General features: G+C 37.0%; 8 protein-coding genes across 15 annotated transcripts in view; 4 read left to right on the top strand and 4 right to left on the bottom strand.

Annotated features, from left to right (window-relative positions):
* Positions 1-1303: 1303 nt before the first annotated feature.
* On the bottom strand, positions 1304-2485 carry LOC133880357 (protein SRC2-like). The gene has a single exon (XM_062319314.1). It carries the CDS (start codon positions 2383-2385, stop codon positions 1582-1584), a length of 804 nt encoding a protein of 267 aa, XP_062175298.1. The 5' UTR covers positions 2386-2485; the 3' UTR covers positions 1304-1581.
* A 22443-nt stretch (positions 2486-24928) lies between these two features.
* On the top strand, positions 24929-35760 carry LOC133880327 (mitochondrial thiamine diphosphate carrier 2-like). Of its 3 annotated transcripts, none has more exons than XM_062319295.1 (8): positions 24929-25110; positions 25412-25566; positions 26183-26299; positions 27053-27164; positions 32718-32845; positions 34184-34336; positions 34664-34813; positions 35488-35760. In XM_062319295.1, the coding sequence occupies exons 2-8, from the start codon at positions 25450-25452 to the stop codon at positions 35707-35709; spliced, it is 999 nt and encodes a 332-aa protein (XP_062175279.1). In that variant the 5' UTR covers positions 24929-25110; positions 25412-25449; the 3' UTR covers positions 35710-35760. The 3 variants fall into 3 exon arrangements, with proteins under 3 accessions (XP_062175279.1, XP_062175264.1, XP_062175272.1); XM_062319280.1 differs by having other exon boundaries at positions 25403-25566; XM_062319288.1 differs by lacking the exon at positions 24929-25110 and adding an exon at positions 25114-25207 and having other exon boundaries at positions 25403-25566.
* Positions 35761-36795: 1035 nt separating this feature from the next.
* On the bottom strand, positions 36796-42295 carry LOC133858861 (uncharacterized). 2 transcript variants are annotated; one of them, XM_062294319.1, is made up of 3 exons: positions 41850-42295; positions 40958-41082; positions 36796-37082 (listed from the first exon to the last, which is right to left on the bottom strand). In XM_062294319.1, exons 1-3 carry the CDS (start codon positions 42013-42015, stop codon positions 36816-36818), a joined length of 558 nt encoding a protein of 185 aa, XP_062150303.1. In that variant the 5' UTR covers positions 42016-42295; the 3' UTR covers positions 36796-36815. The 2 variants fall into 2 exon arrangements, with proteins under 2 accessions (XP_062150303.1, XP_062150304.1); XM_062294320.1 differs by having other exon boundaries at positions 40958-41070.
* Positions 42296-46187: 3892 nt separating this feature from the next.
* Positions 46188-51802, bottom strand: LOC133880314 (uncharacterized). Of its 2 annotated transcripts, XM_062319265.1 has the most exons (4): positions 51666-51802; positions 51364-51407; positions 49322-50170; positions 46188-48407 (listed from the first exon to the last, which is right to left on the bottom strand). In XM_062319265.1, exons 3-4 carry the CDS (start codon positions 50168-50170, stop codon positions 46629-46631), a joined length of 2628 nt encoding a protein of 875 aa, XP_062175249.1. In that variant the 5' UTR covers positions 51364-51407; positions 51666-51802; the 3' UTR covers positions 46188-46628. The 2 variants fall into 2 exon arrangements, with proteins under 2 accessions (XP_062175249.1, XP_062175255.1); XM_062319271.1 differs by lacking the exon at positions 51364-51407 and having other exon boundaries at positions 51666-51799.
* Positions 51803-70486: 18684 nt separating this feature from the next.
* Positions 70487-70989, top strand: LOC133858860 (nuclear transcription factor Y subunit B-5-like). The gene has a single exon (XM_062294318.1). It carries the CDS (start codon positions 70502-70504, stop codon positions 70892-70894), a length of 393 nt encoding a protein of 130 aa, XP_062150302.1. The 5' UTR covers positions 70487-70501; the 3' UTR covers positions 70895-70989.
* Positions 70990-73952: 2963 nt separating this feature from the next.
* On the bottom strand, positions 73953-79446 carry LOC133859797 (potassium transporter 5-like). The gene is made up of 7 exons (XM_062295334.1): positions 79273-79446; positions 78746-78974; positions 77418-77666; positions 76971-77282; positions 76687-76854; positions 75756-76010; positions 73953-74842 (listed from the first exon to the last, which is right to left on the bottom strand). Exons 1-7 carry the CDS (start codon positions 79444-79446, stop codon positions 73953-73955), a joined length of 2277 nt encoding a protein of 758 aa, XP_062151318.1.
* A 24429-nt stretch (positions 79447-103875) lies between these two features.
* On the top strand, positions 103876-104341 carry LOC133859779 (uncharacterized). Its single transcript, XM_062295312.1, has 2 exons — positions 103876-104034; positions 104099-104341. Exons 1-2 carry the CDS (start codon positions 103876-103878, stop codon positions 104339-104341), a joined length of 402 nt encoding a protein of 133 aa, XP_062151296.1.
* A 33292-nt stretch (positions 104342-137633) lies between these two features.
* The window catches only part of LOC133880292 (cullin-1), a 14739-nt gene continuing 8193 nt past the window's right edge, over positions 137634-144179 (top strand). Inside the window, exons 1-11 of one of the 4 annotated variants that reach the window (XM_062319253.1) lie at positions 137634-137784; positions 137979-138052; positions 138347-138523; positions 138649-138748; positions 139506-139691; positions 139888-139935; positions 140020-140223; positions 140311-140388; positions 141386-141475; positions 141585-141665; positions 141776-141838. In XM_062319253.1, coding sequence (XP_062175237.1) covers positions 138384-138523; positions 138649-138748; positions 139506-139691; positions 139888-139935; positions 140020-140223; positions 140311-140388; positions 141386-141475; positions 141585-141665; positions 141776-141838 — 990 coding nt within the window. In that variant the 5' untranslated portion in view covers positions 137634-137784; positions 137979-138052; positions 138347-138383. Of the gene's footprint in view, positions 137785-137965; positions 138141-138346; positions 138524-138648; positions 138749-139505; positions 139692-139887; positions 139936-140019; positions 140224-140310; positions 140389-141385; positions 141476-141584; positions 141666-141775; positions 141839-144179 lie in introns of those variants that run through there. The other 3 variants (XM_062319230.1, XM_062319244.1, XM_062319237.1) reach the window with 3 other exon arrangements.

Raw genomic sequence — 144179 nt, 5'->3', positions numbered from 1 at the left:
TATTGCTATTATCTTAATCTTTAGTTGAGAAGGAAACGGGTGCTCTCCATTTAATTTGAAATGGCGAGGAACCGGTTAGTTATAGAATAAGAGACAAAATTATCATTTTAATTTTTTAGATTATTTTGCCCCTTATTTTATAACTAACCGGCTTCTCTTCATTTCATTTGAAATGGAGAGAATCCTAATCCAGTTGACTCTGTTATCTTAATCTTTTAAAGATTGTTGGGTAGTTTGTTTACAATAAAATTCTTATTATATATGACTTTTAGAATAGGTTGATCATGTTATCAGTTATCACATTAGGAGCAAGTGCATTAAATTGACGTCAGTTGCAATAGCACTGCCATTGTGTTAGAATGTTAAATTTTTTTTTTTTTTAACCATCTGAAACCTTCTTCATTGATTAAAAAACTGACCCAAATCAGGATTAGGGATATCTTGTTCCCTAATTATATAATACTCTGGATCCTATTAGAAATTATATCCTCCAACCATACATTATTAGTCCTAAAGATAGCTGTCTCCTTAGCAAGAGCATGATCTCTAGCGACAATGCCCATGCCAATACACCCAGCCTCTTTGTTAATCGACCCATCCCAGTTCACCCTGATGATGCTTGTTGCCGGAGGCTGCCAAACTTTAGAAACAGTAGTAGGATTTTGAGAATTCTCCTTATGACATTTCTTCACCTAATCAATTGCCTCAAGGGATGGATGGGTAAAAGTACCCTAAAAAACCAATTTATTTCTCCTTAATTAACCAAATCGGACGAGCGAAAACTGCCAATGTTAATTAAATGATTAATAAGATTAAATTTTTAGGATAAGTGGTAATTTAATATGGTATTTATAGTAAAAGATCATGAGTTTGTTGAACCCTAACTTCATAATTCACTTGTTAAATTCAGGGTTGACATTTTTTGACACGACCGACACGAAATTATAAAATTTGAATTTACGCTAAACGAGTTCGTGTCATAAACAGGTTAACCCGTCAACCCATTTAAACATGTCGTGTTCGAATTTCGTGTCTCAATTCGTTTAGCTAATCTCGTCGAGTTTGGGTTGGTCTAGACAGGTTGGCGGGTCAACCGAGTCGACCCAAACTCAACACAGTAACCCGTTTTGTCAACCCTAATTAAATCTCACTTATTAAATAAGAGTTTAAATTCATACGTAAAAGAAATAAGTGGTGGTTTATCATATCCCCTCCATCGGACTAAATAAACTTTCTTGCGTCCTGTTGTTGGGATCCAATTGCAATATTAGTTGGGAATAATTTTTTCCACGGCTATATCACAAACATAAAATATGCAGAAGTGTCCATTATCCAACTTTAGTTACATATACAGAGAAAAATCAACCACAACCACAGTATTCTGCCTAACCATTACCAAAGCATTTGTAAATTAACAGTAAGAATACAGATCTTAAAACATGATGTCACATGTTTTTTAATTCCTAAGCAACATGAAAAAAGGAAAATAAAAATAAAAATGAAAGATTAAGAAAAATGTCAAAACCTACCTTTTCCACAAAACCAACCAAGAAAATTACTCTCACAAAAGCACTAGAAAAATCAAAATCCACCATCAAATCCTCCATCACATCCTCCAAAATCACCACCATCGGACACCAAATCTCCAATCAGTAGGCCTCCAAGCGCTCCTCCTAGCAGTCCAGCTCCCAAACCCATCCCAAACTTGTTCTTCTTCTTCGGTTGCTGCACCGGTGGAGGCGGGTACCCATAACCCGGTTGAGGCGGCGGGTACCCATAACCCGGCTGGGGTGGTGGGTATGCACCATATGCTTGGTATGGCGGTGGCGGTGCTGCGGTGGCATATGAATATCCTCCTTGAGGAGGCGGAGGATATGAACCATTAGACGGCGGCGCACTAGGCCCGACCGGATAAGCAGTGACAGGCTCATAACGAGCCTGATCAGCCTTTGGCGAAGAATAAGCCACTTTCTCGCTAAACTTGTAGGAGATGTTTAACACGCCTTGGGGATTTCCCGAGGGTTTTCTCACCTGGTAACTCACAAACTGCATGGAGTTGCCGTCTCCGGCGGAGTCGAGAAGCTCTTTGACAGGGACATAGACTTCACCAACGTCTTTGTCGCCGAGGGTGCGGTCGCAGCGGAGTGTGAAGACGAGGGTCAGCTGGTTTTGCTTTGCTGCAGACTCGCCGATGGTGAACTTCATGGGGAAGTTCCAGGAGGGGCTAGTGCCACCGTCTCTGTCCACTTTGGTTTTGGCTTTTTGCTTGTTTTGTGAGTCTCCGGTGAGCGATACGGCGACGTATACGTCCATTTTGGAGAAGAGGTTCACATCTTTGAGGTCTTTGGCAGAGATGACATTGATTTCTAAGGTCCTGTGCTCCATGTTAGAGCTTTGAGCGAGAGAGAGACAGAGAGAGAAGGTGAGGGCTGCAGGAGTCGATCGGCAACCTCAACTTTCGTCCTATATTATCCTATCTTGGAGAAGAAACAATGTTTTTACGTCAACGCTCGTGAGTTGTTGACTTTTCAACAAGGTAACCATAGGTTGGAACATGGATGATTCGAGGAAGGTATTATTTGGACCGGATCCCGATCCTAATTGGTAAGCATCAACCATGGTTAGTGCCCTGTAAGGTTCTTCTCGTGAAGCCTTTGTCGTTACTCGTTACTATAGTTTGCGTTTGTGTTTGGATTTCGCTGTGGGAAATGATCCCTACACAAATATTATACAACAATCACACAACAGCTTACGTGACTTGCAATAAAGAGTAATGTTTCTTACACAACTCTTACACAATTTTTGCACAACTCTAACTGCTTTTTGTTATGATCAACCATTGGATTTGTTTTCCAACATGTGGGTCCTAAATATTCAATGGCTGATTTTAAAAGAAAGTTGTTAGAGTTGTGTAAAAGTTGTACAAAAATTGTGTAAGAAACATTACTCTGCAATAAAAGAGAAATGATTCCTACACTCATTTCTCACAACAATTTCACAACAAGCTGACGTGGCTGGTAATATTTTATTATTTTTTTTGTTTTGTTTTGTTTTAAAAAAAATAATAAAATATTACCAGCCACGTCAGCTTGTTGTAGAGCTATTGTGAGAAATGAGTGTAGATCATTTCTCATATTGTTTTCTTTTTCTTTTTTGTTCATGCGGCTAGAAAACTGGAGAGAGGGAAAATCAAATTTTCATTTCCAATTCATTTCGCGCGCTGCCCAGCCCCTCTCTCTCTCTCTCTGAAATTTCTCTCCGTACAGATCTTTTCTCCGGTCAGTGACGTCGCCGGCTTCTTCGTCGTCAGTCTTCCGGCGCTTCCTGCTCCGGCAGATTCTCACTCACTCTCTCTCTCTCTCTCTCTCCGGCGGGAACCCAGCAGATTCGGTCGTGTCTTCGCCGTTCTCTCTCGGCGGTCGCCTCCTCTGTCGTCCGTCGCTTCCTCTCCGGCAGATTTCGTCTCAGTCCAGCTCTGTCTCCAACCGGCCACGCTAAAAACAGGTTTTTTGTTCATGGTTTTTTGTTTGTATCACTGGGTGTTCATGGGTGTTCATGGTTTTTTGTTTGTATCACTGTTATTATGCTCAGAATTAGGTAAATACTCAAATATTTGATTACTCACAAATATAGAAATTTGATTGATTTCCTGAAAAATGACAGAAACTGTGGCTCTGCTTCAATGTATGTTTTCGTTGCAATCAACGAGGGTGAACGATGTCGTTTAGAGATGCCTAACAATTTCTTGCAGTCGTTTTGATCTCGGTGTTTGATCTAAGTTTGAAATCATTTTTATGATCAATAGCAAATCACGCAGAAGAGTCAATTTCCCTCGCTGTATCGAGGTGCTTATAGTCAATCTCTCAGGCTCAGCATTGTCTTTCAAACCTGCAAGTCTCGACTCTTCATCGAGTTTGTTCTTTTACAATTTTACCTCTGTCTCCCATCCATTTGTCTCTCTCTCTCTCTCTCTCTCTGTGGCCGGGTCTGTGTGTTGGGTGTTCATGAGTTTTTCATTTTCCTTGGTTGTTTTGCATTTTGCTTTATTCAAATTTTTGGGTTGTTTTCCATTGCACACAAGGTGCTTGATAAAATGCTCCACTGACCATTTTTAGCTTCTCTTGGCAAGTTTTGTCCAAGCTAACATTTTCTACCATTAGTTTCTGAACTTCAGCCTCTGTCTGCATCTTCTCACCCTCTAACAGTGTCGTCTTTGCAACTAGCCTGCTTTGCGGCAACATTAGCAAACAAAACCACCCAAAAACAAAAACAAAAAAAAGAGAGTGCGTGTCTTGCAGAAAAAAGAGAGAGTATTAGGATTTTCTAACTCATAGATTTCTAAGGTCCTGTGCTCCATAGATTTCTAACTCAAAAAAAAGAGAGTGCGTGTCTTTGAGGTCTTTGGCAGAGATGACATTGATTTCTAAGGTCCTGTGCTCCATGTTAGAGCTTTGAGCGAGAGAGAGAGAGAGAGAGAAGGTGAGGGCTGCAGGAGTCTATCGGCAACCTGAACTTTCGTCCTATATTATCCTATCTTGGAGAAGAAACAATGTTTTTACGTCAACGCTCGTGAGTTGTTGACTTTTCAACAAGGTAACCATAGGTTGGAACATGGATGGTTCGAGGAAGGTATTATTTGGACCGGATCCCGATCCTAATTGGTAAGCATCAACCATGGTTAGTGCCCTGTAAGGTTCTTCTCGTGAAGCCTTTGTCGTTACTCGTTACTATAGTTTGCGTTTGTGTTTGGATTTGGCTTTTCTTCTGAGTTGTGAAGTCTTTATGTTACTCTAACCTAAGAGAAAAACTGTATCTAAAAAAAAGAAGAGAAAAAATATAAATAAAAAGGAAAAGTATTTAGGTTGGTAGGTAGCATTTTATTTTTGATTATTTTTAAAAAAATATATTTGAGTAAGTTTTTTAAATTCAATTTTTTCTTAAGTTTTATTCAATTTTTTTTAAATTTTGTGTTTGATTGTTTAAATCATCCAAACATAACTTTAAAAAACAAAATTTTTTAATATTCGCAATTTTAAATATAGTAAAAAATAATAAAACATAATACATAAAAAAAAAAAAAAAAAAAAGCATACCCAAACGAGCCCTAATGTTACAAACGTCTTAAAAATTCACTTATAGAAAGAGATTTTCAAAGAACTTATATACACATGGGATCATAACACTACGTCCATACATATTACATAATATCAAGCCATTTTTATTCACTACAAAAATTTCGGCATTTTGTGTCATTTGTTAAACGACACAAAATGCCGAAAAAATGATGAGAATTCAATCATTTTGTTTACTTAGTTTGTATTATGTCGCTTGCTAAACGACACTAAATATATGGTTGAGAATTCAATTTCGTGTCATTTATTATTCAGATTGTGTCGTTTAAACAATAAACGGCATAGTAAACGAACAATATATATATATACCAACTTTGTTTACTCAAAACCTGCATAACGTGATCCCCGGTTTGATCTAAACATGCAAAATAAAGTTTAACACCTCATAATTCCCTCTATAGACATCAGCATATATTATTGATTACATAAACAAATAAGCAACTGAAGATGAGATGATTTATTTCTGGTTGATTAATGAAGATGATATTAACAAGAAAGAGGAAATGTGATCAGTTCAATTTAGATAGTTGATCGAGTAAACTTTGATTACAGAGCCTGCTCTCTCTATACCAAAATGGTTACAGAAGTTTCTTCTTCATAAGTTATTCTCTTCACATCCTTTACGTATTGTGTTGGGAAATATTCCCACTAATTAGTAAATGGGCCCGGAAGCTTAACTCGATCCATCATTTATTACCCACAACCCCAAAGAATGCCATTAATTGGGCCCCTCGCTTGAGCCCATGGGTGAAGCCACCTGATCCATCGCATAGCCCAACCAGGCCCAACTGGAAACAACCCATTGAAAGCCATGAGAAGGCTGAGGCTCCGAGATATCTAGGACATATCCCAAACACATTTCGGCCCACGTCTCGGACAATCATGCCCTAGAACGTGGGCGTGCAAGATCTGGACACAAGGAGATGCGCCCATCTGACACGTAGAAGCACATTCCAGAAGATACGAAGACCTACTTTTCGGACTGCGTGAACACCCATGTTCTGGAAGTGGAGACTCACGATCAGAGAGTCGGTTCCTGCCATTGCTGGGAGAAATTGACTCCACTCTTTAGCATAAATACTAACCTATCTTTAAGTATTCCCCTTGCTGAAATTATTATTATTGAGGTATTTATACAGATTATCCAAAGAACTGACTTAAGCATCAGTGTAGGACCAGCTGGCACCCCTAGCAAGCATCCTTACCGAGCTTACTATTTTGCAAGAAAAGGCAACAACACTTTTTCAGAAGCTTGTGTGACCAAACCGAAAACTGTCTTAACCTATTGTGTTCTCCAATTTTCTCCCACCTCTCATTAGCAAGATGAACTAGAGGCTTAAGATTAGTAAACTTGTTGTGTCATATAACAATAGGGAGGCAAGGCAAGACTCCAAACATTATCCTTTCAAGGATATGATTGTGCAGGATTTTCACGAAGATTTTCTATATATCCTATTGCAATCCTCTTAGATAATGCAGTAAAACCAGATTTTTGAATAAACAAATTTAAGGTTTTGATCATCACAAGCTCTCAAACAAGTTCAAATTTAAAGCTCAGCCTTGAAAGTACAGCCCCATGTCATAGAGAAGGCTTTGTGAAACTCAGAAGGTAGACCATGGGAGATTAATTAGTTTGGTGTCATTGGCAGTGACCCAAAATTACAGTCCTAAAATAATCTATTCCTTCTTGGATGAAACAATGACTGGAATATCATAATCATAAAGAATCTCCATGCCAGGTTACGCGAAACATTAATAATATCAGAGGTGAAAGAAATAGTAATTAATGATATAGAAACATAAAAGCAATAACGGAATAATAGGAAATAGAAATAAGAGTTTTATATGTTTTGGTCTATGATTTATGTATGCAAGATAAAGTTTAAAGGGTCATATTATGCTCTTATTTCTTGATTGTTTTACAATACAAAATACTATAGAAATAAGAAAAACAAATCTTAGAAATTAAAGCCATAAAAATGAAACTTCACAAAAGCTGATGTTTGTAAGACTTGCTATATTTTCAATTTCAGATTGATAGGACAAAAACAAAAATACAACTTCAATCATGGAGGTGTAAAGCTGTGCTATGCAAGTACGTAAGAAATATATACCTAGTATTGGAAGAGTATAAGTAATGATCACAAATGATCAAACAGCAATTTAGCCCAGACAAGATAAAACACGATCAACCTAGCTAGTTGCCCTTTGTATCCACACAACCCTAATATAATGCTCGATTTGTTTAGGCGTAAAATATTTTTTGTATTTTTTGATGTTTAGTGCAATCGAAAATTATAGTCAACAGAAATCATTTTCAGTTTAACCGTAAAAAACTCGAAACTCATAGTTAGCTTATGTATATTAAATTCATTCGCCATCGTCTTGGCCACCAAGCATCTACAGTGTAGTGTATCAATCTTGATGCCTTCACTCAATTTATTGTCTTTTGTCGGCACACGAGAAAATATGATTGCTAAGTCATGGCTAATGCAAACACTCTTAGATAGACTTCCACAGTAATAGTTACCTAGATGAAAACTTCTGAGTTTATGTGTGATTTCTCTGATTTTTTTTTTTTTCGATCTCAACCGTCCCTCGAATCTAACGGACGAAATACATGACAACAACTTGTATCTTATCGAGCCAATGAATTGCATTTTCCCTAAAAAAAAAATATTTCTTCTTCTTCTTCATGCCCCTTCTCTTCTACGAATACGGATCCCCTAAGATTTCTCAGATTTTAAGATCTCAATCGTCTATTTTATCCAATGGGCAATATAGCACCAACAGTTTGTACCATCAACTGCCTTTTGAAAATAAAAAACAGAATGAAAAATTCAAAACCATTTTAAGATCTCAACCGTCCCTTGAATCTAACAAACTAAACAAATGACAACAACTTCTATTTTACCGAGATAATGAATTGTATTTCCTCTACAAGAAAGAAAAAAACTCTTCTTTCTTCCTCATTCTGCTTAGCATGGAGTCTAGCAATTTTGCACAAATATCGGGAACTTCTCTGTTAATAGATTGTTCAATGACTTCATGCTCTATATCCAGTAATAAAATAACAAAAAAAATAAAAAAATGCACTATTATATATTTGAACTATTTAATTAAAAAATAAATAAATAAAAATTTAATACCAAATTCCTTTCAACAAAATGGGCATGTGCATTTCGAATATTGGTTGGAATATCCGTGTAATACAGATTTGAGTCGACGTAGTGGGTACGTGACAAAAAATTATAAGCCAAACTTTTGCGATTGAGTTTCATTGTCCACTTTGATAGCCCATAACTCGGATCCCCAAATTTAGATCTCCTATAAAAGCGGTTAAATTTTTTATCCGATATTGAATTACCAGGTGTACAAAATTTGTCCGGTCAGTGGAGTCGAAGAAAACGGAATGAAACATTTGAAGGAAACTGTAGTCTTTAACTATCTGGATATCTGCGGATTTAATACTGTCAGTAAAAATTTTAGAAAAAAAGAGCTCGAAACCCATAGGTAGCTTATGTATATTCAATTCGTTCGCCATCGTCTTGACCACCAAACATCTAAAGTGTAGTGTGCCTTCACTCAATCTATTGTCTTTTATTGGCACATGAGGAAATATCATTGCTAAGTCATGGCTAATACGAACACTCTTAGATAGACTTCTACATTAATAAAAAAAAATAGATGAAAACTTCTCAGTTATATGTGCAATTTCTCTGAAAACTTTTTTTGATCTTAACAATCGCTTGAATCTAATGGACTAAACACATGACAACAATTTGTATCTTACGGAGGCAAAAATTTGCATTTTCCCTCCAAGAAACAAAAAAAAAAAACTCTTATTCTTCCTCATGCCCCTTCTCTTCCTCGGATTCAGATCCCCTCAGATTTCTTTAAATTTGAATTTCTCAAGTTTTAAGATCTCAGCCGTCCCTTGCATCCAAGGGATAACATAGCAGCCAGTTTTTTGTACCATCAGCTGCCTTTTTAAAATAAAAAACAAAATGAAAAACCATTTTAAGATCTCAACCATCCCTTGAATCTAATGGACTAAACTCATGATAGCAACTTATATCTTATCGAGGTAATGAATTGCATTTTCCCTTCGAGAAACAATAACACTCTTCTTCTTCCTCATGCTCTTTAGCATGGAGTATAGCAATTTTGCACAAATATCGAGAAGTTTTATGTTAATAGATTGCCCAATGACTTCATGCTTTATATCATGTAATTAAATAACAAAAAAAAAAAAACTGCATTATTATATATTTGAACTTTTTAATTAAAAAAAATCAAAAACAATTTAATACCTGATTCCTTTCAACAAAATCGGCATGCGCGTTTCAAATATGGGTTGGGATATCCGTCTAATACCAGTTTGAGCTAACACGATGGGCATGTGACAAAATTATAAGCCAAATTTTTGCGATTGAGTTTCGTCGTCCTCTTACAAAATTTGTACGGTCAGTGGAATCGAAGAAAACAAGATTAAACATTTGAAGGAAACTGTAGTCTTTAACTATCTGGATGTCTGCGGATTTAATATTGTCAGTAAAAATTTCATGAAAAAAGAGTTCGAAAACCATAAGTAGCTTATGTATATTCAATTCATTCGCCATCGTTTTGGCCACCAAGTATCTGAAGTGTAGTGAATCAATCTCAATGCCTTGACTCAATCTATTGTCTATCGGCACACGAGGAAATATGATTGCTAAGTCATGGCTAATGCAAACACTCTTAGATAGACTTCTACAGTAATAACCACCAAGATGAAAACTTATGAGTTTATGTACGATTTCTCTAAAAAACATTTTCTATCCCAACCGTCCCTTAAATCTATCGGACAAAACACATGACTGCAACTTGTATCTTACAGAGACAATGAATTGCATTTTCGCTCCAAGAAACAAAAAAAACTCTCTTCTTTCTCATGCCCCTTCTTTTCCTTGGATCAGGATCCCTTCAGATTTGTTCAAATATGAGTTTCTCATATTTTAAGATCTATGTCGTCCCTTGCATCTATGGAGCGAAATAGCAACCGGCTGTTTGTACCATCAGTTGCTTTTTTAAAAAATAAAAAATAAAAAAAAATAAAAATTCAAAACCATTTTAAGATCTCAACCATCCCTTAAATCGAACGGACTAAACACATGACAACAACTTTAATCTTACCAAGGTAATGAAATGCATTTTCCCTCAAAAAAGAAAAAACAGAACTCTATTGTTTCCTCATGCTCCATAGCATGGAGTCTAGTAATTTTGAACAAATATTGGGAAGTTCTCTATTAATAGATTTGTCAATGACTTGATGATCTATATCCTGTAATTAAATAACAAGAAAAGAAAAAAAAAACTGCATTACTATATATTTGAACTATTTAATTAAAAAATAAAAAACAATTTAATACCAGATTCCTTTACACAAAATGGGCATGTGCGTTTCGAATACGGGTTAGGATATCCTTGTAATACCGGTTTGAGCTGATACGGTGGGCACGTGACAAAAAATTATTAGCCCAAATTTTTCCAATTGAGTTTTGTCGTCCACTCTGATATCCCATAACTCAAATCCCCCAGATTTAGATCTGCTATAAAAGCGGTTTCATTTTTCATCCGATATTGAATTAACAAGTGTACAAAATTTGTACGGTCAGTGGAGTCGAAGAAAACAGGATGAAACATTTGAAGGAAACTGTAGTCTTTAATTATCTGTATGTCTGCGGATTTAATGATATTAGAAAAAATTTCAAAAAAAATAAAAATAAAAATTTGAAACCCGAAGGTAGCTGATGTATATTCAATTCATTTGACATCGTCTTGGCCACCAAGCGTCTAAAATATACTAGTGTAGTGTATCAATTTCGAAACCTTCACTCAATCTATTGTCTTTTATCGGCACACGGGGAAAAATGATTGCTAAGTCATAGCTAATGCAAACACTCTTAGATAGACTTCCACAGTAATAGCCACCCAAATGAAAACTTCTAAGTTTATGTGCGATTTCTTTGAAAACTTTTTTCGATCTCAACCGTCCCTCGAATCTAACGAACTAAACACATGAGAACAACTTGTATCTTACCGAGGCAATGAATTGCATTTTCCCTCCAAGAAACAAAAAATCTCTTCTTCTTCCTCATGCCCCTTCTCTTACTAGAATACGGATCCCCTCAAATTTCTCAGATTTTAAGATCTCAACCGTCCCTTGCATCAAATGGACAATATAGCAGCCAGCTGTTTGTACCATTAGCTGCCTTTTGAAAAAAAAAAAAACATAATGAAAAATTCAAAACCATTTTAAAATTTCAACCGTCCCTTGAATCTAACAGACTAAACACGTGATATCAACTTCTATTTTACCGAGGTAATGAATTGTATTTTCCCTCTAAGAAACAAAAAAAAAAACTCTTCTTCTTCCTTATGCCCTTCTCTTACTAGAATACAAATTCCCTCAAATTTCTCAGATTTTAAGATCTCAACCGTCCCTTGCATCCAATGGACAGTATAGCAGCCAGTTGTTTGTACGATCAGTTGCCTTTTGAAAAAAAAAAAAAAAAAAAAAAAAAAAAAAAAAAAAAAACAGAATGAAAAATTCAAAACTATTTTAAGATCTCAACCGTCCCTTGAATCTAACAGACTAAACACATGATATCAACTTCTATTTTACCGAGGTAATGAATTGTATTTTCCCTTAAAGAAACAAAAAAAACTCTTCTTCTTCCTCTTTCTCGTGCTCCTTAGCGCCATAGTCTAGCAATTTTGCACAAATATCGGTCTGTTAATAGGTTGCTTCTTGCTCTATATCCTATAATTAAATAACAAAAAAAGAAAATAAAAATGTATTATTATATATTTGAACTATTTAATTAAAAAAACAAAAAAAAAAACAATTTAATACCGGATTCCTTTCAACAAAATGGGCATGAGCGTTTCGAATATGGGTTGGGATATCCGTGTAATGTTGGTTTGAGCCAACACGGTGGGCATGTGACAAAAAATTATAACCCAATTTTTTGCGATTGAGTTTTGTCATCCACTTTGATAGCCTACAACTCGGATCCCAAAATTTGGATATGCTATAAAAACGGTTTCATTTTTCATCCGGTATTGAAGTACCAGATGTACAAAATTTGTACGTTCAGTGGAGTTGAAGAATACAAGATGAAACATTTGAAGGAAGAGTGCAACTTCCGTTTGGCCATGGCAGAAAACAAGGGCTTTATGCCCACCAATAAGCAGCCGATACGTCAGCTAGAAACAAAAAAAAAAATGTTGTTGAAGTACCGGATCCTCTCACAACTCCCCATTTCTAGATATACCCTTAACCCTTCCCTTCTCCTGCATCCCCCTCTCCCTGCCGCTCCTTCTTCCGCATTTCCAATTCCACCAAAGCAATCAGCACCAAAATTCCCAAAACTCTTGCAAGCCTAGAAGATCTCATTTCCCGATTTGCTACCGACCAACAGTGAAAGGGATATGATGTCCTCCTCCATCATTCGCAATCAGTGATGCAATCAAAATTTCCATATGCAAAACAGGAAAGCACATAACCAAAGCTCGTAAATACCACAAAGAGCCAATTGCAGACTTACACACAAGAACAAAGAGAAAACTTAAGCTCCCAATTAGCGAGGAAAAAAAAAACCACAATCCTTGTTCTTGGGCAACAGAAGGTACCAAGCAAGACCAAACAACTTGTTTTCGGAATCGAAAACCAACGAAACTGGCAGCTTGAGCTGTCCAAGAAAGTCTTCATTGAAGTACTTGTCCTCGTCCAACATAGAGACAAGTAACTCCTCCTTCCAAGTCCTCGACCCTGAACCCGAATTCCTCGCCCCACTGTGGATTCAAGCTCATCTTCACCACTTTGGTCTTCGTCCTCTGCTTCCCCAGCTGCAACCTCACTTACGAATCACTGAACCCGTTCAGATCCATTGCCAGTAAGTTTTGAGCCTCTATTACACGTACCGAAAGCTTCATTGTTTACATATATATGAGGCTCAAAAAAATGGTATGATTATTCTTGTTGAGAGGGGTTATATGGGGTAATGCGGGACTTGGTTATTATTCACTAACAAGGCGGAGTCTTAGCCGCCGAGGGTTACGCGCGTGCGTTTGGGCTCCCCGGCGTCTGCATCGCCACCTCGAGCCCTAGCACCACCAATCTCATCAGTGGTCTTGCCGAAACCATGCTTGACAGTATCCCGCTCATCGCCATTACCAGCCAAGAGCCTTGCTGCATGATTAGCACCGAAGCATTCCAGGAGACCCTAATCATGAAAGAAATTAGATTCATGGGTGTTTTGAGCAGCGGGGAGAGGGGTGGCTTTGGGGAATGCATGAGAAGGGAAGGGTATATATGGAAATGGGGAGTTGTGAGAGGATCCGGTATTTCGACAACATTTTTTTTTTGTTTCTAGCTGACGTGTTGATTGCTTATTGGTGGGCACAAAGCCCTGGTTTTCTGCCATGGCCTGATAGAAGTTATACTTTTGATGGAAACAATAGTCTTTAACTATATGGATCCAGGGACAAAGCCAGAAGCTCTTATGGGCGAGGGCTAGTGGCCAAAAATTCTTTTTTGTAGGGGCCAATAGGTTAAATTTTTATTTTTTACCTTATATTTTTTTAGAAATTTTTTTTCCAACCTTATATATATATATTTTAAGAAATTGGGGAGGCTCATGGCCCCTACCAGCCACCCCTCCCTCCGTCCTTGTCTGTATGTCTGCGAATTTAATGCTATCAGCAAAAATATCAGAAAAAAAGAATTCGAAGCCCAAAGGTAGCTGATGTATATTCAATTCGTTCGCCATCGTCTTGGCCACCAAGCATCTAAAGTGTAGGATATCAATCTCAAAATGCCTTCACTTAATCTATTGTCTTTTATCGGCACATGAGAAAATATGGTTGCGAAGTCATGGGTAATGCGAACACTCTTAGGTAGACTTCAACAGTAATACCCACCAAGATGAAAACTTCTACGTTTATGTGTGATTTCTTTGAAAACTTTTATCGATCTCAACGTCCCTCGAATTTAACGAACTAAACACATGACAACAACTTGTATGTTACCGAGACAATGAATTGCATTTTCCCTCCAAGAAACAAAAAAAAAAAAACTCTTCTCTTTCCTCATGCCCCTTCTCTTCCTCGAATACAGATCCCCTCAGATTTATCAAATTTTAAGATCTCAACTTTCTCTTGCATCCAAGTGACAGTATAGTAGCATCTGTTTGTACCATCAACTGCCTTTTGAAAATAAAAAACATAATGAAAAATTCAAAATCATTTTAAGATCTCAACCATCCCTTGAATCTAACGAACGAAACACATAAGAACAACTTCTATCTTATCGAGGTAATGAATTGCACTTTTCCCCCAAGAAACAAAAAACATCTTCTTCTACCTCATTCTCCTTAGCATGGAGTCTAGCAATTTTGCACAAATATCAGGAAGTTCTCTATTAATAGATTGCTCAATGACATCATGCTCTACATCCTGTAATTAAATAACAGAAAAAAGGAAGAAAAAAAAACCTGCATTATTATTTATTTGAAGTATTTAATTAAAAATAATAATAAAAAACAATTTAATACCTTATTCCTTTCAACAAAATGGGCATGCGCGTTTCGAAGATAGGTTTGGATATCCGCGTCGTATCGATTTGAGCCGACTCGGTGGACACATGACAAAAAATTATTAGCCCAATTTTTTACAATTGAGTTTCATCGTCCACTCTGATAGCCCATAACTCAGATCCCCAAATTTAGATCTGCTATAAAAGCTGTTTCATTTGTCATCCAATATTGAATTACCAGGTGTACAAAATTTGTACGTTTAGTAGAGTCGAAGAACACAGTATGAAACATTTGAAGGAAACTGTAGTTTTTAACTATCTGGTTGTCTGCAGATTTAATGATATCAATAAAATTTTCAGAAAAAGAAAGAAAGAAAGAATTTGAAACCCAAAGGTAGCTGATGTATATTCAATCTGTTCGCCATCGTCTTGCCCACCAAGCGTCTAAAGTGTAGTGTATCAATCTTGATGCCTTCACTCAATCTATTGTCTTTTATCGGCACACGAGGAAATATGGTTGCTAAGTCATGGCTAATGCGAACACTCTTAGATAGACTTCCACAGTAATAACCACTAAGATGAAAACTTCTACATTTATGTGTGATTTTTCTGAAAACTTTTTTTGATCTCAACCGCCCTTGAATCTAACGGACTAAACACGACAACAAATTGTATCTTACCGATGCAATGAATTGCATTTTCCCTCCAAGAAACAAAAAAACTCTTCATCTTCCTCATGTCCCTTCTCTTCCTTGAATACAGATCCCTTTAAATTTCTTAGATTTTAAGATCTCAGCTGTCTCTTGCATCCAACGGACAGTATAGCAGCCAGTTGTTTGTCCCATTAGCGGCCTTTTGAAAATAAAAAACAGAATGGCAAATTCAAAACCATTTTAAGATCTCAACCATCCCTTGAATCTAACAGACTAAACACATGACATCAACTTCTATCTTACCGAGTTAATGAATTGCATTTTCCCTCAAATAAACCAAAAAAACTCTTTTTCTTCCTCACTCTCCTTAGCATGGAGTCTAGTAATTTTGCACAAATATCAGTCTGTTAATAGATTGCTCAAAACCTTCATGCTCTATATCCTGTAATTAAATAATAATAATAAAAAAACTGCATTATTATATATTTGAAGTATTTAATTAAAAAAATAAAATAAAAAATCGTATCGGATTCCTTTCAACAAAATGGGCAAGCGTGTTTCGGATATAGGTTGGGATATCAGTGATATACAGGTTTGAGCCGACACGGTGGGAACCTGACAAAAAATTATTAGCTAAATTTTTACAATTGAGTTTCGTCGTCCACATGGGTTGCCCATAACTTGAATCCCCCGGATTTAGATATGCTATAAAAGCGATATCATTTTCCATCCAATATTGAATTACTAGGTGTACAAAATTTGTACGTTCAATGGAGTCGAAGAATATTGGTTGAACCATTTGAAGGAATTGTAGTCTTGAACCATATGGATGTCTGCGGATATAATGTTGTCAGTAAAAATTTTAGAAAAAAAGAGTTCGAAACCCATAGGTAGCTTATGCATATTCAATTCGTTCGCCATCGTCTTGGCCACCAAACATCTAAAGTGTAGTGTATCAATCTCGAAGTCTCACTAAATCTATTGTTTTTTATCAGCACACGAGGAAATATAATTGCTAAGTCATGCCTAATGCGAACACTCTTAGGTAGACTAGCACAGTAATTGCCCGTTAGTTTAAAACTTCTAAGTTTATGTGCGATTTTTCTGAATACTTTTCTCGATCTCAACCGTCTCTCGAATCTACATAACTAAGCACATAACAATAAATTGTATCTTACCCTGGGAATGAATTGCATTTTCCCTTCAAAAAAAAAAAAAAAAACTTTTCTTCATCCACATGTCCCTTCTCTTCCTCGAATACGAATCTCCTCAGATTTCTTAGATTTTAAGATCTCAGTCATCCCTTACATCCAGTGGACAATATAGCAGCCAACTGTTTGTACCATCAGCTGCCTTTTGAAAATAGAAAACATAATGAAAAATTCAAAATCATTTTAAGATCTCAACAGTCCCTTGAATCTAACGGACTAAACACATGACAACTTCTTATATCTTATCGAGGTAATGAATTGCACTTTTCCACCAAGAAACAAAAAAAATCTCTTCTTCTTCCCCATTCTCCTTAGCATGGAGTTTAGCAATGTTGCACAAATATCGGGAAGTTATCTATTAATAGATTGCTCAATCACATCATGCTTTATATCTTGTAATAAAATAGCTAAAAATAAATAAAATTGCATTATTATATATTTAAACAATTTAATTAAAAAAAAAAAAAAAAAAACAATTTAATACCGTATTCGATCCTTTCAACAAAATGGGCATGCACGTTTCGAATATTGGTTGGAATATCCGTGTAATACCGATTTGACCCGACATGCTAGGTACGTGACAAAAAATTATAAGCTAAATTTTTGCGATAGAGTTTTGTTGTACGCGTTGATAGCCCATAACTTGGATCCCCTAGATTTAGATCTCCTATAAAAGCGATTTCATTTTTCATCCGATATTGAATTAACAGGTGTAAAAAAATTTGTACAATCACTGGAGTCGAAGAAAACAGGATGAGACATTTGAAGGAAACTATACTCTTTAACTATTTGGATGTCTACGGATTTAATACAATCAACAAAAATTTCAGAAAAAAAAAAAAAAAAAAAAAAAAAGAGTTCGAAACCCATAGGTAGCTTATGTATATTCAATTCATTCGCCATCTTCTTGGCCACCAAGCATCTAAAGTGTGGTGTATCAATTTGGGTGCCTTCACTCAATATATTGTCTTTTGTCGGCACACAAGGAAATATGAATGCTAAGCCATGGCTAATGCGAACACTCTTAGATAGACTTCCACATTAATAGCCACGCGGATCCAAATCCCTTCAGATTTCCTAAAATATCATATTTTAAGATCTCAGCGGTCCCTTGTATCAAAGGGACAAAATGGCAGCCAACTGTTTGTAGCTTTAGCGGCCTTTTTAAATAAAAAATAAAATGAAAAATTCAAAACTATTTTAAGATCTCAACCATTCCTTGAATCTAATAGACTAAGCACATGACAACAACTTCTATCTTATCGAGGTAATGAATTGCACTTTTCCTTTGAGAAAAAAAAAAAAAAAAAAAAACTCTTCTTCTTCCTTATTCTCCTTAGCACGAAGTCTTGCAATTTTGCACAAATATCGGGAAGTTCTTTGTTAATAGGTAGCTCAATGACATCATGCTCTATATCCTGTAATAAAAAAATAACAAAAAATAAATAAAATTACATTATTATATATTTGAACTATTTAATTAAAAAAAAAAATCTAATACCGTATTCCTTTAAAAAAAAAAATAGGCATGCGCGTTTTGAATATTGGTTGGGATATTTGTGTAATACTGGTTTAAGCCGACATGCTAGGTACGTGACAAAAAATTATAAGCCAAGTTTTTACGATTGAGTTTCGTTGTCAAATTTGAGTGACCATAACTCGGATCCCTCAGATTTAGATCACCTATAAAAGTGGTTTCATTTGTATGGTCAATGGAGTGGAAGAAAACAGGATGAAACATTTGAAGGAAACTGTAGTCTTTAACTATTTGGATGTCTGCGGATTTAATACTGTCAGTAAAATTTTTTTAAAAAAAAAGAGTTCGAAACCTATAAGTAGCTTATGTATATTCAATTCATTCGCCATTGTCTTGGCCACCAAGCATCTAAAGTATAGTGTATGTGTTACGATTTGAATGTCCATCACTTTGCACCAGATTAGTTTGAGTTCATATTATCACTTTAGTTTGAGTCTTCTATGTTAATTTGTTAGTTGAGTCATTGTTAAGTTGTTATTGTTAGTTTGGTCAAGTAGGAGTCTATCACTATGGTTTATGTTATCGTGTTAGTTGATAGTCGATTAGTAGGAGTCATTTGAGTAGGAATTGTACTGGGCTGTGGTTCAATCCTACAATGCTATGTTATCTATTTAAAAAGAAGAAGTCATGAATAAAAGGTATCAAAATAATTAATCCAAACCTTGTGTTTGAAAATGTCTAGCCGTCTAGGTTCCCTCAGAATCTAAAAGGTCTAGGTTCCCTTAGAATCTAAGGTCTAGGTTCCCTCAGAACCTAACAATCTATCAAAATAGGTAGGAAGAAGAACCTAAATCCAGCTTCTTTTCCTGTTGCAAGGCGAGTTACAAGATCTGTTACGTATTCACGTAACAATATGTATATTCAATTCATTCGCCATCATCTTGGCTACAAAACATCTAAAGTGTAGTGTATCAATCTCGGTGCCTTTACTCAATCTATTGTATTTTTATCGGCATATGATGAAATATGCTTGCTAAGTCATGGCTAATGCAAAAACTCTTAGATAGACTTCCACATTAATAGCCAACTAAACATATGGCAACAACTTGTATCTGACCGAGTTTCGTCGTCCACTTTGATAGCCCATAATTCGGATCCCCAGATTTAGATCTCCTATAAAAGCGGTTTCATTTTTCATCCGATATTGAATTGACAGGTGTAAAAAATTTGTTCCATCAGTGGAGTTGAAGAAAACATGATGAAACATTTGAAGAAAACTGTAGTACTTAACTATCTGGATGTCTGCGGATTTAATATTGTTCGTAAAAATTTCAGAAAAAAGAGTTTGAAACCCATAGGTAGCTTATGTATAGTCAATTCATTTGCTGTCGTCTTGGCCACCAAGCATCTAAAGTTTAGTATATCAATCTCGGTGTCTTAACGTAATCTATTGTCTTTTATTGGCACACGAGGAAATATGATTGCTAAGTCATGGCTAATGAGAACATTCTTAGATAGACTTCCACATTAATAGCTACGTAGATGAAAAGTTCTGAGTTTCTGTGCGAATTCTCTGAAAACTTTTTTTTATAACTATCCCTTGAATCTAACGGACTAAACATATGACAACAACATGTATCTTATCGAGACAACGAATTGCATATTCCCTCCAAGAAACAAAAAAACTCTTATTCTTCATCATGCACATTCTCTTCCTCGGATCCGAATCCCCACAGATTTCTTAAACTCCCAGATTTTAAGATCTTAGCGGTCCCTTGAATCGAAGGGACAAAATGGCAGCCAGCTGTTTGTAGCATTAGCTGCGTTTATAAAATAAAAAAATTCAAAACTATTTTAAGATCTCATCCATCCCTTGAATCTAACGGACTAAGCACATGACAACAACTTCTATCTTATCGAGGTAATGAATTACACTTTTCCTCTAAGAAAAAAAAAAAAAAAAAAACTCTTCTTCTTCCTCATTCTCCTTAGAATGGAGTATTGCAATTTTGTATAAATATCGAGAAGTTCTTTGTTAATAGATTGCTCAATGACATCATGCTCTATATCTAGTAATAAAGCAACAAAAAATAAATAAAATTACATTATTATATATTTGAACTATTTAATTAAAAAAAAAACAATCTAATAACGTATTCCTTTCAAAAAATTAGGCATCCGTGTCTCGAATATTTGTTGGGATATCCGTATAATACCGATTTGAACCGAGATGCCGGGTACGTGACAAAAAATTATAAGCCAAATTTTTGCGATTGGGTTTTGTCGTCCACTATGATAGCCCATAACTCGGATCCCTCAAATTTAGATCTCTTATGAAAGCGGTTTCATTTTTCATCTGATATTGAATTAACAGGTGTAAAAAATTTGTATGGTCTGTGGAGTCGAAGAAAATAGGATGAAACATTTGAAGGAAACTGTAGTCTTTAACTATCTGGATGTTTGTGGATTTAATACTGTCAGTAAAAATTTTAGAAAAAAAAATAAGTTTGAAACCCATAGGTAGCTTATGTATATTCAATTCATTCACCATCGTCTTGGCCACCAAGCATCTAAAGTGTAGTGTATCAATCTCGGTGCCTTCATTCAATCTATTGTTTGTCTTTTATCGGCACACGAGGAAATATGATTGCTAAGTCATGGCTAATGCAAACACTCTTAGATAGACTTTCACATTAATAGCCACCTAGATGAAAACTTATGAGTTAATGTGCGATTTCTCTCAAAGCTTTTTTCGATCTCAATTGTCCCTTGAATCTAACGAACTAAACATATGGCAACATTTTGTATCTTACCGAAATAATGAATTGCATTTTCCCTCCAAGAAACAAAAAAACTCTTATTTTTCATCATGCCCATTCTCTTTCTCGGATCCTAATCCCCTCAGATTTCTTAAAATCTGAGTTTCTCAGATTTTAAGATCTTAGCGGTCCCTTGTATCAAATGGACAAAATTGCAGCCAACTGTTGGTAGCCTCAGCTGCCTATTTAAAATAAAAAATAAAATTCAAAATTCAAAACCATTTTAAGATCTCAACTGTCCCTTGAATCTAACGGACTAAACACATGACAACAACTTCTATCTTACAGATGTAATGAATTGCATTTTCCCTCCAAGAAACAAAAAGAAAACTCTTCTTCTTCTTCCTTATGCTCTTTAGCATGGAGTCTAGCAATTTTGCACAAACATCGGTCTGTTAATAGATTACCCAATGACTTAATGCTCTATATCATGTAATTAAATAACCAAAAAATAAAGAAATATGCATTATATTATATATTTGAAGTATTTAATTAAAAAAATGAAAGACAATTTAATACCGGATTCCTTTCAACAAAATGGGAATGCGCGTTTCGAATATGGGTTGTGATATCTGCTAAATACTGGTTTGAGCTGACACGGTGGGCACGTGACAATATGGCTTCCATATATGGCTCACACGACATATGCATAAATTGACTCACCACATTAACAACATATGCAATGTCGGGACAGGTGTCAGATAGATAAATCAACCGACTAACCAATCGTTAATATCTACATTTATCACCCAAAATGACTCATTATTTTCACCCAACTAAACATTTACCTCTACTGGATTATCAATGGTTTTACCGAGCATTTTTTTTGTTTCCTTGAGAAGATCAATAATATATTTCCGTTGGAAGTTAAATATATCATGTTTTGACCTCGCTATCTCAATGCCTAGAAAATACTTCAAATTGTCAAAATCTTTTATTTCAAATTTTTTTGCAAGAGAATTTTTTAAGTTTCTTATCTCATCATCTTCATTTATTGTTACTACAATATCATCAACATGCACAATCAAAGCCATTACCTTTCCTTGAGATGAACGTTTGATAAAAAGTATATGATTAGCTTGACCTTGTTTGTAATCACATATCTGCATGGCTTAAGAAAACCGCTCAAAGCATGCTCTTTTTGGAGATTGTTTTAGACTATACAAAGCCTTTTTCAGTTTGCACACTTCACCCATAGAGGATGAACATTCAAGTCCAGAAGGAACTTCTATATATACTTCTTATTCTAAGTCTCCATGAAGGAACACATTTTTGACATCAAATTGGTGAAGAGACCAATCCAAATCTCTTGCCATCAAAAGTAGGACTCAAATTGAGTTCATCTTTGCTATTGAAACAAATGTTTCCTCGTAGACAAATCTATTGGTTTTTATAAAATCTTTTGCAATCAGCTTGGCCTTGTATCATTTCACAGAATCATTAACCTTATGCTTGATTCTTGATAGTAAACATTCACTTGCATACAACTACCTTTTTCGTATTAGGCAATTCAACAAGATCCCATGTGTTATTTTTGTGAAGGACTTTCATCTTCTCTTGAATCGTTTCCTTTAAAAAAAAAAAATGGTGGTGACAGTATGAACAAACTCACAAAAATACACAACACAAAAAATCAAATACATGAGGCTTTCGTGCAAACTTGGTAATAAAAAGTTAAGATAGACAGCTAATAGGTAGAAGTTAGAATCGTAGGAAGCTCAAGACAACACTATAAAACTTGCTCTGCAATTGAAGCTTCTCCCAAGAAATTTTTCTACCTTAATGCATCTGATAATTAGTAAAGCCAAGGTATGAACTTTTATCATTGTATTTTATTATAGTCACTATAAAAGTAATTTGATCCCTTATAATCTTGTTTAATTTTTTTTGAGGTGGTAATTTATAATATTAGATTGTCTAAACAAAACATTTTTGGATTCTTGGAGATGTGATTAATGTGTAACAAATGTAAGGGCATGTTTGAGTATCACATTTGTTTTTATTATTTTTGAAATATATGTTTGGGTTGTTTTGCTAAATTTGAATTCTACTCAAGTTTTATCAATTTCTTTTTAAAATTTGTCTCAAGTTTTCTAAACTATCCAAACATAATTTCAAAAAATAAATATCAAAATAAACTTTTTCAGTATTCATAATTTTAAATATAATAAAAAATAATACAAAAAAATTGCACACTCAAACCTACCGTAAGCTTTTGTCATTCCTATTTTCTAATGATCTCATGATCATGATGTGTGTTTTTTCGTTTAATTTATTTTTTTAAAAATATTATTGTTCATAAGTGGTTGATTTTGACTTTTGAAGTTGCAATATATATATATATATATATATTTATTTTTTTTTTCTCGGTTGTTCCTATGAGTTACTAAGTAGATACTATATAATGCAATATGAATTTAATTTTCTTCTTTTTTAGTCACGGCTTGAAACATGTAGAGTAAGTCACAATGGTGTTAGACTGGTAGTAGATAATTTTGTATATACCAATTTTGTGATTTTATTTATAGTTAATTTTGTGAATTATTTTTCTGTAAAGAAATGTGTTTATAAGAAATTATAGTTATTTGGTTGTTATTTGATAACTGTAGTTATAAAATAATAATAATAATAATAAAAAAAAAAACACACTCAAAACCCACTACCATGTTGTGGGTGACGCCAGACAGGGATGAAAATAGGAAGTTAATTTTTTTTTTTGAATCAATAGGAAGTTAATTTAGGGGGTCTTGACTGTAGTAAATTTTTTGAAGGGACTAAAGTAATAAAAGACAAAGTATTTTATTTTATTTTTAACAAATTTAAAAGTTTTAAATAATTTTTTTTTTTATTTAAAAAAAAAAAAAACAAAATTGCAAGAGGAGGACTGGATGGGGCCCTGGCCCATACCAACTCCCTTTAGCTTTGTCATTAACGCCAGACCCACGGACAAGTTGTGGGTCATTTATTATTTTCCAATTGTTTTGAATTTTTTATTTTATAAAAGGATATTTTTGTTTTTTTTATTAGAATTTAATGAAAAATTCTAATCTGAGGTAATTGAACTGGGCTGAAAAATTAAAACTCACATTGCAAATTTGTGAAGTTTATGGAAAAATTGAAAATTGCTTGGTAGTTAAGAACTTAATAGGGGTAAGAGGAGTTTTTCTGTTAAATAACACTTTTTTTTTTTTTTTTTCTTTTTCAAAACTCCGAAAATCATATGATTATGTGTAAGAGGTGGTTTGGGCACGACAAATTGGTATGAGGGTGGCCAAACAATCTCTAAAAATGATTTGTCCGCTCTTAAAATGGTTAAGAGGTGGTCAAATCATCACCACAACTGTAAGGGTGATTTGTCCGCTCCTTAACTAGTCGAAAGAGTGGCAAAACCATCCATTCAAAACAAGTCAATCCTTTATTTTATTTACTTTTCATTTTTTTTTAATAATTTTTAGGCGCAATTTGGGTTGTTCAAGTAAATAAAAAATAAAAAATACATGTATGTCGTCATGTATACATTTTTCATATATTTTAAGGCTAGATGGTAACATAGGGTATAATTTAAAGAGTAATGATTCAATGCCACCCAAAGATACAACTTTTTACCATCTTGCCTATGTGGCAAGGTGGTCCCCCATTATTTTTTGAGTTTTTTTATTTTTTAAAAATAAATTAAGGTGGGGGACCATCTTGCCACATAGGCAAGGTGGTGAAAAGTTGTATATTTAGGTGGTAGTGAATCATTACTTTAATTTAAAACGGTGTGATAATTTTAGAGGTCAAATGTCACTTCTAAAAGTTTGGTGATTAAATAAGTGTATTTTTCTCTTACTATTTTGTGTTAATTTTCTTATAAAGATAGTTGCTAACTATAATTATCCAATATATGCTTTTCAAATTAAAATCTTCCAACAATTATAAGAAATTTTATTTTTTAATCTTAATCATTATTTTGAAATTAAATTAAAATTTTGACATTTAAATATTTATTATATTTTAATAGCTTTTAGGACAAAGATCTTATTCTTCTTCTTCTTTTAATTCATTCTCTCCTTTCCCGTATCCACTTCCCAGAATCCCGTGTATAATTCCCCACCGAAACTCTCCCAGTAGCTGCAACAAAAGTCGCCCCCAAATTCCATTCCAATAAGGCGGCAAAGCCAAAACCCAACTTCTCTCTCTCTCGAAAGATATTTAATGGCGGCTCTGTTATGTATTCGCCCCTTTCTTCTTTCCAGGTATCTCTCGCTTCAATCTGTGAACTTTATTATCTATTGAGTTATCAAATGTCACATTCACATCGTGCAAACCCTAATTCTCCGGAGCACTTCTCAGGTTTCCGTTTCTTCTTTTGTTGTCTTCCCGTGAATTTGGTTAAACTTTCCGTTACTTTTTTTTTTTTTTTTTTTAAACGTAATTATCATTCTTCCGCACGTTCTCTAGTTGTGGAATTTCTGCTATACATGAATAAATACGTCGGAGGTTTAGGGGTATAGATTGTATTTTCTGAGTGTATGTTTTTGAAATTAGATTTCTTAGGTTATAGACTGACCTGAAGAAGAGGCGGTTGTTTGGGAATGGAAGAGCCGGGGCAGCTGAAACGGGCGCTGACGGACGCTACAGCGGGGGCCATTGCCGGCGGTATATCACGGACAGTCACGGCGCCGCTTGATGTGATTAAGATCAGATTCCAGGTTATATTTTTGGTTCCATGTCTTTCAATTTTATGTGGCCATGCCAATCTTGAATGCAATGTTTGAGCTTGAGCCTTACATTGTGCTGCATATAGTAGTTATTTGACATATTGTGTTGGTTGCTACATTGTGCGCATTTTAGGAATCAATTCGTCAATCGCTTACACACACTTGACAAGATTTTTCTAATAGTATGTTAGTGATATTTGAATGTCAAATGTTCGTTGTTTTATAAGGGCTTAGATATGTTGTATTATAAGCAGTGTTTGTATTCTACATGAATTAACTAATGTCTTGATTGTAAGGCGGGCTCAAACTCTTTGACATACTAGGGCTTACAATTAGGTACACTTTGTCATTCACTTTCTAGTGGGAAAAAGTTATTGTGACTTTTAGGGAAGATAAAGGTGAAGGATTTTAAGGATCTCTTGGTGGATTGTGAAAAAAATAGTGCCTTGAAAGATGAAGGGGACAGCTGATTCAGTTTTGTGTACGATTACGTTTATATGAGAGTTTGGGTATGTGATTGTGGGCTGATGCATATCTACATCTTAAAGGCCGGTGGTGAAGTAAAGTAAATTTTTTTTTTTTTTTTTTTTTTAACATCTGCTGACAGGTTCAACTCGAGCCCACATCTTCTTGGGCTTTGCTTCGGAACAATATGTCTGGAACATCAAAATACACTGGAATGTTTCAAGCAACAAAGGATATATTCAGGGAGGAAGGCTTACCGGTATGTTGACTGCATTTGTACTATATCATTGTTTACCCTTTTTCTTTTCCCCTTAGATGTTTTCTTGTGTCAGTTTATGTTGGCAGCATATTTAGTTTTCAATTTCCTAGGTTGATTTCTGTTGTATGTTGGTCCTTTCCATTGGCAACTTTTATTTAGGTCCATAGGCAATTCAATCTTGCCAATTATAGGAAGGTATCTAATAAGTTAAGCATGCTGTTTTGAACTTATGAGAAATTAAGCTACTCAATCCTTATGGTTTGCTCCTAGCTGACTGGGTTTTAATTGAACTATAGGTTAAAACCATCTTGTTTATGTCAAGGGAAGGTTTCATGCTTGATTGTTCTGATTTAATGCCTTTGAAACCTTGGTATCCTTTTCATTTCAAAAAATCATTGAAGTAGATTACTTTGCAAATACAGTGAGCCTTGTAAAGTAAAATATTCTTACTTCTACTCCTGAATTTGTAGTTTCCTGCCACTCCTATTTCTGGGTGCCTAGTTTACAATTTTGCAATACATCTGCATGTATTCAGGTTAAAAAGGTGAATCAAATCTTTTCTACGTTATAAAGCCTGATAGTAGGTGTTTCATGACAAATGCAATGTACTCAATTCTGCTCATTTTTCCCCCTGGTGGATCGTCTAAGACAGTCTGATACTGCTCTAGGAAGTTTGTTTTGAATTTTTATCTTAACGTCAGGTTTAAATGAATTTAACTTCTACAGCTTATTCAAGTTAATTGCTTATGGCAGGGTTTTTGGCGTGGAAATGTCCCAGCTTTACTGATGGTTATGCCATATACTGCCATACAATTTACCGTGTTACACAAGTTTAAAACATTTGCTGCTGGTTCTTCCAAGACAGGTATATGTGGGAGCCTTCTCAAATTAGGCTGAGATATTTTGTCTCATTCTTTGGCAAACTGTTCATAGATGTTATATGTGGCTATTTTGACTCAAATTTATGAATAAAATACTGGTTGATCTCTCAATATCCTTCTTTGATTAAATGAAGCTCCAATATTTTAGCCTGGAATGATGAAATGTTAATTTGTTTAATTAACTCGGTGAAGATTTATTAGCGAAGGTCTTAGCATCACACAAGTTGGAATCATGTCGTTCTCGAGAAGGTGGCTGATGGAATTCAAGGATTTTGAATTGTTGGTGGTGGGAGGCGAAACAGGGGTGCGTTTTCATGAAAGATGCAAAGGTTTGCTAAGGTCTATTCTTATGGATAGAGATGAGAAAGGTTGGTTGGTGCGTATTTTTGAGGAGTTGGTGGTAGTGGAAGACTCATGGGTTTTTTGGGATCAATCTCGACCTAGGTTTCCCTGAATCATTGCTCAGAGGTGTATCAATAGTTACGGTGGCTTCCTAGTAGTCGAGGAATTTGACGGTGGTAGAAGAAGGGGCTCGGTCCTAGTTCCAGAAGGAAGATACGGTAAGGGTTCAGATCGTTTCGGCTTGGTACTATGCTTGGTTAATGAGCATTTTAGAGTTGGGGTTAGAGATGTGGTGGCAAAACCAGAGGTCCAGGCGGTGAGGGGAAGCAGGAGGACTCAGCTGTGGATGGACTACTGGGCAGTGGGCCTAAGCTGAAGTGTGTGGATTCCAATCAAGCCCGCATCCAGGAACGAGTCCTAAGCAATTGTTGGATGTGCCTTGGGTCTCTTAGGCCAATTTCAAGGCCCACGTTGTCCAAAGGTTTCTTCGGCCCAATGGTGGTTTTGAACCCAAAGTCAAGGCTCCGATTTTTAGAGAGATTCCAAGGCCCAAAGGTGGTTTTAAGCCCAAGACTAAGACTTCGATGGGCTTGGGCGCGGATCGGGCTGATCTTAAGCCTGACCCAAGAGGTAAGGCCTGTGTGGGTATCGCGGTGAGCTTGGATGCGGGTCAGTACGATGACCCAGGCGCATCGTTGTTTGCTGGTGGGTCTCTCGCTGATGTCCACGGGTTGTTCTCTCTCGGTGAGTGCTCCGGTGGGGCTCTTGGTCTATCCTCCTTTGGTGGGTCAATCATTCGGTGGGTCTTCCGACGAGTTTACGGTGGCTGTTGGTTCGCCCAAAAGGGTCTGGTCGAACCAAAATCTGCCGGTGCGTGCGAGTTAGGCCGCAGATCATGCAGGTTTTTCTCAGATGCAGCCAGTGATTGAGGCTTTGCAACCTCCAATGGTTGAGGCTAGAGATTTGGCGATGTGGTACCCTGGTCCTTATTCCGAGAGTGCTGGTGATGGGATTTTTTGTTGGTGGGGGAAATTAGTAGTGGACTGAGCTATGTTTTGGATGAATGGGTTGGGGTTGCCGGTGGCACACCCTCATGTTGCGGGTGCATCCACCAGCATGCCTCTCGGGTGTTCAGAGCTGGTTGTGGTTCAGGAGGGTGCCCTACCTATTGAAGCAGCAGGCAGTAGGGGGACTTGTGCATTGTGGAAGAGGTGGAAGGAGAAGCTGGTTTTGGTAGGCTACCTCCTCTAAATACTTATTCCCCATCCTTGCGGGTCTTTCGGGGTATTCTGATTAGGATATTCAACATGCGAATGAGATTTATCCTATTGTGGGATCTTGTATGTCGGGCATAAGTTGCAATTGTTGGCCCTCTTGACTTTTCTTGAAGAGGAACGCCGAAAAGAAGCTTTGGGTGCCCTTTAGAGTTGTGGTGCGAAGGGTAAAATGGAGGTCAAGAATTTGGAGAGTTCAGTCAAATACGATGCTAGAGGTTCTTGCTCGAGCCGTGGTAAAAGGAAGCCAAGGATTCTATCCTGAAACGTGAGGGGGTTGAACAAGAGGAGCAAACGTCTAAGGGTCAGTAACTTGCTTAGGGATTGGAAGGTGGATATTATTTGCTTTCAAGAAACCAAGCTCCATGGTTTGTCGCGCAACATTGTGCGCAGCTTATGGGGATGCAATCATGTGGACTGGTGTTGTTTGGATTCCAGTGGGGTCTCTGGGGCATCCTGATCATGTGGGGGATAAAAGGGTGGTGGAGAAGGTAGATGAGTGTGTGGGGGACTGCACCCTTGCAATATCGTTCAAGAACGTTGTGGATCATTTTGTCTGGATCTTTGCAAGCATATATGGTCCGAGTTATGGTAGTGATAGAAGACTTCTTTGGGATGAGTTGGTTGGCATGATCAGTTGGTAGAACCTGCCATGGTGCATATGGGAAGATTTTAATGTTACTCTTTTTCCTAGTGAAAGATCTGGTGAGGCACAGCTTGGTTACGCTATGATAGAGTTCTCTGATTTTATTGCTGATCAGGGTCTCATGGATCTCCCTCTCTCTGGTGGCCCTTTCACCTGGTTGATTTCTCATGATCCTCCTGTTTGGTCTAGGATTGATTGATTTCTTGTCTCCCCAGATTGGGAAGCTTGGTTTCTTGTGGTTTCGCAAAAGAGGCTTCCCCGCCTTTATTTGGACCACTTTCCAATCCTTCTTGATTGTGGTGGTGTTACTAAGGGGTGCAGTTCTTTCAAATTTGAAAACATGTGGCTTAAGGCGAAAGGTTTTGTGGGTCTGGTGAAACAATGGTGGGATTCTTATTCGTTCCAAGGTATGCCTAGTTTTGGTTTAGCTTGCAAGCACAAGGCATTGAAACTGGATTTGAAGAAATGGAATGAAGAGGTGTTTGGCAATGTTGAGAGGAATAAGAGGAAGCTTTTTGAAGATCTTCAGGTTTTTGATGCCGTAAATCGACAAGCACATTGTCAAGTTTTGTCAAAAACTTTTTAACGAGCAGTGTACGTGGAGGCCTATGGTGGATGGTATTTCCTTCGATTCTATTTTGGAGTCGAAGGCTAGTTGGTTGGAGAGAGCTTTCGAGGAGATTAGGAAGGTTGTGTCAGCTATGAATGACGATAAGGCGTCGGGTCCTGACGGCTTTTCTATGGCTTTCTTCCATGCGTGATGGGATGTTTTGAGAGTGGACATTATGGAGGTGTTTCGTGACTTTCATGGTGGAGTTTTGTTTGAAAAGAGCCTTAACACTTCATTTATTTTGCTTATTCTGAATATTCTGGGTGCTATTGATCTCAGACTTCCGGCCTATTAGTCTTGTGGGAGGTATTTACAAAATTATTGCTTAAGTTCTAGCAAATAGATTGAAGACGGTTATGGAGGTCATTTCCAAATCACAAAGTGCCTTTATCAAGGGTAGGCAAATCTTTGATCCGATCCTTATTGCCAACGAATGCTTTGATAGTAGATTAATATCTTGGGAGCCAAGCATAATTTGTAAAATGGATATGGAAAAAGCATGATCATGTTAATTGGGATTTCCTTTTGTGTATGCTAAGGAGGTGTGGCTTTGGGGGAAAATGGTCATCGTGGATAGCTCATTGTATTTCCTCTGTGCGGTTCTCGGTGTCAGTCAATGACTCTCCTAATGGTTTTTTTAGTAGCTTCCGTGGGTTGAGACAAGGGAAGACAAGGGAATCCTCTTTCACCCTTGTTGTTTGTTTTTGTGATGGATGCTCTAAGTCGCATGATTTTTGCTATGGCCAGTGGGGGTTTGCTAGAAGGCTTCAAAGTTGGCAATGCTTCTTTCTCACATCTTCTGTTTGCCGATGATACTTTGATTTTTTTGCAGTGCTCGTTCTACTCAGTTGTGTTTTTTGCAGTCTTTTCCTTCTATTTGAAGCTGCTTCAGGTTTGAAGGTGAATTTGGCTAAGTCAGAGTAAATTCTTGTGGGGTCTATGTAGATCAAGTGGAAAGTTTAGCCGGAATCTTAGGGTGTGGGGTTGCCACTTGGCCAGTGAAGTATTTGGGTATTTTGTTGGGGGCTTCCTATAAGTCTATTCATATTTGGGATGGTGTTATTGAGAACATAAAGCATGGGTTAGCAAGTTGGAAAAGGTTATGCCTTTTCAAGGGTGGTAAAGTTACCCTTATCAAGAGTACCCTCGCCAATATACCCACGTATTATTTGTCCATTTTCCCTCTCCTAGCGAATGTTGTTGTTCGCATTGAGAAGCTTCAACAGGATTTTTTATGGAGTGGGCTTGGGGAATTCAAATATCATTTGGTGAGTTGGTCTAAAGTTTGTACCCCAGTTTTAGAGGGAGGGCTGGGTACTAGGAATTTGTTGATGTTTAATTGCGCTCTATTAGGAAAATGGTTGTGGCGTTATGGGATTGAGAGAGAAGCTTGGTGGAGAGTTGTAGTGGATTCTAAGTTTGGTAGTTTATGGGGTGGGTGGTGCTCCCTTAATCCTTTAGGTGCCTTCGGGGTGGGGTTGTGGAAGAACATCATGAAAAGATGGGAGACATTCTCAGGGTTCTCTAGATTTGAGGTGGGGGATGGGGCTAGGACTAAGTTTTGGTATGATCTGTGGTGCGGGGATACAATGCTTAAGGAATTTTTCTACTTTGTTTGGTATTGGTCAGATGAAGGATGTTTCTGTTGTGGAGAATGTGGAGATTTTGGGTGGTTCCAATTAGTGGAATGTGAGCTTTTCGAGAGAGGTGCATGACTGAGAAGTGGATGTCTTTGCTTCTTTTTTCCAAGTGTTGCACTCAGTACTCAGTCATTGTGAGAAGAGGTAGTGAAGATAGGCTTTGGTGGGTCTCTTCCATAAGAGGTTTGTTCAAGGTCAAGTCATTCTTTAGCTCATTGGTTGGCTTTGAAGGTAGTTGCTTCCCTCTGAAGAGTGTGTGGCGGACTTAGGCTCCTTAAAGAGAGGCTTTTTTTTTTTTTTTTTTGCGTGGTCAACGGCCCTAGGCAAGATCCTTACTTTGGATAATCTCAAGAAGAGGCAAGTTATTATGGTAGATAGATGCTGCATATGCGAAAGACGTCGGGAATCAGTGGATCACCTTCTTCTTCGCTGTGATGTGGCTTCCGCTTTTTGGAGTGCTCTCTTTACTCCCTCTAGTTTGTCTTGAATTATGCCCAGAAATGTTATCGACTTGTTGGCTTGTTGGTGAACGTTTGTAAGGCCGAGTAGTACTGTGATTTGGAAGATGGTGCCGATTTGCCTTTTTTGGTGTTTATGGAGCGAAATAAATAATAAATGTTTCGAGGATTAGGAGAGGTCATTTTCTGGTGTACTTAGGGGTGTCTTACGCTTTTAATAAGACCGATTATTGCTTATAAAAAAAAAAGTTTAATTAAATTTATCTTAGTTGTGGTTGCCAATTGGTCATGCCATACATTGAAGATAGGGTCATGCACTTTCTCAGTTTGGAGTTTTTTTTTTTGTTTGATCTCATGAGACACCTTTTCTCCCCGTTGTCTTGACGTTGTTGGGTAAATGTCTCTGTTTCTATTTATAGTGCTGATCATGTAACTTTGTTGAGTCTGTATGCAGTTTAAAGATGTTAAAGGTATAATTACTTAGGAGGCAGTTTATTATTATTTTAAACGAGCTCTCTGCTGTTTCTCATACGTGTCATGGCCTGGTTGTTTTCTGGCATCATGCAGAGGATCACATTCAATTGAGTCCTTATCTGTCCTATGTCAGTGGGGCGTTAGCAGGGTGTGCAGCTACTGTTGGATCATATCCCTTTGATCTTATACGAACCATATTAGCTTCGCAAGGTGAACCAAAGGTATAGAATTTGAGTACAAGCATGAAATCATCTCAAGTTGTGTTTCAAACTGAGTTTCCTTCAGCATATATGGCTATTTTGAGGAGCTATTCTGAGCACTTAGAAGTCATGCAATTTATGGAACATTAATGCCTTCCACTATTTTTTGTCATATACCCTTGCACTTACAAAGTGATGTATCCTGGTCAAGTTTTTATCTGATCAATCTTGTGCATTCTTCATGGCTGATGGCTTTGCCATTGAAAAAACTGCTCCTCAGATCTTATTCAACACAATAAACGGGAAAAAAATAAAAACAAAAGAAAATCCAAGGGAATTGATTTTGAACTTATGTACTGGGTGAGATCATATACTGTCTCTTTGTAACAAATGTGATGCTACTAAACCCGTTACTCTTCTTTGTATGCATGTGCCAAATGTGCAGATCTTACCTTTTGAGCTATTACTTCTAAACGATGCTGGCAGATGAATTTATGAAAATATTACTATCTACGACTACTTTGGGTTTTGATATTTCAATATTAATGTAATATCCCCCAAATATGGGTGGATGTACCTAGTGTCAGTATTGTATTTTGGAGGGAAAGTGCTATGATACGGGACATAGTGTTTGGGGCCTTGGGCCCCGGAATCTAGGAGAGACTGAAAATAGTGCTGCTCAGGTAGGTTCAGGAAACCTAAAAGGAGCCATTAAAATGGTCCTCCAAGCCTTGGGTAGATCTGACAGGATGACAGCCTTGGGTGATCCTATCTTAGTTATTTAACATAATCTTGCGGAACACATTGTGTGCTTTGAACAGTTCACTTGACAAGGAAACCTTGCGTACAAGTAAGATTAGCTTTATATAATTCACAGTTGAGTTCTTTGTTTTAGCTTGCTTTGTGCAATTTGGTTTAGTTCTAAGATTTGGATAAATAAGGCTTGCCAAAGATCGGGTTGTAAATGAGGCACAGTGGTTTTTCAGTGTGTAGGAGTTGTTGAACTAGGATATTTGGACTGGGCCTCTTGCCTTTCGTGATGTATGTTTGTTCACACAACAACTTGGCAGTTTGATGTGGGTGTTTTTATTTTATTTTATCTTATCATCTAGATCTTTCTTTCTCCCCAGCCCCTACAAGGGCTTGATTATGGAAGTGACAAATTCTCACTTGTAAAACTAGTAGAGCTTTTATTAGAAAGAAGTATTTAATTTTGTTAACTCTGGGAAATGCCCATGGCTTCACGTCTCATTCAAATGCTCACCACTTTTTGATGCTTTCTGCACAAACACTAATTTGAGAATAGGCCATTGAATTTGTTTATATGATAGTGGTTTATTAATAACTGCCTTCATTTAGGTGTATCCAACCATGAGGTCTGCGCTTGTTGATATAATTAGAACTCGTGGCTTCCGAGGGTTGTATGCTGGATTGTCACCAACCCTGGTTGAGATTGTTCCTTATGCTGGTCTACAATTTGGCACCTATGATACCTTTAAGCGCTGGGCTATGGTAAGAGTCTGGTCCTTGTTTCGATTGAGATAGTCTTTACTCAAATATAGATCTTATGGTATTTGTTTGTACCATCTCTTGACAAATTAATTTCATTGAGAATGACAAAACCGAGGAATCCGGACTGTAACTGTTAAAAAATCCATCTGATATGTTTAGATAATTAGTATATTAGGTCAAATCCACACATCCATTTACAGATCTGATGTTTTGGGCATCCGATACTTAATGTGGCCAGCTTACAGAGCCATCATGCTTTTTACTCTTACAAGTTGACAGGGTAGCCAGTTGTTTTTGACCCGATACATTTTACTTTATACATTGTAGGCCTGGAACAGCTCTAGATCTTCTAACTCAAGCTCAGGTGATACTGAAGATGGAATTTCAAGCTTTCAGCTTTTCATCTGTGGGTTGGCGGCTGGGACATGTGCCAAGCTTGTCTGCCATCCACTTGATGTGGTCAAGAAAAGATTCCAGGTGGGTCTCTAGCCTTCTTGAAACCTTTGTTCTAGCATAGTTACGGAAACTTAAGGATTGGCAAATTTGTTTTGACCTTAGGCTAGAAAATCTGAGGCTCAGTTAGTCAGTTGTGTGTCATGCAAAATATGCCGATAGTTGTCGTGGTTTATTAAAAAGCTCTAAAGTATGTTCCCACTTACCAGTACCTATGTCCGTTTACACCTCCTTGGGAGAGGTCTTTTAGCTTCTTTTGTGTTTTTTTGTTTTGTTTTTTGTTTTTTTTGGTTTTTTCCTGGGCAAGTACTGTTAGCTTCTTCTAAATGATAAACTAACCACATGAACCATCAAATTCTTCCAGCAATCACCTGGATAAGGTTGGTTTTACTGTTACTTCAGTACCAAAACTTTATTTATTTAGTCACTCTTTTGTGTCTACATTTAATGGCTTAGGAGTCTTTTCTTTTTCCTTTTGGACGTGCTTCTTAAATTCATATATTTTTTAATTTCTTTTGTTGCTCTTTGTTAAGATTTCGAAGTTAGTTTAATTACATTTAATTAAGATTTCTGTCTAGCAATCTCAAAGGAGAATAGAGAATAGAAAGGCAGTGAAGAAAATACTGAAATGGTAGTATCCGGCTTTCCTTCCTTGCGAACTTGGATGTAACACTCTTTCTTGTTTTGGGCTATTGCAGATCGAAGGACTACAACGGCACCCAAGGTATGGTGCTCGAGTTGAGCATCGTGCTTATAAAAATATGTTTCATGCCGTACGCCAAATCTTGCAGTTGGAGGGTTGGGCTGGTCTTTATAAGGGCATCGTGCCATCCACAGTCAAAGCTGCACCAGCTGGTGCTGTAACATTTGTAGCTTATGAATACACATCAGACTGGTTAGAGTCCCATTTTTTGACTTGAAACTAACCTGATTTTTTTTTTCCCCTTTCATCCAATTTTTTTTTTTCCCAATCAAATTCTTTTCCCATAGAGATATTTAAAAGTTGTCATAGAAGTAAAGGATGGGGGAATTATAGGCCATAAAATTATACTTGTCGAGATGGCAAAGAGTTACAGGCCAGAGCAAGCCTAGCCTTTCATGGCTGTATTTGAGATTGTGATTGGTAAATTTATGTTCTCATGTGGCTGTGGGTCACCTATGCCTTCACTAAGAAATATACCCTGTTTACTGTATCAAATGAATAGAGCTTTGTCATCTTCATAGACCGTTCATTATAGAGCGTCATTTTGTAGGCTGATGCAATTCGTGATTTGATAGGTTTCAGTGTACTATTTATGGTATTCATGCATGTTGTTAATTATGAATGCCATCGGCATGATTAGTTCGATTCAATCTTTTTTTCTTTTTTGGGGTTATACATATATTTAAAGCATAGAACAAATACTGATTACCAATGTATACATATATTGTTTTATATATACAACAGAAAAATGAATGGAATGTTGGAACTGGAGATGTGAAACTTCTCATCACTTCAACTGACCAGATTACTTATTACCAATGTATACATATATTGTTTTATGGATAAACACAAGTCCTTAAATGTAAAATCCTAAAAATTTACGAATGCTTCAATTCATTATGAATCATAGCTTTGAATCAAAGAACCGCCACCATTATGTATTGTGAAAGATGTTCGATAATCTCATGCAAAGAGTTCGGAAACTGTCCATCCAAACAACAAATGCTCGTTTTGTGGGTTAATATCAGATGACCAAACAAAGTTAAAAGAAAAAAAAAAAAAAAAAAAAAAAAAAAAAAAACTTAGCTTATGATGTCCTTCACCACGCGCACATGAAACTTAACTACCATACAAAATTTCCCAGATATCAATTAAGCTGGAACTTTCTAATTTACACTCTATAATCAGGATATCTTTTGGTTGATTAAACTTCATGAAACCTTCAAATTCCTATAAGAACCATCTCTTATTCAACAGAAAATCCTGTTAGTTTCGTAAGAGAAGGTGAAGGACGGTGTTTTTTTTTTTTTTTTTTCTTTTCTTTTACTGCTGTCCTCTGGGAGGCAGTGATACGAACTGCAAAATCCGTTCTACCTGAGCAACATCAATTCGGAATTTTTCAGCAATCTGTTGGATATCCATAGGTCCTTCATGGTCGTCAGCCTTCCCTTGGTGCAGGAGGATAATGTAGCGCAGCTGTGCTACATTCAGGGTTCCTGGAGGGGCGGGCCTTTCCTCATACCTGCCGGAATCTGGTTTTGTATTTCGCAGTTTTGGCATGGGCCTATTATACTTTTCCATCACAAATGCCTGTAAAATTACTTAACATATTAAATATCCTGAGCATTTTAACCAATTCCTATGAGGCACTCAAATACCTTCTACATACAATTCATGAGTTGGATCAAAGTGGACACGAACACAGAGCACCAGGCAGACAGTTAAGAATATTGTAATTAGGTGCAACTTCTAAATTTGGAATCTAGACCAAGCAAAACTCTTTGACACAAATGTCAATCTTCCAAAACAATGATAAAGGTACAATGTATTAATAATATGTCATTTCATATACATAACCATACGATCTAGTCCAATGAAATAAGTAAACAAAGCCATTACCCATTAGGTAAGCAATTTTGTGGGGGGCTGAGCTTAGAGGAAGACTTTATCTAAGACAACACGCAGTAAGAGAATAAGAAAGAATGTCTTAAGCCTACCTAAGTCACTGAACTCGAGATGGATTCTGTTCACCTGGGCTTTTGCGGGTGTCTATGGCCCAAATCTGATGGGGATAGAAGGCTTCTTTGGGATGAGTTGGCTGGTATGCTCAGCTGATGGAACTTACCTTGGAGCATTAGGAGTGATTTTAATGTCACCTGATTCCCCAGTAAGAAATTGGGAGAAGCTCGTTTGTGCCCAGCTATAGTGGAATTTCTCTAACTTAATTTTTTATCAGCGCCTAATGGACATCCCCCTTGTTGGCAGAACTTTTACTTGGTCCAATAATCGAGAATCACCCTCTTGGTTCAAAATTGATAGATTCCTTGTCTCTCCGGCGTGGGAAGCCTAGTTTCCTTGTGTGTCCCGAATGAGGCTTCCTAGAATTTTGTTTGGATCATTTCCTGATCCTCGATTGTGGTGACTTTCAAAGGGGTAGTAGGTCCTTCAAATTTGAAAACATGTGACTAAAATCTTAAGGTTTTGTAGACATGGTGAAACAGTGGTTGGACTATTATCATTTCCAAGGCTCTTCGAGCTTTACTTTAGCTAGCAAGCTCTAGGCTTTGAAAGTTGATTTAAAGTCATGAGGAGGTGTTTGGCCATGTCAAGAGGAAGAAGATCATTTTGGAATAGTTACGTGTTTTTGATATCATTGAAGAAGTGAGAGAGCCTTAGGTATTGAGGAGAGAATGAAGAAGAAATGAATTGTTAGCGAGTTAGAAAGATTCACTCTCATGGAGGAGGTGAATTGGAGGCAGAAATCTAGGGTTTTGTGGTTAAGGGCGACAAGTGCAAATTTTTTTTTAATAAAATGGCTAAATCCAACATAAGGAAGAAATCCATTAACTCCTCATTAATTGATGATACAATTTCTAAAAATCGGCCGGAGATCAATGAGCACATGGTACAGTTTTATTAAAAGTTACACATCGAATAGGTTGGAGGCCTTTGTTGGATGGTCTTTCTTTTGATTTTATTGGTTATGTTGAGGTTAGTTGGTTGGAGAGATATTTTGAGGAAGGTGAGGTGATGGAAGTAGTGAAAGCTTTGAATGGTGACAAGGCGTCGGGCCACAGCGTTCTTCCAAGCTTGCTGGGTTGTTTCAAAAGAGGACATCATGAAGGTTTTTCATGACTTGCATGCTAGAGGTAAGTTTGAGAGAGGAGCTAAATGCTACGTTTATTTCCCCCATTCTGAAGATTACAAGGGCTGTTGACCCCAATGACTTTTGCTCAATTAGTCTACTAGGGAGCATTTACAAAATTATTACTAAGATTCTACCAAACAGGCTTAAAAAGTCTCAGAATGCATTCATCTGAGGTAGGCAGATCCTAGATCCTGTTCATATTGCCAATGAATGCCTTGTTAGTAAAATAAGATTTGGAAACCGGGTGATATCTGTAAAATGGATTTAGAAAAACTTATGATCATGGTAATTAGGACTTTTAGTTGTACACGTTAAGGAGGCGCGATTTTGGGGTGAATGATACTCTTGGATAGCTCATTGTATTTCCTCGATGCGATTCTCAATTTTGGGGAACAGCACTCTCACGTGTTTTTTTAGTAGCTTCCATGGCTTCAGAAAAGAGGACCCTGTCTCCTTTGTTGTTTGTCATTTTGATGGAGGCATTGGGTAGGATGATTTCTGCTGCAATGAGTGGGGGTTTGTTGTCTGGCTTCTCTGTGGGGATAGGATATCTTGGTGGGATTGATATCTCTCACCTTCTGTTTGTTGATGATGCTTTGAAGCTGTTTCGGGTATGAAGATAAACTTGGCTAAGTCGGAATTGGTTCCTGTGGGAAATGTTGATCATGTGGATTGGTTGGTTAGTATTCTGGGTTGTGGGTTGTGGGGTTTCCCCTATGCTTTTAAAGTATTTTGGTCTATCATTGGAGGCCTCCTATAAGGCCAAGCATATTTGGGACGGTGTTATTGAAAAGATAGAGCATTGATTGGCTAGTTGGAAAAAGATGTCTTTGTCTAAAGGTGGTAGGGTTATCATTATTAAGAGCACACTTTCCAATTTACTTACGTACTTCATGTCCCTCTTTTCTCTCCCTACAAGTGTTACAAATCGTATTGAAAAGCTTCAACGTGATTTCTTATGAGGTAGGCTCGGGGAAGAGTTCAAATATCACTTGTTTACTTGGTCCAAGGTATGTTCGCTGGTCTCTGAGTAAAGCTTGGGGTTTCGGAACTTCTTGATGTTTAATTGTGCTCTCTTAGGAAAATGGCTTTGGTGCTATGTGCATGAGAGAGAGGCTTGATATGGCAGTTCATGGGGAGCGTGGTGTTCTAATGAGTCTCTTGGGGCATTTGGTATGAAGTTTTGGAAGAATATTAGGAGGGGTTGGACGAAGTTTTTAAGACATACCAGATTTGAGGTAGGAGATGGCTCCAAGATTAGATTTTGACATGATCTGTAGTGTGGGAATATGGCTCTTAAGGAAGCCTTTTCAAATTTATTTGGTATTGCTGGTGCAAATGATGCTTTTATTGCGACTTACTTGGAGCTTTATAGTGGTTTCAATCAGTAAAACGTGAGCTTTACTAGAGTGGCTCATGATTGGGAGGTCAATATTTTTGCCTCATTCTTTAGGATGTTTAGAGTGAGATGGGAAAGGGAAGATCATTCTACAGTGCCACGGTTTGTAGTGATGGCTTTCGCTTCTCTTTGAAGATTGTTGATGGACTAAGATTTCTTTGAGGAATGCATTTTTTTGCTTAGTCAGTTGCCCTAGGAACTTACTATGGACAATCTCAGAAAGTGGCATGTCATTATAGTTGGCAAGTACAACATGTGTAAAAGGAATGGAGAGTTTCATTGTGAAGTTCCTTATGCCATTTGGAAAGTTTTCTTCAATCGATTTAGGCTGTCTTGGGTTATGCCTAGACGAGTAGTCGACTTTTATGCTTGTTGATAGACTACCAACAGCACCTAGAGTGCTGCTGTGTGGAAGATAGTGCCTTAGTTTTTTTGGTGTCTATGGAGCGAAATGAATTACATAAGTTTTGAGGACTGTAAGAAGACATTGGAAGAGATTAAGTCCTTATTCTTCAATATTCTGTATTTTTGGACAACTGCTTATATTTCTCCTTTGGTGATTAGTTATCATGATTTTCCTCTTTTTTTTGCTCATTCTAGTTAGATGTTTTTTCTTGTATATTTCATGGGTACTTGAGAGTGTCTTATGCTTTTAATGATATCTTAATTACTTAAAAAAAATAAATCTTCGTAACGCAAACAACAATTCACAATTACCATTTCAATATTATATGAAATTGCATAGTAGGAAATTGCACCACCTAATCAACATTTTCGCATGCTGCCCGGGGTGAGGGTGGGATTAATTTGAGAATTGAAAGCAAAATCTAACCATATTTGAAGACAAATAAGACTGCAGACTATAGTTCCTAAAACAAAAATGTTAGTAATGAAGAGCAGCAACTTGCAGTAACTCACCTCACCCATCTCAGGTTTCCCTCCAGGTTTGGACTTAATTCTACCAGACATTTGACTAAGCATGGCATCGAACTTTGGATCCCGTTCTTCAAGTAGATTGTCGGCATTGATTCCTGGGGTACCATCTCAATTTAAGAAGAAATGATACCACCAATCAGTATAGATTGAAATTCAGCATTCTCAATCCTAACAATCATAACACAGAACAAGTTATGATGCACACGCACACACGCCCACACATGCAATCGCACACGCCAAAAATAAGAAGAAAAATACATCACACAGTTCACACCAAAACTTCCAAGTACTCATCAATCTTAACCTTCTTTGCCCGGGAAAAAAAAAAAAAAAAAAAGAAGAGGAAGAAAGAAATTGGCTTAAAAAAAATAGTCCCACATTTCTAATGTGGTGAGCACTACACACACACACACCTCAATTGTTTGGCGACGAATTAGAATCCCTAAAAGCTAATGTAGCACAGAACTAACATTTCAATGGAAAATGACTAAATTTTTATTAACAAATGATAATTAGACCAATCAGAAAATTAAAGGCTTGACGCTCTCGTAACACTTGGCTTGGCTTATAAAAAGAAATAATAAATGGACAAAAAAATAAAAGAACGAGGGAGGTCCTCTTTCAAATATAGGAAATGGACGCTATGGCTAGAATCTCAACTTCTTTACTAGTTTATAGTTTTTGTTTAGGAGGAGCGGGAAGGCAATCAGACATAGGGCTTTCAAACTCAACCAAAGCAAGGCATCCTACGAAATTTTTTACCACAATTTTCAAATTAAAAGCTCAATCAAAATTTACAGCCGAAACCCCCTCAAGTTCTGCAAACCCTAAAATTAAGCACAAAATGAGAAGCCGCGCATAACCGGAAACCAACCTGAATCAAGAGCGACATGCTCGCCGGCGGTCTTCGAGATCTTCAACTCGTCGGTGGGAGGGGGCCGCCGATCGATGACGCTCTTCGATTTTGAGGAGGACGACGTCGGATCGATACTGGAAGATGTTCGTACTCTGCCAGATGCTCGACGTAATGCCTGTCCCATTTTTTCTCTCTCGCGCGCACACACGCACCCAAAATGGCCCTGAGCTATGCGCTAACCGTAAGGAGCCATTTCATATAAGGGATGCTTTAGTTATATAACTTCTATTATCATGAAACCTTTGGGTTTGAATATTTGGAAGAAGAAGAAGAAGAAGAAGGAGAAGAAGATGGCTGTGGAGGACACACGCAGGGGCTATGTAGTGAGGGCAGGGAGGAGAGCTACGTGGCTCGTTGGTCTGTGGAGCACGTCTCTAGCTCCTCTTTCTCGGTCCAACGCGCATATCAGCCTTTAATGAGTATAACCTTTGTATATAAGGCCATCTCCGGCCGTTAAAGTTAAAGTAGCTACTCAAAAACTACAAATATTTACTTTAATTACTCTAACAGTTAAAAACACTTTAACAATACTCTTTATTCTACTCTTCATTTCATTAAAATATTGTTTTTAAATCATTTTCTTTTATTTATTTCTCTTTCACTCTCCGATCTCCATCTCACTCTCCGGTCTCCCCAACCCCAACCCGTCGAGAACGCCATCCTTGCCCAGGAGGTGGAGCCCCTTCTGGAAGGCTCAGATCAAACCACCATCCTCACCGTGCGACCTAGAAAAGACGGAGATGGAGATCGAGAGAGAGAGTGACGGTGGGAGATCGAGAGAAATCGGGAGAATACCCAAGCGACCTGTGAGACCCAGAGGATGATCAGAGGTCCGATCGCCGGTGGATGGAACTGGGTGGACGCCGACGAAGCTGGGGGCGGGATTCTGGTGGCCAGAGAAACGTGTGATGAGGGAGAGAAAACATCGGTTGGTTGCGGTGATGATTTTGATTGTTTTCGGTTGATTTTGGTTGTTTTCGGTTGATTTTGGTTGTTTTCGGTTGATTTTGGTTGTTTTAGAATATGTGTTTCAATTGATTTCGGTTTGGGCAATGGCCGAGGCCGAAACGGAGGTCTCTGGTGGCCAATGATGGCGTCGAAGTGGCGGACTCGATGGAGACCAATAGAGATGAGAAGTGAGGGAGAGGGAAGTGGGTGAGCAAAGAAGGAGAGGGATGCGGGTGGAGGTGGAGTGATAGAGAGGGAGAGAGAGAAAATATTAATAAAAAATTCAGAAACAGATGAGTAGTGAATAGCCAGTAGTTGCTATTCACTGTTGATGAAGTTAAGGAAAAAATTATAATGGCCATTCTGTTGGACGAAGGAAAAGTGGTAAAAATAGTCAAATTTGACTTTTTGGTTAAAATGAAGCTTCTGTTAGAGATGGCCTAAGCACTTCTTATAAATAACTTATTTACGGTCAGTTTGGTTTTACGATTTAAAAAAAAGTGTGTTTTAAAAAAATAATTTTTAAAAATGCAGTTAAGCGTATGACAAAATCGTAGTTTGGCCTTTAAAATCACAGTTTAGCCTTTTAAAATACTGCGTTTTCAAAAAAAACACTCTATTGCCTGCGATTTAAATAAGCACTTTTCTGCATTTTCAAATCGTAATTTTTTAAAAACGCAGTTTCCAAACGGTTTATTTTCTGCGATTTGGTTTAAAATCGCATTTTTTCTCTACAAAATCGCAATCCCAAACGCACCCTTAAATACAAAGCTCAACAGCAATAACATAAAAAATACATGAGAGAATTTTATCTGGAAGAACATGTTTCTCACTAAAGTGAAAAGAGCTTCTTTCACAAGCCGATGGACCGCTTCATTTCCACTCCACTTGACATGATGAGCCTGTCATTTCTGTAGACAACTCAAAGCACTACGAGCATCATCAAATAAGGATACCAAACCTACTCTAATTCATGCCATCCCTCCGCAACACCTGCACCACCTTCCAGCTCAACCCTTTGCAACCCAAGCTCTCTCTCGACATAAAACAACATCCCTCAAAGCTGTTGAGGCTTCAGCAACAGCTGGCTCAATAATATAATTTTGGGAGGCCAATAAGGTTGCTAGCACCTTGCCCGCACTATCACATTGATTCCCATATTTCTTTTTGCAATATTCACAACCGCATCACAATTAACTTTGAAATAGCCTGAACTAGGGACTTTCCAGCAAGGATCCCTCAGGGTATCAACTCCTGCCCTAATACATCGGCAATCATGGGTAATCCTGAAGGTTGCTCATGATTCTGAGGCTTTACCTACTATTGTTGTCGGAAGGTTAGTAGGGCCCCCATGAATGAGTGTGTTCCTCCCAAGCCACAGATTTCTTGCCACTACTACCATGAGCTCCCATTCTTCGGGTTCTAATCGTATCTAGTCACTTTTTAAAGCTATTAAATAACAAACCCTCTAAATGTTTTTCTACCTTAAATAAATACTATTTATCATTGATAAAGTTAACTACTAAAAGCATTAAATTCATTCAATGCAAAAAATAATATTAAAAAAATTTAACATTCACTTTTTGGCTCTTTAGATTTAAAGAGAGATTCTGACAAATGTTAAATTTAACTTTTGATAGAGAGTTTGTTAAATGGTGGTTTTTGTGTGTTTTGTTAAAAAACAATTAAATTCGACTAGAGGGTTGGTAAAGGAGATCAAGAAGAAGAAATGCCTAGAAGGTTCTGAAGCTGCTGTGGCATGAGGCAAGTAGGAACGCGTGTATGGTACAAAGGTCCAATCCATTATAAAGGGTCGTAAGTGCATATGATTTGCTTGTACAACTTAATTTTTCTTAGTGATTGGTTTTCTGAGTTTGGCTGCTACATAGTAGTTTAGTCTAAAGGAGATGTTTGGTAACCAAGGTGGTACTACTAGGCAGGACACGATGATGAACTTTCTTAATGCCAAGATGGTCGAAGGAACTTCAGTTCGAGTTGAACAATGATCTCTTATTTGAATGAACTAAAGGCCTTGGGTGTAGAGATTAATGCAGAGTCTAGGGTGGATATGATCCTCCAATCCTTGTCAGAGTTGTTCAATCAATTCAGAAATGATGTTGCTATGAATAAAAAGTGTGGGGAGTGAATAAATGTTTTGGAAAAAATATCACGACTTCAAAAATAATCACCACATATACGATCACAAAATTAATTAAAGTAGTAAATCAATCAACACGATAATTTGGTGAAGAATGTGAAACCCTTGAAAAACTTTTCAAAAGTAAAACTACTCCAAGACAGTCAAACCCAAGAAATCAATCGACTATAGAAGATAAACAATATAATTACTTTATACTTACAAAACCTTTGTAGTTAAATTTGACTTGTATTCAAACAAACAACAAATTTGTTTTCTACCGCAGTAGCTCAAGAACTCCGACCAATATTCTACTTGATTGCCTCTGCAACACGGAACTCCGGTGGTCGAAGATTTTAGAACATGTATATGGTTTAAAGGAATGCTCTAAGAGATGAACAATTGAAGGCATAGGGATAAGGAATTTATCACTTAGCACACAAAATATGGCCTCTTAAGTCTCTCTAAAAATTGTTCACGGAAGGCCTTAAATAGATTCTAAGAAAGGTAGATCTTCTAAAGCAAATTGGAATCCCTAATATGGCAGTATCCCTAATCTCTTTGAGTAGCTTGTCTGAACTCTTCAGCAAACGCTCTCGTGAACGCCATCCACTTTTTCTTCAAAAAATTACAAGTTTGAACCTATTTTGAACACCGAATTAGCCAACTTAAAAAACTTACAATAATGTTCACAAACACTAAAGCAAATATATTATGCGAAGGACCAAAAAAAAAACAAATAGGTTGATGTAAAGGATTTTCCATAGCAGGTTACGAGTAGTTTTAATATAAAGGATTAAATCAAGTTGAATTAATGTCTAGCATTTCTCAAGAAACTGCCAGCTTTGGATAAATGAACTAGGATTCATGTTTCTTTCTTCTGAAGTTTGTCTTTGCTGAAAGAGAACAAGGATTTCATTCATCGTATTTACTGTATACACTACTGAAGTAGTCAGCTTGAAATCGGATATCCAAAAGGATACATCCAAATAAAATAAGAACAACAACCTGGTGCTCCATTTGTGGGCAGAGAAGACCGCAAGAAACCATAAGTTCTCTTCCCATTTCCTTCATCAACTAGTCAACCAATTGGACATTACAGAAATTACAGGTCATCTTAAAGTATCAAATGTGGACACATAAAATATGAGGAGCCTAGGAACACTATTAATTACTCTTATCAGAATGCTCAGAAATTGAGCAGTGAAATAGTGACATGTATTTTGGTTGCTGCTACTAATAACTTAGCATAGCCACTGCAAAGTGAAGTGTAGAGAAAATGGAGCTCTAATCTGTCTCCTGTTGTTGAAATGACAGGTATCTTCTATTATCATCTCGTTTCCCGATTCTCAGTACCTCCTACCACAGAAGCTTTGTACAATGTAAACGGACTCTTCGAAAGTGGATTAGCATGGTATTTCATTTGTGAAATTTGTAACCGACGCCACAGATGCCTAACCAGTTAGAAGACTGAAAGAACTGCAAGCTCATCGTAATGAGGGGTCACCATTGCAGTCGGAAGAAGTGAGCATTCTTCAGAGCATATGAAAATAAGAAGAATTGCTGGAAGTCCCATTCTCATGTAATCACTCAGCATCTCAGCAGCTAAAGAATTCAGAAACCAGAGACATTTGAGTCCCTTTTCCCTTGAGTCAAACTTGAAGCTTGGTCAACATGTCGCCATTGTTATGACACACACCATTTGCCCTTTCCTCAGCTTTGAAATCCACCATACTAGTACCAAAATCCTCAGTAGCTCTCACTTGACCACGAGCACGTCGAGAAGGTTTTAACATCGAGGTTTCTCGTGGAGAGGCGTCTCTACTCTTTCGCTTCTGCTTTGGGTCTAGATATCCAAAAGCAAGAGCTTCCAGTGCTTTAGTGGTCGGTGGTCGGCTCCTACTGCTGTGTCTCCGGTAATTTACATTAGACTGCTGCTCAGAATTAGCCACACAAGTGGAGGGTTTCGCTACATTGGGATCATCTGGTTCCTTGCTCGTTTTATCTTCTCTTTCTTTGCTTTCTGTCATGAAAGGTTCATCAGCTTCAGCATCTGGAGGAATAGGTAAGTTCAGGTCAATCAGCGTCCTGGGTTGAGGTTCTTCAGGAGGATGTTCAGCAGCAAAACAGGTGCCACCTAGAATGCCCTCACCATTGATGATTGGGCTGTCTTTAGTCAAACAGGTAGATGATTTCTTCTCCTGAGACGTATCCATTTGAGAAAGAATGTTCTCACTAAAATCAGAGTTTTGTGCAGAGCCACTGGCCTTCACTTGTCTTAATGCCGGATCTCCCAAGATGTTGAGTTTGCTGCGGTTTGTCTCTGTGCGGCCACAAGCACTTAACTTCCGGCGTCGTTTTGTGAGAGGAGGTAAATGGTTTTTGTTGTCTGGTCTGATTTTCCGCCTCAATTGGCTCTTTGTAGCTTTCCTCTGCTGTGTGTCACTAGAAATACTGGTCTTCCGGTAATCAGGGATATTCAAAGGTGAATTAGCATCGTCCAGGCCATTGACTGGAAACCCCTTGTTGGAAGCATTATTTTCTAAACCTGTCAAGTTAAAAGTGATTCCCCCATCAAAATTGTTATTTGTGGCTTTGGGCTCATCCCTATCGAAGCACAGGGTATTAGCAGAGTCAGATCTATCCACCGACTCCTCAGAATTATCGTCATCATCTTCTTCAGAATCACTTCCAGCAGTGAAAGTGTTCATAACTCCAGATGGAAAGCTTCTCAGTTCTCTCACCTTGGTTGTTTTCCCATCAGCCAAACTTGTATCCACAACAGTAAACTTCAAAATATCTGTATTGCGATTAGGAGTTCGTGGCTTGAGATAACAGTAGCGTTGCTGGTCAGGGAAATCTTCATGGTCCAGTTTAGTTTCATCGGTCCATCCATTTTCTTCCTTGCTTCTATAGTCATCATCTACTCCTATTTCAAGCTCAAGAAGTCCTGGGTCTGAAGCAACTTTATGCAGGACATCCCTAACAGAATCAAAGTAGTGGTTGCCCTTCACTAGTTTCCTTCTTGAAAACTTCTTAATACCAGGGATAATAAAGACCAAAGAATGCCTGGAACCAGCAGCAAAGCCATTACTATTAGGCTGCTCAGAATGCCATCCTCTTGCGAGCAAACGGGGCCAAACAGCTTCCCAGAAGAGATCATTTGATCTAGCTTTGCTTAGCCGGAAGTCTCCTGTTAGAAAGTTAACAATTTCCAAGGGTGTAAGTGTGGAACATGCCTTTCCAGTCGGTATCTCTGGGCGGACAGGAACAGCTTGAGCGGGCTTCAGAGGCTCCATAAGGCCTGTGAGATCTTGCTTCCCTTTACCAATTCCAACTGCCTCTACAAGAGCATTCAGCCCAACTGAAGCCTTTAGAGTAAATACATATTCTTCTAGTAATATTTTTCCCTCTCCAAATGCCTTTGTGACCTGCCAATTGGTTGAAATTTTTATCATTTTCTTTTCTTTCTTTCTTTTTTTTTTTTTTTTGGGTGCGGGGGGGTGGGGGGGGGGGGGGGGGTGGGGGGGGGGTTGGAGGGGGGGGGGTTGAAGTTCATATTAAAAATGACAAAATGTTCAAAGATTTTAGAGCAAATGACAGGCATAATTTTGCTTGATCTAAAATGGCCTTCATCATGTTGGTCCATTCTGCAAGAATTCTCAAGATAAGATTTTTGCAGCAACTTGAAGTTTGAGCAAAGTGAACATTGAAAATTTTGATGTGTACAACCAGCTAGTCAGATATTCAAACATGGTGATCTGTGAAATACAAAAGAAATTTTTACTAAAGAGACAGCTCTTTGCATAAATTTGAACACTATTTGGTTAACAGACATCGTGTTTATATACAGGAGAAATGGAGATCATTGCACAGATCTTCAAATAAAAAAGTGCAAGTTGATTGCTTTGGTCACTTCCATACAATCGTATCTACCATAAAACAAGTAGTGGTAGCATATCTCTATTGAGCTTAGGAAATGAGAGTTAGAATTCTTAGAGCTGCAAGAAACTGCAGAGATATGAACAAAAGGAACATAACGAGAAAACTTAAAAGAAAAACAAAAGTCTAATGCGTGCCAATATGCCTATTTATAAAATTGTAACAACCCAGATAAAGATTAATTACTATTTTCTATTGCTTTACAATCATAGGCTAAAAGAACCAACCAGGAAAAGATTCTGACAAATAGGGCCGGTGGAATTTGTAGAAAACTACTCGCGAAGTCAAATAGGTTTTTGAGCACATGTTTAATTTTGTCTCTTAAAAACCACTCCACCCTCATCTGGAAAATCATAGCATCAATCATTTTAATAACATGTACAAGTGGTTCAGAAATATATACCTCCATTAAAGTATGTTGGCATTCTTGCGACACATGGGGAAGCAAACGAGAGAACAATTCCTGTTGCCTCAATCCTGTAAAAATTCTTTGTCCATATATACATCTTCTGCTTCTTAATTTCCGGCATTCTGACCATCTATTGTATCTGTCAGACCTATAAAATTTTCCATAATAGAAGGACAGTATATCCCCCATCATTTTACTCCCAATAAATTTCTTCACCAGAACAAGGTTCTTCCCAAAAATATATAAACCAAGCATAAAACTGGCCTCTTCTATATCACTCCATGAGTCACCCAAGGAACCAGGAACTAGACAGTAGCCTTTGCCTTTATCCATATCCTGCATTTCAATCTTCATTTCTTTTTGCATAGCCACATTTGCTGATTCTCCCAAGTCCATCGCATTTTCCAATGTACTATTTGTAGGCTCAGCTTTAGCTTCTAAGCTGTCACCTTCGGAAAAATTGTGGGTCTCCCTGAAGCATTCAGATCTTAGGGACTCACCTTTGTCGGATACTTCAGTTGAATCACCAACAGCTTCCCGTGGTTCATGTTTAATACTCTCAACTTCATCATTGATCCACATTATTGTCAAAGCCAATCCCACTAGAAAATCATGAGGATCACCAGCTGTCTTTTCTGCATCAGCTGGATTCTTTGTAAGCCATAGATAGTCAGATCCTGTAATCTGTGGTGGAATTTCAACCTGGAACTCATCGCCCACGCGAGGAAATACCTGCGGTTCTCCAAAGACATCATATGCATCAGAACTTTCTGGAGATAATGATTGCTCATCAAATGTATCCAATACACAATCCCCACGGTCAACAACTTGAACTGGATCCATCTGCCAAAGAAAATAAAATGATAATTAATGTACCATACCATGCAGAGGCTTCTACCCCCCCCCCCCCCCCCCCTCCCCTTTTTTTTTTCTTTCTTTTTTCTTTTTAAATTTTCTTAGTCAATGAAAATGTCAACGCCATTGAACCAGTCCTCAGAGGAAATTAAATACAATGTCATAGCTTATCTGGTACATACGGAGCTTAATTTACGCTTGTTTCTGAACATTTACTCTCAAAGTTAGATGAACTTAATTACCAGTCTCCACAATGAAATTGAAACCAAAATTTAGGCAAGAAACAAGAGAGAACCACCTAAATCATTATACATATCCTCAGAAAGCGCAAACAACGAAAATGCCAAAGATTTAAACCGACACAAATGATATACAAGATCAATCAATAGGTTTCCGGAAAAGAAACCACCAAGTACCAGTTCCAATTACTCACGAGAGAATAGATAAAAGACTTTGTTTTTCCATTCCGCCAGAAACAAAACAGTATGTACAACTTTCAGAAACATCCCAAATTAAACAACAACATACTATAACTATAAACAAGTTCAAAAAACAAAAACAAATAACACGCACATGGAACACATAAAAACTGAGTTTATTGATGCAAACCCAGAAAACAGTAATCAACCCCAGATCCACTTTCCAACCCGAAACAAAAAAAATCGAAGCAACCCCTGATTGGAAATAAAAAAAATGAAGCAACGCCACAATCCAAAAACAAATAACTTCACACAAATATATTAGAACCCATTAAGCACATTTATCTCAATTATTAAAATCGAGCATAATCCTACCAAACCAACAACAATGAAAGCTTTAAAACCAACGAGAACAAAATAAAGACCAGGGAAAAAAAGAAAAAGAAAAAGAAAAAGAAAAGAACAACAAACACGAACCAACAAAAACCACCGTTTTCAAAGAGAATTCCAATATGATCCAAAAGAATTCGACTTATTTACACAATTAGAATATATTCAGAATGGCATTTACCGTATTTGATTTATTCTGTACATTAAATTCCTGTTTTATTTTCTAACATACACAACAAGCAACCAGAGCCAAGCACAACAACATTAATTCGTACAACACAACAAGCAAAGCACAAATAACAGGCAGAAAAAAGAGAGTAACAAATAGAAAAAGAAATTGTTTTTTTTTACTTCTTATTTTACTATACTTACATGGCTAAAGAGCAAGACGCTGAAACCCACGTGAACAAGCAAACCTGAGAAAATGGGTCTTCATGGTTATGCTCCGATTGGCAACTCAGAGATTAGAAAACAAACAAAACGTGAACACACACACACAAACGCACACATGGTTTTTCGTTTCTCTTTTTCTCCTTTAGAGAGAGAAAGTAAAAGCGTGAAACGCATACAAATACATACATACATGTATATATATATATATATATATATATATAGAGAGAGAGAGAGAGAGAGAGAGAGAGCAAGACAAAGAGAGAGAGAGAGAGGGGTTGTACCAGGGCTAAGAGAGCTTGGCTTTCATGGCCACGAAGTATGAATCCGAAGAGGACTTGCGCCAAAGCCCAAAGCCGAAGAGAAAGCCAAAAGAACGAGAAAGCGAAGTCGCTGCGAACTCAGAGAGATAGAGAGAGAGAGAGAGAGAAGAGAGAGAATAATAATATACGAGTTGAGAGAGAGAGAGAGAGAGAACGAAAGTGATATTCTCCCACGCGCGGAACTGGATGGTGGTTCACAGCGCTTCTTAAGACGACGCGTGGCACTGTGGATTCCACTGCGATAAAACCTACTAGATCTAGTACATGCCGCCCTTCCAAACAAAGTTTCCATCTCCAATCCCATAGCGCCACGTTTACTTTTTGCGACACTCACGTGCGAATTGTCATGAAAAAGGTTATAGAACCCACTGCGATTGTCGCAGCGTAGGCTTTTCTACGTGCTGGTAATAGGTTCAGGGACGTTAATGCAGAGGGCGGCATTACGCGCCTCTAGCGCGTCACGTTACGATGTCGTTTGAATTGGATTTATTTATTTAATTTTGAATGACCAATCTAGCCCATATACGATATACCACTGCTTCCATTTAATTAGTTGTTAAATAATATTATTAAATATATTTTTTTAGCCCAAAATTCTCAATAGGGAAAGCTCCTCTTTTAATCCACGTGAGGGTTTGGGTTAAATTGAAGTTTGGCAGGACTTCTTCTTGGCTTGATTACAAAACTCATAATAAATAAATATTTTTGTTATATAATAATGTTAAAATTAATTTGTCAGATTTTATATTGTTCCAATTTGAGGGGAAAAAACAAATAAAAAAATAAAAAAAGGCTATTATTAAATTAATTAAGGAATTGAATGTGTTCCATAATTAAGTTGCAAAACTGATCCATATCACGTACTAAATAATGCATTAGCGTACAACTTCCATGATTTCAATTCTTATTATCATATTCGTTAACGTGTCAAAGTTGGAATTAAAAATATAGAGAATTTTTTTTTTTTTTTTTTGTAGAAATAATTAAATTTATTTCTAGACAAGTAGTTTTTTATAGATAAATAAATCTTTTGCTTGTTTTGACCCTTTATTTCAATACAAAATTAAATTGAATTCGAAAAAAATAAAACAATTAATTAATTAATTCTATTAAATTTATATTTCTCTCGTGAAAGCATGTAATAAAAACTGCGTACTTTAAAACAAATATGAGTTAAATTACAACAAATATAATAATAAAAAAAAAGAGAGTCAATTAAATTTACGTTAATACGAGAAGGAAAAAGACAAAGGGAAACAAACGTAGGCGCTGAGCGAACTCGGTCGGTTCCATTAATTTTGTTTTTACCTGTTGCCTGGTTTATGTTGTTCTCTCGATCGATCATGTCCGTAGAAAATTCAACAAATACACGCATCTGGCAAAGACGTTGTTTTGACTTGAATATGTACGTAGACACATTATTTTTATTTGTTTAATAGATGAGATTGTTATAATATTTTTAAAATACCCTCTGTATTGGGGTTTATTTCATTCTTTAATTATTTTAGAGTTTACTTTTTTTATCACTCCTACTCTCTCCTCTCTCTATAAATAGATATAACCCTCTAAAACATGGCTCACCGCTCGGCTGCTCCCTAGTCCTTGAACACCCTGCTTTCTCTTTCTTCTTCTTCTTTTTTTTTTTTTTTTTTTTTTAGATTCTCTTATTTTCTGATTTTTGTTTTTTAATGTTTTGGATTTGTAATGTTTTTTAATTTATAATAGAGGAAATTGGTTTTAGATTGATTTTGGATTTGTAATGTTGTTAGTTTGTTTGATTTTCTTTGCAATCATTTTATTTAATCTATGGACTTGATTGTGAGCTCATTGAGATGAATGAATAGTAAATAGTGAATGAAATTATGCACATCCAATAGTATTTATTATTTTTATTTATTTTCTAATTATTTAGTATTGAATATTGAGTTATTAATATTGGATTAAAAAAAAAAAAAATCAACAATGTATAAAACCGGTCTCTCGTTTGCGGTTGTGGTTATTTAAATGTAAATAAACGGGTACCTCAATTAAGGTTGCGATTATGATAAAATAACAGCAACTGCAATCAGTTGTACACTCTTACTATCCACTTATGTTCTCTCTTCACTCTTTGTCGGTCCTTGATATTAATCCCATAATATATTTGTACATGCCACCATAAATATTTGAGAAATGCTAGACATCCCAACACTTTTTTTTTTGCAGAATTAATTTGGTTCCAACCTAATTAATGTGATGTGTCGCAATCTTATGAGACTGTGGCACACTTTTCAAATTGATAAATTTCATGAGATTATGGCATATCAGGTTAGAACCAAATTCTAGAGAAAAAGTTTTTGAATATCTACCGTTCATCTAAACATTTTAGATAAACGTACAATTGAGGGTACAAAATACAAAATAACTTGAAACAGACCAGACAAAGGAATACACTGTCCTTAGCAACATTACACATGCAACAGCTCTTATCCACAGACCAGAGGAAAATCTTGTGGAGAAGGTGAGAGGGAATATTGCTACTACCAAAAATGTAGTAGAGATCTTGATCCCACAAACACCGAAAGAAAAAGCACCGCAAAGCTAGAGAGATCCTGATGTGCATTAATGCTTGCTGGAGGGGGTGGAGATATGCCGCAAATCAACAAAAATGGCGGGGGTGCGTGAGGAGCACATGCCGATCGAGGGGGAACCTGTTAATTAGGAGGTGGCCGGGAGGAGGAGCCAACGAGAGAGATGGAGAGGCATGCACGTGGGTGGAGAAACAAGAGGGATCGGAGTCTGATACATCTGATCAGCACTTTTCTTACCAAATCAGAGGAGCAAGAAAACTAAAGAAAAAACAAAAGAGAGGCAGAGAGATAGTGAAAGAAGGGAGAACATTAGGGGGTGGGGTAGGGTAGGGAGGAAGAGAGAATTTTTTATTTTATTATTATTATTATTATTATTTTCGCTTTTCGCTGTGATGTATAGAAACAGAGATCATAAATCCAAGACAATTAGCTATGTAGGTTTAGAATATTATTAGTTTCTATCTTGGCATTGATAGTACATATATTATTTGAAAGTAAATGAGGCATTAATTTCTTCTTCTTCTTTTCGGCCCAATTTTTCATTTTTATATACATCACTTTGAGAGATATCTTCATAAAAATATTTTGAAGTACGTGCAGTTTTGAGGAAAGTATACTGTATTCAAATTTCTAAACGTCTCACTTAAGGATATTCTGTTAGGATTTGCTGTTAAATCCTGCTAAAATTTTTAAAATACCCAATATTTTTTTACCAAAAAAAAAAGAAAAAAAATGGTAGGATTTAGATGTTGGTCAGAATTTGACGAAATTTACAAAAATACCCATGCAGCCATGCCTGAATCTTTGAAATTTTTTATTATTTTAAAAAAAAAAAATAAATAAACACAGGGTATTTTAGGAAGTTTGGCAGGATTTAACAGTAAATCCTAACGGAGTACCCTTAAGTGAGACGTTTGAAAACTTGAATACACTAATTTGAGACGTTTGATAATTCAATACCATTTTTTTTAAAATGGTATATAATTCAACACCATTTCGTGAAGTTATCCCCCACTTTGATACCCATGTGTTGTTTTTGTTTAAAAATCTCTTAATGGTGTTGCTCTTGTCCTACCCAGATACATAATATCACATTATTTAAATAATTTAAATAATTGATAATATATTAAATTTATAAAATTTAATTTGGATTATGAAATAGGTTGAGTGACCGAGCTTGCCTCTTACCCCTAAAGAATTTAAACTAAAGCATGCAATTTTTTTTTTTAACAAAATAATCGGAGCTACCATGCATTAATCTGAAGAGGCTCGAGGACAAATACAATTAATAAAGACACATTGACACTCTACACACTAAGCCAGAAAAATTTGACTTGGGTGCTACCTACAAATAAACAAATATTACAAGGACAGATGTTTGACCCACTCTTTAACAATAAAGCATTCCTAACAAAGAAATGAGTGCTGGTCTAGTTAACAAGCCATAAAAAGTCTAGTAAAATATGCAAATTTAACAGACAGACTTTCAAAAACTACTCTAAAAAAATAGAGAAAAAAACAACTACAGAAAGCACTCAACACAAGCCGACGTCGAAAGAGAAACTGCGCATGTCTTGCATGAACCGGCAGAAAAACATAAATCAACCCTCAAAAGTAGATATAGAAGAAAAAAGCTCAACTAAACTTTCGCCGGCAACACGGACAGAGAGACCGCTTCCCTACGAGATGTCTCGTGTTAGCCTTTCTGCCCGAATAAACCAAAAACAAGAAAAAACACAAAGCTCCATAGCCCTAAAAGGACTAGAAAACCTAAAACTCTATAACCTTAAAAGGACTAGAAGAACAAAAACTCAATTGAATCTAAGCCAAGGAAAAATAAAAAACTTCCGTAACCCTAGAAAGACTAAGAGCATTCCTAGCAGCTTCCATTCTCTTCCTCTTCATTTTTCCTAAATATAGGGAATAAAACTACTTTTTACTTCCCTATCAAAAAGCACCCTACAGCAGCTTCCCTTCATTTTTCCCTATATCATTAAAATATTATTTTGTTACTTTTACTTTAATTAAAAGTAAGAAAAGAAAGAGATAAAGTAAGAGAGATATTATATTTTTAGAATAAACAATTGAATGAGAAGTGAACAGTGCTTCCCAATATAAACAATTGAATTGGATGTGAACAGTGCTTTCCAATGAATTGGGAAGCACTGTTCACTTTCTAGGGAACATATAATTGTAGGGAAGCTGCTGTGGGATGGTTTTTTTGACTTTCTTAAAATTTTTCCTAAAATTTAGGAAACAGATCCCTTGTAGAGAAGCTGCTAGGAATGCTCTAAAAAGGAAGTACCATTTCACAAACACCTCTTTTCTTTTTTCTTTTCTCTCTCTTTTGAGCCGGCTATGCACTCCGTAAATAAAATAATTGCCCGAATGCTAAAGCATGCAATTAATTGATACTTCAATAAAAGAATTATTGAGTTGTTGAATATTTTAATTCAAGGCATGTTGTGATGAATTGGACCACAAAACTCTCAAGGAGCCAATAACTCTCCAGTCCCCAAAAAAAAGGCGGAAACATAAGAAACGCATTAATTAGCCATTATTAATTGGTCCGGAGCATTTTGTGGCTGCAAGCTTGGTGTCCATGGTCCATGACGTCGATAAATACTCATGATTTATCTTAAAAGTTTAATGGGTAAATATGATAAATTTAATCATTTAATTTATATTCAATCTATATATTGATATCAAAGACCAACTGTGACCTCATGCATGCCACCTTTCATGAAGAAGCTCCACTTGTAAGAAAATGAAAGAGGCGTTAAAAGGTTGTCGGTTTCAAGACATCGAAAACACTCCGATGCCTAAGTTAGTTGAACCTAAGCAAAGAGGGTAGGGGTAGGCGTTAGTTCGGTAGGCGGTTAAGTCGGTTAATTCGGTCGGTTAACCGACTTTTGTCGGAATGTAGTCGGTGAATTTATTTCGGTTAAGTCGGTTAAGCGGTTAATAGGCGGTCGGTTAAGTCGGTTAATTCGGTTAACATTCGGTTAAAATGGGTAATGAAACGACGTCGTTTTGATTTTTTGAAGGGAAAAAAAATGATCATACGTTTCGTTCTTACTAAAACGACGTCGTTTCGTTTTATGTCGGTTCGGTTAATCGGTCGGAATAGAATTCGGTTCGATTTGGTTGCCACTTAAAAAACAGTTCGGTTCGGCTGCCGATTCGACTTTCGGCATAAAATTTTATACCGACTACCGAACCAAAATTAGTCGGATAAAGTCGGTAGGCGGTTAATGGCGGTTCGGTAAGCGGTCGGTAGGCGGTAGGCGGTAGGCGGATAATTTGCCCACCCCTAAAAGAGGGAGAGTAAAGCTAGTCAAGCTAGAAAAAAAAAAAAAAAAGAGGATCAAAGTTTACCTCGGTGGCTTGGTGTGATAGTGCGTGAAAGGAATATGTAAGGAATTGCCTGAAACCTAAGCCAAAAAAAATAATCCCCTGTGGCGCATTTTATAGAAAAAAGACACTCCATATTCTAACATTAACATTCTTCATACTGAGTACGTTGTGGGTGCAAGCCAACCAAAAAAGACAAGAACAAAAAAGAAGTTGCAGCTCAATATAGGTGATTATTATCTTTAAGAGATCTAATGTTGGGTAAACACCTCGAGTAAATCCTCTAATTGCATAGGGTTTTGTGCTGAATAAGGTTTACTTTAGAGATTTGAATCATCAGTAATTTGTTGTTCGAATTGCTAGAAATTTGAACAGTAAATATAAGAGTTTCTATGAAGCTCACCTGTCATAACAAATAGACGAGTTGCCTAAAATAGATTGGGGGCCTATAAGGGTTTTCTTATATTTGTTGTCCGAATTGCTTTGACAGCAAAATTTGCGAAAATCTCTATCCCTACTTTAGATGGACAAAGCTTTCATTCAAACTGAGTTGAAAGAATTTTCTCTACCTCAGTCTGTTAAACTGACATATGCTCACAATGCATGTGAAAATTACATACTTTATTAAAAGAGAATTGATTCCTGCACTACACCATCACATGAGGGTGTGGGGGAAAATGTTATATTTATAACACCAATACAACAACTGTACAACAATCCCTCACATGAGGGTGAGTCCCACATACTGGGGCTCACCCTCATGTGAGGGGTTGTTGTGCAATTGTTGTATTGGTGTTGTACAAGAATCAAATCCCGGGTGTGGGGCCCATCCTTATGTGAGGGGTTGTTGTGTACTTTGTTGTGTTGGTGTTGTAAATCTAACATTTTTCTTATTTAAAATGATATGTGAAATTTTTCCAATTCAATTTAAAAGAAAATTGTGTCCCTTTGAACTAAAAAAAGAAAGAAGTTCATTTCTTCTTCCTCCTCAAATCAAATCAAATCTTTATTATTTTTATTTTTTCTTCTCTTTTTTCTATGGATCCTGTTCTCAAATGCAAATTGTATACATAGTGTGTAACAAGAAGACCTGTAAATTTGTTTTTGTGTACGCTTATAAAATCTATTTTTAAAAAAAGTTTTATCTTTTATACATTAGACGTGGTGTTTGACACTGTTTATAGCAGCAGTTATCTAAGAAATAATTTTTAAAAACATTTTTTCAGTCATATATAAACAATGAATTTGGATCTTCTATAATTATTTGTCTGAATTATGAATGATTCGGGTAGACGATTGTAAGAGACCACTTGTGAAATTTATCTCACCAAATAAAAATTAGGCTGACTAACCACTTATCTGGTCAGGTAGGTCCTATAAGTAATTTCTCATAATCAATTGCTTGAGATTGTCTACATTTCAGGCAGATAATTGTAGACGATCATAATCCTTATTTTAATACTAATGATGAGAAAACCTTTTATGGATTGTTAATGAATTAGGATAGTTTACAATTATCTCCTCTAAGTGTAGATGATTCGGGCAAGTGCTTGTTAGAGATCATTTATAAAATCTACCTGACCAGATAAGTAATTGAGTAACCCAATTACCCGTCCATCAAATAATATGGTTTAGCTTATGACCAATCTTGACTTTGAATATTAATTTCACGTAAGCTCAAATTTCAAACCTCAAAAATATTTAAGCATGAATGAAAAAAAAAATAATGAAGTTTTTTATTTTTTATTTGGAGGAAATTTTTGTTATTTCAAATAAAATAAAAAATGAACAAATGCATGTCATATATATATATATATATTTCAAATTTAAAGCTCGAACTGCTTTTTTACAAACGAAAAAGAGAGTTGAGAGTAGTACGTAGTACGTATTCCATAAAGTGGTCATATTGATGTTCCAAACATAATGAATGGAAAGAATTTATTTATTTATTATTTTTCTAAACATAATGGAAAGGATAAAAAGTTATCAATATCTGTCCGCTGGTGACGAAGCATGTTTCAATTGGACACCCAAACCTCGGTGATAGGGACTTGAGAGAATGGTCCCTGACCCCCTTAATTAATTCTTAAGATGTAACACTTTATTATTTCAAAATCATTGCAATTTATACCCTAAACGAGTTTTTTTTTTTTTTTTTCACATTCACATTTATATCTCTTATCTATGACTCATTGCGACTTAATATTTTGTTCTGAGTAGCCCCCAATCAAATTGGGTTGTTAAAATTGACAGAATCTATCGTACATAAATCTCACGTGACATAGAGTCATATATATGCAATACGTATATTATAAGGTAAAATTATATTTTGCCCTCCAAATTATTACCCGATTTGTACTCGCACCTTTAAACTTTGACTCACTTTAATTTGCCTCACGCATGTGACGTGTTTTCCAACCACATTTAATTGTCCAATCTGACTTGTGCAACTCGAAACAAAATAGTAGTTTGCATAAGCGAGTTGCAACAAAATAAATGATTAAGATTAATATTTATAACGATTTGGAAAATACGAGATTAGCATTAGAGGAGTTGAATGTTTGGAGTAGAATTTAAAATTAAAATCGAATTCTAGAGCTTTGTTATATATATAATATATATATATATATAATTACTCCAATTATTTTTCTTAATATATACATTAACGCGTCAGAAACTCTTTCTTTGAACTTCCATTTGACGTTCCAGAAACACCAACGCAGTCGTCCCCTCATTCAACCCCAACCAAATTAGAAACCTGGAATTCGTTTTGACCTTAATTGTCTCTATCCCTTCTTTTCCTTTTTTCTTTTTGTTTTTCTTTTTTCTTAATAATTGACATATTGTGATACACGCGGGTTTGTAGATGCTATGGGCATGTTTGGGTGGTTTTTGTTTTTCAAATACTTTTTCAATATTATTTTTCAAAATTTAAATTCTATTCAAATTTTATTTTATTTTTTTTTTTAATTTTGTCACAGATTTTTTAAACCATCTAAATATAATTTTAAAAAATAAATCATCTCCGTATTTGCAATTTTGAATATATTTTTAAAAAAATCGCACACCCATACGAGCCCTACATATTTGGTTGATTTTCAAAATAAAAGAATAGAAAAAAAAGAAGAAAGAAGACGAGTCAAATATACCAAATAGCAAGTCTGCTGTCAGTATAATCATACTGGAAAAGACAAATAGAAGGTTATTCTTCATAGGAGACTCAAAATTTTGACCCAATTTTTGGTCAATTTCACCCAAGCTAGTTTGTACTTTGTACAAAATAATATGGGTTGGTTGGATAAAACTACCAAAATGTTGTTGTTGGGCTGAGTGGAGGAAGATGTGCCCTAGCTTGGGCCTCAGAGCTTTTAAGACAAACCGATTAATAAATAGAATAGGGCCGTGGATAAGATCACAAACTAAACAACAAGAAGAAATTGGTTTTGGTATGTGGCCCAAACAAGCCACTAATTAACTGAAGACTCCATTAATTTATATTTCATCTTTTCCTCAATTAACCAAGCCATATTAAAATTTAATTTTATAGTCCACATTTATTTGTACTTCAATTGTTTAGTCGATTGCTTGGTTTTTGTCATTGCTTTTGTAGTTTTAGGATTTACATTCCATAATTTTTAATAGATTAAAATTGTTTGTTTATAGTATGATAAAATGAAATTGATTACTCGAAATGTTTATTCTAAACTGATTGTCTGTTCTAGGGGTAATTAAGTAGAATATTCGATTGCTGCCTACAAACTTCTGGCAGTTGGTAGTCGGAATAAAAAAACTATTTCGATATCAGCTCCGTAGATGATAGAATTTTTATTTTGTTTGTGAATCAAACCGAACAAATTTAACTGGATTTGCCTCTCAGTTTTTTGCATCACTTATTTATCTCAAAAATATATCTAATAAACATTTGTTTAGCCCAAATAAATAACCATTTGAGCCCAAATATAACCAATTTTTTCACATAAAAATAGGCTTGGCCCAATATAAAAAGTTCATGACTAATCGACATTTAACCGACTTCATCAAGCTAACCGAGTTAATTGAAATAATCAAAATTTATTCTTGTCAATATAAAATCGATTAATTAACCAACGTAACCGACTTTTTCAATTTAGTAGGTAAAAATAATCATACCGTCATTGATTTAACCGATACACGATGTTTTATGCTATATGACGCTTCCAAAGACAACCATAAAGTTTTATTTGATTATTGTATTCCTACTTTTTATCCAAATCTTACGAGTATTTGTTTATTGCCCCCACTATATTCTATATATAAGACATATGACAATGATAGCCAATTAATGGTCATGTAGATTTGAAAGGCTGATGAACATCACTTCAAAAAACTGTTCGCTTTGCTCAACTAGCTTCTGTAAACCAGATAACGGACACTTCCCACAGCAGCAATTAATTTGGAGACTTACGATAATTTCAAAACATCTACGTACTGACTACTACTGAAGCCTTTGAAAATATATGTCTCAAGTTCTCAACGTACAAAACATCAGACAACATGCACTACTTATTTCTGTATGTATATATGAATATAGACATGCAAACACAGCACAAACTCTCTTCCCATTTCAATATCTCATCATTTCGTTAACAATATTTCAAAAAAGTCCCTTTTTTTTTTTCTTTCAAAAAGATAAGTGGGGGAGACTAATTGTAGCTAAGAGTCTACGTACGGATGGATATTAACCACCCGCATCTGTAAAAAGTCCAAAACACTAAAAATCAGCTTAAATTATTTTTAAAATCGTTTAAAATATGCTTTAATATAGACTCAAAGAATGATCAAATGACTAAAATATGTCCAAAAAACTCATTATCTAAAATGTGGATTGCAGATAATAACCGCAATAACCATGAATTTGCGATTAGTAAAAACATGATGCAGATGCAGATATCTAAAAATGATATATTCATTTTGCGGGTGCAACTGCGAATATTTCATATAATTTTATCCGCATTTGCATATACACCCCCTATTTGTAGCTATTTTAACCGGGTAGTACCTGTTTGCTGGGAGCCATATAGGAGGAGCCTAGATAGTGACCTAACCCTATTAAGGCATCAATAGGACCCAAGACAGTTAGTACTAATAGAATTGAAAATTCTCATTAATTTAAGAAGTCGAGCTCTCATCCTAGTATATATATGTTCAATCACTTTGAAAATTTTATTGAGGTAACTGAACCACTACCATTCAACGAAGGTTCCAAAAGTTTGGTTTTCTTTTGGAGAACAAAATTAGAGGACGGGATCGAAAAATTTGGATATGAATTTGGCATTAATTTCTACTTTTACACCAAATCTGGATGCATATTTAGCTGAACATAAATCAAAGATCAGTTTGACTCAATCAACACCCGGCCATCACTATGATTATTGGAGAGACTTATTTTGCAATCGACTCCACTTCAGCTTCTTTCATCATCGTCTTTATAATACTTTATAATTAATTAAGCTCATAAAGTAGAAATAAATCATATCTAGATATGCCACAATGGTTAAAACTTTATAGTAATAATCTGTATTTAAAGGAGAAGTAATAGTACTGGGGTGTTTGGCAAGCATCTCATCTCCTCTCTATTTTTCTCACTTTTTTCAAAAAATTCAAATCCAAAACATTCTAACTTTTTTTTTTTTTTTTTTTTTTTTTTTTTTTTTCACTTTTTATATCACATCAATAATTTTTTTTTTATTATTCAAATAAAAAAATTCACTATCTAGAAAACAAAACCTTTTCACTTTAATATAAAACAATTCTTTTTATTTTTTTTATTTTTTTATATCACATCAATCATTTCTTACTACAACTCTAACAAAAACTCCACAACACAAATACTTACCAAATACCCCCAGTGTTGGGGTCTCTGTGGCTGCCCTCTTTGCATTTCAGTTTTGTTTAATTGAAATTTTATTCATAAGAAAAAAGGTATTTAAAGGAGCCAATATATAGTTATTATATAATTACATGAACCGGAACGTAACCTACTGTCGAGTAATGCTAGAAGTTCTTTTTATGGCACTTTTGTATCCCTAAAAAAATGAGGTGATTTTTAAAATCACCATTGAACTTGTGATTGATCATTATTAAATTTTAATCAAATAGTAATTTTAAAAGACACCTCATTTTTTAAGAGAAACAAAAATGACACACGAGAAATTTCTAAAATTATTAGCTACGAGTCTACTACTGTTCCATAATTGTGTCTTGCTGCATTTCAACAAGGTCTTATATATATATATATATATATATGCAATAGATTGAATAGAGCACAATCCAAACGCACGCTCAACCTAAAATAACTTTTACTTTTCTTTTCTTTTTTTTTTTAAAGAAAAAAAAAACCCCTAAAGCTAGCTAGGGGATTACTTTACCATACTGAAAAGGTGGTTAAAAATTGTGTTTTAAGGTGACAAAAGATCATATCTCTAAAGATATATGTGGTTCTCACGTATGCTAAGGGACACATAGTGCTTTTAGAGACCGGATTGAAAGAATTTTTCTATAATCCAGTTTGTATGAGATTTCTATCCGTAAGAAAGGGCATACTGGCATAGTACAAGCCTACAAGCTAGGCATGCAGTGCCAACTTAATCAAATTATTATGAAAGCTTTGAGGCTTTTTGTCCTAATTAGTTCAATCCGTATGGTACATTTGACACTCTAATTTCATATTAAAAAGATGAATTATTCATATAAAATGAACGGATTATAAAAGAGTTTATAGATACTAAATCTTGTGCACGTTGATTTCTTATATTTTGTGATAATGTGCTTTATAAATGATTTTAAGAAAATTTAATTATAATTTGATTAATATTTTGAAATGGTAGTTGGCAAATTTGAGTAACCCTTTTCCAATATCATATTACAAATGATGTGCAATTCAAGCAAGAATATATATAAGATTGATAATTTAGAGGGAGAGAGTTGGAAGAGCGGAATCTTTGGTATAATAGCAGGCCTCTTAAGGAAAGGGAGAACAGGATATTCTTCAAGATACCCAGAGTACTTCCCATTATTATTCGAGTATTTAGATTCTCATAAGACTTGCACACATTCCTAGGTTTGTTTATAGTTTACAGTTTATTTCCAGGCTTATTTTAAGTTCTTCTACCAGACTTTCGTTTGCCCCAGCCCCAAGGCATATTAAAGAGCAACAATTATTTATTTATTTATTTATTTTATAAGCGGGTATTAAGGGCCACTTAGATCGAAATCAAAGTGGTCTAGATTTAATCTAAGAGCAGAAAAGGCTAGTTTGCGTAAAGAACATGCATACCACTATAATGTTCTACCATCACCAAACTTTTAGGGATATTACCCAAAGGCCAAGAGTTTGAAATTTTTTAGGTGTTATTTTCTTCTTGGAGCCGGTTATTCGGGTGGAGCCCTCATCTCAAAGCTCAATATCTTTAGTTGTGTGGGATATTGGACTGGAGATTAGTCTGGTAGATCATGGCTGGGCCTTTGCGTTTGGTGACTACCACTTCATGTGGAACAGTCTAAGGTACTACCTGCCTATATAAGTGAAACTGGAAAACCGTGATTAAAAAAAAAAAAATAAAAAAAAATCTACACGGGATGGTGGAATGATCATATGTAGTCAAAAAATTTAGATCTATCGGTAAATCAAAAAGTTGATTGGTTTTTGATGCAGAAATTAACAGAGTCATAATGCATTACTGTGTTTTGATTATCTACCACATGCATGACCGTTATGATATGTTTGGTACTCGGAATGATTATTCTATGAGGGAAAAAAAAAATAATTTTTATTAAAAATGGATGAAGGTGTAATAAAATAGCCTAAGTAACATTTGAATAACTATTCTATTACAAAAAAAATAATAGTTTTTTTTTTTTTTTAATCCCTCAGCCCCTATAGGCTGCAATATATCTCGTTCGTTGAACGACTGTCTCACCAAGATGGTAGTCGAATCTTTCGAGCGCTGTGACTGCCTTGCTAGGAAACTAATGACTAATCTCTAGCCCAATGTTCAACGTCATCCCAGGTATTAGGTTTTAATTGTAAGTACAACGAGAGTGATCAACATGTCAATTTGAAGAAAGGAAGATCGATTAGCCAACCAAAGTAGAGGACCTTCTTGAGAAAGGGAGATAGTTTGACCACTTATAGGAATGTTATTCAATAGCGCACCAAATGCGACGCAATAAAGCAGTGCACGAGGAAAGAAAGAGGAGCAGAGGGGGTTGATACCCAATTATCAAACTGAAAAGCACACAAAGAAAAAGGAAGGTCTTGTCTTCAAAGGGGACCAGGTCAGCCACAGCTTCTTTGATCATGCCGGAATGAGAAAGAAAATAATGCCGATCGTTAGCGAGAAGAAAAAGCGAGAGCCTCCACTCTCAGACTGCATGCCTATCATCGGTCATTTCACTCTTATTTTGAGTAGACAAGTCGAAAATAAGATTAGCTATGCTGTCGTGAGTCGGGTCTCCTACCATCCCATGTTTGTTCTTCACTTTTAATAAAAATTATTTTTTTTTCTTCTAATAAAATAGTTATTTCGCGTGACAGACGTAATTTTAATCTTTTTTTGTGATTTTTTATTTTTATTTTTATTTTTATTTGTGGTAGATCTTTTATGTGATTCTTTCAGTTACGTATGGGGTTAATTGAAGGTTGTGCATTGGGAGAAGATTAGCGACAAGCCGACGACTGGGGTCTTTCACGAAGTCCGAAGTACATAGTAGAAATGTATTAGCTAGGAGTCTTTAATATATTTTATCTTCCGTTTTGTTCTTTATTTTTTAATCTATTAAATGATAATTTATATAAGAGTAGCAGCAGCAGATTCTCAACTATTTTTTTTATATTTATGAAACAAAATTACTTTTTGTTTCCCTATAAAAAAATACCCTACAATAGATTCTTTTATTTTTTCCTATATCAATTAAATATTATTTTTTTACTCTTATTTTATTCTTTTTCTCTCTTTCCTATTTTTTCCCTCTTCCCTATATCAATTAATTATACTTTTTTTATATTAAAATAATACATAGGGAATGAATAGTAGATATGTATACATTGAGAATCACTATTCATTCCCAATCCCCTAATCTAAATATAGGGCATCTACTGTGGGAGGTTTTTTGATGTTTTTTATGAAATTTTTTCTAAATATAGGAAAGGGAACCAATATAGAGTAACTGCTACTAGTGCTCTAAGAGCACTAGCAGCAGATTCCCAACCATTTTCTCTATGTTTAGGGAACAAAACTACTTTTTGCTTCCTTATAAAAAAATACCCCACAATAGGTTCCCTTACCTTTTCCTATATCAATTAAATATTATTTTTTTACTCTTATTTTATTCTTTTTCTCTCTTTCCTATTTTTTCTCTCTTCCCTATATCAATTAATTATACTTTTTTTATATTAAAATAATACATAGGGAATGAATAGTAGATATGTATACATTGGAAATCACTATTCATTCCCAACCCCCTAATCTAAATATAGGGCATCTGCTGTGGGAGGTTTTTTTGATGTTTTTATGAAATTTTCTCTAAATATAGGAAAGGGAACCAATATAGAGTAACTGCTACTAGTGCTCCAACTCTCTATTTATTTGCTGAAAAAACAGACAGAAAGCAATGAAAAGTAAAAACACTTTTAATTATTGAATTAAGCTTTTTCTTGTTTTCTATGTTTTTGGAAATGGCATCAGTTGCGATTGCATAGACTAATTTTATAGACAAAGTAGGAACTTCAAGCATTTGAAGTAATAAATTCTATGCTCTGAAAAATAAAAATAAATATAAAAAGTAATAAGTTCAAGGGGAAAATACATTTTAGCCCATGAATTATCACTACTTTTTTACTTGCATCACCAAACTTTAAAAGTAGTCAAACAACCACTCTGTAGCAAAAAGGCCACGCCGTTGAGAAAAATCGTTAAAATAAATGGAAAGTGGTCATGTGTGTCATGACCTCACTGGTGTTTTTCTTCCAAAAAAACTCAAAAATATTAAAACATAAACAAAAATAAAAAAAGTAAAAAAACTATATATATATATAAGAAACTAATTAATTAATGGTGGTTGAATCACCCAAATGAAAAGAGGGAGGGCTGAACCACCCACTTGTATTATCTTTTTCTAGTTTTTTAAATAGTTTAAATTTTAAATGTAATTTCTTTTTCAATAACTATGAGGGTAATTTGTTTTCAGGGGTGAATACAGTATTTTATGATAAAAGTCAGGGTATTTTGGAAAGAAATACAATAAAGTGGTCACGGGACCACTTTTTCATCTACTTTAACAATTTTGGCTAATGAAGTGACATTTTTATAAGAGTAATGATTCACTACTACTTAAATATACAACTTTTCACCACCTTGTCTATGTGGCAAGGTGTCCCCCACTTTAATTTATTTTTAAAAAATAAAAAAATTCAGAAAGTAGTGGGGGACCACCTTGCCACATAGGCAAGGTGGTGAAAAGTTGTATATTTAGGTGGCATTGAATCATTATTCTTTTTATAATGGAGTGGTAATTTGAGATACCCGAATGTCACTTTTTGAAATTTAGAGACCGTTTGAGATTGTGTTAAGAAGTTAAAAAAATATTTGTTTGGTAAAAAAAACTCCAAAAACTTACTTTTTACTCTAAAAATGGCAAAAATAATATGAAGCTTATTTAAAAAATAAAAAATAAAAAAAATCATTTTTTTGAGATTCAAAAACTCTATTTTCCAACACAATATCAAACGGACTCAGAGCGGTGCAAGTGAAAAAGTGATAATTGTTCAATGGGCCAAATGTATTTTCCTCTGAGTTCTAAGTTCAACATTATTTCTTTCAGCCTCCACAGGGCATAAGATAATTCAATGAGCCCGGGGCGGATTCAGAAATTTTTATCAAGGGCCGGAGACCAAAACATAAAGACAATAACTTTTTTTTTTTTTGATTGGTTTTGTGCCTTAAGTTACATTCGTTGATCGAAAAGCATAATGTATTTCGATCACATGAGTAATGTTTCTTGCACAACTCTAACATAACTTTTACACAATTCTAACAATTTTTTTTTTAAATCAATAATTGAATATTTAGGGCCCACATGTAAGAAAACAAATCCAATATTTGATCATAAAAAAAAAATAAAAATAATTAGAGTTATTCAAAAGTTATGTAAGATTTGTGCAAGAAACATTATTCATTTCACGTTGCGAAAGCATCAATCGACTTTAAACGGTTAAACCCGTTTGATTTCCACATCAAACTTATTCAAATTAGTAAAATATATCTTTGGGAATAATTGTTTAAAGAGGTCGAGATTACGACCTGCTGCATTGCAACACTCCACGCTCAGAATAAGTTATTGTGTCACAGATTAAATGGCAAGTTCGAGCTAGGATGTTGGCTAAAAGGTTTGTGAAGTTGGTTGGCCGGAAACAATTTCGGCCTGGTTCATCATCGGAACTTACAAAATCTGATACAAGGGTATTGAATTGATGTGGTCTTTTGCTGGTTGTGTTTTGTTGTACGTTTTGCTCTGTTTACCTGTGCATAGCAGTGTTATGGTTGTGTTTCCTGCTCTATTTTACAGTTTATTGTTTAGTGTGTTTTGTGGTTTTTTTTTTTTTTGCTATCTGTGCATAGCTTTGTTTGTTTTGCTAATTGCTCCTGATCACTAGGGGATTGTCCCTATGCAGGTGACTTGTTTCAGTCTGTCCGGAGAGTTGTATTCTTGTGTTTGTGCTTTATAAAGAATTTAATTCACCAAAAAAACAAGGTCCAGATTAGGGTTTTTATAATAAATTAAAGTCAAATTTTTTATAATAGGCCACAGGACAAACAAATAATAGAGGCCAAACTTAATAATTTAATTTGGCCATAATATTATAGTATATTATAAACTTAATTCAAATAAAAAATGTGAGATTCATGCATGTGAGTCTCATAAATGTAAATTTTTTATATATGAATCTCACACATAATGTGTATTGGTATAAGATTAATGCACGATAATGTGAATATAAGACATGGGTCACAATTAATCGTCCGTACATGCATCCGATCTGGCCTACGCTGATCCAGTACAACGTTATATTAATTTGATGAAACCAACTCATAAAGCTGACTTTTCAATACGTGAGTGAAGTGGAAGGCGGCAGCACTAGCAATCTTGACAGTTAGGCCCTGTACGGATTTCAATTTCTAAAAAACTTCTGATAATTAAGCTAATAAAAAGAAATACAATGCTGTCGCATAGAATGACGCAATCTTAAAGTGAAACGTACGTGATTAATAAATAATGAATTACCTATTTATTTTTCTTTTATTGTTTTTTTTTTTTTTTTTTTAAGGTCTAGGTGGGTTGATTAATCATGCCAAGACACGATGCATTAGCAAAAGTCACACATAAAGTTAAAAAAAAATATATATATTTAAAGATTATTGTAAATTCTAGGCATGCTTACCCTGATGAGCACATGCTTTACCAATGGCTCGTCCAATTAGCGATGACACATTTCCAGGTGCTTTTGCCATGCATCGATCAGCATCCATTTATAATAAGCCTTCCATATATGCAGTTGAGTTTAATTTGTATATATTCCTGCGTGTGTTCATTTTGTTCGATATATCTCCAATATAATAGGTAGAATATGATGCTGACCTGTTCGGCATATATAGAGCTAGCCCCACATGCCATAGTGAACAAAGAAGACCACATCTTTTCATGTGCATGCATAATATATACACACATGTACGCATGCATGTATGTGTATCAGTGTATGTGTATATATATATATATATATATATATATATATAAAGTAGGTGGTGGGGGGTTTAATCGACAAGGACCGAGTCTTATATGTTTTGTCAGGAAATGGACGATAATGTTATTATTGGTGCTAGTACTGCGAACGATGATAATTTCGTCAAGGAGCAAGAGCGGCTGTTGCCGATAGCCAACGTGGGGCGGATCATGAAGGGAATTCTGCCATCCAACGCGAAAATCTCCAAGGAATCGAAGGAGACGATGCAGGAATGCGTGTCGGAGTTCATTAGCTTTGTCACCAGTGAGGCGTCCGACAAGTGTAGGAAGGAAAGGCGAAAGACTGTGAATGGCGACGATGTTTGCTGGGCGCTGGAAACACTTGGCTTTGATGACTATGCCGGCCCTATTAGAAGGTATTTGCATAGATATAGGGAGCTAGAAGTAGATAGAGCTAATCAAGACAGGCTTAGGAACACTGATGAGTGATCGATTATCATCATGGAGATCAATAAGCATGAGCCTAGCTAGCCTTTTTCATGTGATTCAAACTAGCTTGAAAGGACTCCATATATATATATATATATATATATATATATATATATATATATATATATATATATATATAGGTAGCTCCTCCATCCTCCACCCAAAACCCTTTTTAAGACACTGTCATGATTTCTATTTTCTAACCTTAATTTGCTTATGGTCGATCAGGAAGATTATATAATATGGGTCATTTGCCTTTTCATATTCTGCGTGCTTTAATTTAATTTATTGCATACATCTCAGATTTACGAAGTTTGGAGGTCTAATTACTTGACCTAGATTCCCCTAGTGAATGGGATTTTTTATTTTTTGGGTTAAGCAGATTTCATCACCGAGAAATTAACATAAACAACGAAGCTGTACACAACAATTACTTGATCACTAGCTAGCTAGTAGCTAGGTTAACTTGTGGAAATTAAACAAGAATTTTATCACCTAATTAAATCCAGCAGCTCATGCATAAAAGAGCTGGCACCCATTGGGCTATTCAGCCTAGAGGAGGGAGATGTTTAAGTAACATTTAACTGCTCGTAATTCTTTGTTTTTATTTCTTTTGCTACAGTTTTCATATTTTAATTAAATTTGTACACAAATCTCAACATTATATATGTGTCCTGCCTTTTAATTGGTTCGATTTATTGTTGTTAGCCTCGATCTCTTGGTTCAATATATTTCTTCTGGTTCAATTCTATATATGAGAAACCTCACAATCGTTGGGTTTTGTTTGCCGACGAATGGGAATATTAATTGCCAAGTCCTGCTTAATTGACGATGAAGCATTATTAATAAATCTTCTAGAATCTAGAGTGCCTCCACAACAAGACGGAGAGCAAAACGTTAGTAAACCACTATCACGTTGAAATTTGATCTGAGAAAAAAAGATTGATAATATAGGAATTTGCTAACACTTTGTCTTGTATGTAAGCTAGATTACTAATTGCTTGACTAATCCAATCCAATCCGCTGACACAGAACACAAATATATACTATGAAAGTCTAGGGTTAGTCGTCGATCTAGAGTAATTCAAGTTCTAGGGTTTTTTTTTTTTTTTTTTTTTTTTTTTTTTTTTTTAACCCAGAATATTTTGTGAGTCGAGGACCACCTTTCAGTGGTCAAACACCTAGCTACTACACTAGACGTCAAATGAAAGCCTAGAAAGACCCGTACGTGGCATGTTGACAATTGACATGCATTAACTGTATCAGGTGATCATCTTCCTAAACATGTGGAGACAAACAAACAGATAGAGAGAAGACAAAAGAATTAGGGCTAGCTTAAAGTACTACAAGCTAGTTCCTAAACACGAGGTTCCTCATTGGTTTAATTTGAGCTTAGGATCCTTAATTTGTACACCCTGTTTAATTAGTTTAATTATCTGTACGTTGGCCAAACGAACGCTGGGATTAGATTGAGACGGTTTGAAGAACAAGATCAAAATGTAGAAAACTTCTATCAAATTAATTAACATGTGTTAGTTAATTCTACAAAGTACATTATTAATCTGTTTCCTAATAATTTTAGGTTTATAAGGATGATAAATTCAGTCAAAAGTAAGCAATGTGAAGCATCATATTAATTATATATAGACATCTAAAGGTATTCTGCAGAAAAGAACTAGAGGAAGAACATTTGTATAGATTCATATGATAGTGTTAAGAAAAGAAGGAAAAACAAAGTAAATACAATTTTTCTTAGACGAATAACAGTTAAATTAACAAAATAACAGAATTGAATCTGCATAGGCATTCGGTAATTAATGTATTTGTGAAGGAAAAACAGCTCCTGCAGTTTTAGATCCTTTATAATTATAATAAGCCGTAATGAGTCACTCACTAGTAGATTTACTTTTCTGATCAAATTCTGTATATTGAAAGAAGAAAAGATTGCTATTCAAAAAGAAAGAAGAAAAGATTGGAGGAATTAGATATTCAAAAAGTACTAGCTAGTCGTCCCCATACTAACAGAACATATTTTTCCATGAGTTTCAAGTTTACCATATCATAAAGATTTATAAGTTATTTTGTAGAAATTTGTAATGAAATGGAAAAATAAAGAAAATAGCGGAAGAAATTAAGAGAGAAAATGGGACAAGAGAATTTTGGACTTGTTCGGTATTCGACACTTACGTCCACCAATGAAAATTGCCCTAAGAACTACTTTCATGTGCTTAGTCTTTTATGATGTCATTACAAATAAAGCAAACCAATCCTATTAATTTGATTACAATCTAAACCAACTATGAAAATACATTAGATAAGGAAATTATCAAACCTATATAGAAATTAACCCTACATAGCTCCTATCGGATTTGTCCTATAAGATTTGTCATATGATTACAGTTTATTACTTTTTTTGGATGAACAACAGTTTATTACTTGCCAAGTATAATTATTCAAAATCTATAAGTAATAGGCACGACTAAAATGTTGAGTAGCATTTTTTTTTTTTTTTACCAAAGAACACGTACAGTGAATTAAAAAAATATTATTCCTCGATCACCTACATGATCCGTTGAGGAGAGTACTTCATGTATTTATAGACGATTCAGTTGATCAGAATAAGTATTTGCTTACAGAATGAGATAACTCTTATCTATATATTTACATTAATCGAAATCCATAATACAAAACTATCCGGTTGATCAGAATATTGTTGATGGGATCTCGAGCGAGTTGATGCCGTGAGGTGTCTGGTATCACTTTCTTTCTGTACATCCTAATGCTTTTGTACTTTTAAGATCAGTAAAAACAATTATCATACAGTGTTGATGCATAGATAACGTACTGATTCCCATCAATTATCAAATATATTGATGTCTAAGAAACTATATATATATATATATATATATATATATATATATATAGTACTGCTTCACTACTTTCTATGACTGGAATTAATGTTTGCTAAGGTTGTCCATTAATCATTCCATTACAAAAACAAATAGAAGAAAATCACACCAAATGAATTAAACGGAAACCGACCAAAATCTCAAGCTAGCTAGACCTCATAAGTCATCCCTACCTTGAGAAGTCGGTTGCGAGGAATCATGAAAACTTCATCCGCCTGCCTCGCACATCTTCTCAACCAATTGTAGGCGTAATTTACAGCAAATATCTTGAACAAGCTAGACCCCTTTGAAGCCATCACCTCATTTTCACCAATTAGATAAACAATATCCCCAGATGTTAGTGCATCATCCACTATTCCCACCTCTCTTTGCACCATTTCTTCATTAATTCTCCTCGCCACTACTTCCTTACCGTCTGATTCCTCGTCACATTTTTGTATGAATTCCTTCAACTCATTCACCAACATCTCCTTAAAAGACTCCCACTCATCAGTTCTTCCCTCCTTATAACCATACCTCACAACGCATCGGAAAATGCCTAGCCCATGAGGCTCGACTCGCCGGAACAGAAACCGATCCTCCAGAGGGACCGTGCTAATCGGCAATGATTTGATCGAGACAAAGACAAGAACTGAGTGCAAAGCTGGAATATTGGCAACATAATGTGTGAATATTGGGGAGATGCCTTGGACAAGCTCAGTGTATAATAGAGCAAGCCCTGGGAACCGAAGGATGGTAGGATCAGAGGCTATCTCAACCAATTTCTCTTTAGAAACTTTGTTATCCAGCTCGTACATGTACTTCTTGCGGTAGCCATAGTTCCATAAATACATAATAGACACAAGAGTCAAGGCGAATAACAAAGGAAGGTACCCTCCATCAACAAATTTGTAGAGTACTGAGGTCAAAAATAGGAGTTCCAAAACCCCGATGGTTAGGGCATAGATGATGATCAAGTATATGTTTGTCTTCCATATCATGATCATCACAAGGATAAGAAAAGTAGATGTGATTGTAAATACAAACGACACCGCAATTCCTGTTGAAGAATATCAAGAAGAAAAAAAAGACAGCAACTATTATTAACATGCAGATTAAAAGAGTGATAATTAAATGACTTCTATTAGATAACAAATTTGTAGAACGAAAACTATATTACAACAATGATTGACTATTTTTTCTTCACTTTAGGGAATTTGTTGCTTTGATATTGGCTTTTGATCAGAGGTAATCTTGGTTCATAACAAGATCAAATTCAAATAGTAGTTTAGACCACACTCAACCTCTAAAATTAGATAAAAAGATATTTCATAATTAAGGGTTCGTTTGAGTTGAAAACACAATTTTTAAAAACAGATATCCAAACTTTCATCACTTTTGAAAAAAGATACTAAAACTTTAAAAAATGTCAATTTAGGGTATCCATCTTTCAATTTTTTATTTTTATTTTTTTCCTTCAATTTCAACAATCCGTTAGAATTTTCAGTTAAATCATGTCAAAATTTTCAAAATACCTCTCATTTTTTTTAGGAAAAAAATTAATAGGATTTAAGTATTGGTTAGAATTTAACGGAATTTACAAAAATATTCATGCCTAAATCTTTTTAAAAAATTCATATTTTTTTTTTAAAAATAAACACAGGGGTATATTGGAAATTTTGAAAGGATTTAACGAAAAATTCTAACGGGGGGTTGAAACTGAAAAATTGAAAGATGGATACCCTAATTAAATTGACATTTAAAAAAAAAAAAGTTTTGGTACATTTTTTTTCGAAAGTAATAAAAAATTATGGGTTATAAGTGAAGTTTTCCTATATTTTTTGCGATTTAGTTTAAAATCCAATTTTTGATCTACGAAACCCTAGTACCAAAAGCACTCTAAGTTAATCAACCTAACTTTAATGTCCTACTTCAAAAGAAAGATACGTCTATATTAGGTTTCAAGTATTTACCGTAAGCGTTGCCGATCTGCAAAGTATTTTTGAAGCCAAGAGTGACACCCACACAAGCCAACATGAGAAGGGTGTTGATCTCGGGAACATAAACTTGTCCTTTGTACTTAGAGGATGTGTGAACTACCTTAACCCGTGGGAAACACCCAAGTGCTAATGACTGTTGGATGATGGAGAAGGAAGCTGAGATTAATGACTGACTAGCGATGATGGCTGACATTACAGCCACAGCAAACATCGGCCAATATAGCGGTTCTGCATTATATATATATATATATATTGTATAAGGGAAGATGATCAGATGAATACAAAGAAAAATGACAGATCAACATCGCCCGGTAGAAGAAAATAGTAAGAGAAAACTTTACTCTTATCACTGCTGATTTATCACTTTTACAATATATCATACGTTTCAATTTTATAAAGTGTCAATTTAGTGTATCAATCTTTTAATTTTTTTAATTTCACTCATCCATTAGTACGTATAATTCTTTTTCAAAAATATCTGGCATGAGTAATTTTTCAAATTCGTTAAATCCGGACCATGCCTAAAGCCTTGTAATTTTTTTTTTCTTCTAAAAAAAATTAGGGGCATTTTAAGAATTTTGACACACTCAAAATTCTAACTAAGAGTGAAATTAAAAAAAAAAAATTGAAAAATAGATACACTAAATTGACACTTTTTAAATTTTATACGTATGATTGTAAAAGTGGTGAAAGATTAAGAATAATAAGTGAAGTTTTTTCAAATGAGTAATGATTCTCTACCACCTAAATATACAACTTTTCACCACCTTGTCTATGTGGCAAGGTGGTCCCTCACCTTAATTTATTTTTAAAAAATAAAAAAACTCAAAAAATAGACAAGGTGGTGAGAAGTTGTATATTTAAGTAGCATTGAATCATTATTCTTTTCAAATAGTAAACGTACTTGGAATTGAACTATAGAAGGCATTGCTAGCATCCTGATTGTGCTTCCGGAGATAGGAAGCTTGACCAAAGTAGGCAAGGACAATGGAGGGAAACACTAGAGTGCATGAGCTTATTCGAATTGAGCGGACGCTGAAGTGACCAAGATCCGCAAACAAGGCTTCAGAACCTGATCGATCATGATAATATTGTTTGATCAGTACCATCCAAAATATAAGTTGTATATTACTGATAGATCGATGCTATGTATATATATATACCACAGTAGCCATTATTTTCACACACCTGTCAGGCATAGGATGACGCCTCCAAGAGAGATCCACGCATCCTTCTTATTCCTGTTGAAATATTGAACAATGTACATTGGATTGACTGCCTTGATAACACCCGGATCATGCCTCGCAAAGTTGTACAAGCCAATGATTGCGATGAAAAGGAACCAAATTGTAAGTACTGGAGCGAAACTATAGCCTATTTTATCTGTCCCAAACCTCTGAATTTGGAACAGAACTATCAAGATGCCCACAGAAATCCACATGATCGTATTATCAGTAAGAGAAGTAGCAGCTTCCTTAACTCCCCCCACTGCCGACAATACTGCATGCATGCATGCATACACCCAGATCGAACATCATATTGTAAATTTGTTATTTCATCATCACATAGTATAATGGCATGATGATCAATATATAAATTGAAAACAAGTATAATCGATCATCACATCTGCTGTACCTGATATGCATGGTGTGAGGATTCCATCTCCAAGTACCATGGAGGTGCCAAGCATGGTGATGAACAAGATGGAGTATTTTATTGTTTGGTTCTTCTCAAGCATGGACTTCACAAAGGATGCCCTCTTGAGCCGCCGGTTTGGCACATCTAGTCGGTAGTTGGATACTTCTTTGTCTTCAGCCTGCTGGTTGGGCGTCAAGCTGACCTTGGCGTAGCGGCATATCAGAGAATATAGAGCAAACGTTCCTCCTACAACGATATGAACAGTTTGATGATCATTTATTCCAAGTTTTAGTATGTCCCGTAACGGGATAGATCGTTAGATTCTGAGAGATCAGAATAAAAACCCTTTTAGTTAAAACCCTATCACTACAAAAAAAAAATAAGGGATTTAATATCGTTTGGGATAAATTCGTTTTTACAAAAATACTCAAACGATTTCAACCATTTGGAGTCGTTCACTTTTCAAATGATTGGAATTATTTGACCAATAAAACGATTTTAATCGGGCCTGTTTGGCAACCTCCTCCCCTCATATTAGGGTAGGAATTTTTTGTTGAGTGATAGTAAAATGTGATTGATGTGATATAAAGATAAAAGAATTTATATGGAAAAGTGGAAAAAAAAATTGTATTGTAGTGACTTTTATTTATTTATTTAAATAGTAATAAAAAAGTGTTGATGTAATATAAATAGTAAAAAATGTTAAGAATGTTTTAAAGTTGATGTTTTTTGGGAAAAATGAATATAATAGAAGGGGGAGGGGAGGAGATTGCCAAACGGGCTTAGAGTCTAAACTTTATATTTTAAGTCACTTTCTAACGGATACTATTCAAACGACTCAAAATGAATAATGTCAACAAGTGACTCATAACAGTGATTTTTTATTTTTATTTTTTTGTAGTTATATGTTTCATTTTTATTAATCAGTCATCCATATAAATAGGAGAAATAGAAAGACATACAATATATAGGTGAATGAACTTTTAATACAAATAAACTACTCGTACATAAATTTTATTAAAACAACACAAACTCTACCACCAAGGGTAGAACCAGGAACTTTGGTATAGGAAATGATTTTTTTTTTTTTTTGATAAGTTTGGGAGACAGACTTATATAAATGCAAAATAATATAGATACATATAATTTCCCTACGTGTGTGTTTATATAAAATAAAAGCATAGAAGTACTAAATTTAATCTCATGGCATCACAAACACACAGTAGCATAAACGACTAGCAAATATTATTTCCTTAAGATGGTCATTAACATATATAATGATAAAGATTGTACAAGGATGAGAGAATTAAGATCGAGAAGATTACCATCACCGTTATCGTTGGCTGCAAGAACAATGAAAACGTACTTGATCAAAGTGATTGACATGAGGGAGTAAAAGATAAGAGACAGCACTCCAAGAATGTCATCATTGTGCTTAATCCCATTAGGGAAAACTCCTGGCAACACATACAAAGGTGAGGTGCCCAAATCACCATATACAACCCCAACGCTCTGGAATGCTAGCTTCATTATGCTAATTCCCCACTCTCCGCCCTGCATCCACCCAAACCACCTTGAATAAATTAAATCTAGGAAACCAAACAAAATAATATACGATTAATGTTCCGTTTGTCTGGACGGAAAATATTTTCTGTATTATATATCCGGTGTTTGGTGCAACTAGAAAGGATGATGAACGGAAAACATTCTTCGACCCATCTTATAAAATGAGAGATGGGTAGGGTGAATATTCTTGTATCAGAAAATGTGTCACGAGGAGATCAGAATCTGTGTCACTGCACAAAAGGTGTTGGTTGGAGGGGGTTTAAGAAATATGGGATTTTAGTCGTACCTGAGGAGATCCATGGCCTTGACTTGATGAGGTGATTCTGGCTGCCTCCAAATCGAAGGAATCAATCTTTTTCCAAGAAAGCTTCTTACTTTTGAGCCCAATATTCTTACTGCCATGCTGATCATGAACTTGCTGTTCTTCTTCTTCTTCTTCTATGATATCACCACCCTCCATCACTCTCAAACAGTGCTCTAGAACGTACTCACAGATTTATGCTAGGGCTTTGTTGTATATATCTAGCTATGCTTAATTAGTTATTGATAGAAGCGTATTTATAACTTGAATGACATCCAGTTGTACAACAACTGTGACTCTTTGTATTCCTGTTAATTATAATTAATCACCTGATAATTATCGTCTAAATTATCGGCCGGGCCCCCACAAACTTTGAGAATTAAGAGCATGGAGGAGGCTGATCTGTCATTCGCGTTGTAACTTTTTCGGAGAATTAAATAGACCAAAAAAGTAATTCTGAATACATAGACAGAAAAATGTGAAAATTTTGTAAATTTTAATACATAAGCGATAAAAATTGATACTAGTCATTGACTTCTCTCTCCCTGCGTATAATCAACTCTTCTAATACATTAAAATTTTCTTTTAATTTAGTATGTTTAAATTGATATTTATTCATAAAGTATTTACATATGTCTTTAAAAATAATGATCAATTTAGTCGATTAAAGTCATATTTGTTAACAATTATATTAAAAATACATATGAAAGTCATATATATAACACTTCAAAGTCAAGATGGGTCTCCAAAAGGAAAAATTAGGGTATCGTGGAGAAGGTAGCTTACTTTTATGAGAGCTGATTGGTGCACAACTGTAGACACATGAGGTAGGACCCATTTATCTACAAAAGTGCACAACTCTTACACAACTGCCGTACAAGAGTCTTTTTTCTACTTTTATATAAGAGAAATGATCATTACACTCATTTCTCACAACAGCCCCACAACAAGCTGACGTGACTGGTAGTATTTTATTATTTTTTTACAAAAAGAAAAGAAAAGAAAACAAAATAAAAAAAGTAATAAAATATTACCAGCTACGTCAGCTTGTTGTGGGGCTGTTGTGAGAAATGAGTGTAGGGATCATTTCTCTTTATATAAAAAATGCTTCTTGCACAACAACCATATACATCAATTACACAACTCTAGCTACTCAAGTAACTAAATTCTATTAATTTGATTACAATCTCAACCAACTATAAAAAATACATTAGATAAGGAAATTATCAAAAACCTATATAGAAACCCTATATAGCTTCTATATATATATATATATATATATTGGATCTCTCCTATGATCAGATTTGTCATATGATTACAGTTTATTACTTGCCAAGTGTAATTTATTCATAATCACTAAAATGTTAAGTAGATTTTTTTTTTAACCAATTGTTGCTAAAAGAAAGAACACAGTGAATGAAAAAAAAATTAATATCCCTGATCACCTACATGATCCGTTGAGGAGAGTTCATGTATTTATAAACGATTCAGTTGATCAGTAAGTATATATTTGCAGATAATTAGTATAGCATGAGATAACTCTTATCTATATATTTAGATTAATCATTAATAGAAATCCATAATACAAAACTACTTCCGTTAATCAGATTGTTGATGGGCTCTCGAGAGAGTTGATGCCGTGAGGTGTCTATCACTTTCTTTCTGTACATCGATCCTAATGCTTTTGTACTTTTAAGATCAGTAAAAATAATTATCATTCAGTGTTGATGCATAGATATATAACGTACATATGAGTAATTCTATTAGTACATTAAGTGTTCATAAAAAAATGAGGTGGCTTTTAAAATCACCATTGGATGTGTAATTGATTAAATGAAGATTTTGATCAAATGGTAATTTTAAAAGCTAAGTACATAATTTTTTTATAAACATTTAATGGACTAATAGAATTATTCCGTACAGATTCCCATCAATTATCAAACATTTGTTCCATTACAAAAACAAGTACAAGAAAATCACACCAAATGAAACCGATCGACCAAAATCTCAAGCTAACTAAACCTCGTAAGTCATCCCTACCTTGAGAAGTCGGTTGCGAGGAATCATGAAAACTTCATCCGCCTCCCTCATACATCTACTCAACCAATGACCGGGGGGGTGGGGATGGGTACCCTCCTCAACTCTTAAGAAAAAAATAATAATTAAAGTAAAAAAAAAAAAAAAAAAAAGGTTTTTCGCCTATTGGCTCCTAGCAAGAAATTTTTTGGCCCCTTAGCCCATTCCCCTTTATCATCTCTTCAATTAGTTTCATCTCATTTGGAACGATAGCTTTATTGTCAAACATTTTTTTCCTTTAATATTTCACAGGTAGCAATGGATATGTTTGAGAAGGTAACGATGGAAGGAGTTTTACAACGTTGTAGAGGCTTTGTTCAAAGTAAATGAAAATTGTTTAGTAATTAAAGCAGTGCATTGGAAGAAGACGTGTGGATTTGAGGAGTCATACGCTTGACAAAGCTCGATGTCCTAAGAATGTGGCAAAAATAATGTAAAATAGGCAAAAATAGCTAGACGGCATTAGAAAAATCTAGAAGATATGTGTTTCATTTGTTTTGTGTTGCGTTTAGCAGAATGTGTTTTGTGTAAAATATAGTGTATTTTGTATAACAGTTAGTGGGCTATTGTGTTAGTTAGAGTGGGCTGTTCTAACAAAAAGAGCAAGAGAATATTAGTTTCAAGAGCCATATCATTCAGATAAAGCCTTGCGAGAAGACCGAGAAGCACACAATTCATTTAACTAAAATTTTTCAATTTTAGTACAGAAGCTGAGACCTTTTTATTTTTTATTTTCTAAATCTTTGGACAGCGGTTTTCTTTACCCCCCCTTTTTTTTTTTTTTCCAAAAAACTCTTTTCACTTTTGCTTATTGATTTTTAATTTGAAGGGAATAATAAAAATATCAAAACTGGATTATGTTTAATTTACTTAAGATTTGCATCTATATATATATACTTTAACCCCTACTTAAGAAAAAAAAATTTTGGTCCCTCCCATTAAAATGTTTGGCTCCGTCCCTGTACTCAACCAATTGGAGGCCTAATTTACAGCAAATATCTTTAACAAGCTAGACCCCTTTGAAGCCATGATCACCTCATTTTCACCCATTAGATAAACAATATCCCCAGATGTTAGTGCATCATCCACTATTCCCACCTCTCTTTGCACCATTTCTTCGTTAATTCTCCTCGCCACTACTACTTCCTTACCATCTGATTCCTCATCATCTTTTTGTATGAATTCCTTCAACTCATTCACCAACATCTCCTTAAAAGACTCCTATATATCAGTTCTTCCCTCCTTATAACCATACCTCACAACGCATCGGAAAATGCCTAGCCCATGAGGCTCGACTCGCCGGAACAGAAACTGATCCTCCAGAGGGACCGTGCTAATCGGCAATGATTTGATTGAGACAAAGACAAGAACTGAGTGCAAAGCTGGAATATTGGCAACATAATGTGTGAATATTGGGGAGATGCCTTGGACAAGCTCAGTGTATAATAGACCAAGCCCTGGGAATCGAAGGATGGTAGGATCAGAGGCTATCTCAACCAATTTCTCTTTAGAAACTTTGTTATCCAGCTCGTACATGTACTTCTTGCGGTAGCCATAGTTCCATAAATACATAATAGACACAAGAGTCAAGGCGAATAACAAAGGAAGGTACCCTCCATCAACAAATTTGTAGAGTACTGAGCTCAAAAATAGGAGTTCCAAAAGCCCGATGTTTAGGGCATAGATCGATGATGATCAAGTACATGTTTGTCTTCTATATCATGCTCATCACAAGGACAAGAAAAGTAGATGTGATTGTAAATACAAACGCCACCGCAATTCCTGTTTAAGAATATCAAGAAGAAGAAAAGACTGCAAATATTATTAACATGCAGATTAAAAGAGTGAAAATGACTTCTATAGTTCTATTAGATAACAAATTTGTAGAAAGAAAACTATATTACAACATTGATTGACGACTTTTTCTTCACCTTAGGGCAATTTGTTGCTTTGATATTGGTTTTTGATTAGAGGTAATCATGGTTCATAACAAGATCAAATTCAAATAGGGTTTAGACCACACACAACCTCTAAAATTAGATAAAAAGATATTTCATAATTAAGCATTTGTTTGAGTTCAAAACACAATTTTTAAAAATGCAGTTAAGCTAACTCTTTGTAAATTCGTTTAATCTTTAAAATCGTGCACTTTTAGAAATGCTGCGAAGCTTGTAATTTTTTTTTAAAACAGACTTCCAAACAATATTTTTTTTTTAGAACTTCACTTATAACCCCCTATCTTTAGAATATCCTCTAAATCTATTTTTGTGATCCAAACTAGGAAGGAGGTACTAGTCACACTCAAAAAGCACCAGGTAAGGGAACACAACCTTATAAACCCCAACAAATTTTATTTTAAAAAAAAAACATTTTTCAAGAGAAAAAGTTGAAAATTTTTCTAAAAACTCTTTCATGCTTTGATACTACTTATATTTCCGTCACGATAATACTCTTATCATATAATGTAATTAGAATCTCATATGATCATACATAGCTTATATTTGTTACATGAGCACCATATGGACAAAGGATTATGAAATCATAGTTCTCAAAGGCATAGGTTACATATGAGCAAAGGTTGATATCATAGTACATGTTTCATGTGCACACAGTTTTACCCCCGTTGCACCATGCCATAGATACCTGGATTCCACAGTTTCATAGGGTAGCATGGCAAACACACCAAAGGACAGTTACGCGAAGGTGTGTGCTACCAGCCGGGATGGCCTTCACCTAGGGAAGTTCCCAACCCGGTACGGCTTTCCCCTATGACGACAGGATGGGCTCATAGTCGTTTTTTGAGACGAGCCAAATGTGTGCCGCTCATGGTTAATTAGCGGATATTGGGCCAAGGGTGGATAAAACTTACACATTGAATTGTTGTGCATTTGATCTAATTGCATTCTCTCTATCTGATTCTTATCTTGAATTCTATCTTGGTTGTAAGGGAGTATACTATTTATAGCTTAAATTCCAACATGTATTTTTATATATATACTGCCATTTATTATGTTGTGTCCCTTACTGAGTTGTCGAACTCACCCATTTCCCTTGCAAACTTTTTAGATGACACTATAGACCGGAGTCCTTTCTTCATGGATGGCGTAGACTCCTCCCTTAAGAGTATTAGACCGTTATGGACCGACCTAACTTTTGTATTGTATATTATGTTCTGTTTTTTTTTTTTTTGAAAATTCCTAGAAATATGTTGTAACGACTAAAGAACTACTTCATATATATATATATATATATATAATAAAATATAGCCTTGTGCTATTTTTGGAAAAATGTGTGCATGCTTCTAATTATATGGAGTGTTTTTTTTTTTTAGATGCTTTTAATTATATGGATGTTTTATAAACTCAAGTTCACGTATCCCCTTATATCCTAAAACGAGGGCTTGACATATGATTTATATGTGAGGTGTTTGATTTTGTTTACATTATTCCACTCACATATACTAGAGAGTATTACACCTATTTCAGAGTGATTTCAATTGTTGAGTGTTAACATTAGTAAGGCTTGATTCAAAACATACTTTCTTATGGAAATTTGAAGTCATGTTTATTTGGACACTGAGAGTGTGTTTGTGTTGCCTAAATTTTCACTCACATTGAACTTTGTTGGCATGAGGAATCTCTTCGGTAGCTGTAGTGTCATGACCTTGAACTAATTCTTGTTGCTAAGTGGAAAAATAAAAATAAAAATTATTGGAGTGTTTTTCTTGTTCTTGAGTGTGTGTCTGTTTTAGGTCGCTTGAATTGCTAGGGACTAGCAATAAGCTGATTGAGGGTTGTCAACCTTAGTTGAGAATTTAGTCTTTCATAGTATTAAAATATGTGGTAGAATATAAATGAAAATACATGGAAAAGAGAGAACTTGAATATTAGGGACAAATCCCTCGTATAAAAGCCCCTTCCTCTGCTACTCGTTGTCACTGTGCGAGAGAGTCTGCTAAACGAACTCCAAAAAAAATCCCTCCCAAACCTAAATCAAACATTGTCCTCAATATGTCCATTCTTACATCAAAAAGGTGAAAATCATGCTGATAACAAGTACAAAATATAAAAATAAGAAATATAGTATCTGGTTGAGTTTGTACCACATGAGTCCTATAAACAAAGAATTAACCATTTCAGCACATGAACACATGTCAGAATCACATTGAAGGAGCAAGAAAAAAAATGAAGAAAAAATAAAAAGAAAATGACATGGAATGGAATGGGTTGTCTCCCACGAGCCTCAAGTTTACTGTTTTAAGCCAGACTTCCAACAAATCTAAAAATAAATCCTGATACATAGGATCTTCCAAATTCGCTTCTTCTACCTTTGGACTTTTCAATTCTAAAAAAGGTTTCAATCGTTGGCCATTGACTTTAAATACATCATTATTAGAATTCTCAATCTCTACAGCCCCATGTGGGAAAACAATGCAAACCTTGAAAGGACCAGACCATCGAGATCGTAATTTTACAAGGAAAAGATGCAAACGAGAATTATAAAGGACCTACTGTCCAGTTACAAATGATTTCCTCAAGATGTTCTTATCATGAACTCTTTTCATTTGGTCCTTATACACTTTGGAAGAATTATAAGCATCATTCTGAAAGAATTGGTAAAGAGTCATCATCACACTTTACTATCAATCTCAACAGGTGGTCTTCTACCACATTTTCAGAACATTTCTTGTCTCGAATCTCAAGATCAAATTGTTGCAGCAACAAAATCCATTGGATAAGACGAGGTTTAGAATCCTTTTAGGAAAAAGGTACTTCAATGCAGCATGATTCGAAGACACTACAACCTTATATCCCAATAAATAAGATCTAAATTTATCCAATGCAAAAACAACTGCCAGTAATTCATTTTTCGTCATGGAATAATTGATTTGAGCATCATTTAGAGTTCTGCTGGTATAGTAAATCACATAGTGAATTTTTCCAACTTGCTACCCTAAAACAGCACCAAGTGCATAATCGGAGACATCACACATAATCGTCAAAGGCTCACTCTAATCGGGTGGTCGAATGATCGGTGCTGACGTCAGCTCAATCTTGAGTCTTGTAAAAGCATGAAGGCAAACATCATGAAACATTAATGGAGCATCTTTAGCAAGCAAGTTGCATAAAGGCCTAGAGATCTTGCTGAAGTCTTTGATGAACCTTCGATAGAATACTGATTGACCTAAAAAAGACCTAATGTCCTCCACAGTCCGTGGAGGTGGAAGGTTAGAAATTAAATCGACTTTAGCCTTATCTACCTCAATACCATTCTCTGAGATGACATGCCCAAGAACAATTCCCTTTTTTTTACCATGAAATGACATTTCTCCCAGTTAAGAACAAGTTTCTTCTCTTTACATCGAACTAGCACTATGGATAGGTGGTGCAAACATTCCTCAAAGGTTGACCCAAATACAGAAAAATCGTTCATAAATACCTCACGGAAAAATCCCACTATATCTGAGAAAATATTGATCATAAACCACTGGAAAGTAGTAGGAGCACTGCACAACCAAATGATATGCGACGATAGGCAAATGTCCCAAAAGGGCAGATGAATGTAGTCTTTTCTTGATCCTCTGGTGCAATGGGGATTCGATTATAACTGGAATAACCATCAAGAAAACAGTAATAAGTATGACCAGCTAACCATTCCAACATTTGGTCTATAAAAGGAAGACGAAAATGATCTTTTCTTGTCATGGAATTCAAGTTACAGTAGTCAATGCATACTCTCCATCCCGTTTGCAGGGGAGTTGGAACAAACTCATCAGCCTCATTCTTGACCACCGTTATGCTAGACTTCTTTGGTACAACTTGAACCGAGCTTACCCAACTATTGTCTAAAATTAGGTAAATGACACCTACATCCAAAAGCTTTAAAACTTCATCTCTAACCACACCTTGCATGATGAGGTCTAAACACCTTTGTGATTCCCATGAAGTTTTAATATTTTCTTCCAAGTGAATTTTGTGCATAACCACAGAGGGACTAATACCCTTGATGTCAGCAATTGTCCACCCTATAGCTTCCTTATGCTCTTAAAGTGTCCTAACCAATGACAGGTAATGTTTTAGAGGAATCCAAAAACATGTACTTGAAAGTGTCAGGTAATGGTTTCAATTACAACTTTGGTGGCTTTACAGTAGAGGGAAGTGGAGGCGATGAAGAAAGTGGAAGAGAAACAACTTTTGGTTGCCACTTGTTAGCAAAAAAGAGGAGCAAAGTACCTAGCAATGTGTTAACCTCCTCAATTGATTTTTCAATGTCAAGAGTACCTCCAAAATGGGCTATACATGCCTCTAAGGGATCCTCTAAGCTCGACTGTATGAAAGTACCATGAATCAGACTCTCAGCCATGTAAACCTCATTAACATCTTCATTTTCTAGTGCTTGCTTGCTTATGTTAAAGATATTGAGTTCAATTGTCATATTCCCAAAAGAAATCTTCATAACACCATTTCGACAATTGATCAAAGCATTAGCCATGGCTAAGAAAGGATGACCCAAAATGACATGAATTTGGCCATTACTATTTGGCATAGGTTGAGTGTCAAGGACTACAAAATCCACAAGAAAATAGAATGCATCAACCTTAATATGACCATCCTCAACAATACCTCTGGGTATTTTCACTGACCTATCCGCTAATTGAAGTGTCATCTTAGTTGGTTTCAACTCCCCCAAACCTAACTACACATAGACTAAATGTGGCAATAAATTCACACTCGCCCCTAAATATAGCAAAGCTCACTCAATGTCATGATCCCCTATCTTGCATGAAATTGTAGGACATCTAGGGTCCTTGTATTTGGTAAGATATTTGCATTGAAGGATTGAACTAGCGTGCTCTGTCAAAAAGGCCTTTTTAGGGACATTGGTCTTCCTCTTTTCTGCAACAATATCTTTCAAAAACTTGGCATAAACAGGCACTTGTTGGATTGCATCAAAGAATGGAATATTGAGATGGACCTACTTAGAAACCTCTAAAATATCTCTCTATTGTGCACCTTTGTTGGGTCTCGCGAATCTCTGAGGGAATTGAGCTTTCGGCACAAAAGTTCTGACTGTGGGACTAGCAACAATGGGCTGGAAAGAACTTTGATCCTGAAAAGGGCAAGGAATTGAGATAGGAGATAGATTGTCCTTCTCCTTATCATGACGATGATCAACCTGTGAACTCTGAGTGGTGTTAGTCTTCTCAAACTCTAGAGTTTTGACCTGATTATCAATCTGTCTACCAGACTTAAGGATTGTAATCAATTGAACATGCTCTTGGTCATGGGTAGAACTAGAAGAATTTTTGATACCATACTGCCCCTTTGGGTTGGGTACAGGTTGACTGGGAAATTTTCCTTTCTCCCTTTCTCCAACATGGGTTTCTAACTGGCCAACTTGGTTTTCCAGTTTTGAAATTGCTTGGGTGTTCATCTGCGTGGAACCTCTCATTTCTTGAATGGCCTGTTGTGTTGATTGCATGAAGGTTTTGAGAGACTCCTCCAAAGATGATTTTTGCCATGGTTATGCCACAAATTGAGGAGTAGATTGAGAAGATGATGAGAGTTGATTCTGAGGTGGCACACGAAATCCTAGGGGTATTGGTTATTAGCTTGATTAGGAAACCCTCCTTGATTGAGTGGTTGATTTTCCCTCCAAGAGAAATTGGGGTGATTCCGCCATCCCGGATTGTAGGTTTCTGAAAATGGGCCTCCAGATTGCTTCCTAAAGTGATGAAAAGCATTAACTTGCTCCATCGAACTCTCAGTAAAAGATGACAAAGAAGGGCAATTATGGGCCTTATGCATTTGATTACCACACAAAGAACAAACTTCGCGCGAAGGAAAGTTGGTAGAATTCACTGATTGGCTCACAGAAAGAGTCTCAACTTTATGAGTAAGGGAATCAATTTTCAACCTCAAGTTAGCCTCTTCCTTCACCTCATAGAGGTCTCCTTTCTTAGGGACACTAGAGGATTTGTCCCTATGACTAGAAAAATCCCACTGCTGGGAACTTTCAGACAGCTTGTCCAGAAAATCAAATGCATCACTATCTATAAGGCTTAAAAAACTTCCACCATTCATAGATTCGATCATATTACTGTTAGACTGGGTCAAACCGTTGTAAAAGTATTAGACGAGACACCAAGTCTCAAATCCATGGTGGGGACATCTCAAAAGTAAATCCTTAAATTTTTTCCAACTCTGATAAAACTTCTCATGCTCCTCTTGAGCGAAATCAGTTATCTCATGATGAAGGGCATTGGTCTTTGACATAGGAAAAAATTTGTTCAAAAATTTAGTGACAAGGATATCCCAAGAGATGATGGATCTGGGTACATTAGAATTCAGCCACGCTTTCTCCTTCTCTTTCAAGGAGAAAGGAAAAAGCCTATGACGCACTGACTCATCGAATTTTTTTTGGAACCTGAATGTAGAGCATATTTTAAGGAAATCCTTCACATGTTGGTACAAATCCTCATGGCCAAACCCATGGAATGATGGAAGGAGTTGAATAATATGGGGCTTCAACTCAAAGTGTGCCGCGGTGGTTGGGGGCAACACTATGCAAGAAGGAGGATTAATGGTAATGGGTGAAAACAACTCTCTTTGAGTCTTGGTATCATCGACATTTTCTGCCATTGTGGAAAGTTCAACTCTAACAAGACGATGTGTGTGATCCCGCTCCCACATTCTCATACACTACTCGAAACCAAAATTTTAATCCTTTTTTTTTTTTCAACAAAAATACAAAAAAAAAAATAAAAAAATAAAACAAAACTAACTACAAATAGTAGAAGAATGAATTCAGTTTGGGATCTAATTCGTTTTCCTACCCAAATTCCAGGCAACGGCGCCAAAAACTTGTTGTGAAATTTAAATATACTCGCAAGCGCACGAACCGTACCGAAGTATAGTTTAGCAAGCGCAAGGTCGAACCCACAGGGACTTCTATAATCATAGGAAAACTAACCAAATCTAAATTAAATAAATCTTAATCTAATTCAAGAAAATTATGGTTGTTCAGAAATAAAAATAAATTCGAACATGCAATTAATCAAAACAAAATAAATAATAAAAGCAGTAAACTATCAAGATAAAAAAAAAAATAATAATAATAATAAAAAAAAATTAAGGTTGTGGAATCCACCTCATTAATTCATGACCACATATATTCTTGATCATTGATTTTACCCATACTCTACATGATAATCTAGAAATCAATCTTGTTACCATGGAAAATATCATCTTTAAAATCTTTAACAAAAATCTAAAGCGTGTTCTTCTTCGCTTTTAAAAGAAATTAAAATCAAATCATCTATTGTATCTGTAAAAAACAAATCACAATAGATATCTAATTTTAAAATCAACAATATAAACCAAGCATTCAACCAATAAAAATAATCCTAGATCATGAGAAAAGCTTGATTAAACTCATATCCAAAATTCATTATTTATTAATTGATATGAAACAAGAACAATTTTTATTGTTCAATTAAACATTATTTTGGGCAAAATTAAATCTCATAAATAACTGCTGAAATTCATTAATGAGGCTTCATCCTCAAACTTAGTTGGGAATTTAGCCTCTTATAGTATTAAAATATGTGACAAAATATAAATGAAAATACATGGAAAAGAGAGAACTTTAATATTAGAGACAAATCCCCTACATAAGAGCCCCTTCCTCTATTCCTTTTCTTCTCCTCTGCTGCTTGTCGTCATTGTGCGAGAGAGTGATGATCAAAGTAATTATGTTTAAGACTTTTATGCTTTTATTATACATAAACTCGCGGACACACACACACACACACACACATAAATGGACTATATGCATTTATGTGTTTATTTAATTACGCAGATTTGAACCCTCACACGAAAACTCCTAGTTCCGCCCTTAGAGATAGGTCATGTTCCTCACTAGCTTTTCAAACATTGAAGAAATCTCAAACACTTTGGCCTCGAAAGCCATAGGATTGAGGCCTTGTAGTGATAGAGATTTAGGCAAGCACAAGTGGTGGAATAATGGAGATGAAGAATGCGGGAGTTGAGGTTATAAGGAGAAATTGGTGTGCGTCCATTGGAAGGTTGTGGAATGATCTGGAATTTGTGAGCACTCTCTCTATGTGGGTGTGCATGTGTGTGTGTGTGTGTGTGTGTGAGAGAGAGAGAGAGAGAGAGAGAGAGAGAGAGAGAGAGAGAGAGAAGGAAAAGTAAAAACTCTAATGGAGAAGGCACCATTAAAACAACAACGTTTGGTTAAAACATTTTTTAGTTAAATATGTACCCTTGATTTTTTTTACAGAAAATGTATTGTAGTTTTTAGGGGTAATTACATTTTCCCCCCATGAACTACCACCCTCTGTCAACATACCCCTATGAACTGACAATTCGACCAAAATAGAGCATTTAACTACCAACGTTACAGGTTTTCCTCCCTTCCGTCAGTCAGAGGGATTAAATTTGACAATCAACACCTCACGTGACCGTCACATGTCGTTTTACAACTTTTTCTTCCTATTTTACCTATATTTTCATTTTCAGTTTATGGGGGCATGTTGGAAGAAGGGTAGTAGTTCATGGGAGCAAAAGGTAATTACCCCAGAAAATTAAAATCTATGCCAACAATTTTTTTTTTTGATAAGTAAATGCCAACAATTCTTTCTACAATTCAAATCAATTTCTTCATATTTTATCTTAAAAGGTTTAAGTTTACGTAATTAAACTTTTATATTTAAATTGTTCTTTTAAATATATATTTGAGCCATGCACGCTTCACCAAAACCAATTTAATAAAATTCCAAAACACCTTCCCATTTATGGTACGGACAAAAAAGCCTCATGTGTTCAGAAATCTGCCATGGTGTTGGATGATAAAAGAGGTGGTATTAGTTGTAAAGAGGCTACATGCATTTTTTGTTTATCAGTTACTCTTTTTCTTTTTCTTTTTTTCTTTTTTTAGTAATGTTTCTTGCACAAATTTCGTACAACTTTTATACAAATCTAACAACTTTTTTTAAAATCAACCATTGGATATTTAAAGCTCACATGTAGAAAAACAGATCCAATGGTTGATCATTAAAAAAAGAAAAAACAGAAAAAAAAAAAAAAAAAAAAGAAGAAGATGTTTGACTTGTACGAAAGTTGTACAACAATCATTTTTTTTTTCACTTGAAATGATTGTTATACAGCTTTCCCTTTCCCCTGCACATGCTCCCAACACGCAACTAAGCCTTTTTGCAACGACTCGTAAATCTGATATGAACACGACACAATCTAAGCAATGTTGTGGCAAATTAAAGCATAGGTTCTCCTTCTCTGAGTCGTTCTCTACATTGTGTGGAATGACTGGTGTGCGTGTTGGAGATAAGTATGCGACTCCAACACACGTTGGGTTATTTTTTGGTACTGATAAACTGTGTTTCTTTCCTCCTTGCTAGAATGTATGTGACCCACTTGTTCTTACTTCATTAATGCATCATTGTCAAACCAATATATTTTTCAGCCCATTTCAAGCCTTAGGCCTACGTCTTTTCTACACTTGACCCTTTGACCCACACACCAGCCATGTTTTCAGGTTCATATCAGCCTACTTAATACTATTTCAAGTAAAACAAAAAAATGATTGTTGTACAACTTTCGTACAACTCTGACCAATTTTTATTTTTTATGATCAATCGTTGGATCTGTTTTCCTACATGTGTGCCTTAAATATCCAATGGTTGATTTTAAAAAAAGTTGTTAGAATTGTACAAAAGTTGTACGAAATTTGTGCAAGAAACATTACTAAAAAAAACACCCCCGATAAAAAAGTGAATGTAGTCTCTTTACAACTGGTACCACCTCTTTTATCATCTAACACCATGTCAGATTTCCAGACACGAGGCTTTTTTGTCTGTACTATAAATGGGAAGGTGTTTTGAAATTTTATTAAATTGGTTTCAGCGAAGCATGCATAGCTCAGATATATGTTTAAAAGAACAATTTAAATATAAAAGTTTAATTACGTAAACTTAAACTTTTAAGATAAAAATAGGAAGAAATTGATTTGAATTGTAAAAAGAATTGTTGGCGTTTACTTATCAAAAAAAATAAAAAAAATTGTTGGCATAGATTCTAATTTTTTGGGGTAATTACATTTTCCCCCCAAGAACTACTACCTTCTTCCAACATGCCCCCATGAACTGACAATGAAGATGAGGGTAAAATAGCAAGAAAAACTTGTAAAACGGCATGTAACGGTCATGTGAGGTGTTGACCGTCAGATTTAATCCCTCTCTAACGGAATGGGAGAAAACCTATAAACATGGTAGTTGAATGCTCTATTTTGGTCGAGTTGTCAGTTCATAGGGGCATCTTGACAAGGGGTGGTAGTTCATGGGGGGAAAAGGTAATTACCCTTAGTTTTTACTACAACACATAAGCCAGATCCTATTTCACCACGTTCTTATGGTGACTTTAACTAAAAAATAAAATAGAAATAGAAATAAATTACAGTACCAAAAAGTGTTTGAATTACTAAACAACATCTGTTTTGAGAGAGAGAGAGAGAGAGAAGGAAACATAAAAACTCTAATGGAGAATGGCACCATTAAAACGATAACGTTTCGTTAAAACATTTTTTAATTAAATCTGTACCCTTGAATTTTTTACAGAAAATGTACTGTAGTTTTTACTACAACACATAAACTAGATCCTATTTTACAACGTTCTTATGGTGACTTTAACTAAAAATAAATAAAATAGAAATAGAAATAAATTATAGTACCAAAAAGTGTTTGAATTAGTAAACAACATTCGTTTTGAAATAAGACTTAGACTGTGTCATCTACGATATTCCATTAAACATGAAATCCTCTATCTCAAGTCCACCACCATGAATGTTAAAACAATTGTGTTAGGTTTTAGATTGGCTCATTCGGTGTCCAAAACTTTATTTTATGTTTTGGGGATAAAAGAGTGACTCATACTTAAGTCTGTAGTCGAAGAAGATGTTGCTGAAAGAACACAAGTATAGAGTTGGGCATCCGGACAACCATATGCAAAGGCCCTTTCAAAAAGTACTCAATACCTAAAGAGTCCGAACAACTGTGCAAACGGACCTTCTTGGGTTTAATGGTTTCCAGACGAACAGATGATATGTTCGGACGGATAGGGTTCGAGAAACATCTCGTTCGCAGGGATGTTCGGACGACATTGTGGACAAGGCAGATCTGGAAGAGGAATGTCTGGATGGGACAACTACATGTCTAAATAGGCAGGGCAAATAGGGTTACGAAACCCTAGCTGTGTCCAAATGTGCACTTGTCATGTCTAGACCCAGTTGCTATATGACTGCAGTTTTCTATTTAGAGACTACTTTCTCTTCAAAGTTTCTCATCTTTCACACACACGAAATTTAGAGAAACTCCAAGGAGAGTTTGTGAGAGATCAGGTTCCAAGGGCTTGGTGTGATACTACACAAGTCACTTGAAGAAGGTAATCCAAGAGATCATCATGTGGATCAATTGGAGGGTTAAAGAAGCCAAAAAAGTGCTGCTACTGCACTACGTCAATAAGGAGACAACGTCCTAGGACCGCACACACAATAGTCTATCAGTGGGGATCGATAAGGATTTGGCTAGATTAAAATTGGCCAACATGGGACTTGTTGGAGTAGAGACTGCATGAATAACAGGTCGTCCTACAAACAATATAGTAAGGTTGCCGGTATTGTAAGTTTATTATACATTGTAGTGTGGTCTTCATTAATAGTGGATTCCTAAGTTTGGCTACCCTAGAGAGGTTTTTCCCTTGGTGCAAGGGTTTTCTTCTTCGTCAACAAAAATAATGTGTTATGTTTTTGTTGGTGATTTGGTTATTACTATTGTTGCCTTATTAAACTAACGTTGAAGGTTTATGTGTTGATATTGTTGTATATCTTATACTGATTGTGTAGTTTTCATGCTTGATATTCCGCTACTTGGTTGGGGTCTTATTGGGTTTACCATTACAACTCTTGTTGTTGTACCAGTTTTTCATTTGGTATTAGAGCAGGCACTAACTCTGTAGGAATTTCAAATTCCTGTATGATCCTTGACCCTAGGTTTAGATGTCTTTGTCTTAGTCGTTGTATGTTTTCCCCCTAATTTTTATGGGAATAATTACGTATATTAGAAGTTTCGCATGAGAGCATTCTTAATGTCCTTAAATGAGGCTAATTGGAAGAGCATTGAAACTGGATGGAAACATCCAAATAAAAATGTCCAGATAAAGAGATGTCCAAGGACGATATTAGTGTGTGCAACACTAATAGTAAAGGCTTGAATGACATTTATGATGATGAAATGAGTTTAAGATAATATCTATTGTTAAGAGTGCCAAAGAGGCATGGGATATCCTTCAGGTAACCTATGAGGGCACCAAGGGGGTGAAAAACTCTAAGCTTCAGATGCTCACATCGAGATTTAAAGATTTGAAGATGGGTGACGATGAGATGTTCAATGAGTTCTATGCTTGTTTGAACGATATTGAGAACTCGACTCTCAATCTCAGGGGGAAGATTGATAACAACAAGGTAGTAAAAAAATCTTAAGATCTTTTCCTGATAGGTTGAGACTTAAAGTCACTTCCATGTAGAAGGGTAAGGAATGTGGTTAGTATTAGAATTAAAGAGCTTGTTGGATCTCTTCAAAAGTATGAGTTTACCTTACCTTAACCAAAGAGGTAGAGCTTGGCTTTAATAGCCTCTAGGAATAAGGTTATTGAGTCCTCTGATAAGGATTTGTATGATGGAAAGGCTTTTACTTTACATGTTGAAGAGTTTAGAGAATTCCTCATGTTAGAGAAAATGAATAATGTAAATAAGCTTTCCAATTTTGCTGAGACATCCAAGGGTGATTCTCAATGAGCCACCCAAGGAAAGAGGAATGAGCACTCTCATGGCCTTCAATGCATTGAGTGTTGGGGCTATAAGCATAATCGGACTGAATGTATAAACTATGCAAAGGCAAACGATAAGGTCATGAAGATGACTCTAAGTGAAAAGTCAAAATTTGACAACTCTTGTGAGTCTAAGGATAACAAGAAGAATTTCATGACTTTGATTGCCTCTGTGAAAGGTGGTGGTGAATATAGTGTGTCTGCCTTACCTAATGTGGTAGTCATCTAAGGATGACTTTGAGGATGCCAATGATTTGCAAACTTCTCATAATAAAGCATGTGATGATTATGCTAGGCTAAGAAAACTGACCAAAAAGGTTTTCAAAAATTTGAATAAAGTTGAACATCAAAATGAGAGTAACTTGACATTGTTAAGGTGAATGAGATAACCAAATCACATGAGAATGCATTAAATGAACCTAAGAATAAATTGATAAAATTTCCCAGTGATGAATTGGATAAAGTGTTGAGTTGTCAAAAAGGTCATGGTGATAAATCTGAAATTGGATTTATGAATGCTAGTTCTTATGTGCCCTCTAATTTATGTGTAGAAAATACAGGTGATAAGAAAGTAGTTTTTGCTAATACTTCAAGTAATAAGTGATACAAAACAAGATGCTTGATAGAGGATTGTTAGGAGATTGCTAATCTGTGAATCATGGGTGACAGAGGATATTCCTTGAATCATGGTAATAGAGGATTTGCAGGATGCTTGACAAAGGATTGTTAGGAGATTGCTAATTTCCATTAGTCATTGTTATTTCTTTCCTAGTTTAAGTTGTATTCCCATTTTGTTATTTGTTTCCTAGTTTGCTTCTTATATTGTAATCATTGGTGCCTATTTATAATGGGAAGAAAAGAGAACAAGGTAGTAGCCATTTTTTTGCTGAGAAAATGATCACTTTTGGAGAGAGCCCAAACTACAGAGAGATTCTGCTGTGTCCCCTTCTTTCTTTTTTTTTTTTTCTTTTTTTTTTATTTTTATTGTTCTTCACTTTCTGGACATCAACGCAAGGTTGAACCAGAGAGTTTGCACCATCTTGGTATCAGAGCAACCATGCGGTTGTTTACTATCGACAACTGTGCAATCCCACCTACCTTTCAACAACCTTTTCTTAAAGGACTAACCATCCCATGCCTGCAACCCGTAGCGGTAATTCTTACAATATGTCGAACCATCAAATCCCACACAACCCAATCTACAGCAGCAAATCACTCAAATCACTACTGTTTTGGAGCAGCTCAATCACAGATTGGATGCCATGGACGAATGTCGGGCTCGAGAGGGGCGTAGGTCTCCAAATAGTAGAAGGCGAGGCCCATCTCCGAAAGAGTTGCTGGACGAAAGTGGTAGGGAGGAAGAAGAGGATTTGGAGGACAAAGAAGACAGAGAGTTTGAGGCTCGTTGCCCTTGGTTCCAACATCATCAAGGAGATCCCCGAAACAGTGGTAGGCGTGGCGCGGGTTATCAGCCTCTTAATGAACTCACTAAGAGGATGAAGGTGGATGTACCGAATTTTCATGGGAAGCTAGAGCCCAATGCATTTGAAGATTGGTTAACGTCCATTGAAGATTATTTCGATTGGTTTACTATCTCGGAGGATCGAAAAGTTCATTATGTCCGCATGAAGTTGAAGGGGCATGCACGAGATTGGTAAGAAAGTGTGGAGGCACAATTGCGTTGCACTCGGCAACCATCAATTTCTAATTGGGAAGAGATGAAGGAACAGATGAAGGAGAAATATTTGCCCATTGATTATGAGAAAATGATGTTCAAGGAAATGTTACAACTAAGGCAAGGATCGCTAACTATGGATCAATACACAAACCACTTCCATTAGTTGACTGTCTGTAGTAGGATCATGGAAACTGAACAGCAAATGCTAGCCTGTTACCGCAATGGCCGCAATGGATTGCATAGTGATCTGCATAAGGAAATGTTGATTGCGTAATTAATCAATATGGATGAAGCGTATCAACTAGCACTGTGTATTGAGAAGCACGTAGAAGTGTCGAGTGAAAGGAGAATGACATCAACGGATCCAAGGCCGGGGTGTATGGCACCCCCTCCAACTCCAAAAACCACCCTTGTCGTATGAACAACTAAGGGGTACATGGGTACAGGGGTAAGAGATCAAAAGCGAAAAACAATGGCTACCGGCGAAGGTCAGCGTTGTTACAAGTGCAAGGGCTTTTGGGCATTTTGCTATCATGTGTCCTACTGGAGATAAAAAGATAGCTTTCATCTGTAGAAAGGAATTACTGGAGACCATTGAAGAAACTGAGGAGAAGGAAAATTCTGATGAGGAAAAAGAACACTTAAGCGCCACAGATCTACCTAGCTGTGTGTTAGTTTGTGATTAGCTTCATTTTGTTTAAGTCAAAATCACTTGTATGTAAAGATGCTCTTCACAAGGAGTCCACTATTCAGAAGTATTTCAGAGATTCTGCACTGGTTACAAGTTAGAAGAATCGGTTCCCTGTCAGCCGTCCGGACGACGTGTCATCCTGTCCGGACGCTTATCTGTCCACTATTCCATCCGTCCGGACGACGTGCCGTACCGTCCGGATGCCAGACAGATCAAGCATCATCCATCCAGACAACGTGTCTTTTCTTCTAGATCCTTCACTGTATCGAGAAGCTTCTGTGCCAGCTTGCATCCGTCCGGACGACGTCCAGTGATCGATCAGCTTCAAATTTTCTTTCCAAGTTCAAATAAGGGAAGGTTGATGCAACCGTCTGGACGACGTGGATTCCCGTCCGGACGCGCTCATACATAAGGCAAGAATCGCAATTCAAATACATCCGTCCGGACGACAGTCAGCTTGGTCCGGAAGCGCGTTCAACAGATATAGAAATTGCGTATTCAAATTCAACTGTCCGGACTCTTGCCTATCATGGTCCGGACGCGCACTCATCTGATATGGAAATTACTTGTTCAAGATTAACCGTCTGGACGGCCATCCCCTTGGTCCGGACACGCGAAGCCTTATATGGAAATTACTTGCAGCGGACGTGTGACCGACCGGATGACTGTGCCTCACCGTCCGAATGCGGTTCTCAAACAAGAAAGATTTTGAGCGAAAATCTCAGAAATTCTGGTCGCACAGTTGTCTGTACGGACGACCCTTGTCCACCGTCCGGACGACACCCGTATATTTCACTGCAGTCGCCCATTTGAACCTAAGCCTATAAATAAGGGGTTCCAGGCATGCTTTCAATAGAGAATTCGGTAGTGAATTCCATACAGCTTAGAGAGGGTGTTTAGGGAGATATTGAAGATCCGCTAGCTCTCTAGCTTTGCCAGTGTGTGATTTGATTAGTTTTGAAGCCTATCTTAGGGGTTGGACCTAAGGTAAAGAATTCCATTGAAGACCCCTTCAGGTAGGAGACCTGGTTGGGAGGCGTTCGTGTTGGGTTACACGTTAGATAGCAAGGTACGACCACTGCATCAGGTGTATGTGAGTGTTACTGCTTTGTATCTAGCTTTGTCTTCTGAATAGTAGATATCCTGGGTTTGGCTGCCTCGAAGTGGTTTTTCTCTTAATTGAGTTTCCACTTCTTCAACAAAATATTTGTCTCCTTTAATTCCGCATTTAATATTTTGTTGCACACTGTTCACACACTTGTATAAATTATAAGTCCAATATTTTTTCAATTGGTATCGGAGCAGGCACACTCTGTTGAAATAATTTAATTCCAGAGTGTGATCCTCATCTCTTGTGACTTCTATTTTTTGATTACACCTTTTATCATGGATTTTTCTCAGTTATCTGAAGAAAATCATGATATTGAGTTCTCTAAAGTTTTTGCTAAAATAGATAAAATTGTTTCTCCAAAAGAGCTCAAAAAGGTGAAGCAAGAAAAAGATTCTTTGATTGTTCAGTTATCTGAATCACATGCTTTGATTGACTCTTTGAAATATGAGAATACCATGTTGTTTAACATTAATGATACACTTGAGAATAAATTAAAGGAATCTGAAAATCTCTTGAAAAAATTCTCAAGTGATAATTTGAAAAGCATGCTGTGTATTCATTTAGATATTTCAAACAAGCCTGGTTTAATTGTTGATGATTTAAGTGCTTTTACTTCACATGCTTCTGATTTTGAATTAGATTCCAATATTGTTAAGCATGTGATAGTAGACACTGCTTGTTTGGATAATTCTTGCTTGATTAATTGTGTGATGCCCAAGCCCAAGGAAATCAGGAACACGAGGTAAGTTTGTTCCTACTTGTTATAATTGTGGGAAAATTGGTTATATTAGGCCAAATTGTTATTTGTTGAAATCTCACAAGCCTTGGATTAAGCAGGATGCTATGAGGAAAAGTGAAGTTGATGATTCTTCCTCATCAAAATATGTTCCTCCGCATAGGAGACATATAAAAGGTAAGGGCAATGTTATTTGTAAGAATGCTGACTATAATTCTACAGAGAATGTCAAGAAGCATTCAAACAAAAGAAGCTTGCCCACCTGTCATCACTGCGGCATCACCGGTCACATCCGACTCAAGTGTCCACAGCTCCAGGCTCAAAAGCCAAAGAAGCTGCCAACAAGAGCTACATCAGGGAGCACTCTACCTCCTACAGCTCTTCAAGCTCCACGGCATCAGCATAAGTTTGTTCTTGCCAATCAGAGTGGCAAACCAAAGAAGAACAAATCTGGGCGCTACAAGAGAAAGCCGCAGAAGCCCAATGGCAGCCATGGCTATGAAGGATTGCTGAGCCTAATACAAGGTATGCTCAAGAGTATGGCCAACATGGACATGACCCGCAAACCATCTCCAGGGGTTAAGCAAGTATGGGTCAAGAGTGATGAGACCATTCACACCATGAGGGGGAATGAACGCACCTAGCAGGAGAAGGTGTTCATGCCTAGGATTCGGTTCCTAATCCTAAGGCATCAGGTTTGACTGCGTATCTTACTTGCTATATTATATAGGCAATCTAGGAACCAGCTTTTTGCTTTGCCCCCTATTTCTCTTGAGAGAATTTTGCAGGTACTTGTTGGGGAAGACAGAAAAAGCAGGTCGAGCGACTGTTTTTCTGTATTGGCATTATCGAGCTTTTACAAGTTTGATCTTGTCTTGCATATGATGTTATTTCCATATTGCATGTGTTTAATAATAAAATAAAAATTGGGGAGAGTTTGCAGGATTTTTATTTGTCTTGGCATTTCAGATATTGCATGTGTTTTCACCTGATATCTCAATTCTTTTTGCATTGATTTACTTTGCTTAGATATAATTGAGAGTTTATGACTATAATCTGCCAAGTGTTTTCCTGTATATGCAAAAATAGGATAGCTTCTTTCCTCATGTGATGAAAATGTGCACTATCCAAGACTCTCCTAAAGGTACATCTTTCCTTCTCTGACATTTTGTTTCTGAAAATTTTGGATAAGAGAAGAGGTCTTTGATGAGATGGCCAAAATGACCACATACTAGTTGAACCTAGAACCTAAAAACTCTGGCATTCTTTCTAGGTTGCAGCACCATAAGAATCAAACAGTTAATCATATGAATTATGTGTTTTAAATTGTATATTCACTGCTTATGTGCTAAATTTGCCATATGCCTTGCCCTCTACGTGCAAGTAAAACTTTTACTTTGTCCTTTGTGGTACAAGTAAAACAATTAGGTGCTGCAGCGCGTTTGGAGTGTATCAGATGAGGGTGGCTAGGCCCTAGTAAGTTATAAGGTTTGACTTTTGATTAATCTTTCACTGATTTTCTCTCTTGTCTAGAAAATCTAGTTGCTATTTGACATGTCATTGAAAGCCATACCTTATGGCTTAAGTCTTCACACACACACGCATTGCATGAGTTGAGTTGTCTATTTAAATTTTCTATGTCCAGGAAAATATTTGTGCTGATTGTACTCTCAACTCTCTTTTATATCTCTGCCTAGTTTTGAGATGCTCTTTAATTGTGTTATCAGTAGATTATACATGCATGTTCTGAAACTGACTTTAGAAATTGATTTCTGTAAATCTTCCTCAGTTTTCTGATGTTTCAGTGTGGAGCGTCCGAATGGTCCTTCTTGGCGTCCAGACGGGGATGGAGTTTAGTCGTCTGGACGGGATCAGTTTACATCCAGATGCGCGCGGCACCAAACGACCGGACGATCAGGATAGACTTCCGGACGCGCGTGACCTGTCCGCTCATTTCCGAGGCAGCGAGCGCCGCCATGGACGTGATTTTTGAGACAGCGGTAGAGCATCTGGGACTGAAACTTGAGAAGCACCCTACTCCTTATCGAATTAGTTGGGTCAATGAAGAAAAATTCAGCCCTAATGAAGCATCGGTGTTTGGTGAAGTTCTCGTTGGGAAAGAAATATATGGACGAGGCCTGGTGTGATGTAATTCCTATGACCGTTTGTCACGTGTTATTGGAATAACTGTGGCTTTATGATCGGAAAGCCTTCTACGATGGGTATGCCAATTCTTATTATTTTATTTATAAGGGTAAGAAATTTGTTTTGCATCCTTTGCAGATTTCAGAATTTGATACACCAAAAGACGTTGTCCCGGTACTGATCATGCGCCAATTTTCTCGAGCTATCATGGAAGAGAAAATGGTGCTACTAGTAGTGAGTTGTGAAGCCAAGCAAGATGATGGTTCCTTCCCTACTGAACTCAATACCTTGCTGGAAGAATTTCAGGATATGATGCCCGATGAGATTCCAAAACATCTTCCTCCTATGCGGGATGTGCAGCATGCTATCGACCTCATCCCCGGGTCATCATTGCCCAACTTACCACATTACCGCATGAGCCCAAACGAGAATGAAGAACTTAACCAAAAAAATCAGCAACTTTTGGACAGGGGTTTCATCCGAGAGAGCCTTAGTCCCTACATTATCCCGGTCCTACTTACTCCAAAAAAAGATGGTAGTTGGAGGATGTGCGGAGATAGCCGAGCGATTAATAAGATAACAATGAAGTATCGTTTCCCTATCCCTCAGTTTGATGACATGATGGATCTCTTAAGTGGCGCCTCCATTTTTTCAAAGATCGACCTTCGAAGCGGATATCACCAAATCCGTATCCATCCCAGTGACGAGTGGAAGACGACCTTCAAAACGAAAGACAGATTATTCGAATGGCTAGTCATACCTTTTGGATTAACCAACGTGCCAAGCACATTCATGCGCGTTATGACCCAAGCTCTCAGACCTTTTTCAGGTAAATTTGTCGTTGTGTATTTTGATGACATTTTAATCTTAAGCCAATGTTTACAGGACCATCTAGCCCATCTAAGACAGATTTTGAATACTTTGAGGGCTGAGCAGCTTTATATCAATCGTGGCAAGTGTTCATTCATGAAGAAGAAAGCCAATTTTCTGGGCTTCATAATTGCTAACGAAGGTGTTGAGGTCGATCCCGCCAAGGTGCAGGCTATCTAGAACTAGCCCACACCTCGTACTTTCTCTGAGGTCTGAAGTTTCCACGGGCTGGCCACATTTTACTGGAGATTTATTCGGGGCTTCAGCACTATAATGACACCAATCACCGAGTGTTTGAAAGCCAAGAGTTTCTCTTAGAGTGTAGCAGCCACCAAGGCCTTCGCTGAGATTAAAGAAAAGATGGGGCAGGAACCAGTTCTAAAATTGTCGGATTTTTCTAAAGTCTTTGAAGTGGCTTGTGACGCCTCACATGTAGGAATTGGGGGCATTTTAAGTCAAGAAGGTCATCCCATTGCTTTTTTCACCGAAAAGCTTAACGAAGTCCGTCGAAGGTATTCGGTATATGATATGGAGTTTTATGCTTTAATTCAAAACTCTCAAACACTGGATAGATTATTTGCAGCAATTCGTGTTTGTCATTAAACACAAAGCGGGGACTGAGAATAAAGTGGTTGACGCCTTAAGCCGAAGACCACATTTGTTGCATATTTCATCAACTTACTTTACAGGTTTAGGCAGTATCCAAATGCAGTACGCCGGAGATGTGGATTTTGGTAGCCCTTGGAGCAATTTATCCAATAAAGCAAATGTATCTGGTGGTGAATATTTGTTGCAAGAGGGTTACTTATTCTATGTGAAAAACTGAAATGACTTCTAAAAATAAAGTGTGTGGATAAGTGTCAACAAAAATTAAAGCACAGCAGAAAGTAAATTGACACAGATTTTTGTTGACGAAGTAGAAACTCAGTTAAGAGAAAAACCACTCCGCGGCAGCCAAACCCAGGAATTCCACTATTCAGAAGACATAGCTAGATACAAGACAGTAACACTCACATGTACCGATGCAGTGGTCGTACCTTGATCTCTGACGTGTAACCCAACACGAATGCTTCCCAACCAGGTTCACCTACCTGAAAGGGTCTTCAATGGACCTCCTTACCTTAGAGCCGACCTCTAAGATAGACTTCGGTTTACAGCACAACACACTTGTAAAACGGCTTCAGAGGGATTGATAACTTCTCTGAGCTCTAATGGAATTCACACCGAATTCTTACAGTTCTCAGTGCCCAGGGGCCTCTATTTATTGGCTGGTGGCTCAAATGAGTGTCAGGCAAAATATACCTAGGCACCGTCCGGGCGGTGGACATGGGCGATCCGAACGGACAATTGTGAGAACAGATTTTCTGAAATTTCCGCGGAGAAATCTTTTATGTTTAAGGACATCGTCCAGACGGTCGCACGTCCGCTGCAAGTAATTTCCTTATAAGGCTCTCGAGCGTCCGGACCATGGGGGATGAGCGTCCGGACGGCTATTCTTCAACACGCAATTTCCATATCGGTAATGCGCGCGTTCGGACCATGATAGGTAGTCGTCCGGACGGTTGAAGTCGAATAAGCAATTTCCTTCTTTGATGCACGCGCGTCCGGACCACAGCTGTCAGACGTCCGGACGATCATATTTGAATTGCGATTCTTGCCTTACGGAGACGCGCGTCCGGACGGGATACCTCATTGTCCGGACGGTTGATTGATCTTCCCTTTCTTGGAACTTGGAAAGAAATCAGAAACTGATCGAGTACTGGGAGGCGTCCGGACATGCTGCTGAACCGTCCGGACGAATGCAAGCTGGCACAGAAACTTCTCGATACAGTATGGGGTCCGGACGGAATGAACACTTCGTCCTGACGGATGATGCTGGTCTGTCTAGCGTCCGGACTGGATGACACGTCGTCCGGACGGATGGAACAGTGGACAGATGGGCGTTCGGACGGGGTGGCTCGATCGTCCGGACGACTGACAGGGAACTTGAATTTCTTCTGACTTGCAGACTCTAAATAATGGAATCCCTGTTTACAGCATCTTTACATTTAAGTGATTTTGTCCAAACACAGAATGAGGCCAAAATACTAACAAACTCCCCCTTTGGCCATTCTGGGACAAAAATCACTTGACCGGTTTGGAAATACATTCCCGGTCGAAAAATAAAAATTACTCCCCCTTTTTGTCTCAAAGGGACAAAGGGTAGAACAGAGTAATAAAAACTAACTGTCATAAAAATTACTCCCCCTAACGGTCTCAGAAGGACCCGGGAAACAGAGTAATATATATCCAAAAAATTTTAACAAAGCAGAAATTGTCTCAACATAACAAAAGACAACAACAATAATAAAAAAAAACTACAAACATAAAAGGGAATCAAACATCCTCAGGCATGGGTAAAATCCCATCTGCAACATCCTCATCATCACTGCTGCTAGGATGATGATACTTCAGGCACTCTTGAAGGTCCAGCTGGTTCTACTCCACGAGCCTATCGATGGAGTGCACAGCTAACTGCATGGAACTCATAGACTGCTGCATGGAGGACATAGACACCTGCAAGCTGCTCATCCCTCCCTGAAGTGCAGCAAGAGCCTCCATAATCTGAGCATAATTGACCTCTAGCTCAGAAGGCAGCACAGTATATGAGGATGAAGCCATATCTGGAAAGCCGACTGGCATAGCAGCAGGTGGAGGCTCCTCATCATCGGAGTCATCTCTCCGTAGCTGCGCATTAGACTTCATCAATGTCTGCTTGCTGATGGGCTGCTGGATTTTCATCTTCGGTTCACCATTGACATTGATGCCCGACTGAAGAATAATCTGAGTGAGGAGGCAACCAAATGGAAGACCCGCAGTGCTCTCATCATGGGCCTCTATCATAACCCCCAAAATGTGCTTGCACAGGCAGAAAGGCAAGCAGAGGTGGATCGCATAGACAAACTGGGCCCGTTTCAGGATCAGATCACTGCGCTGGGCAACAGGCCAGATGTTCTGCTGAATGATCTTGGCCAACATGCGGTGGGTGGATGACAGGGCACCAATCTGGATTGCAGTAGAGCGCTCCTCACCATGGGGAACGGCACGGAAGAATTCCCTGAGATCATCCAGGGATGGAGGAAGCACCACCTCATCATACGGGCTGGCCGAGATCTCGAGCACTGGGACTCGGATGGTGTGGCCGATGACCTAAGGATCAACAGTGATGAGATGGCCTGCGACTGAGGACTGAAGCACCACTCCACGATCATCATTCTGAACCACCTCCAGATTGGCGTAGAACAGCTTGACTAATCTGGTGTATACCTGACAAGCACAGCTGTGGAGATATCCCCAGTTGTACGTCTGGATGATTTCAAGAATGTTGTCCAGCAGTGGCACCATGATATCAGCCAGAAGGACGTTCCGCTCAGCAATGACGGAGCGGTCCATAATTTTGGCTTGAATTGCAGCCCTATCTTCCACAAGCCTCTGACGAACCCTGGGGGGTGGACTGCCAGCAGACATGATTCTGCAAAAGATCCAACAAGAATTTTCCAAAGAGAAGTATTCCAAAAAAAATATTCTTGTTAGGACTTGAAAAAAAATAAATACATAATAATATCACAACTAAGTCCAAGAAATTTTAACATGGCAAATGTATGCATCTCATATTCCAAAAATAAATAACATTCTAACAGTTTTTTTTTAAAAAAAACTGAAGAGATAACGGCTGAAACACAATACCTGGAATATGAGAAAAATGCAAAAAGCCAAAAACTCACAAAAAGAGGGAGCTCACAACCAGCCAAAAGTGAGATTTTGTGGGGTAGAGTGAGAATGCGACGAGCGGGGGTTTTTATAGCCTCTGTGGGGTCCCCGTTCGGATGGTGGATTGATGACGTCCGGACGCTCGCTGCCTCGGAAAGGAGCAGATTGGTCATGCGCGTCCGGACGATATAAAGAGACAGTTCGAACGATGATGACAACGAGCGTCCGGACTCTGTCAGGTCCTGTCCGGACATGTGGGCTCCATCTCCGTCTAGACTCCAAGGAGAGCCGTTCGGACTACCAGTCTGTCCGGACGTTAATGTAGACCGTCCGGACGCTCCACACTGAAACACCAGAAAAGCTGAGGAAAATTTACAAAGATCAAATTTCCTCAAGTCAGTGCTAGAACACGCATGTATAATCAACTGATAACACAATCAGAGAGCATCTCAGAAACTAAACAGAGATATAAATGAGAATTGAGATTTCATTTAGCACAAATAGTTTTCCTGAAAATAGAAAAATCAAATAGGCAACTCAACTCATGCAATGCGTGTGTGTGTGTGAAGACTTAACCCACAAGGTTGTTTAAAAAATATGACAAGAGCAACCAGATTTCCTAAAGAAGAGAGAGAATTCGCGATAGATTAGCCAAAAGTCAAACCTCACTCTTACTAGGGCCTAGCCATCCTCATCTGATACACTCCCCCTGAGATACAGCACTGAATTGTTTTATTTGTACCATGAAGGACAAGATAAATTTTTACTTGCTCATAGAGGGCAAGGCATATTGCAGATTCAGTACAGAAGCAGGGATTAAACAGTTTTAAAGCACAAAAATCATACGAATAACTGCTCAATTCTTATGGTGCTTCAAGCTAGAGGAAATGCCGAAATTTATAGATGCTAGGTTCAACTAGCCTATGGTCAATTTGACCACCTTATCACAAACCTCTTCTCTTATTCAGAATTTCTAGAAGCAAATAGTCAGAGAAGGAATGATGTGCCTTTAGGGAGTCTCGGATAATGCACTTTTTCATTGCATGAGGAAAGGAGCTATCCTACTTTTGCACAACCAGAAAAACTAACTTGGCCAAAATAATCATATACTCTCAAATGTATCTAAGCAAAGTAAATTAATGCTCACAGAATTGAGATATCAGGTAAAGATACATACAATATCTAATAAGCCAAGAAGAAAAAGTCCTACAAATTCTCCCCAAAATACCTTTTTTTTTTTTATTATTATAAAAAAATAAACAAAACATGCAATATGGAAATGACATCATATGCAAAGGTAAGATCAAACTTGTAACTGTTCAAAGATGCCAGTACAGAAAAATAGTCACTCGACCTGCTTTTTCTGTCTTCCCCAATAGATAACTGCAAAGTTCTCTCAAGAGAAACATGGGGCACAACAAGCTAGTTCCTAGATTGCATAACAAGCACATAAATATAACATAGAAAGTGCAAGCAATCAAACCTGATGCCTTAGGATTAGGAACCAAATCCTAGGCATGAACACCGAACCTGCTAGGTGTGTCGGTTCCCCTTCCTGGGGTAATTGCCCTTCTCAGCCCAAGTTTGCCTTCCAGTGGGTGGTTGCTGACAAGACTGCATCATCAACTCCATCATGTTTTGCATCTAGACGGGAGGCTCACTGGAGTATTGCTCTTGAGGCCTTCTCAAATGCTTGGGTTTGCTCTTGTAAATGCCTCTATAATTGACTGGTACAAACCGCTGCTGAGGCCGCTTATGCTGAAGAGCATGAGACCAAGGGGCTTGATACTGATGCCTTGATACTTGTCCCCATGGAACTTGATAGGATGCCTGATGCCAAGGAGTCTGATGCTAAGCCACAGGTCTAGCACCATAATGAGCTTGTCTGGGCGCTTCTATCTTGGCTTTGGCCTTTTGAGCGTTCAAGAGGGAGCACTGAGGCCGAACATGCCCACTGAGACCGCAGTGATGGCAAATAGGAGGTCTTCTGATGGAATAAGGCTGCTGAGTGCTTGAAACATAATCATTGACCTTTTCCTTCTGTTTATCTTCAACAGCGGGAGGAAGCTCTGGGACTGTAGGTTTCACAAATACAGTCTTTGATGAAGAAGGAATATCAGAAGAGGAGGCTACATACCCGAGACCAGTCTTGTCATTAGGGCTCTTCTGGATGGACAACATACGAGTCAACTTCTCATCAGTGACTCTCTCTAGCTGGAGCTGTGTCTCTAGTAGCTTCTCCTCGAGCTCTTGTACTTTGAGCAGCAATGAACTCTTCTCGGTCTGCAAACTGTTCAGATTATTCAGGTGCTGCTTTCGGCCTTCCCTCAGCTTCTCAAACTCTTTGTAGAGTGTTTTGTAAGCCTCCTTGAGCTCTACCTCATTGTCATTATGCTCCGAGTAATATGAGTCTTCTTCTTCAATATATGGGGCTACAAAGGCCAGGAATTTGTCAAACTCTGGAGCATCTTCTTCTGACTCATCACTGAGAGTCACATTGTATGCCTTCCCCTTGCCCTTTTTGAGATTTCCACACTCCGCCCAGATATGCCAATGCCTGAGCATTCAAAACATCAGGGTCCTCTAGGATCTCTCTTCTCGTCTTCCTCTGGTTCAGCTTCTCTGAGAGATTTCTTCATTTTATCAAAAAACTTCTTCTTGAACCGATCATCTTTCATCAGTCTTCTGAAATTTTTGGCTAACATAGCCACAGCTTTGTCTTCATCCTCAGAGTCATCTTCAGAGGAGGCTTCTACCTTCTTCTTGGAAGCCTTTAGGGCAATGGTCTTCAATTTCTTAACTGGGGGCAGAGACAGCTCATATGTTTGAAGAGATCCCACCAACTCTTCAATCTTCATCTCTTCAAGATCCTTGCTTTCCTCGATAGTCGTTACCTTGATCCTGAAACGCTCGGGCAAAGATCTGAGAATTTTTCGGATGAGTTTTACATCCGAGATAAGTTTCCCAAGACTCACCATGGAGTTCCTCAGGTCACTTATTTTGGAGTAAAACTCTCCAAATGTCTCTTCCTCTAACATCTTAATTTCTTCAAATTTTGAAATCAACATTTGAAGTTTGGCAGATTTTACAAGTTTTGTGCCTTCATATGTTGTTTCCAAAATTTGCCATGCTGCTTTGGCTGATTCGCAATTTGAAATTTTAGCGAATTCAGATGGAGAAAGTGCTTGGCATAGAGCATGGAGGACTTTATCATTTGAAAGACGAGCGTTCTTTTGAGGGACTAGTTCAGGTGTTGCATCCTCTGGTTTAGTCCAACCAGTTTCAACAATACCCCAACAGTCAATAGATTTCAAAAAGAAACACATACGTGCATTCCAATAGCCATAGTTCGTACCATCAAAGGCAGGAACATAATTAAGAGTTTGAGACATATCAAAATATAGAAGTCAAATATAATAACACTCAAGAAATTAATCTTCTCAGAGTGTACCAAGCTCTGATACCAATTGAAAAACTGAAATGACTTCTAAAAATAAAGTGTGTGCATAAGTTTCAACAAAAATTAAAGCTCAACGGAAATTAAATTGACACATATTTTTGTTGATGAAGTGGAAACTCAGTTAAGAGAAAAACCACTCCGGGGCAGCCAAACCCAGGAATTCCACTATTCAGAAGACATAGCTAGATACAAGACAGTAACACTCACATGTACCGATGCAGTGGTCGTACCTTTATCTCTGACGTGTAACCCAACACGAATGCTTCCCAACCAAGTTCACCTACCTGAAGGGGTCTTCAATGGAACTCCTTACCTTAGAGCCGACCTCTAAAATAAACTTCGATTTACAGCACAGCACACTTGTAAAACAGCTTCAGAGGGATTGATAACTTCTCTGAGCTCTAATGGAATTCACACCAAATTCCTACAGTTCTCAGTGCCCAGGGGCCTCTATTTATAGGCTGGTGGCTCAAATGAGCGTCAGGAAAAATATACCTAGGCACCGTCCGGACAAACAACTGTGCGAACAGATTTTCCGAAATTTCCGCGGAGAAATCTTTCATGTTTAAGGACATCGTCCGGACCGTCGCACGTCCGCTGCAAGTAATTTCCTTATAAGGCTCTCGAGCGTCCGGACCATTGGGGATGAGCATCCGGACGGCTATTCTTCAACACGCAATTTCCATATCAGTAATGCGCGCGTCCGGACCATGATAGGCAGTCGTCCGGATGGTTGAAGTCGAATCGACAATTTCCTTCTTTGATGCACGCGTGTCCGGACCACAGCTGTCAGACGTCCGGACGGTCATATTTGAATTGCGATTCTTGCCTTACGGAGACTCGCGTCCGGACGGGATACCTCATCGTCCGGACGGTTGATTGATCTTCCCATTCTTGGAACTTGGAAAGAATCAGAAACTGATCGAGTACTGGGAGGCGTCCAGACATGCTGCTGAAACGTCCGGACGGATGCAAGCTGGCACAGAAACTTCTCGATACAGTATGGGGTCTGGACGGAATGAACACTTCGTCCGGACAGATGATGCTGGTCTGTCTAGCATCTGGACGGGATGACACGTTGTCCGGACGGATGGAACAGTGGACAGATGGGCGTCCGGACGGGATGGCTTGATCGTCCGGACGGCTGACAGGGAACTTGAATTTCTTCTGACTTGCAGACTCTGAATAATGGAATCCATGTTTACAGCATCTTTACACTTAAGTGATTTTGTCCAAACACATAATGAGGCCAAAATACTAACACTATGGCACCTGATTGTGCATACCCTGTGGATCGTTTCGTGAGTTCGTGATCACCGAGCTCCATGGGGGAGGCTTATCAGGCATTTCAGGTATGATAAACTTATGCTGTTGTTGATGACTGGTTCTTTTGGCCTCGAATGCGTAAAGATGTACATTCGGTGGTGGACCGTTGTCGGATTTGCCAGATAAACAAAGGCACCAAGCACCACGCAGGGCTCTATACCCCTCTCCAGTTCCAGACAAGCCGTGGCAACACCTTAGCATGGATTTTGTTCTTGGATTACCCAAGACTAGTCGGCAGCACGATTCCATCATGGTGGTCGTGGATCGTTTCTCCAAGATGTCCCATTGCACCCCATGCCACAAGACCTATGATGCTTCCCAAGTTGCTGCATTATTTCTGTAGGAAGTAATTAGATTACATGGTGTTCCAGTCACCATTGTTTTTGGCCGCGACGTCAAATTCGTAAGTTATTTTTGGAAAACTTTGTGGACTAAAATGGGGATGAAACTGATGTTCTCTAGTACCTTCCATCCCCAAACCGACGATCAAACCAAAGCGACCAATCAGAGCTTGGGCAATTTATTACATTGCTTTGTTGCCGATCATGTCACCAGCTGGGACCTCGCTCTTCCCCAAGCGGAATTCGCCATCAACAATTCCTTTAACAGGTCCATAGGGTGCACACCTTTTGAAGTGGTCTATGGGTTTTAGCCTTACACTCCCCTCGATCTCAATCCGCTCGCTTTACCTCTTAGACCAAGTGAAGCTGCGTTAGATTTCTCTAGTTATATGAAGGACGTTCATGAAGAAGTCAAGGGGCGCCTTGCCCTTAGCATAGAATCCTACGCGGATTCCGCTAATGCAAAGCGCAAGGACAGATAAGTTGAGGTTGGTGATATGGTTCTTATCCACTTAAGACTGGAACGATTTCCCCCTGGAAGTTTTACCAAGCTGCATGCTCGCCGCGCCGGACCCTTTCGAGTCATAAAAAAGTTGGGCACCAACGCGTATGTCATTGACTTACCTCACGATTTTGGTATTAGCCTAGTTTTTAACATCAAAGATATCATCGAGTTTAAGGGTGATTCAACTGCCTTGCCTATAGCCACAACTCCAAAAGCACCAAACACACCTACTCTTCGTGTTCCCCCTCACACCGCTCCTCGAGATGAAATTGCCTCTATCCTTGATCATCAGTTTGTTACAACACGTCAAGGAGGCTGTTACAAATTTCTAATGTAGTGGAAAAATTGGCCCAACTCAAACTCAATTTGGTTCCAAGCCTCAGAACTCCAACGCCTACACCTCGACTTATTTGCTGAATACATTCGGCACAACTTGTCGGAGTCAAGTTTTTTAGGGGACCCGGAAATTGATGCAAATCAGGATGCTTGACAGAGGATTGTTAGGAGATTGCTAATCCGTGAATCATGGGTGATAGAGGATATTCCTTGAATCATGGTAATAGAGGATTTTCAGGATGCTTGATAGAGGATTGTTAGGAGATTGCTAATTTCCATTAGTCATTGTTATTTCTTTCCTAGTTTGCTTCTTATACTGTAATTGTTGGTGGCTATTTATAATGGGAAGAAAAGAGTACGAGGTAGTAGCCATTTTTTGGTTGAGAAAATTATCACTTTTGGAAAGAGACCAAATTGCAGAGAGATTCTGCTGTGTCCTTTTTATTTTTTATTTTTTTATTGTTCTTCACTTTCTGGACATCAATGTGAGGTTGAACCAGAGAATTTGCACCAATAAGGGTAAGAAAATTGATGTTGACTACCTTTCTGTGACTAGATCTAAATCTAGGTATGTTCTCCCACATAGGAGACAAACTTTTCAGAAATTTGTTCCTACTTTGTCACCATTGTGACAAATTTTATCATATCTAACCAAATTGTTTCAAGTTGAAGCCCTATGTGCTTGTAGACAATTACAGTCCTAAGGAGGGTAATAAAGGGAAGGGTATTAGTAATGTTTCTTTGAGGTCGAAAGTGGAGAGTTCCAACCCTCTTAGGAGACAACATTCACAAATATTTGTCCCTACTTGCTACCACAGTGGTAGATTGAGTCACATTTGACCTAGTTGTTACATGCTACTGCTAATAGAGATTCTTCTATCGAACCAAATATAGGCATAGGGCTTCTACATTCTATTGCTATTTGTTGAGTGCAATAGCAGAAACAACAATGGAGATTCATAGGAGGAGCGATAACGAAGAAATGATTTTTAGAAAAGAAATAGAGATCCAGAAGAGTTTGGATAAAGGAAACAGAGAAAAAGTGTGGGAGAAAAGGTCTTCGGTGAGAGAGGGAGACAAGATAGAGAAATAGTGAGGGAGAGAAAAAAGCATAATTTTTTTTTTTGCATTCATTATGCTTCTCCGAATTTGGGTAAGAAACATATGTGAAATGCATAACGCGTTTCTTTTAAAGCACTAGCAACAACTTCCCTAAATCTCATTACATTCCCTAAATGTAAGAAAAACTCCTAAAAAAAATCCCTGCAACAAACTCCTTTGGTGTTCTCTAAACCAATGGAATATCAAGGGAACCAAGTAGCATTTTGCTTCCCTTAACATTATTTTAATATAAAAAAGGCTTTCTCTTTCATCTCTTTCCTCTATTTCCTGTAGCATTTATTTGAAATAAAGTTTAAATGGTATTAAAAAAATGATAAAGGAAGCTATTGTGAAGCTTATTTGAATATAGAAGCAAAAAGTAATTTAGTTCCCTAAATTTCAAGAAAATCCAAGGGAATTTGTTGCTAATGCTTTTAGCCTTTTAGAGAATTCAATGTAGATATATATATATATTTTTTTTTTTTTCAGACTTTTGTTAGCCACTTTACATAGAATTTCAAAAAGCCCTTATTCTACATAGGAACTCTTTATTCAAAGATTTTTTTTTTATCATTATAGAAATTCCCAATGAAAATATCAATTGTATATTTTATAATATAACAAAAAAAAAATTGACAAATAAGAAAGCAAGGCCAATGAGAAGGAAGATAATTTCAACAAAGATAAAGGTCTAGACGTGTTTTTTTCTTTCTTTTTTTTATTGGTAGTAAAACGTGGAAATCGTAAGGAAAAATTGGAAAAAATAAATAAATTAAAATATTTTGAGAATAATAGATAATTGGGAAAAATATATTTTTAAAAAAAACCTCCTAAATTAACGACTAATTTTAGAATAACTCCCTAAATTTTCAAGTACACTAATGTGACCCATTAAACTACCAAAGTGTACACAAAATGTTACTTTTATTGAAATATTCCTATATAAGGCTAAAGAGTTAAAGAAATTAAAAACTTAAAAAAAAAAAAAAAAAAAAAAAAAAAAACACGAGAAGAAAAGGGGTGGCCCGGCAGCCACCCTAATTAAAAATTTTACTTTTTCATATTTTTCATTTTTTTAAATTTTAGTTTTATATATATATATATATATATATATATATATATGTAAGAGTGGCATATGTCATCATTTTATTGGTGTTGACATTGACACTAACAGAATTCGTCAAGTATTTTGACTATAATGACTAAAATGTTATTTTTTGCATACCTTGAAGACTTTTGAATTTTTTTATTCCGTAGTGAGCAATTTGTAATTTAGGATTAATTGCATGGGTTGATTTTGTATTTTTTTTTTTTAGTTCTTAAGAGAATAAATGTATAGGAATATTTCGATAAAAGTGGATTTTTTTGACATACTTTGTTAGTTTAATGGGTCACATTAGAACACTTAAAATTCAGGCGGCTATTTTAAAATCGACTGTTAGTTCATGATTTTTTTATACATTTTTTCCTAGATAATTTCCGTAGGATGCCTAGCAAGAAACCAAACGTGAGAATCTCAAATTCTCATAAATTCTATCATATTCTTAATCATTCCCAAATATGAAAATAATTACATTCATATGATGTGAACCAATTTGTAACAAATACAAGAGAAAGTTATATGTCTGCTTTGAGGGAGCTGAGACCTTCAAAATACAGAGAACCAAGGACAGATTTAGGGGGTCGGTATAGGTCATGGGCCCTCCTCAATTCCAAAAAAAAAAAAAAAAGGTAAAAAAAAATTATAAGGTAAAAACTAAAAATTTAGTCTGTTGGCCCCTACCAACTATTTTTTTTTTTTTTTTAACCCTTGGCCCTTGCCCATAAGAGCTTCTGGCTCTATCCCTAAGAGAACTATGTGATTATAATAAGATTCAACGTACTTTCATTCGTCTACTAACTTCTTTAAATAATAAAAATAATCTTAAAGAACTGGAAATAAAATGAAACTCTATCACAAATAGAGTTATCCCAACTCATACGGCGGCTATGGATAGAATACTATCCTAACTCCTACGGGCTCTCAATTGAGAATGCTTTATTGCAGGTCTATTACTCGTCTTCTTTGTATGGTGCATTCATATTAGGTTTATATCATCCCTTCCCCCCGTTAACCTTTCCCTTATCCTCAAGGCAAAAAGAAGGAAATCCATCTTTAATGGACTCTTCATCCTCCCATGTGGTTTTAACCGATGGTTGACCATGCCAATGGATCAGTAGCTCCGTTCATCTATTACGCCTTCACGTCCCTAGCACACTTGCAGACTTGGCGACATGCCTACTGTCATACATCTTCTTTAGTTGCCCCTGAGCCACCTTACAGTCACGCAAGGAAGACAACAAGGTGAGATGGAAGAATGTATGGGTCATGTGGAACAATAGATGAAGTCTTTATCCGAAAAGCAACAAGAGATTAGGGACCAGATGATAGAGATTTTTTATTTTCTATCTAACCAAAGGGAAAACACAACAGAAAGATGGAGAGAGTTCACGTGGAAAAAATTGTGATACAGAAAGGGAAAACTCCAATAGTAGAGAACAACAGCCACTAGTCACACACAGGCATGTAAATTATGATTTTCCACAGTTCAACGGAGAAGAAGATCCGACCACTTGGCCGGGTTTGTCGAGTGGATTAGTTCTTGAGGTTTCAAGGAACCCTTGAAAATGAGAAGACAACTCTCACTTCTCCATCTGGAAGGAGGAGCACAGTTATGGTTTCAAATCCTGTTACGCAAAGGACGGGATGTAGGGTGGGCAAAATTCAGTGAAGGGTTGTTTACTCACTTTGGCCCTAACTAATTCTACGATCCCTTTGGGGAATTGAACAAGTTGTAGCAAGATGGAAGTGTGAGAGAATGTCAAGCACGGTTTGAGTCCTTGCTCTACAAGATAGGGACTTTACACTAAAATCAACAGGTTAGTTGCTTCATCAGTGGCTTGAAAGAGGTGATCAAATTTGGTGTTATGGCAGGAAAACCTCTCACTTTGACATCTGCCATTTGTCTAGCTCGGCTATAAGAAGCCTAGAACATAGCCATCCGAAGAAGTAACATCTAGGAGGTTAGACGACCACCACTGGGCAATCGACAACCAACATCCTAACAAACCTTCCCATCGAGAGATTGACTCCAGCAAAATTAAAAGAGAGGCAAGAGAAATGGTTGTGTTTTAAATGCAACGAAAAATATGGCTAGGACATTAGTGTAAGAGGTTTTTTAAGATAGAAGTCTGTTGAGGAGAAGATGGGTATGAAGATATGGTAATGAGTGAAGAAGAAGATGACGAATGGGATCTACCTAAAATCTCACTACACGCCATTAGAGGCAAGGTGGCATCTAAGACTATGAAGGTTTATGGCCAGGTTGGTAGAAGAATATCCTTGGTTTTGAACGACTCCAAGGGCACTAACAACTTTCTGATTCTCGCCCTAGCCCAGCTATTGGGGCTGCAACCAGAGGGAGGAGGAATGGATGTGATCATAACTTCAGGAGACAAGATTCGCAGTCCAGGTAAATGTATACAAGTTCTAGTAGAATTGCAAGGATGTTGCTTTAATATGGACTTCTACATCTTGGCAATAGAAAGGTATGAAGTGGTTCTTGGTACCCAATGGCTTCGTGTATTGAGTCCCATGCATATTATGTTAAGCAATCAACCATTGATCACGCTGATGACAGCACTGAAGATCACGATCAGTCAACAAGCTTTCCTAATGAAGTTACTACCAACCAGACGGGGCCTAGCTTCCCAAACCTGACCACTGCCAATCACGAAGATCATGCTAGGACAGCTGAAGCCTCAGGTTATTATGGGAAAGGACCAAGACAGCTAGCAAGAGAAGATCTTGCCACCTTGCAAGAAAGAAAGGTCCAGCACTCCACCATGCAAGAAAGGAAATCAATGCTGAACATCTGCTATTATCACACGCATCAAAGGAGCTGAATTATAAAAGGCAAAATGCCTATTCTACAAGGAAATAAATTATTCTCAATAATTAATCATACCACAAAACATGTTATTCTCTGTAAGTACACACTCATGAATTGTGTATCTATAGCACTGTAATTCATCATTTTTAATTCAAGGAAAACATTTCACTTTCAAGTCCCTTTTCTTTCATGGTATCAAAGCCAATATAGGCCAACGCCCCTACTCGTTCCTTTTTTGCTATCTTATCTCAATGTCGACCTCATCCTCAAACACTGCTTCACCTGCTTTCTCACTTCCAAATTTTCCCACGTCCTTCTCTCCCAAGCTAGATGAAAGCAATTATATGGTCTGGCTCAACTTGGTAGTTCCAATACTCAAGAGTCATGACATGATGGGCATAGTGGATGGTTCGAACCCATGCCCACCTCCATTTATCACTGATGAATCAAACAAAGACTCTCCTAACCCTGACTACTCTCTATGGGTTAAGAAGGATCAATTTCTTCTTGGTTGGTTAAACCTTACTCTCTGAGTCAGTCTTGTACACTATGTTTGGCTTAACTACTTCAAACCAAGTGTGGAATGCTTTGAAAATCAGGTTTGCTTCTGAATCTCCCTCACGTGTTTCTCATTTGAAATGCCAACTCCAAAGTCTCAATCAAGGCTCCAAGTCCTGTTCTGAATTTCTGAAAACTGCCAAAAATGGGGCAGACCAGTTAACTGCCATTGGCAAACCAATAGATGAGGAAGATCTAATTTCCTTTATTCTCAGTGGGTTGAATCCCACTTTTACCTTATTTGTCACGTTTTACTCTCTGGCTACCATAGACAAATCCCTTTCTTTTACGGATTTCCAAGATCAGTTGCTGAGTCATGAAATGCTCCTAAATCAATAGCAACATGTCACCTCTGATGACAGACCGTTTGCATTATACATGAACAAAGGAAAGCAAGGTTCTCCAAATTATCACAAGAAGATGAAGGGCCCCCAATCCAATAGGTTTTCTCTTAGACATGGCCCTCCAAAAGAGGGACCCAATGGCTTTAGTCATGCTACCTTTGGTGACTCTAGTCCATCTCTGCAGCATCCAAAGGCACCCACTAATGGGCCTTCTGTCAACTCTTCCAACCGTGTTCCTTGCCAAATTTGTGGCAAAACTAGCCACCAAGCACTTGATTGCTTCCACAGGATGGACTATTCTTATCAAGGTCATCATCCTCCATCCCAATTGGCTGCCATGGTTGCTCAGACCAACACCCAAGTCGAGGAGCAACAACGGTTTGCTGATAGCGGTGCCAATGCACATATCACACGAGACTTGGAGAATCTGACCGTTCAACCACAACCCTTTCAAGGTCAGGAGTCCGTAGCAGTCGGCAATGGATCAGGTCTTGGAATTCAGCATACAAGTTCAACTATCCTTCATTCATCTAAATCTCCTTTTCAAATTTGCAATATTTTACATTGCCCCACTGCTGCAACAAACTTAATCTCTATCCAAAAATTCTGCTTAGATAATATTGCTACTTTATACTCACCTCATCTCATTTTTTTGTGAAGGATCTTCAGACACATGCAATCCTCTTGGAAGGCAAGAGTGAAAACGGGCTATATCCTTTGCGGTTTCGAAGATGTTCATCGAAAATCACTCATGTTTTTGTTGCTTTCTTAGGGTTAAAGACTTCTCTTTTAATATGGCACTCTAGACTTGGCCACCCATCTGTTGTCACTGCTAGTCATGTAATAAAGGCACATAGTTTGCCATTTTTCAATGATTCTACTAATAAAAGTCAAGTTTGTGATTCATGTTTGCTGGGCAAAAGTAAAAAGTTACCATTTGCTGCCTCCACTAGACTAACTACTTCAACTCTTGAACTAATTCACACATATTTATGGACTTCCCCAATTCCTTCCATAAGTGGCTGTAAGTACTATGTTATTTTCATGGATGATTTTTCCAGGTATACTTGGTTTTATCCACCCCACCACAAGTCAGACACTTATAGTTCTTTTGTCAAATTTAAATTGTTAGTTGAAACCCAATTCAACTACAAAATTCGACAAATCCAATCTGATGGTGGATGAGAATATACCTCCCATCAATTTCAAAATTTTCTTACTAAACATGGTATTATCCACAGAAAATCTTGTTGATGAGTGCCAAATATTGTGTATTTGGACCCCTTGATTTACATAAGTTAGACCTTTAGCCTTGTTATTTTCTGATGCTTTGGTTAGTTTTTGTGTTTTTATGTTTTGTAGGTTAATAAGTGAGGAATGGCAAAATTCATGTGGAATTGCTTGGAAAATTCGGAAATTCGGAAGAACTCGATCGATCGAACTTAAAAGTCGATCGATCGAATTTTGCCAGAAGTCGATCGATCGAAATTTTCCAGAACTTACTTTTGCAGAAGCGCGCCAGAACACCCAATCAGGAGTTTCTCCATGACAAAAAAGCAGTTCTCCCTCTGATTTTCGCAGCAGAACACGCTGGTTGCATGACCTTGGTTGTCTCTAGCAAGGGAGGAACCCTAGAGGGGGTTAGAGGAGTCATTTTACATGGTTTTCTAGCCCTAATATCCTTCTATAAAAGCCATAGCCATACCTCCTTGTTGAGAGAGTTTAGAGAACAGTAGCTAGGTTTAATTTCGTTCATTTCATAGTGTATTTCAGTAGGTTTTGTTCTGAGACACTTTCTCTTTGTAAAACTTTTCCTTTACTTCCATGTTTGTTCTTCATTTTCTTGTGGTGTTCTTAGTCATGGAAGGCTAGTAACCTCAACTAAGGTTAAGGATGAAACCTTTCCATTGATGACACTCATACTCTTGTTATACTACTTGCACATTTGATGATATATCATATTTGTTGTTCAAGTTCCATTCATTTAAATGCTTTATCTTTTGCAATGAATGTGGTTGTTAGTAGTTATAGGACATTTAATGTGTTTCAACCGATGGATACATTGTTTTATCGATTTGAATGATGATATCCATTGTGATTTGTTCATTGAATGGATACATTGGATGATTTGATTTCAAATGGGTACTCTTTGTGATTTATCTTTGAGTTGGATTCATTTAATGGTTCTAGAGTTTGTGGTTAAGACACTTGAATGACATCCAAAGCTTAATGTTCTTTGGGTGTTCAAGTGGAAACCAAGAGTGTGAGTTGTTGGATTTGGTTTGGTAGATTCCTTAGCCTTAGTTCCTTTTAATTTGCATATTTCATTTCATCTCGTTTATTTAGTCTTTTGTTCTTGAATTAATCCTCAAACCTTTGGAATTAGGTTGAAATAAGGTTGATTAAACAAGACACCAATATTTGACCATTTCCCTGTGGATTCGACCTCGCACTTGCACACACTATATTGCAAACGATTCATGCGCTTGCGAGTACTCATTAAAACACACATCACTTGTCCTTATACGTCGCAGCAAAATGGGTTGGCTGAAAGGAAAATTCAGCATATTCTTGAAACTGGCCTCACACTTCTTGCATATTTTGGTTTGTCTAATAAATACTAGGTAGATGCTTTTCTAATTGCAGTATATATAATTAACCGGTTACCAACTTCTGTGCTTGATCACTCTTCTCCTTATGAGAAACTCTTTTTCAAGGCTCCATATTACACCACTCTTCGAGTCTTTGGTTGTAAATGTTTTCCCTTGTTTAGGCCATATACTGCCCACAAATTAGAATATCGCTCAAAAGCTTGTATTTTCCTTGGCTACAGCCATGCTGGCTATTGGTGTCTTGACCCCTTGACTGAACATGTTTTTTTATCTCATCATGTGGTATTTGATGAACAATCATTCCCTGCGAAGGATTATGCTCGGGTGAATCTGCCATCCAAGGTAAATGCATCATCTGATGTACCCTTTATTTTCCCAATAAATTCTTCTGAATATATATATCACTGTCTCATCCTACCACTGCTACTCTTAACCCCATTACCTTGCAGCATTCTGAGACTCCTCTTGATAATGTTCCTCCACCTATTGTTGAGCCACCAATTAATGAACCTTTAGACATTACTGCCCATATAGGATCTCCTATACACGTACTGTCCCAGCTAAATATATTGCAGATTTACTTCATCGCACTGGTATGCTTAGGTCCAAGGCAGCTCGTTCTCCTTGCTCTTCAGGTTTGAAATTATCTAACTTTGATGGTGAGCGGCTTGTTGATCGTTCAGAATATAGATTTGTTGTCGATGCTCTTCAATATTGCACCCTTACATGACCAGATCTTTCTTTTGCTGTTAATCAATTATGTCAGCACCTCCAAGCTCCTACCACTACTCACTGGACTGCTGCCAAACGTGTCCTGCTCTACTTGAAAAATACTGCAAATCATGGCATTCAAAGGGGCCTCTCCAACTCCAAGCCTTTTGTGACTCCGACTTGGCTAGCAACCCCGATGACCGTCGCTCTACCTCCGGTTTTGGCATTTTCTTGGGCAACTGCTTGGTCTCATGGAGTGCTAAAAAACAACCCATGGTCTCTCGGTCAAGTATTGAGGCCGAATATAGATCCATGGCCATCACTGCTACTGAGCTCTTTTGGATCCACATGCTATTTAAAGAGCTACGAATTTCCCTGCCTTTTGTTCTTGTTCTGTGGTGTGACAATGTCAACGCCCTTGCCTTGGTGTCTAATCCCGTCTTCTATGCTTGCACCAAGCACATTGAAGTAGATTACCACTACATCCGTGAAAAGGTATTCAATGGTGATATTCTTGTCAAGTTTATTTCTACTCTAGATCAGGTAGCGGACATTTTCACTAAAGGGCTGTCCTCCTCTCGTTTTGCTGCTCTTAAGTCCAAGCTAATGATTTTTCCTTCCCCCATTAGCTTGAGGGGGGATGTTAAGCAATCATCCATTGATCACACTGATGACAGCACTGAAGATCACGATCAGCACTGAAGATCACGATCAGTCAACAAGCTTTCCTAATGAAGTTACTACCAACCAAGCGGAGCCTAGCTTCCCAAACTTGACCACTGCCAATCACGAAGATCATGCTAGGACAGCTGAAGCCTAGGGTTATCATAGGAAAGGACCAAGACAGCTAGCAAGAGAAGATCTTGCCACCTTGCAAGAAAGAAAGGTCCAGTACTCCACCATGCAGGAAAGGAAATCAGTGCTGGACGTCTGCTATTATCACACGCATCAAAGGAGCTAAATTATAAAAGGCAATATGTCTATTCTACAAGGAAATAAATTATTCTCTGTAATTAATCATCCCACAAAACATGTTATTCTCTGTAAATACACACTCATGAATTGTGTATATATAGCACTGTAATTCATCATTTTTAATTCAAGGTAAACCTTTCACTTTCAAGTCCCCTTTTCTTTCATATTATGGGACTTTGAAAATTTGATAATGCAATTTAAGTGGCTAGACAACATCCTACTACATGGCGTAAAGAATATAAAGAAGTTGAGGGAGGAGTTATGTCTCGTGCACACAGCCACCAATGAAGCCCGAATTGAAGAAGTGAAGGAACGAGAAGCGAATAGAAGTGATGAAATGGGAAAGTGATTGAGAAACGTAGGTCCATATTTGCGGAATCCACAAAGCTGCCACCTCCAAAGAGCCACGATCACAAGATTCCTATACATATAGGAGCCAACCTAGTAAGTGTGAGGTCATATATATTGGTAACATTTCCACCAAAAAACAGAGATTGAAAAACAGGTTGAAGAGATGTTAGGGAGGGGAATAATTTGACCCTCCAACAGCCTCTACTCGTCCTCAGTTCTCTTAGTCAAGAAAGGAGATGGCACTTGGAGAATGTGCGTAGACTACTGTGAACTAAAAAAAAATCACTATCAATGATAAGTTTCAGAAACCAGTGATCGAAGAGCTATTGGATGAATTGAACGGAGTAAGATTTTTCACCAAGTTGGACCTACGTTCTGGATATCATCAAGTTTGGGTAGTGGAAGAAGATATTGACAAAACAACATTCCGCACACATCACGGGCATTATGAATTTCTTGTCATGCCTCTCAGCTTGACAAATGCTCATCAACATTCCAATCGCTCATGAATGAGGTATTCCATGAATTTCTTCGTAAATATGTGCTATTTTTTTTTTTTATGACATATTGGTATATAGTTGAAGTTGGACGCAACACTGTGGGCACGTGAAAAGGGATATGGAAATTTTGGAAAAGCAATAGCTCTGTGTGAAGCGGAGTAAATGCAACTATGGTCAACATGAGGTCCAATACTCAGGGCACATTATCTAGTTGGAAGGGGTAGGATTTGACCCCGAGAATGTGGATTCTATGGAGAAATTACCTAAACCGGAAACTCTCAAGGCCATGCTTGGATTCTTGGGGCTCATAGGGTAGAATAGGCATTTTATCCAAGATTATTTACAGATTGTTGAACCATTCACGCGTATGTTGAAAAAGAACAATTTCAATAAGACTGCCATGAGGGATACAACTTTTGAAAACCTTAAACAAGCAATGTTCGAGCACCTATGCTACCCTTGCCAAAAAATTTCTACGAATTAATGGTGCAATGCGATGCCTCTGGGGGTAGGCTTAGGGACCGTACTGTAGCAAGGGAGGCCAATAGCATTTTTAAGCCAAGCACTACAAGGCAAACAACTTCTATTATCAATATACAAAAAAGAAATTCTAGCCTTAGTCATGGCGGTACAAAAGTGGCGTCCTGATCTTCTTGGGCAGCATTTTGTGGTAAGGTCATATCAGCATAGCTTGAAATATCTATGGTCCCAAAAAATATCAACCGCAGCTCAACATAAAGGGCTTTACAAACTCATGTGGTTTGATTTTTCATTTATTATGGTAGATGCATTATTAAGGATGGATCATGAGAAGGGTGAGAAGGAGAAGTCATCTCACAAAAAAATACTACCTCTAACAGGTATTAAGGAGAAGCATGACAGGATGCTCATGGCTTTGTCAAGCCCCATATATTTTGAATTGGGTAGAAGTTATGAAGGATGGGGTGGAGAGTAATGTGGAGCTCCAAGAACTAGTCCAGAAGGTAAACGAAGGAGAGGCATTGGGACTATGACAGTATAAAGACGATCGAAGGTTTTGTTCTATAAAGATCACATTTTCCTTTCTTAAAATTCGACTCTCATTCCGGCCATTATAGAACAAATTCATGAAGGATTTCATAAGGGGTATCATAAAACTTTTCAACACATAAAGTCAACTTTTTATTGGAGGAGTTTGCAAATCAGGATAAAAACAATATATCAGGGAGTGCGAAGTATCTCAACACCAAAAAGTCGAGAGCCTCACGCCCAAGGGGCTGTTACAACTACTACACATTTCAACAAGAATTTGGGAGGATATCTCAATGGATTTTATCGATGGATTGCAAAGCTTAGGAGGAAAATTAATTATTTTTGTAGTAGTGGACTGATTGTCGAAGTATGGCCATTTCATGCCCCTCTAACATCCATACATGGCGGTAAGTGTGGCTCAAGTCTTCTTTGAAAACATTTTTAAACTTCATGTAATGCCTAGGTCTATCGTGTGAGAGAGGGATTCAGCTTTCACAAGCCAATTCTGGACGAAACTCTTTCAACTCCACGAAACAAGCTGTAATTTCAATTCCGCATACCACCCTCAAATGAATGGGCAAACTGAATCGTGTTGTTGGTCGAGATTCTAGAGAGAAAAATCGTAGTAGGCCCAACTCTTGTTCTTAGACTTTCCTATGTTGCATTCATACATTGATATTATTTTTGGTTTCTTTTTAGGGAAATTGAGACTATTTGGTTAACAATTCCTTGCTAATCAAGTGACAACCTGGCTCTGATACCAATTAATGTGAACCAATCAGTAACAAATAAAAGAGAAAGTTACCCGGTTCCCTCGAGGGAGTTAGGACCTTCAAAATACAAAGAACTACGTGATAATAATAAGATTTGTTGCTATAGCTTCCGGTATGGTTACGTGTTACCTTGTAATTTGGACAAGGATCCCCTCCATTTGCAATGGAGAGGATTAGTGTAATAGTGAGGGCATAGTTGTCTTTTCACATTTTGATGTGAAAAGACAACTACACCCTCACTTTTACACTAAATAGAGAGAATCCAAATTCTTGTAATTCGCCATTGTGTTCACAATTTGTAAAATAATAAACAACTTGTCGGAGGTGCGGATCTCGCCCACTCTGATGCTTAAGTCAATTTTACTGGATAATTTTGGGAATACTGAGAGCAGCATAAACTTAGAGATTATAGTGTAAATTTATACCTAGGGTAGCAGCCTATTTATAGGCATACAGACTTAGAGATTAGAATGTACATTTATACCTGGGGTAGCAGCCTATTTATAGGCATACAGTTCTGAAGTTACTGGAGTGATTAAATGCAATAGGATTAGGAGTCTAAGTCCAGATTGCACAAGCTTCAGACTTATCTTAATAGAGTACAAGTCGGGTAGGACTCCAACTCTTCAGCCGATTCCATGTTAATAGGTGCCTTATCCCCTGATTTATGGGATAAGGGTCTATCCTGAGATATTGGGGATATAAGTCTTTTGATGATATGGAGAGTCCTGGATGGAGAAATTAATCCGTGAAATTTGAACATAGTCCCTTGAATGCATTGCAACATCTTCCTGTAGAATTCGATGAGATATATCCGAGTCGGTCTGACATGCTCTGACAATATGTCGAAGGATGGTGATCCCGAGATGGTTTTCCACTAAGGTACAGAGATCCCGAGATACTTTACACCCTGGGAGTTTTAAGCCCGAGACATATTGCCACGTGATATTGTAACAAATACCCGAGGCGATATTGACTGAGCTAATCATGGTTGGGTCGATTCGACTAGTTGGGCCCCCGATTCGACTATGGGCCTAGTCTAGTTTAGGATTAATAATTGGGTTAAATACCTTATTGATACCTGAGTTATAGGCTTTTTTAAATTTAGTACCTGAGTTTTTATTTGTTTCATAAGTGGTACTTGAGTTAGGAGTAAAAACCCGTTTGGTACCTCTGTTAAATTTTTTGTCCAAATATTAACAACCCCCCACGTGGTACTATATAAAAAAAATAAAAAATAAAAATCTTTAAAATTAATTAAAAATAAAAAAAATGAAAAAAATAAATAAATAAAAAAGGGTGGTGGCCCCCTTGGCCACCCCTATTTTAGCCAGGGGGTGCCACCCCTCTTCTTTTTTTCCTTTTTTTTTTTTTAATTTTATAATTTTTAATTAATTTTTAAAGTTTTTTTTTGTGCCACGTGGCGGGCCATTAATATTTGGACGAAAAATTTAACAGATGTACCAAACAGATTTTTACCCACAGGTACCACCTATGAAACAAATGAAAACTCAGGCACTAAATTTAAAAAAACCTAAAACTCAAGTATTAATAGGGTATTTAACCCTTGATAGTTTCTCCAACAAGATTCAACGTACTTTTATTCATCTATTGACTTCTTTAAATAATCTTAAAGAACTGGAAATGAAATGGGACTCTTATCACATATAGAGTTATCCCAACTCCTACTTCTATGGATAGAATACTATCCCAACTCCTATAGCCTCTTGACTAAGAGTGCTTTATTGCAAGTCCATCACTCATCTTCTCCTTAGAAATGACTCTTTGTCCACTACTACTACTCTTATCTAGATAATATCCCTAAATATTAGGGTTATATCATGTAGGAATCTAGATTACCATACATTACATTCTTGAGATACAAGGATGTTTGGGAACAAGAAAAATCTTGATTCTATTTGCTACGGTATTTGGGTTTTTCAAAAGAGATATGTGTTGAAAAAAACGGATCTTTCCATATGTTGAAAATAACGAATCTTTCCATATTTTATTCTCTGATTTTTATTCTGATTGTATTGTCTATTTTCTTTCCATATTAGTTCGTATGGTTTCTCTTATTTAAACAATGTAATCACATGAGATTATCAAGCAATAAGAATATTTCTCTTCTTCCTCTACAATTCTTAGAATTCTACTTGGTATCAAAGCCACGTTAGGGCTCTTTGTTCCGTTTGTTTTTCTGGTACTTCGTATGTTCCTTTTCTTTTCTTTTCATTGCTCGCGTTTGTGCGAACCTCTCCCTGTGTGTGTAAATTGATGCGGCACCCCATAATCTAGGTCGACTAATTCAAAGAAGGTACTAGTGTTCCCACCGGTGTTCTCTGGGTCGGTACTCTGTGGAACAGTGGTGGTGTGAGTTCACTTGATCCATCACGGTGTTTGATGGATCAATTGTGAACAAGGTGGTTCATCCTGGCTGATTCAGCAGTTTCTGGGTTGATCCGGAGTTTTTTTGTTTTTAGGCCTACCAGAGTACGTGATCGGCGACGCGTGGACCTCCGGCAATGGCAAACGCATCTGTAATACCTGACTGAACGACAACTCGTTTAGTGACTGTTGAGAATGACATGTTGTTCAGCAGGACTTCTCAATTATGTATGACCTACAGCTCGGCACTACAGGCAACCTACAGATATGCCTAAACGACCTACCATTTATCAAAAATAAAAAATAAAAAATAAAATCTGATTACGATGAGTCCACAATTTGTGTTGGAGCACTATAGTTGGTAGGATGTCTAATTCAAAAGCGTCGAAGTCAAATCAAACGAAAGGGGTAGAGAGTCAAGTGGTGACCTCCCTTTGGTGAAAATCCAATTCTTCAAATCACAACTATCAAATTGGATGGGCTCAATTATCTTGCTTGGTCACAATCAGCTCTTTTATTTATTAAGAGCAGAGGGAAGATGAGATACTTGAATGGCAGAATTCAAGAACCGCAGCCCAATGATCCTGCTTATGATAAGTGGGAAGCAAAAAATTCCACAGTTATGTCATGGTTACTATATTCAATGCAACCAAAAATCAGTCAGGGGTATTTATTCCTCCATACGGCCAAAGAAGTTTGAGATGCTGCTGCTCAGACATATTCCAAAGTGGGGAATGTTGCACTGAAGTATGACTTGAAGCGTCGGATCCATGGCCTCACGCAAGGTGATTCTCTAGTAGCCCCTTATTTTCATAAGCTCCGTAGTTTGTGGCAGGAGTTAGATCATTATCAGAATTTGCAGCCTATGTGCGCTATTGATGCCGCTCAAATTAAGAAGATGATTGAAGAAGAACGCATTTATGAGTTCTTGAGTGGATTGAATTCAGAATATGATCCTATGCGGGTTCAGATTTTTGGGAAGGAGTCTCTTCCATCACTACAAGAGGTGTTTTCTTACATTCAAAATGAGGAGAGTCATCGTAGCACTATGCGTGGTTCTTTTACTTTTACTTTTCTCTCTCTTTTTTTTTTCTTTTTTTTTTTAAGAAAAAAAAAACCCTAAAGCTAGCTAGAGACCACCTTGCCACATAAGTAAGGTGATCAAAAGTTGTATCTTGGGGTGACAAAATATCATATCTCTTTTCAAAAATAAATCAGATTTTATCTTAGAAAGTCAAACTATCCAAACGTCTTTTTCAACTTTATTTACCTCGGAATTCACTCACTAAATTATGGTTAAATTCAAATTAAAAATAATTGAACACCCAAATGTGCCATAACGTAAATGTCTCGAAAATGTTTGATTTTGAAAACCACGCAAAAGAACATAATAAAGAGAGAAAAAGTCTTAGGAGTACTGCATTGGTTATATGTTAATATTTTCCACATCTCACAACCATTGACATCAAATTGGCAATAATTATAACTATTTAGCGCCCGTTTGGGTTTGCGATTTAAAAATAATTAATTTTTAAAAATGTAGTTTAGTGTTTGACAAAATTATAGTTTATCCTTTTAAAATTGTGTGTTTATAAAAACACACCTCATTACCTGCGGTTTAAAAATGCTAATTTTTTATGTTTTCAAATTGCAATTTATTAAAAACGCAATTCTAAACGATTCATTTTTTGTGATTTGATTTAAAATCATACTTTTTTGTCTAAGAAATCACAATGTCAAACACACTCTTAATCTTCGAACAATACTTCCTCATAAAGCAATAATTTTTATTTTTTTTAATGCGATAACCATTTATATAATTGCCAATTGTAAAAGATATTAATCTTCTGAATTTCCTTTAGAGCAGTTGAGTAATTTCCAACTATTAAACTGAAGATAGATTTATTTATTCATTGCCGTCGAGTAAGTTTCAACTAATTAACATAAGATTGTTAGTAGTTTTTTTTTTTTTTTTTTATGAGTACAACAGGAGAAAACAAAAAAAAATAAAAAATAAAATTAAGGAACTATAAAAGGGAAGGTGGAGTCCATTCCAAAACATGGAGGAATGGTTCCAGAAAGCAAAGAACTAGAAGAGGTGGGAATGCAGCTAGAAGAGAATCTCGTTACGGCCCAATTAGCCACATGGTGGGCACAGAAGTTTGCACTTTGGTTAATAGAACTAACTAACCAGCTAACCAGTTAGTTGAAGATGAGATGGTGGAAAAGAAATCCGAGATGATAGACAAGATACGCCAATCTTGAGTAATTGTCGGATTGTTGATGGCAAGGTTGACTGTGAGAGAATCACCTTCAAAAGTAACATGAGACAGCTGCATTGAAGAGCAGAGTTGAGCAGGAAGAAAGGCAGCAGTTGCTTCCCCATACAAGGGCGTACATGGTAGACTAATTTTAGTAATACACTTGAGAATGAAACCATTTGAATCACGACATATTGCTAATTGTGCTGAGAAATTAGTACGAATGGTTGTGTCATAGTTAGTCTTCAAGTAGCCAGGATCAGGCTTCTTCCATACTTGCTTCATAGAAGTGGTTTTATTAGACCAAGCAAAGAAATGAGTCTTGGAGACGTGATTAATTGAAGAAGATACAGATAAAGCATTTGGAATCAAACCTTCATGAAAAGCCTTATTACGCGAGAACCATATCCGATCACAAGCAACCATAGCAAAAATATGAAAGAGGTGGGTATCCACAATAGGAATACCAATCAGCTCTGGATGCAATATAATATTCAACCAGTCAGACATAGATGAAATATGCAATGCTGAAATATCCAATTGCCAGAAAGAATTTCTCCGTATGACTCTTGCAATAGGACAAGAGAAAAATAAATGAAACAATGAGTCATTAGAATTGGAGCAGAGAGAACAAGATGTATCCACCCCAGAATGTATAGATAAAGAAATACGAGACTTTGTTGGAACAATATTCCAAACCATTTTCCAGAGGAAAAGTTTAAGTCGATGATTAAGCTTAAGTTTCCATAGACCTTTCCAACTAGTGGGCAACACAGGAGAAGGTTTTGGAGAGGCCTTTGAGCAGTATAAAGATGATGAGCTGATTTTGTAGTAAAACACCTCGAGGAGGAAGCTGTCCATAGAAAAGCATCAGAAAGAGTTCTAATTTTGATACGTAAAATCTCTGCCACAGAAGAAGAATCAAACAAAAACTGTAGAAGAGACAGATTCCAGGTCAGAGAATCAGGATGGATAAAATCTGAAAGCTGTTATAGGATGTTGAGCAACCAATCCTGGGACCCGTGGAGTAGGAAGAAAATTCGGCACTGTGGGAATCTATAGAGAGAACCAAATAGCCAGAGAACTCAAGACATGTGGAACATAACAGGAGCCTCATTTCAACAGGGGAACTATAGATTTAATACCATTCCACACATAGGAGCTCGAACCCAAAGGACAAGAGATAAGAGAACCATACTTGACATATTTTTCTTGGAAAAGAGACACCCAAAGACAATCATGATTTGAAAGAATTTTCCTGCCAAGTTTGGTGATAAGGGATATGTTGATGTCTTTCATTAAACGAAAACCCATACCGCCCTGATCCTTAGGCAAACATAAGGAATTCCATGATTTGAGAGTAAGATTACGATTTTTTCCTTTGGGAAAACCCCACAAGAAGTTCTTGAAAGCTGTGTCCAGACGATGACAAAGAATATATGGGAAAATAAAGGAGCTCATTGCATACGAAGGAATAGAAGAAGACTGTTTAGATCTTCCAAGAGACATAGAAAGACCCAAATGCTTTGCCAAGGGTGGAGTTTTAGTATAGGGAAGAATATCCAAAATGCTTACCTTTGTGGAAAGGGAAGTATTTGGATTGAACGGAATGTTTGACTTTCCCACATTCACCGACTGGCCAGACCAAAGATTATATTTGGCAAGACAATCCTTTATGATACCTGCCAGGAGAGAATTATCGTGAGTAAAAATAATCAGGTCATCCGCAAACAATAAATGGTTAAGTGGAAGACATCCCCTTGAGATTTTATAACCCTGCAAATTCTGGTGAAGAAGTCTTGAAATAACCTCTGTACCCAAAATAAAGAGAAAATGCGATAAAGGGTCACCTTGACGCAAACCCCGAGAAGGCCGAAAAGGACCAAAAGGGGAACCATTTAACAGAACAGAGAAAGAAGAAGTAGTAATACAAATGCAAATCCAGTTGATCCACTGAGGATGGAAGCCTGTTTTTTCCATGATAGATAGCAGAAAATCCCATTCCATTTTGTCAAACGCTTTCTCCATATCAATATTAATTGCCATAAGTCCACCGCGTCCTCGTTTCGATTTAAGAGAGTGGAGCATCTCATGAGAGAGGATAGAATTATCCTGGATGTGTCAACCAAGAACAAAAGCAGTTTGAAAAGGATAAATAAATTTAGACAATAACGGCTTAAGCTTATTAGCCAGAAGCTTTGAGATGATCTTGTAAATAATGTTGCAAAGACTAATAGGGCGGAAATGGTAAACCGCCGAAGGGCCTAGCCTCTTGGGGATTAAGGCGATGAACGTGTGATTCTGTTCTCTGAGTAGTTGATTAGAAGTGAAAAAATTCCCAATAGCCTGAAGAACATTGGATTTTATGCAATCCCAATATGTAATATAAAATAAAGCTGTAAACCAATCAGGACCAGAAGCTTTTTCACGACCTAGACTTAGCAAAGCCTCAAAAATTTCAGCTTCTTCAGGGATAGAACATAAATTATTGTTATCCAAGTCCGAGATAAGAGGATGAAAGAGATCCAATAATTCATGAGGGGATAGGGAATTTGTAGATGTGAACAACTGTTTGAAGTTAGTCACAAAACAATTTCCAATATCCGTACAGTCAAAAAGCCACCCACCATTCGGGGTCTGGAGAAGAGAAATAGAGTTACGATGCCGACGAATCAAAGTACTAGTATGAATAAACCTAGTATTAAGATCAGAAGAAGTGAGCCATAACTCTCTTGAGTTTGTTTTCTAGAGAGATTCTTCCTGTTTTAAATATTCATCTAATAATTCTTGAAGATGAAGCTCCATAGCCAAATTGGAATCCGAAGGCGAAGCTTGTTGAACCTTGTCAAGCAGGGAGAGAGTGCTATCCAGTTTACGTTTAATATTTCCAAAATAATGTTTATTCCAGTATTTGATAGCCACTTTAGTAATCTTTAACTTCTTAGTCAAACAGAAAAAATGAGAACCTGCAATAAGCGTTGACCAAGCTTCATTAATAACAATACCACAAGTAGGATCCCGAGTCCAAAAAGCCTCAAACCTAAAAGCCGAGGAAGCGAGTGGACTGGAAGGTTGGAATTAAGAAGAAGAGGACCGTGGTCAGAAGTGTGTGCTGGAAGATGAATAACCGAGTAAGATGGGAAAAAATTAATCCAATTGCAATTTGCAATACCCCTGTCAAGACGCTTCTTAATCAAACTGAAGCCATGTCTGTGATTGGACCAAGTATAAGGATTTCCATAGAACCCTAAATCAATCATTCCATAACCATCCATAAAATCAATGAACGGATTGGGAGAATAAGAGTCAAAAGGCCGACCACCCAATTTATCATCAGGTGAGATAATAACATTAAAGTCTCCAATACAAAACCATGGATCATTATAAGAAGCCCCAAAATTATCCATTGCATTCCAAAATTCAGCACATAAATTCTTGTAAGGAGGGCTATAAACAAAAGTAAGCAAGCATTTAATACAAGGATCATCAGAATAGTGCTAAACACAAATTATATTACAAGAAACATAAAAACTGACAATATTAACATCTGTTCGCCAAGCAAGCAAAAGACCTCCCTTAGAACCAGAGGGAGGTGCATGAACCATTAAAGAAAACCCCAGTTGACTCAAAATAGGGGTTGAAACCGAAGGTAAAGCTTTCGTTTTAGACAAAAACAAAATATCAGGATTGTGTTTCCTGATAAGAGCCCTAAGACTGCAAATTGTAGAGTCTTGGGCCAAACTCCTACAATTCCAGGACAAAGTGATTATATGTCTGGAGGGGGCATGGCCAAGCCAGCTGCCTCAATTTGTGCAGAAGTGGTAGCCACTGCATGAGAACCTGCATCCATCAAAATCAATTGAGTGACACTTCGTGATTTTTTTGCTGCCTTGTAAACTCTTCTTCCCAAAGTAGGTGACATTGGAACTGTTGGAAAGCCCATAGTTTCAACTCTGGTCATAGGAGAGGATTCAGCATAAGAAGAATGAGTCACTGAAAACGGTACAAAATCCTTTACCAAAGGAGCTGTAGGAAAAACTGGTGTGGTTGGCGTCGGTGGAGAGTTCCTTAAGGCCGAAAGTGAGTGAGCCGCCAACAACATCCTGTCCTGGTAGCTACTAGAAGTGGCTAGCTTTTTTTAAGGAATAGCAAAAAGATCAGACACTTCCAAAACTGCCATCCTTTTCTGTCCACTGGTTTTACTCAACTCAGAGAGTGTAGATGGGTAGGTATCCTCAAGTTGAGATTTTCCTTTAGAGGTTGCTGCATTTCCTTTCTTTTGATATGGTTGATGACAAGTTGTTGACCTAGAGAAATGAGATGATAATTTGTGGGTTAGGGGGGCCGTGGGGTAGACTAGATTTGGAGAATTGGTGGTGTAAGGTTGAACTGGGGCATGCATGGGTGAATCCATTGAACCAACAAACATCATGTGAGGCAAAGGAGAAGAAGAGGGAATGGGCAGACTTACATGGATGCTCCGAGAGATGAGAGAGTTGGGAAGAGGCAAAGGATCAAGAGGCACAAACGACAGGAAGAGGCAGAAGAGGGCCCTTGATAAAAATGGAGGGCAGACGGGCCAAATAGGGTCAAGCCTGAAGATGAATGCCCCATCACTCCAGTTAGTTGCTGAGCCAGTTGCAAATGGGCCGTATGGCTGTGCTGAGTGGTAGGTCCATGCAGAATTGGGCTCGTGATAGATGGCCCCATAGAAAGGTTTGGAAGACCAAAAGTTTATGGTCCAAAACCAGGCGGATAAAAAGGGCCAGAGTCACCCATGGACTGGGATTCCAGATCCGGATTAGCATGACCCGAGTGAGATGATATTTTAGCCTTGCCTTTGGGACACCTGTCCTGTTCTTACTGGTGAGACGTGGCAAAATAGGGATCAGAGAAACCGCTAGCAGCTTGAGGAGGAGCAACACCCAGAAGAGCTGGAGGCGTGACACCATGCATAAGCTGAGGAGGTTCAATAAGGAGCGAACAGGAACGCTGACCACTATGAGAGGATGTCGAATGAGGCTGAAATAAGTTTCCCAGATCCTCTGTACAGAGCAAAGAAGAAGAAAAAGACATCGCCGGGGAATTAGCAGGGCGAGATGGAGCAATCCTGGAACCCGAATAAACATATCCTCTAAGAGTATGAGCAAACAACTCTTGCTGGTTAGGGGGAATAGGACCAGGGCAAAAGAATTTCCGATGAACAATCAAACCACAATAAACACAGTAATCAGCCAACCTCTTATACTGGAACCTTATCCAGATAGAGGGAAGATCCAGACGAGGAAGAAAGAAACCCGGATTAAAATGCGGTAAAACATTAATCATTATACGGATTCTAAGATGATGGTGTGCAATAATACCCTCCAAATCACCATTTTCAACATTGAGAACTTCAATACCAATAAATTTCCCTATCTTGATTGCATTCACCGCAGTAAAATTTTGCAAAGGAAGACCGTGAACTTGCACCCAAGGTCAGGTCAACTTCATCTATAGTAAGTTCTGGGGGCCATGGTTTAACGAACATCAAAGCCTCTTTAACATTCCAAGGTCCATTATCCATAATCTTAGCAACCAAATCCTTAGAAGAGACAGTAAACAGAAAACGATCACTCGGGAGAATATCAACCGTGAAGGGAGTAGCAAATTTCCATGCTTGGAGAAGAAATTCACGTACCGTAACAACGAAGGGTGGGTTTGGTGAGATGATGCGACCAAACAGTCGAAAACCAGCCACTTGAGGGACAGTAAGAGGCACCGACTCAAGGGGAAACAGATCTTCACAGTTGAGTGCAGCAGTAGCCTTGATGAGTGCCTGTAGATTGGCAGAAGCCATAGCCATAGTGAGTGAGAGGGACAAGATGGTGGGCCTGCCGAGGTTGTAGTGAGAAAATGATTGGGTAAAAGGTATGGGAGATGAAAGATGGAACAAGGTGGGGACAAAATGTGAGAAGTTAGGTTGAGGAGCTTCTAGAGAGAAGTCAGACCTTCCCATCATGTGTTTACTTAGAAATACAAATTGTTGTAATAAGACTGTTAGTAGTTACCTCAACGCTTTTACTACTCCACAAATTATTTTTTTCTTGCTACTATCAGTAGATATGATACCTCATGCGGTCTAAAGGAAGGCCATGGAAGTTTTGTGGTTTGTTAATGTGTTTTAAAAGGATTTTTTTTTCTTAATATTTTTTTTAAAAGAGTATTTTTGATAAGTCATAAAAGTAAAAATAATTTTGAATATTTTACGCTTTGTATCTCTTATTAATATTTTTTATTTTAATAAAAAATAAAGAAAAAAGAAAAAGGTTTAACAAACAAAGCCAAGCCTTTTCACCAAACAAATCTTGATCTTGTTTTAAAAAATATATTTTTTGTTTTTAACTTAACAAAGATAATGTATAAATTCATTACGTTTGTATATGCAAAAACTTTCTTACTTAAAGTTGTTCTTGAGTTCACCACACGTTTTCTATATTTTGAGTTTAGGTAAAATTAAAACAAAATTATTCACTGTATTAATTTTTAAAAATTATTATTTGATCTAAAATTTAATAATTATCTAGTAAAAATTTATTTGTAAATTTTAGTGTCATGTTATATTTAGGAGTGAAGGGTGAAGTGTAAAGATAAGAAATGCTACATTTATTTAAATTTTTATAAAGAGAGCTTATAGAGTTTATTCATTGATAGTCATAATATTTTTTTATTAATTATTTTGATCATGTCTAATAAATAAGTTTTATATTAATTAGTAAAATTTTCTTCGAAAAAGTTTAAATATATATATCATTTTTTGGAAAAGATTTTTTCATTCCGAAAAGCTATTTTACGAAAATCACAGCCAAACAAAACCCAGCCCCACCCCTCTCTCTCTCTCTCTCTCTCTCTCTCTTCGGCTCACACCTCAACAACTCTCCTTTTCAACATTTTCTCTTTCCTCATCGATGCTCTGTCGGAGCTCGGCTTGTCCTCCTCCTCCTCTACTCACCTCCGCTTCTAAAATTTTCTCTCGTCGTTCTTCTCAATTACAGGTCCCTCTCTCTCTCATTCAGTCTTTTGGATTTAATTTTTTCTTTTGTATATGTAATTACAAAATCTCGATCTCTTTCTTCTGATAATTTTGTGGTTTTCGTTGAAGGTTAGTTAGTTCTGAGCTTGATTTTCGATCTCCGATTGTAGTGATTGGTTTGTTCCGTATTATGTTTTTTGAAGTTTGATTTGGCAGGTTTTTGAATCTTGAGCTTCGTTTGGCTGTTGAGAAACTGTGGGAAAAGAGGAACGAAGTGAAAATTTGGAATCGTACGGTAGCTCCTCCGAGTTTTTCAAGTTGTAAATGGAGCTTTCAATAGCATTTCCATGTTTCCTCAGCTGCCAAACATAGCATTAGGTTTGTGGACCGAGGAGAGGGAAATTTGCATTGATTTAAATTTAGAGTTTATGTTAGGTTTTAATTATGCATGTGAAAGCTCTTATTAGGGTCCATGTTGTGCTAGAAGTAGCTCTCTGGTTTTCTTGGAGTAAATGTTTATGAAATTGTTATGATGTGGCTCTAGGACGGAAGTGGGGATTTAAGATTCGGGTATTGTTTTGCAGATTCTGGTTTTGGGTTAAAGAATTAGGCTGTGGCGGTATGACGATGAGTGAGCGAAAAACCATCGATTTAGAACAGGGATGGGAGTTCATGCAGAAGGGGATCACAAAGCTGAAGAACATTCTAGAAGGGCTGCCGGAGGCGCAGTTCAGCTCTGAGGATTACATGATGCTATACACGTATCCATTTCTATGCTGTTTCGCTCGTATACTTGTTTATTGTTGTAATTCTAGTATGCCTCGAAGTTTGAGTTTGATGGAGATGATTATGATCTTGTATTTTTTCCTTGATTTATTGTGTACAGAACCATCTATAACATGTGTACTCAGAAGCCTCCTCATGATTACTCCCAACAGCTTTATGACAAGTACCGGGAGTCATTTGAAGAATACATAACTTCAACGGTAAGGAGCATTTTATGTATTTATGTGTTATTGCATTAACTGTGGCATTGAAGTCACTTGAATTTGTTAGTGTAGCATGAAATATGAAATGTGGGTTTCTGTGGCTAAAACTAGTTGCTGTTGAATATCAAGTTGGGAGGTAGGGGATTCAATATAAAGGTTTTCTACTGGAGAACTATTTGTTATTTTTCAATAGGTTCCACATTTACTTGTCAATCAGTTGATGTCCTCCACTGCATATTTATTAAAGCTTAAGTTGATATATTGTTGCCTTCCACCCCTCCCCCCCCCCCCCTTCTTGAAAATGGAATCAGGAAGCATTGGAAACACAATCTCTGCCATATAATCTTATTACTGCTTGTTGGACCATTCTCAGAAGTTTGCTATCAATTAGGTTCTCTATGGCTACCACTATCTTAGAGAATAAAGAAAGTTTTCTTTTTCTTTTCTTTGAGAAAGAAAAATTAATGGTTTGTTGTTTGTTTGGGTTTAGAGATTAGTATTATATGTCAACATCTTTAGTTATTTATTTGGTGTGAGGAAAACTGTGGGGAAAGCCAAATTAACAAGATGTGTAGGATGTTTCATTGGTCAGGATCTCTTCTTAGCTCAAGATTTGTCTTATGGAGTCTTAGTTCTAATTTGTTGTATATATAACAAACAACAAATTAGAAAAAGTTCTAATTTGTTGAATATATGTATTTAAGTATATTTAATTCTCATGCAATTGACTTTGATGGCTTCGTGTTGTGTACAGGTATTGCCATCTATAAGGGAGAAGCATGATGAGTTTATGTTGAGAGAGCTTGTGAAAAGGTGGGCAAACCACAAAGTTATGGTGAGATGGCTTTCTCGTTTCTTCCATTATCTTGATCGATATTTTATCGCTCGGAGGTCACTTCCACCCCTTAATGAAGTTGGACTTACTTGCTTCCGTGATCTGGTATGTCATGACTAAACCCTGACATGATGGTTCCATCATATTTCATGTTGTATAGATCATTTCATTGCCTCTTGGGAACGGATCACTTCATATTCCAAATTAAAACTTTACACTATCTTCCATCCAATTTGGTGTCGATTTTTTTTTTTCTTTTGAGAATCCAATTTGGTGTTCATTTTCTTAATTCTGATTTCAGGTCTATCAGGAGTTAAATGGAAAAGTAAGAGATGCTGTAATTTCTCTGGTATGTTTGCGCTTTTGCCTAAAATATAGACTACACTTATATAGTTGCCAAATAAGTTTACTTAATTTTTTTTTTTCAAATCAGATTGATCAAGAACGTGAGGGAGAGCAGATTGACCGAGCTCTATTGAAGAATGTTTTAGATATATTTGTTGAGATTGGAATGGGGCAAATGGATCAATACGAAAATGACTTCGAAGCAGCGATGCTTAAAGACACTGCTGCTTATTATTCTCGGAAAGCTTCTAGCTGGATTTTAGAAGATTCTTGTCCAGATTATATGCTGAAAGTAAGCTTTACATGTTTATGTTATTTGGTACAAAGTAAATTTCTCTGCATACCGAATGAATTCTAACTTTTGTTGTGGTAATTCCAGGCTGAGGAGTGCTTGAAACGGGAGAAAGACAGGGTTTCTCATTACTTGCATTCTAGTAGTGAGCCAAAGCTACTAGAGGTTTGTACTTTCTTTTTTTAGGAAAATCAAATTTAGTCCCTAGATTTTTATGCTATTTCAATTTAGTCCTTGACTTTTAAATTTCGACAATTAAGTCCTTAAGTTTTCCTTTGGTTTACAACAAGTCTCTGTCAACCCACTATCAAATTAATTAATGGTACGCCACGTCAAACTAATCAATTAATGTCACATGGCTTTTATTTGACACGCCATATACCAACTGTACGTGCCACGTGGCACAATTATTTTCAATTAAAAATATAACATAAAAAAAAAATTAAAAAAAAAAAACAAATTTTTTAATTTTTTGTTTTTTAAAAGAGAGGTGGCCAGCCACCCTTGGCGATGGGTGGGTTGGCCACCCCTAATTGGTAAGAGGGGCAACCCTTCATCAGATAATGGGTGGCAGCCCCTCCTGTGGGGGGCAGCGTCCCCTCTTTGAGAGGCGGCCACCCCCTGTGAAGGGACATTGCCTCTCAAAGGAGAGGGGCTGCCACCCTTCGCTAGTTAAGGGTGGCCGACCACCTCTTTGTTTATATATATATATATATATATTTTTTGTTTTAATTTTTTTATTTAGGGTATATTTGTAATGCCACATGGCACTTATAGTTGGCACATAACATGTTAAATGAGAGCCACGCGGTATTAATTGATTGGTTTGACGTGGTATATCGTTAATTAATTGGATGATAGGTTGACGGAGGGACCTATTTAAAACCGGAAGAAAACCTAAGTACCTAATTGTTGAAATTGAAAACCTAGGGACTAAATTGAAATCGGATAAAAAGCTTGGAACTAAATGTGATTTTTCCCTTTTTGTTTAATATAATCCAGCTTTTTGGTGTAGTATTTTAATGGATCATGGTTTATTAGGCTAATGAACGATTTTTTTTAAATATATATTGATTCTTACAATCCCTTTCCATGTTTTATTACAAAATGTGCAAATCTGGCTGTTACTTTGTGGTTATGACTCCTTTTTTCTTTCTTTTAGAAAGTTCAACATGAGTTGTTGTCAGTGTATGCAACCCAACTACTTGAAAAAGATAACTCTGGATGCCATGCATTGCTTAGAGATGACAAGGTACTGGGTAATTACCTTATTATTTAAATGGTTTTGCACAAGGTATTTGTAAATCAAGCAACTATTGCTGCTTTCTTACCTTTTTTTGTCCGGCTTAATGATGTCTAAGGTGGAAGATTTGTCAAGAATGTTCAGGCTCTTTTCTAAAATACCTCGAGGATTAGATCCCGTTTCCAGCATATTTAAGCAGGTTAGTTGTTTCCAACTTAGTGTTCATCCTTTTCTTTTCTAGTTAAAGGGGGTCTAAGTGTCTTTATCTCATTAAGTCTTTAAGATTTTGTCTGCTATTCTCTAATGCAGCATGTTACTGCTGAAGGAACGGCCTTGGTCAAACTGGCGGAAGATGCAGCAAGCAACAAGAAGGTCTTTGCTTTGACTTTTTTCTCCTCTTTAATCTTCTTTACAATACTTTTCGAAAAGGTTCATTTTCCACTTCTATATCACTGAACGAATTGAAGAATGAATATTATCTTGTCATTCCCAGGCCAGGGAATTGGTACTCCTTTTCATGTAGGGACAAAACGCAACACTTATTTCACTAAAAAAGAATGATATTTTTTTTAGTAAGTAATTGAAATATCATTAAAAGCGCAAAATGCGTACCCATGTACAAAGGGAGTATACAAGAAAAAGTACCTAGCTAGAAATAGAAAACAAGTCGAGAAATTCATGAAAACTAAGCAAATTAAGATGTAAGGCAGTTGTCCAGTGATGAGATTTGAAGAAGAAAGACTTTAGTTCCGCCACTGTCCTCTCCCAGTCTTCAAAACATCTATCATTTTTTCCCCTCCAAAGGCACCACAAAAGTCGGGGTGAAACCATCTTCCATACAATTGAACACTGAGGACTAACTCCCAACCCATCTTCAACAAGTGAAAAGATCTACTACTCTTCTAAGCATAACCCAAGCTAGCCAAAGACGACTGAAGATAGAAAGTACTGATGATCTCACTATGGAGAAGAAGATGATCCATAATCTCTCAACTCTTTGTGCACATACAACACCAATCAACCACAATGACACGCTTGTTCCCTAGGTTAGCTATGGTGAGGATCTTCCCTGGGGTGGTTGTGCAAGCAAAAACACCGCTCTCAAGGGAACATTATGCTACCAAATACTCTTCCAATGAAAAATGGGCGCTCTAATCAGTACAAGGACGTTATAGATAGATCTAACATCAAACAACCCTATTTTGGAAGAGACCTAGCATAGCTTGTCTTCACCTCCCCATATCAATCTTAGAGAATGCAACAAATTAAAAAACAAAGTAAAGACATCCACTTCTCAATTAGGAGCCATTCTACTAAAGTTATATTCCATCGGTTAAAACCACTAAAATAGCTTCTTCTTTTTTCTTTTTTTATAAGTAAAAGGAATCTTTGTTTTATGAGTACATGGGGAGTAGAACCCAAGTACTCATGGTTCCAAGTAATCTGCCACAGAAGCATCTTTTACGCGAGCAATAATATATAAAATTGGGAAAGATTCCTTAAGTGCCTAATCCCCACACCACAAGTCGTGCTAAAATCTAATTTTGGAACCATTACCCACTCTAAACCTGGTATGACTAGAGAACTCCTTGCAACCCCTCATGTTATTTTCCATAACCCCACCCTATACAGTCCATAAACCTCACTAGAACACCACCCACCCCACGAGTTGCCATACTTAGTGTCCACTACGACTTGCCTTAAGGCCTTTCTCTCATGCACATTGCGCCAAAGCTACTTTCCCAAAGAGCATCCATGGTTGAACAAAAGCAAGTTCTAGATCCCCAACCCTCCCTAAAAAATCAGGGAACAAATTTTGGACCAACTAATCAAGTGAAATTTGAACTCATCACCTAGCTCACCCCATAAGAAATCCCATTGGCTTTTCTATGCAATTGACAATTCCAGCGGGAAGGGAAAAGAGAGACAAAATACATAGGCAAAAATGGAGAGTGTACCCTTGATTGAGGTAATCCTTCCACCCTTAGACAGGTACATCATTTTTTAACCTGCCAATCCGTGCTCAGTCTTCTCAATAACATCATCCCAAATTGATTTGGCCTTAAAAGAAGCTCTCAATGAGAGGCCAAGATACTTCAAAGGCAAAGAAGACTCCCCACAACCCAGAATACTATTCAACCCATCAACATTATGGACATTATCCACAGGAACCAATTATGACTTGGCCAGATTAATTTTCAAATCGAATACAACTTCAAACCATAAGAATAAGGCACAGAGATAACGAATGTGATTTGGATTAGCTCCGCATAAAATAAAGGTGTCATCTGCAAACAAAAGATGAGAGATGTGAAGCATATCAGAGTTCCTAGACCCCATAGAAAAGCCTAAAAGAAAGCCCCCATCTATAGTAGCAAGTATCATTTTACTAAGAGCCTCCATTACAATGACAAAGAGTAAAGGAGATAGAAGATCTCCCTATGTCTACTTATCAAAAAAAAAAAATACTTATCAAAAAGATCTCCCTACGTCAGACCATGGGAGCTACTGAAGAATCCAAAAGGAGAACCATTCACCAAGACAAAAAAGCGCACTAAAGAAATACAATGCGCTATCCAATTACATCATTTCTCCCCAAAACCACATCTCCTCAACAAGTACAAAAGTAACTCCCAATGAACATGATCGTAGGTATTTTCAATATCTATTTTGAAAAGCAAACCTGGAACACCAGATCTGATCCTGCTATCCA

The sequence above is a fragment of the Alnus glutinosa genome, chromosome 1 (genome assembly GCF_958979055.1).
Source record: "Alnus glutinosa chromosome 1, dhAlnGlut1.1, whole genome shotgun sequence".
NCBI lineage: Eukaryota > Viridiplantae > Streptophyta > Magnoliopsida > Fagales > Betulaceae > Alnus > Alnus glutinosa.
The sequence above is the reverse complement of the archived record's forward strand: the minus strand, read 5'-3'. Positions and strand labels throughout refer to the sequence as shown.

What these genes read in the sequence shown, in the direction of transcription:
- LOC133880357 (XM_062319314.1), bottom strand. Translation starts at nt 2,385, where the DNA reads ATGGAGCACAGGACCTTAGAAATCAATGTCATCTCTGCCAAAGACCTC.
- LOC133880327 (XM_062319295.1), top strand. Translation starts at nt 25,450, where the DNA reads ATGGAAGAGCCGGGGCAGCTGAAACGGGCGCTGACGGACGCTACAGCG. An exon ending in TGATTAAGATCAGATTCCAG is followed by an intron (nt 25,567 to 26,182) that starts GTTATATTTTTG and finishes ATCTGCTGACAG; the next exon opens with GTTCAACTCGAGCCCACATC. An exon ending in TCAGGGAGGAAGGCTTACCG is followed by an intron (nt 26,300 to 27,052) that starts GTATGTTGACTG and finishes TGCTTATGGCAG; the next exon opens with GGTTTTTGGCGTGGAAATGT.
- LOC133858861 (XM_062294319.1), bottom strand. Translation starts at nt 42,015, where the DNA reads ATGGGACAGGCATTACGTCGAGCATCTGGCAGAGTACGAACATCTTCC. An exon ending in GCATGTCGCTCTTGATTCAG is followed by an intron (nt 41,083 to 41,849) that starts GTTGGTTTCCGG and finishes TCTTAAATTGAG; the next exon opens with ATGGTACCCCAGGAATCAAT. An exon ending in GGAAACCTGAGATGGGTGAG is followed by an intron (nt 37,083 to 40,957) that starts GTGAGTTACTGC and finishes GTAATTTTACAG; the next exon opens with GCATTTGTGATGGAAAAGTA.
- LOC133880314 (XM_062319265.1), bottom strand. Translation starts at nt 50,170, where the DNA reads ATGGATCCAGTTCAAGTTGTTGACCGTGGGGATTGTGTATTGGATACA. An exon ending in GCCAACATACTTTAATGGAG is followed by an intron (nt 48,408 to 49,321) that starts GTATATATTTCT and finishes ACCAATTGGCAG; the next exon opens with GTCACAAAGGCATTTGGAGA.
- LOC133858860 (XM_062294318.1), top strand. Translation starts at nt 70,502, where the DNA reads ATGTTTTGTCAGGAAATGGACGATAATGTTATTATTGGTGCTAGTACT.
- LOC133859797 (XM_062295334.1), bottom strand. Translation starts at nt 79,446, where the DNA reads ATGGAGGGTGGTGATATCATAGAAGAAGAAGAAGAAGAACAGCAAGTT. An exon ending in CTTCTATAGTTCAATTCCAA is followed by an intron (nt 76,011 to 76,686) that starts GTACGTTTACTA and finishes TATATAATGCAG; the next exon opens with AACCGCTATATTGGCCGATG. An exon ending in GCAGATCGGCAACGCTTACG is followed by an intron (nt 74,843 to 75,755) that starts GTAAATACTTGA and finishes ATTCTTCAACAG; the next exon opens with GAATTGCGGTGTCGTTTGTA.
- LOC133859779 (XM_062295312.1), top strand. Translation starts at nt 103,876, where the DNA reads ATGGGGCAGGAACCAGTTCTAAAATTGTCGGATTTTTCTAAAGTCTTT. An exon ending in AAGTCCGTCGAAGGTATTCG is followed by an intron (nt 104,035 to 104,098) that starts GTATATGATATG and finishes GATTATTTGCAG; the next exon opens with CAATTCGTGTTTGTCATTAA.